Consider the following 114986-nt stretch of genomic DNA (forward strand, 5'->3'; position numbering starts at 1 on the left):
TGAATGAAGACACTTCCAGTTGATTTCAACCCTAGCTGTTGAATCATCTCCAGCCTTTGAGTCTTCCCAGCTGAGGCCCCAGACATCATGGAGCTGCCTCCACTGTATTCTTTCTGAATTCCTGACCCACAGAATCTGTGAGCATAATGAAATGGTTATTTTACATGACTAACTTTGGGGTGGTTTGTTACAAAGAACAATAATTGGTACACTGAATATGGGCACAGCCAATAAACTAAAAAAAAAAGAGAGAACTTTTTATTGCAGCATAATACACAAAAAGTGCATGCATTTTAAGTGTATACGGTGAGTTTTCACAAACTGAACACCCCTGTTCAGAACATTATCAGTACCTCAAAAGCCCCCCTTGGGCTTCCCTGGTGGTGCAGTGGTTGAGAGTCTGCCTGCTGATGCAGGGGACATGGGTTCGTGCCCCGGTCCGGGAAGATCCCACATGCTGCGGAGTGGCTGGGCCCGTGAGCCATGGCCGCTGAGCCTGCGTGTCCGGAGCCTGTGCTCTGCAACGGGAGAGGCCACAACAGTGAGAGGCCCGCGTACCGCAAAAAAAAAAAAAAGCCCCCCTTATCCTTCTTTCTATAATTAATAGTAATCTTTTAAAATATATATTTATTTGACCGTGCTGGGTCCTAGTTGTGGCACGTGGGATCTTCGATGCCGTGTGTGAGATCTTTATTTGCGGCATGCGGGATCTTTTAGTTGCAGCATGCGAGATCTAGTTCCATGACCAGGGATCAAACCCGGGCCCCCTGCATTGGGAGCGCAAAGTCTTAACCACTGGACCACGAGGGATGTCCCATAGCCTTCCTTCTAATCACTAACTCTCCCTCCCCAAACCCATCCAAGTGTAACCAGTATCCTGACATTTAATAGCATAGATACATTTTGTTTTTCTACCACATGTAAGTGGACTCACACAGCATGTAGTCTTGTGTCTGCCTTCTTTCACTCGACATTAAGTGGGTTTTGTCCATATCGATGTATGTAATTATAACTTGTACATTCTCGTTGTATTTTGTTTGGGAAATACACCATAATTCAACCATTCTGTGGCTGATGGGCATTTGAGTGGATACATTTTTCCTTGAACCATTTTGACTTATGGTTTTCAAAATTTGCAACCAAAAGAATCCTAACTAATATAAGCCCGCAGCTTTTTACCAATCAGACCCTTTCCTCTTGGGCCTCACGCCTTTTGGACTCTGATCAGTTGCCTCCTGTGATCTGGCTCACAGTAGCTCCTCCCACTTCTCTCTCACCACTCTATGAGATGGACTTTGCACCTCTATTACTTGTGACCACAAATAGCTTCAGACATCTCTGGTCCTTAATTCGAAGTCAGGATGGGGTGGGTTGGACAAGGCCTGGACAAGCAGGGCTACCAAGAAGTTCCATGATCATTGCTGTTTGTCAAGAACCTTGCAAATGATTGCTAACTTTGCAATGCTCACTTCTTGCCAGGCACTCCTCCATGAATGTCATGCGTGTTGAGTCATTTAATCCTCACAACAATGCTGTGAGGTATTATCTCCATTTTACCGATGAAGAAACTGAAGCATAGAGAGGGGTCAGTCACTTGCCCAAGGACACACAAATGGAAGCTCGAATTCCAGTCAGGCAATCTGACTTGAGTCTAGGGATTTCCCTGGCAGTCCAGTGGTTAGGACTCCATGTTTCTACTGCTGGGGTGTGTGTGGGGGGTGGGGGGACAGGGGGGCGGGGGGGGCGGGTTCGACCCCTGGTCGGGGAACTAAGATCTCGCAAGTGGCAGGGCATGGCCAATAAATAAATAAATAAAACTCAAGTCCACAGTCTTAACCATTATTTTACACTGCTGAATGTGAGACCTCATTTTATCCTTCTAAAAGCCCTCAGAGATAGGAATGATTAGTATTCATTCCCATTTCATGGATAAGGAAACAGGTGTGGGGATTTTAATTAACTTACCCAAGTTCGCTCAGCTAGTGAGTGGCAGATTCTCCAAACTGGAAGAAACTCGAAGAGTGAAAACATCAATTTGACTAGAACACAAATGCTCTGCCTGCACTTTAAATGTGGGGAAATCTTGCTGTGCTCCAAAACCCTGACTTTCCTCACCATTTGGTCACCACCAGCAAAGTTGCTGTCTACTTTGAGATTCTTGCCTAATTCTTCTGTATATTAAAAAGAGCAGGGCTTCCCTGGTGGCGCAGTGGTTGAGAGTCCGCCTGCTGATGCAGGGGACACGGGTTCGTGCCCCGGTCCGGGAAGATCCCACATGCCGCGGAGCGGCTGGGCCCGTGAGCCATGGCCGCTGAGCCTGCGCGTCCGGAGCCTGCGCGTCTGGAGCCTGTGCTCCGCAACGGGAGAGGCCACAACAGTGAGAGGCCCACATACCACACACACACAAAAAAGAGCAAATCAGTAAAGATATCTACCCTAGTTGATTTAAAAAATTCCACACAATAGGAATTAAATCTCCCAAATACTGTAAGTATTTGTTTGATATTTGTGCCTGCTTTTTCTTTGTGGGGGGTGGGGTCAGCACTTAACAGTAAACCATTTAATTCTCATAGCTCTGAAGGTTGGGAAGTCCAAGATCAAGGTGCTGACAAATTTGGTGTCTGGTGAGGTTGCCTTTCTTTTTTTTTTTAAAGCAGGTATTGATATATATTGCTCTTTAAAACTTTACTTCCTCATCAGCTCCTGGTTGCTCAAAGAGGCCTATCTCTCCTCATTTTTCCTGGCACGTCAACTGATAGCAGATGATGCTCCATTTTTCTCATTTTACCTTAACACAAAAACTCTTTGGGTTTCCTATTTCTTAGGCTGGGATCATGTGCATATGTATAATGCAATGCCTCCTTCCTTTCCTGCTTATCTTTCCTAAAATCTGATAGCGTTTCAGTCCCACTAAATTCTAGGTCAACGCTTCCTCATTTCAGATGCACCTTGTACTCATTGGGCTATCAAAACATTTCAGGTAAATATGGCTGTAATTTCAAGCGCCATAATCTCCTACTCAGAAGTTTGGAGCTAGAGATCAATATATACTTTGATTATTAGAGTCAGCCCTGGGCAAAACTACAAAATAAGCCAAAGTTTGTCCTTGGCAAGCTCCTTCCTTGGCTTCTGAACTTCTCTCCACCTGTTCCTCTTACTTCTCATGTGCTCCTACTTTCTTCACTTGCCTTTTCAAAACTTGCTCTCAAGAAAGGATTTGGACTAATTCACACTAAGGTACTAGTGACAGCGGAAACTCAATATGATCTCTCTTAGGGTATTTGCATTTTAACAGGGTATAAATCATCAGCTGGGCTTCCCTGGTGGCTCAGTGGTTGAGAGTCCGCCTGCCAATGCAGGGGACACGGGTTCGTGCCCTGGTCTGGGAAGATCCCACATGCTGCGGAGCGGCTGGGCCCGTGAGCCATGGCTGCTGAGTCTGCGCGTCCGGAGCCTGTGCTCCGCAACGGGAGAGGCCACAACAGTGAGAGGCCCGCATAGCGCAAAAGAGAAAAAAAAAAAAAAAGATACAAAGTGGATACAAAGCATTCTGAGAGTGGGCACTGCCAATGTCAGAGTCATTACAATACTGTGGATATGTTCAAAGTCCTTTAGCCACATGGAGCAACTTTGGTCCACTCACCATAATCAGCAGTAGAACTGTGTGGGGCATAGACCATTTATTTATTTCTTCAACAAACCATTATTAACACCTACTGCATGCCAGACATTGTTCTAGGTACTAATGGTACAGCAGGAAACAAGGCAAAGTGCCTATCCCCATGGAGTTTATGTTCTAGGAGGGGGTGGCAGACAAAGAACATATAAAATGTGTTAGGTGGTGATAAGTGTTATATAGAAAAAAGAAACAAACAAGCAGCAAGCAAGTGTTCGGGAGGGGTGGGGAATTAGGGCACACAGTGGTTGGTACTTTACACATGGTGGTCAGAGAAAGCCTATATTACAAGGTGACACCTGAGCAAATGAATGACGTGAAGGCATGAATCATGTGGACATCTGGGGAGAATACTCAGCACAGGTAACAGCAAGTGTGAAGAACTAAATATGGAAGGATACTGGCCCTGTTGAAGAAACACCATGAAGAACAGAACTGGAGATTAATGAATGAGGAGAAGTGGATAGGAGCCCATCGGACCAGATTATGTGATAAGTAATTGAAAGGACCTTGGCTTTTACTGACTGAAATAAGAAGCTACTGGAGCATGTTGTGCAGAGAAGTAACATGAAAAAAATCACTTTGACTGACTTGTGGAGGAAGGCAAAAGTGGACTAGTTAGAAGGCTATTACAAAAACTCACGTGAAAGATCATGGGGGAATCTAACCAGTGTGGTAGATGTGCAGGTAGAGAAAAGTGGAGATAGTCAGATTGTGAACTCATTTTGAAGGTATAGCCAATAGGACTCGTTGATGCATTGGATATGGGGTGTGAAAGAAGACCCAAGGATAGCTGCAAGGCATATGCCAGTAGTACTTTATTTTATTTTTTTGTCATACAGAACTTCCCCGACTAGGGATCGAACCCTGCAGTGGAAGCACGGAGTCTTAACCATTGGACCACCAAGAAGTCCTGCCAATAGTACTTCAAACCCCTCTGCTTGCTAGAGGGAAATTTGTTAGAATGAAAGGATTGCCAACAACCTCCTGGGCAGTTTGTAAAAAGAAGAGCTGGGCCATCCCAAGTTCTCTCTTCAAATTCCTTTCAAATTAGATTTTTGTTTTTTCTTTTTGGCCAGGCCTCACAGGCCTGTTGCAGGGTGCCCACACATCCTGGTCTGCACGCTGGGACCTAGACTTCATGAACTGACGTGTGGATAACTAGGCTCCGCCCCCTCACTCACGAGAAGCTGAATTAGTTCTCTAAATTCACAATGTAAGTTCTACCTTTTCAACAACTACTTCAGCAAGACAGTCCCTCTACCCGCCCCCGCCCAAAAAAAACTCCTCTCGTCCCAAGATGCAGTATCTCTCTTTTAGCCAGCGCTGAATATACTGCCCAATTCAGTATCCTTTATATCCCTAATTTTCACCCCTTATTTGTCACGAAACTTCTTGGCATCCTAACATTTGCTCGTGTTAAACCGGTTGGTCAGAACTGTCTCTGTTTCGGAAGGCAAATTTCAGCATCTGACGAGTCTTATTCTCAGGAAATGCTCCTGCACGACCAAACTAGACTCTTGAGCCCAATTCAGCACCGTTTCGTCGCTTCGCTATAGCCGGCGCAGAAATGCCTCAACTGCCGGCTGCGTTTCTCTTCGGTCAAGCCAGCCAAAGCCAGGACTTCTTACGACTCCAGGGCGGAAACCCCAAGAAACGCCCCTCCAGCCCCATCACCACGCCCGCCGTCCCAGAGCCTTGCAGAAACTCGCCTGAGCCGCATCACGTGCCTGCTTTGTAATCTCCCAGTGGGCAGTGGCGTCTGATCACCTGACGCGCGTGACCAATGCCTTGCGTCCGCGCTCTGGGCTCCTGGTTGCTAAGTGACCCCAGCTCCCGCTAGTTTGCGCTGCTTGGCTTTATCCCGGGAGGTAGTGGTGGAAGCTTCAGACCCGGCCCAGGCTCTTGGACACGCCAGTGGAGGGTCTTTTGCGGCTGCTGCCTTCTCTCTGGCGGAATCCCCGATGGTGGCCCCCACACCCTTGCGCCTTCAAGGCTTGAACCTGGGCTTCCGGGCATCCGCGATCAGGCGGGCTCCGGCTCCTCTGGGACTAACCCGGCGGCTGGGGTGCCGCAGGGCCGCACTGGGTGGACCCGGTCCACCCTGCCTTGGCCACCTCAGCCTAGAGAACCGGCTCAGACTCTAGTTCCGGCAAGGATGTGACTGAGGCAGTGGCTGGCAGAGAGACAAGTGCCTGTTAGTAGTCCCTGGCGTGGCTTCCTGTAGTTTCCTTCCTTGTGGCTTATGTGAAGACTTAGGCTTGATTGCTTTGGCCAGAAAAGAGACATAGGAACTCTGTGTGCTGTGCTTTCCTGAAACGACTGTGTCTTGAGTACTTGTAGACTGAAGGATAACAGATTTCGATTAAAAAAAAAAAAAAAAAAAGATACTCCCAGAAGTCAAAAGAGTCAAATACTTAAAATTTTTTTTTTATATATTTAGCAATTTTTTAAAAAAAGCCTTGTCTTTGGGGTATCTAGTAACATTGGCAGTCTTTTTGCTGTTCAGCATTTTTGTTTGTTTTTGTTTGTTTTTTGCGGTACGCGGGCCTCTCACTGTTGTGACCTCTCCCGCTGCGGAGCACAGGCTCCGGATGTGCAGGCTCAGCGGCTATGGCTCACGGGCCCAGCTGCTCTGCGGCCTGTGGGATCTTCCCAGACCGGGGCACGAACCCGTGTCCCCTGCATCGGCAGGCGGACTCTCAACCACTGCGCCACTAGGGAAGCCCACTGTTCAACATTTTTAATCCAGAAATACCGTGTTGTGCCTGGGACTTGTGTGCACTGCTTGTTAGAAAGTTTGGTATTTCATGTGTTCCTAACTTATACTTGGATTGGGTTTCACTTATTTCATTCTAATCATCAACTTGTGAAATAAGGTGGGCAGGTTTCGATTTTTTTTTCATGCATAAGGAAACATGATCAGAGAAACTATTTGCCAGACACCAGTGCTTCTCGAAGTTGAATGTGTATAGCAACCACTTGCGGATCCTGTTAAAATGCATATTATGAGTCTTCAGGTCTGGAGCAGGGCCTGAGAGTTTCTGTGTGTCCAGGAAGCTCCCAAGTGCAGAAGAAGCTGTTGGCCTGATGCATTGCTCAAATAGCAGTCGTCCTAGGTAATTGCTATTCCTAGTTAATGGCACAAATGCCTCCTTTCTGTATCTGATTTTATGCCCAAACAACAATTTCTTAACATCTGTGAACTTTCTGTACATATGAAGGGAAAATCATAGGATGGAAATGACAAACAGCAGATAGTCTACATAGAATTTGTATCCAGTACTCATTTCAGTTATTCTGTTAGTTTGATCTTCTGAGGATTTAAAATATTTGAGAGAAAGGGCTTAAAACTATCAGCCTTTTTGTTGTTAAAAAGGCTTTTAAATAGAGAAGGTGAAATTTCCCCTGGCATTGAAGGACATATTTAACTAGGAGGACCCATATTCAGAGTTGAATCCCACTGAATCCCCGCGCATTCCCAGTCCTTTGTTTCTTTAAAAGCTTCATCAAGTTAGAACACATGTGCAGTTCTGAACACAGAGACTAAGCAGTGAAGACTAGCCAATTTATCCTCTGGTTAAAAGAGAAGAAATTTTAAATGGAATAAGAAAAATTAGATATCCAGGAACCTAGCACAATGATTTTTAAAATTAATTAATTAATCTATTTATTTATGGCTGTGTTGGGTCTTCGTTGCTGCGTGCGGACTTTCTCTAGTTGCGGCGAGCGGTGGCTACTCTTCGTCGCAGTGCGCAGGCTTTTCATTGCAGTGGCTTCTCGTTGCGGAGCATGGGCTCTAGGCTCACAGGCTTCAGTAGTTGTGGCACGCAGGCTTAGCTGCTCCATGGCATGTGGGATCTTCCTGGACCAGGGCTCAAACCCATGTCCCCTGCATTGGCAGGCAGATTCTTAACCACTGTGCCACCAGGGAAGTCCCCACAATGATTTATAGAATTGATGGTGCTTCATATATATAAAAATTAATGAAAATCATTATGTTGTCATTAATGAAAGATTTGAATGTCCCAAGTAGGCTCTTTGACTCAGGTATGGTGCTGTAGTTTTCTTAATGTTTCTTGTGCTTGGGGTTCATTGAGCTGCTTAGATCTACGGTTTTCATTAAATTTGGAAATTTAAAAAAATATTTATCTATTTGGGATTTAACTAGATCCCTCATGCTGCAATCCACTAGTTGCGGCATGAGGGATCTAGTTCCCTGACCAGGGATCAAACCTTGGCCCCCTGCACTGGGAGCTCGGAGTCCTAACCACTGGACCGCCAAGGAATTCCCAGTGCTGTATATGTTTGTATTCCTATAAAACTTGAGGTTTGTTCTGGGGTGTTGTTAAATTACTTTGGAATTAGTTTGATTTTTTTGCGTCTTGCTTTTTTAAAGATTTGTTAGATAGGATGAGAGCAGTGCTGACTCTAGGACTGATTATTCCCCCTCAGGCAAGACCTCTATGAGTACTCTTCCCAATGCTCCATAAATTATGAATTTTTCTTTTTTTCTTTTGGCCGTGCCACGCAGCTTGTGGGATCTTAATTCCCTGACCAGGGATTGAACCCGGGACCCTGCAGTGAAAGCGCCAAGTCCTAACCACTGGACTGCCGGGGAATTCCCAAACTATGAATTTTTCTAATCTGGCTAGTGGGAATAGGCACTATTCCCAGCCGGGTATAAGAGTCAAGAACCTTTCCCTCCAATCCTTTCAAGTGGTTCTTTCCCCAGCCTGGGGAAGTTTTCTTGTGCACAGGTGCTAAGCAGTACCTTGGTGAATACTAGAAGAAATCTCTGGGGTTTTTTCTTTCTCTGAACTGCTCCCCCATCTCTGTCACTCCGTCCTATGAACTCTAGCTGCTTTGGTCTCCTTGGACTCAGCTCTGTATGCCGGACTCAGGGACTCCACTGAGCTCTGCCTCAGTTTTCCATCCTTGCACTGTAGCCTGGAAACTCAGGTAGTTCTGGGACAGTAACAGGGCTCGTCTCATTTGCTTCTTTCTCAAGGATTACCATCCTTTGTGGTCTGATGTCCAATGTATAAAGACCATTGTTTCATAATTTTTTGTTCCTCCTTTGGTTGTTGTAGGTGGAACAGTAAGTCTGGTCCCTGTTTCTCTATCGTGACTTCTGGAAATGGAAGTCCAAATATCACACCAATTTTACCACTTTTATCACTCAAACCCATTGAATATTGAAACTCTTAAGTTAGGTTGCATACTGTTGAACTCACATCCAGTTGATTCCAGGAGAAGACAGCTATTCTCGTTTTTATATTCCTACAGACTTAACCAATAGCCCGGCACTTGGCTGACACTCAGTAAAAGTTGGAGTGGATGAATAAACTATTTTGAGCAAACAGCTGTCGATCAGCTTGTGGTGTTTTCTTCCAACATTTGTTGATGGGCTTTTGCAATTTTCTTCTTGCCTGCCAGCAGCAAATGAAAGCTAGGCAAAGTGGAAATTTCTGGGACTTGTTATTCATGATTGTAATTATCCACAAAAATGTACCCTTTAAAAAAGTTTATCAACAGGCATGAGGGAAGTTTTTGGGGGTGATGGACGTGTTCTAGAACTGAGTTGTGGTGGAATGGTTGCACAGGTTTAGAGAAGAAATCATTGAATTGTACACTTAAAAAGAGTTGATTTTTGTGGCATATAAGTTACACCTAAATAAAGCAGTTAAAAAAAAAAACAAACGCTTATCTTGAAGATTCCCAAGGCATCTTAAGGTGAAAAAAGGAAGTTGCCAACCATTTTGTATAGGCTAAACCCAGTTTTGATATTATCTTTTAAAAAAATATTTATTTATTTATTTGGCTGCACCGGGTCTTAGTTGTGGCACTTGGGATCTTCATTGCGGCGCGTGGGATCTTTAGTTGTGGCATGCGGGATCTAGTTCCCTGACCAAGGATGGAACCCACGCCCCCTGCATTGGGAGCTCAGAGTCTTAACTGCTGGACTACCAGGGAACTCCCAGTTTTGATATTTTCAAAAATCTCATATGCATTGAAATGTAACCTTGAGCAGGTAGGGATAGACTATGGTGGACTTTCACTTTGTACCCTACACATGTATTAGTTTTGTAATCAGAAAAAAAATAAAGATTTTAAAAGGAAGATTGTATTTTTTCATTAAAGGAGAGAGAAAATCAAGTAAAAGGCAAGAAAAAAAAATGTGTATTTGACCCACCCACAAGGCAGTAGACAGATTAGAAATCAGAAAGCCTGATGATGATTCTTGTTCTGTTTTTGAACTCCAAGCTAGGACAGATTACTTAGCTGCTGGCTATTGTTCCAGAAACCAGGTTTAAGTAATGAAGTGCATATTTGTTTTTTTGTTTTTTTTTTTTTTTTGCGGTACGCGGGCCTCTCACTGTTGTGGCCTCTCCCGTTGCGGAGCACAGGCTCCGGATGCGCAGGCTCAGCGGCTATGGCTCACGGGCCCAGCCGCTCCGCGGCATGTGGGATCTTCCCGGACCGGGGCACGAACCCGTGTCCCCTGCATCGGCAGGCGGACTCTCAACCACTGCGCCACCAGGGAAGCCCTGAAGTGCATATTTGGAGTCTGAATCTTAAGTGTCAAAAGTGGAGCTCTGAAATGAGTTTGAAAGTAGCTATGGGAATAATGTCAATGCAGGGGAATCCTTTTATCCTCTTAGCTATCCAATAAATTATGAGATTCCCTCCCTCCCAACCACTCTGACCAGAGCCTTTGACAGGTAAAATAATCTCTAATTAGGGATTCTAGGGAGGAAGTTGCTTTGTAATATGCAGTAACATCACTGGCTTAGCACTTCAGTTTCCTTGTTAAATATAAATAATATGTCATATTTATTTTATAGGATAATTGGAAGGACAAATGAGATAAAATATAGCAAGTGTTGAATTCAGAAGGAAATTGGAATGTAAAAACAAGTCATCATGAAACAGAACAAATACTGATTTTATTATACTACAGGAAATAGTGTATCACACATGCTGTATTTGTATGAGATCTCTATCTGTACTTCAAGCATTGATCTTTATCCTCCAAACACGTATATGAAGATGTTCTGGGTCTTCCCTGGTGGTCCAGTGGGTAAGACTCCGCGCTCCCAATGCAGGGGCCCGGGTTCCATCCCGGGTCGGAGAACTAGATCCCACATGCATGCCGCAACTAAGAGTTCGCATGCGGCAACTAAGAGTCCGGGTGCCACAACGAAGATCCCACGTGCCTCAGTGAAGACCCCGGGCAGCCTAAATAAATAAATATTAAAAAAAAGAGAAGAAAAGGAATGCATCGGAGACTGACCGGGGCTTTGAAAAATCTAAACCTTTTCCTCAAGAAAAACTCAAATGGTGCAAAGATTACATTAAGATAGCCTATTGTATTATCAAATTGTTGAGGTGTCAGGATGAAATCTGATTGACTAAACCATCTAAACTGTATGTCACCTGATTGAGCGATTGAATGAGAGCTCTGTCCATTTTCTGAATTCTCCTTTCTTTGTTAGATGATCAAGCAGAAGTTTTCTGTGCCCTCTCCTGGTTTGACTTTGAAACTGCATAACAGTGATCTTTAAACTTCATTGGGTGGGGCTTTTCTTCAGTAAATTCATGCTCTCCCTCCCCTTCCTCTTGCCTTCGAAGGCTCATTTTGAACTACAGAGAGACAGGGGGCCGCAAGAACTGTTCATCATTCACTCACCTACTAAACATTTATTATATTCGTTTTTTTTAAACAAAGCACTGCCCTTGGAGGTCAGCCAAAAGGAAGAAGGAGATATTGGAACTTAAAATTTACTAGAACAGAGCTTCGGAACCTTTTTCCCGTCACGGCACACATAGAAAATTACACAATTTTAAGAACGTAAATGGGAAAAGAATTTGAAAAAGGATAGATACATGTATATATATAACTGAAGCAGTTTGCTGTACACCTGAAACTAACACAACATTGTTAATCAACTATATTCCAATATAAAATAAAAATTAAAAAAAAATTACACAATTTGTATGTCCCACTGAGGTAAAGGGGAAGAAGGGGGAGGAGGGATTTAGGGGCATCTATATGGGATTTGGTAAAAAAAAAAAATTCCATTTTCTACATATTGTATCATTATGATTTGAAAAATAAAATGAAAGTATTAGAGACAGCATTAAATATTGAGCTTATATAAAGTTTCCAAATAAAATATTTTCCAAATTTTCACTTTCTTCTGTGAATGTAACTATTTTTTCTCTTTTTTAATTTTATTTAAAAATTTTCTTTTGAATGTAACTTTTAAATATCAGGTTATGCTTAAAATGGTTACATGCAATAATGACCAGAACTTTTCAAGAAGGATCTCTTCAAGTTCTTTTTTTTGTTTTTGTTTTTTATTTTATTTATTTGGCTGCGTCAGGTCTTAGTTGTGGAACTCAGGATCTTCGTTGAGGTGTGGGGTCTCTTCCTTGTTGTGCTTGGGCTTCTCTCTAGCTGTGGCGTGCAGGTTTTCTCTCTCTAGTTGTGGCACGTGGGCTCCTGGGAACATGGGCTCTGTAGTTTTGTGGCACGCGGGCTCTCTCATTGAGGCGCAAGAGCTCAGTAATTGTGGCCCGTGGGCTTAGTTGCCCCGCAGCATGTGGGATCTTAGTTCCCTGACCAGGGATCGAACCCACGTTCCCTGCATTGGCAGGTGAATTCTTTACCACTGGACCACCAGGGAAGTCTCTCTCTTCAAGTTCTTGATAGCCATGAACAATTAGAAACTCAAATAGATAATACAAATTTAAAATTTTAACATTAAAAAACATAAAAGTTAAAATATTTAAAGAGGGCTTCCCTGGTGGCGCAGTGGTTGAGAGTCCGCCTGCCAATGCAGGGGACACGGGTTCGTGCTCCGGTCCGGGAGGATCCCACATGCCGCAGAGTGGCTAAGCCCGTGAGCCATGGCCGCTGGACCTGCGTGTCCGGAGCCTGTGCTCCGCAACGGGAGAGGCCACAACAGTGAGAAGCCCGCGTACCGAAAAAAAAAAAAATTAAAGAAATGTCTATTTTCTTTCATTAACAATTGTACAATTGAAATTTCTTGTGATAACATTAATGGATCTTGAATCCAATCAAACTCTTTTGTGTCAAGCATTTAAAAATAATGACACGGGACTTCCCTGTTGGCGCAGTGGTTATGAGTCCGCCTGCCAATGCAGGGGACATGGGTTCGAGCCCCGGTGCGGGAAGATCCCACATGCCGCGGAGCAACTAAGCCCGGAGCAACTAACCACAACTACTGAGCCCGCGCGCCTAGAGCCCGTGCTCCGCAACAAGAGAAGCCATCGCAGTGAGAAGTCCACGCACCACAATGAAGAGTAGCCCCCGCTCGCCACAACTAGAGGGAGCCCACGCACAGCAACGAAGACCCAACACAGCCATAAATAAATAAATAACAACAACAACAAAAATAATGACAGCTCTGACTTAAAGCACATTCCTTCAGGGGTGATATCCACCTGGTATTCACTGTTAATGGCCAGCTGGCATATGTTCTTTTTTTTTTTGGCTGCATTGGGTCTTCGTTGCTGCACACGGGCTTTCTCTAGTTGTGGTGAGTAGAGGCTACTCTTCGTTGTGGTGCGCGGGCTTCTCATTGTGATGGCTTCTCTTGTTGCAGAGCACGGGCTCTAGGCGCGCGGGCTTTAGTAGTTGTGGCATGCAGGCTCAGTAGTTGTGGCTCGCGGGCTCTAGAGCGCAGGCTCAGCAGTTGCGGTGCACGGGCTTAGTTGCTCTGCGGCATGTGGCATCTTCCCGGACCAGGGCTCGAACCTGTGTCCCCTGCGCTGGCAGGCAGATTCTTAACAACTGTGCCACCAGGAGAGCCCCTGACATCTGTTCTGATTGGTCAATATCTGTTCCATCTCAGATGTTAAATATTTTTAATGTCACCCTGCCCATAAGCATTGTTAAAGCAGTCACACCCTGAAGTTAGCTTGGACACCAGCCAAAAATGGACAGAAATATCTGATACTATGTGAAGACAGATTTGGGTCAGCCATCTGGGGCTGCTCTGGCCAGAGCCCTCCAACCAGTGTCCTCGCCCCTCCAGCCCTGACCAGCTGCATCTCGGGTTGCTGCTGCTCCCCCTTGGCCCCTGGAACTCACTTCCTCTAGCAGGGCCCTGGACGTTTGTCTGTAACGTGCAGCGGTGCACTCTGCAGCTGGCCTCTGAAGTTGATGGCCAGGTGGTAACACATGGCAAGCAGCAAATGCTGCTGATCCTTCTGCCTACTTGTAGAGATTGAAAGGCAGGATGACAGACTCTGTTCTGCTTGGATCATATCCGCAGGAGCTCCCCATGGGCTGCATGCACCCAGAGGTGTTTAGTCTAGCTGGCAGCCCCAAGGGCCATGGGATCTTTATGTTGTATCCAACCTGTAACCCAGTTGCAATATACCAGTGTACTATAACCATGGTGAGGAAACTCTGCAGTAGAGGAAATAAAACATGCAGTGATAACGCTACCTATTATTTATCAATGGATGGTTTACAGTGCTTTCACAGTGGACCTCATTTAACCCCCATAAGAACCATCAGTAAAGATTATCATCCCATTTTACAGAGTAGGAAATAGGTTCAAAAGGGTGAGTTGCTCAGATTGACATGTTAGGTCCACCCTTCCCTGACTGGGGTGTCTTAATGATGTACACATTGGTGGGCTAGGTTAAATGATGAGTTATTGGAGTGACAGATTTACTTGGAAGTTTTTGGGTAAGCTGTTTTTTTTTTTGGGGCTGTGCCACGCAGCTTACAGGATCTCAGTTCCCTGACTACTAAGCCACCAGAGAACACCCTAGGGAAATTTTTTTTTTTTTTTTTTTTTTTTGCGGTACGCAGGCCTCTCGCTGCTGTGGCCTCTCCCTCTGCGGAGCACAGGCTCCGGACGCGCAGGCTCAGCGGCCATGGCTCACGGGCCCAGCTGCTCCGTGGCATGTGGGATCCTCCCGGACCGGGGCACGAACCCGTGTGCCCTGCATCGGCAGGCAGACTCTCAACCACTTGCGCCACCAGAGAAACCCCCCCTAGGGAAATTTTAACTGGTAAATTATATAGGTGTTTCTTTGTTTGTTTTTGTCTTGTTTTGTTTTGTTTTGGCCGGCGTTGCGCGGGATGCGGGATCTCAGTTCCCCGACCAGGGATTGAACCCATGCCCCCTGTAGTGGAAGCTCGGAGTCCTAACCACTGGACCGCCAGGGAATCCCTTAACTGGTAAATAATATAAAATATTTGGAAATTCTGCCAACAATGATTGAGATTCACTGATAGTGGACCCAAGATTTAAGTTGTTTCTTTAAAAAAAAAAATTATTATTTATTTATTTTGGCTGCTCTACGTCTTAGTTGCCACACACGGGACCTTTGTTGCAGCATGCAGACTTCTTAGTTGCGTCATGCATGCGGGATCTATCTCCCCGACCAGGGAACGAGCCCGGGCCTCCTGCACAGGGAGCGTGGAGTCTTACCCACTGGCCCACCAGGGAAGTCCCAAGATTTAAGTTGTTTCTGATTCCAGATCCCAATTTATCCCAGGTAGAAAAGTGTTAAGGTTTTATGAGAGTTACAGAGAGAGTCGTGTAAGCACGGGTTTCAGCTGAACATTGGACATGTGGAGATGGGAGCTAGGGAGAGAGCATTCCAGCAAAGGAAAGGAGGCAAGAAAGTGGGGCTGTGTAAGGTGAACAATGGCTGGAGAGATAAGGGCGTGAAGATGCATAACTGGAAATGCGATTAGAAAGTGGATTGGCTTCAGGAAGCTTTATCTGGCAGGAAAGTCTATGTGATACTAGCTGTGGTGAGACCAATTGGAAAGCTAGAGGTGGGAAGGCTTGAACCAGAGTAGCCGTGGAGAGCTTTCACATGGGAAACCATCACGACTTACCAAAGGATGGTGGGGGAGAGGGGCAGGATCAAAGAGAGGGACGTGGGAAGTTGCTGGCTGAACTTGTAGCCCACCTGAGGTGTTGTCAAAACATCCAGGTAGGGCTTCCCTGGTGGCGCAGTGGTTGAGAGTCCGCCTGCCGACGCAGGGGACACAGGTTCATGTCCCAGTCCGGGAGGATCCCACATGCCACGGAGCGGCTGGGCCCGTGGGCCATGGCCGCTGGGTCTGCGCGTCCGGAGCCTGTGCTCCGCAACGGGAGGGGCCGCGGCGGTGAGAGGCCCGTGTACCGCAAAAACAAAAAAAACATCCAGGTAGGGAGTTAGCAAATGGGTGACTGGAGCCCAGGGCTGGGATATGGGTTGTGAGTTATCTGCCTCTAGGTGAAAATGGTTACCTTGCTATTGGAAGAGACTGCCATCAGAGAAGGGGCCATCGGAGAGCAGGGGCACAGCTGGTCAAAGAAGCCACCTGCGGAAAATTGAAAGGAAGGGCGTGTTCGGCAGCAGCGAATGATGAAGAGGAAGGTTGGAGCTGCTGTCACATAGTGCCTGGCACATAATAGGCACGCAAATACCTGTGAGAAGAATGAAAGGAAAAAAAGACAGTAAGAAAATGATACATTCAGGACAAACCATATGAAAGAAATAGTGGTAGAATCTGGGCATAAGGGTGTTAAACTAGTAAGGACCTACCGTATAACACAGAAAACTCTACTCACTCGTCTGTAATGATCTATATGGGAAAAGAAGATAAAAAAGAGTGGATAGATGTATAGGTATAACTGATTCACTTTGCTGTACACCTGAAACGAACACAACGTTGTACATTAACTAGACTCCAATAAAAATTAATTAAAAACTAAAAAGGTGTGAAGGGAATAACCAAGAGATTCTTGCATTTGCTCCAGAAAGTGGCAGGGACCTGCTCGGCAGCCTGTGGCCACACTGAGTACCTGTTATTGATCTTTAGGAGACTTTGCCTCACCCTGCAGGGTGGTGTGAGTTCATGTGTGATTTTATATAAAGGGACAAATTTAATGCAAACTCGGGCCTTTCCCATTCAATCTCAAGTTCTAGAGATTAAAATATATATAATACCACAAACTGGCTCCCATAACTACATTACAGATCACTTCTTCCCCCCCCCCCCCCAGGGATAAAGAGGACTGCACATGTGGGCTCGCTTCTAAGTCCTTTTTAAAAAAGGTTAGTTTAGAAAGACTCTGCTTCCTGAGACTCCCGCCCAGATATTTCTTGGTACATTATTTTTTAAAAAGTGCTCCAATTTCTCTCGCTTAGAGAAAGGTCTTTCCTCTTCAAATCTTTCAGGTTTTTGTGGGATCTCAGTTCCCCAACCAGGGATCGAACACGTGTCCCCTGCAGTGGAAGCCTAAAGTCTTAACCACTGGACTGCCAGGGAAGTTGCATTAGGTGTTACTCTGGGAGAAGGAGCTGCCAAGGGCCTGATTTCGGTGCGGAGGGACCCACCTGGGCCAGTGCGGTGGACGTCGGTAGGGAGTCCCGGGCCTGGCTCTAGTTATGAAAGGAACTAGAGGCCGAAGTCCAGGAGGGTGTGCAGGGAGAGAGCGGCCCGATCCCTGGCCCCACCCCCCCCGCCCGTGATCTCCAGGCGCCCCTGCCCTTTGAGCCCGGGGCGTCTCGGGCGCTGGCACAGTCGCTCCGGCCGCTACGGGGACCAGCGGGGCGGGCGGGATGCTGCGGCTGCTGGCGTCCGGCTGCGCCCGGGGCCCGGGGGGCGGCGGGGGCGCGCGGGGGCTGGTTCTCGGGGGTCGCGTGCGTCCTGCGGCGGGGCTCTGCGATCCTGGCAGCAGCCAGAGCCGCCAGGCCTCCGACGCCCCCCGGAACCAACCTCCCAGCTCCGAGTTCGTGGCTCGGTCAGTGGGCATCTGCTCCATGATGCGGCTGCCCGTGCAGGCCTCCCCCGAGGGGCTGGATGCCGCCTTCATCGGGGTGCCGCTGGACATTGGGACCTCCAACCGGCCCGGGGCGAGGTAAGCCCCGAAGGACTCGGGGACACGTGTTGGGACAGCCTGGCGGTCACTGCGCACACAAAACTCATGGAGAGGCGCTTTCCCTCACCCAGGGTCGAGTTGGAAGCCAGTGCCTGGCTCCAAAGTGCCCCAATCCTTTGAGAGACAGCTGGTTTCCCTCAAGCAACCCTGAGGGCTCAGCCGTGTCATCCATTGGTAAAGAAATGGGGTTTAAGGACTGAGCCTTCTCCCTGCCCCGTTCCCTGGCCTAGCTGGATGGTGGCTGTGGGTACCCCAGTTTACAGAAGCAGGGGACATTAAGTTTGAGAACAGAAGCTGGTTGCCCTTCCCCAAACCTCTAGATGTCACGTGACTCAAGAATTTGCTCCAAATAAGGCAATTTTTTCTTCTTTTTTTGGTCGCGCAGCCTGCGGGGATCTTAGTTCCCCCACCAAGGATCACCGCATGCCCCCTGCAGTGGAGATGCGGAGTCTTGACCACTAAACCGCCAGGGAAGTCCCCAAAATAAGGCAGTTTTCCTAAGATCAAGTTAGAGGAAGTAAAATCGATTTTTCTAATTATTGAACATCAGCTATTTACGATTCCGCAGCAACAGTTTAGGAAATTGAGCCTCAGGGAGATTAAGAAATTATCTAATGCCATTTAGTAAATTGGTGATTGGTGGGCTTCTACGTCTGTACCTTTAACCTCTTCACTATATAGGCTAGATCAGTGGTCCTCAACGTGTGTGGGACGTTTTCCCCCCAGGGGACATTTGGCAGAGTCTGGAGGCATTTTTGGTTATCACAACGTGGGGGAAGGGCTGCTACTGGCATCTAGTGGGGAAAGACCAGGGTTGCTGCTAAACGTCCTGCAATGTATAGGATGACCCCTACCCCCTGCAGCAAAGATTCAGCCAGCCCCAGCGCAGAGCCTGGGAAGCCCTGGCCTAGGCAGAGCCTCTGAACCTTTAGGGATGGCTCACAGGCTGATTCTTTCTCCTCCAGATTTGGACCCCGAAGGATCCGTGAAGAATCAGTGCTGCTTCGGACAGCCAACCCTAGCACAGGAGCCCTCCCCTTCCAGTCCCTCATGGTTGCAGACCTAGGCGATGTGAATGTCAATCTTTACAACCTTCAGGACAGCTGCCGCCTAATTCGAGAGGCCTATCAGAAGATTGTAGCAGCTGGCTGTATTCCTCTGACCTTGGGTAATGTCATCTGCAAGGGAGAGGGTAGTTCTCTGAGCTCAGGGTCTATTTATCATGAGCTGGAGTACGGTTACTTCTCCAGGGGGAGCCACTGGCAATATGGAGACAGTAGGAAAGGGAACATTTTTAGTTCATTTATTTTAACCCCTGGGGAGAGGATATTTACATTTTTGGACTAATGTGACTGACAGGGATGGACCAGGGTGAAGCAAGTGAGGCGCTCACCTTGGTGCAAAATTTAAGGGGTGCCAAAAAGTCAGCAATACATATTACTGATTTCCCTTTCTTTTTGCCTCAGGTTCCAGTATGGCTCAGAACAGCACAGTTGCTGATCCTATCTTTATTTAGAGTTTATCATGGGGGACTTCCCTGGTAGCGCAGTGGTTAAGAATCCTCCTGCCAATGCAAGGGACGTGGGTTCAAGCCCTGGTCCGGGAAGATCCCACATGCTGCGGAGCAACTAAGCCCATGTGCCACAACTACTGAGCCTGCGTGCCTAGAGCCCATGCTCTGCAACAAGAGAAGCCACTGCAGTGAGAAGCCTGCGCGCCGCAAGGAAGAGGAGCCCCCGCTCACCGCAGCTAGAGAAAGCCCGTGCATAGCAATGAAGACCCAACGCAGCCAAAAATAAAAATAAAAAAAAGGGACTTCCCTGGTGGCGCAGTTCCCTGGGATTACCCAACGCAGCCAAAAATAAAATAAAATAAATTTATAAAAAAGAAAAATAAATAAATAAAATAAAGTAGCATGGGCTTCTCATTGCGGTGGCTTCTCTTGTTGTGGAGCACAGGCTCTAGGCACACGGGCTCAGTAGTTGCAGCATGCGGCCTCTGAGGCACACGGGCTTCAGTAGTTGTGGCTCTCGGGCCTAGTTGCTCTGTAGCATGTGGGATCTTCCCAGACCAGGGCTCGAACCTGTGTCCCCTGCATTGGCAGGCGGATTCTTAACCACTGCACCACCAGGGAAGTTCCTATCATGGATCCTTTTTTTTCTTTTGCATTGATTTTGATTTTTTAAAATATTACATTAAAATAATATTTATCTTGATTACTTAGTTTTTTTTGTTTTGTTTTGGCCACACAGCTTGCAGGATCTTCGTTCGTCCCCTGGCCAGGGATGGGACCCAGGTCCCCTGCAGTGTAAGCGCAGAGTCCTAATCGCTGGACTGCCAGGGAATTCCCCAATCACTGAGTTTTTTTTTTTTTTTTTTTTTTTTTTGGTGTCCCTTCAATTTTGCATCCGGCAAGTGCCTCTATCCACCTCACCTTGTCCCAGCCCTTGATGCCAGGCCCGAGGAGGCTGCCAGCAGGGGCTTAGTTGTGACTTCTTAAGTATTCAAGGACGTTGTTTCAATGACTTTATTTGAGAGAACTGCAAGGGGGTCTTTTCCTCTCGTCAGGGTCTATGTCAATCTATAGAGCAGCTTTCCTCTTACCCTCCCCCACCCCGCCCCACTCTCACTGTAGCAGTTCTTTCTCTTCCTGTTCACCAATAGTCAAAATAGTACCTTTTTCTAAATATCCAAATTTATTTTTGCCAAATGAGAGGGCCCAGCCCGCAGAGCATAGTGGTAAGGAGTGGGGTTTCTGGCTGACGTGGTTTGAAATCTCAGCTCCACCTCTCACTAGCTCTTGATGTTTCATTTCCTTATCTGTAATATGGGAATAAAAATACCACCACCTACCTTCTTATATTGTGTCAGGGGCATATAACAAAAGTGCATATAAAGTGCCCAACTTTGTGACTGGCATGTTTTCAGCTTCCATAAATATAGCTGTTGTTGTTATTAATAATTATCAATGGTAATACTTTTCTAGGCCTGTGCTGTCCATTGGTAGCCCCTAGCCACATGTGGCTATTTAAATGAATTACAATTAAATAAAATAAAAAATGCAATTCTTCAGTTGCGTGAGCCACATTTCAATAGCCAATGGCTAGTGACCACCATGTTGGCCAGTGCAGATACAGAACATGCGTGTCACTGCAGGAAGTTCAACTGGACAGAGCTGGTCCGAGCATTTTCCCTATAAGCCTTAATTTAATTTCCTCTTTTAAATGACAATGTAATGTCAAACATTTAGTGGCCATTTCTCCACCACTGAACAAGATCATATTTTAGCTGGGGTTATAGTTCTTCCAGTCTAATCGAAAGGGTGGCAGAATTGGGCAGATTAAAGATCGTTCTAGGTGATACACGGTCTTCGAATCTTATCCACGTTCCAGATGTTTTCTTCTTTTTTGTCTCCTTGAAGGTGGAGATCACACAATCACCTATCCTATATTGCAAGCGATGGCAGAAAAGTAAGTCCCAAAGGCCGGAGCTGGGGAATGAGTTGCTTTCTGCTAGATGGCGTCAGGTGACCTCTGCTGCCTCAGGTTATTGGGGACGATAGGAAATTCCCCACTGAGTTGCTTCTATGGATCAAAATTAAGGTCAAGCTCCAGGTGTGTCTGTCAGTCAGCAGATGGGAGCCAAGACAATTTATTATTAACACCCTGGCCACCCGCCCTTGCCCTAGATCTGCCCTGGTATGCAGCCTCAGCATTTGCCTGTGTTTTTGGAAGATGAGCCCCTAGTGAAATACACAACCCCAGTTAACTTCAGTTTCTGTTTTGCTTCAGAGGCCAAATACAAATACTGACAGGCACAATGGTGTTGCTTGCTGAGGAGAGGCCCTGTTTTTTCCTGAAAGGGCCCCTTTCCCAGAGGATGAGAAGATGAATTTTTCCAGTAGTGAAAATCTAGCAGGGATTGACTAATTTTGGTTAGTTAGTTTGAGAAATAGACAGATGGGCCAAGGTGGTGAGCTCCAGAATTCATATAGAGGAAAGCTATGTGGGTGGCATTCTGGTTGGAGGTGGGTGGGTGGGTACAAGGCTTTTCTGGAAGCTGTGTTTGCCTGGCACTGATTTGGATTGTCTGTTTTTTTGGGGCGGCTGGCAGGGTTGATGGGGATTATAGAGAGAGAGCTGAGTAGAAGCTGCTTCTTGGTTACCGCAGTTGGAGAAAGGGTGGTGCTGATTAGTTGAGCCTTCAGACGAGCTCACCTGAGCCGCCACCCTTTACTTTCAACCTCCCAGCCCTCTCCATCTGTAAGTGAAGAAAATTCTGGGTGATAGGTAGGGAGTGTCAGCTAAAGCACGTGACTATCTTCTGCTTGACTTCTCTGAGCTTATTGTCCTTCTGAGAAGCTAAGTGGTTTGAAGACAGAAACCAGTTGCAAGGCTGGTAACTGATGCCAGGTCCCCCCTCCACGGCTATGAATCGTCATCAAGTTTTGGCGGCCTGGAGGGTGGTGGTGTTCAGGCCCCACCGGGAGGCCTGGCTTCTGAGCCGCCCTGTTGTCATCAGGCATGGGCCTATGGGGCTGGTGCACGTGGATGCACACACGGACGTGGCGGACAAGGCCCTGGGTGAGAAGCTCTATCACGGGACGCCCTTCCGCCGTTGCGTGGACGAGGGACTCCTGGACTGTAAGCGCGTGGTACAGATCGGCATCCGGGGCTCTTCCATGACCTTGGATACCTACAAATACAGCCGGAGCCAGGTGACAGGCCGAAAGCCCCTCCCTCTGTCCCCGGCCCCAAAGTGCCTTCCTCTCCATTGCCCACTCAGTGGAGGCTATGGATTCAAAGGGACTTTGCTAATCAAGCTCCAAGTGGGGACAGAAGGGTGAGTTTGCGTCATGTGGAGCAGACAGGAGCGGGGATGATAGTTCACGAGGCAAAGGAGGCCGCTTATCGCTGGGGAGGGGGACAAGCAGAAACAAACCAGGCCCTTGGATGCTGCTGGCTTGGAAAAGAGTGGAGGAGGTCCAGACCCAAGGCGATGGGTCTGATATGGGGATGATAGTTCCCTCCTCATGGATATTGGGGGTCAAATTTGAGGTGCACATAAGCTGAGCACGGGGTAGGCCTATAGGAAATGCCCAGTAAATGCTGCCAGGCCCAAGTGTCAACTTTCTGCTCTTCAATTCTTTCTCAGGGCTTCCGGGTGGTCCTGGCTGAAGACTGCTGGATGAAGTCGCTGGTTCCTCTGATGGGAAAAGTGAGGCAGCAGATGGGAGTCAGACCCATTTATATAAGCTTTGATATCGACGGCTTGGACCCTGCCTATGCCCCAGGGACAGGGACACCCGAAATTGCTGGTCTCACCCCTAGTCAGGTAAGGAGGCTCCACCAGCGACACTTCCTGTGGGTGAGGACACTTAGCTCCCCACTTTCCTGGGACCTGAACTGAGCCTCTAGACATCAGGATGGGCTTTTAAAATCAGAGCACCTGGGCCTTTATTGTGCTCAGGGCCGATCACAGGTTTGGATTCTCCCTTATTGATGAGTGACTGATTTTGGCAAGGGCCCTCATTTCTTATCTGGGATATAAGAGTCCGTTATTTGGTCTTTCTGCCTCTAGTCCACCTGTTCATGGGGACAATACTGTAGTGCCCCCTGTTCAGACACCAAACTTACCTTTTTGGGGTTAAATTTTAAAGGTATGCACAGTGGGATTAACACCTCCTAGGGTAGTTCAAGAGTTTTAGAAACCCCCAAAGAAAGCTCCCATGGTATGCTGAGCATAGCACAGGGAGGCAGAACTGGAGGGTGGCTCTACCTAGAAGGAAAGCTCCAGGGGTGGACCTTTGTTCTGTTCACTACTCTCCGAGCCGAGGAGAGTATCTGACATATAAGTAGGAGGTACTCACAGATACTGGAGTAAATGAATGAAGACTGCTTGAACTAATCAACTATCTTCTATCCTCTCAGAAAGGAGGATGGTCATAACAGCCTCTCTAAAGCCTTTCCCAGTTCCCGTCAGTTTTCTAGAACACACTCCTCATTCCTCGGCTTCGCATCCTTCCTGCTTTTCACCTGCAGAACGGAAGCAAAGTGATGCTCTTCCTGCCACGCCCCTCACTCATCCTATCTCCGGCCACGTCTGACTACTAGTACTTCTTCTGTCTTGGCGCCTTTGCATGTGTCTTTCCCTCTCCCTGGGCTGCCCTCTCCCTACTCCTCTGCTTGGTCAGTTCCTTGAGCTAGGTGTTTCCACCTTGGAGGAGCCTTCCCCAGCCTCTTCAGGCTGCGACACGTGCTCAGATTATTCCTGAAGCCCTTCATGCTGGCATTGAAGCGATTGGTTTGTCTCTGTGATCCCACCAGGGTGCCTGGTGGTCAATGAATGTTTATTGAGGGAAAGCGACAGTTCCAAGTCGAAGGGCAGGACCGTGTTGGGAGAAATCCATGGAGGCCTCTACTGGTTGCTTTCTGTTGTCAATGCTTACCTCTCTGGACAACTCAAGCTTCATCTTGGACAGGCTCTGGAGATCATCCGGGGTTGTCAAGGACTGAACGTGGTGGGTTGTGATCTTGTGGAGGTTTCACCGCCGTACGATCCTTCTGGTGAGTAAGGGAGACAAATGTGATCCGTAGGCAGCGGCTAGTTTATTTATTTGTTTATTATATTTTTTATTTTTGGCTGCGTTGGGTCTTCGTTGCATGCGGGCTTTCTCTGGTTGCGGCGAGCGGGGTCTACTCTTCGTTGCGGTGCGTGGGCTTCTCACTGCAGTGGCTTCTCTTGTTGCGGAGCACTGGCTCTAGGCGTGTGGGCTTCAGTAGTTGCAGCACATGGGCTCAGTAGTTGTGGCTCGCGGGCTCTAGAGCGCAGCCTCAGTAGTTGTGGCGCACGGGCTTAGTTGCTCCGCGGCATGTGGGATCTTCCCGGACCAGGGCTTGAACCCGTGTCTCCTGCCTTGGCAGGCGGATTCTTTTTTTTTTTTTTTTTTTTTGCGGTACGCGGGCCTCTCACTGTCGCAGGCTCTCCCGTTGTGGAGCACAGGCTCCGGACACGCAGGCTCAGCGGCCATGGCTCACGGGTTCAGCCGCTCCGCGGCATGTGGGATCCTCCCGGACCGGGGCACGAACCCGTGTCCCCTGCATCGGCAGGCGGACTCCCAACCACTGCACCACCAGGGAAGCCCGGCAGGCAGATTCTTAACCACTGTGCCACCAGGGAAGTCCCAGCGGCTAGTTTAAATTGTATTAATCTAGTTAATAAGTAGATGGATGGGTCCCTTTATGTAACTCAGGAACCGGCTGAGTATGTCCTACAGTGAAGAAAATAAACCTATTACTGTACACCATACAGATGTGAGCTAATGAACCCTAACAAAACCCCTGGGAGGCGGCTAAGGATTGATAGCTGGCCCACCCGTCAGCAGAAGAGAGAGAAACCAGCGTGCAGTTCAGCGATAGGGCTGCCCAGTGCCATCTGCCTTGGATATTTCATTGAAAAGTGAATTCTCAAGGCATAAATGGTATTTATTAATATTGATAAAGTGGGGGAGTTAGCTGGTTTAGGAGAGAGATTCAAAGCCAATGCCATCCCAATAATTTTAATCTAGAAAAACTTACAGGGTTAGGCCCGTTAGCCTTAGAGGATAGATAGTAAATACGATACACACCAATATGATAGGTTTTCCTTTGGGGGAAATCTGTTCTCAGAGTAAACAGAGAGCCTTCTGAATTTTAAAATACCTTTTCTGAATGATGCTTGATAGAACGCCGGGGAAAGCATGTCCACGGGGCGGTGGGGAACCGCAGAGGAGCACGCAAGGCAGGACTCTGGGAAAGGAAGCACAAAGGGACAAAGGCTGAGGAGCCCGAGGGGCTCGGCCTCAGGAGGCGGTCTGTGTGGTGTTCACGCTTGGGTTTTTCACTGCTTTGTAGGAAACACAGCACTCGTGGCGGCTAACCTGCTGTTTGAGATGCTGTGTGTTCTCCCCAAAGTGACAGTCGCCTGAATGTTGTGCTACGATGTTCAAGATAAAACAAGAGCTTACCTGGATGACAAATTCTCCAGAACTTATGTGCAAGCAATCTGAGTACTAAAGAGTTTATGCCAATAAAACGTTCTGCTAAAAGTGTCATTAGTGGCTCTACAATCTGGGCTTACAGTAGAACTCTAATCCAAACAGCTAATATTCCTAAGGTGTTTGAATTAACTTAAAAAAAATGCACTTGTGCTTTTTTTATTTTTTCCTTTGATGAATGATGATGGAGGATAAAGGGGAAAGGGATGGAGAATTTAGTTTATCTATAATCTGGAGGAATGAGATGAAAAAACCCTATGAAATAATACTGTAGAAAAACATTCCATATTTCTATAGTATCTTCCTTTAAAATACAGCCCCTACGCTGAGGAGCATCTTGGTTTTAGGACCATCGTGAACACAGAAAAAGTTTGAAAGAAAAAATAACAGGCAGATCCTAATAAAGAAACTTCCCACTCAAAAGCCCAGGAAGATGCAGGAATGTCTTCAAAACCAGGTGACATCAGCTGGCTCTTAGTGGCCTTGCCTTAACCCGCTCCCTCTGAGCCTGTTTTGCATTATCTTCTCTTCAAGCTGACCCACCCTCTATGACAGCAATTCCCCAAATCTGCAGTGGAGGCGTGATGACCTTAAGCATGTGTTGAGTTACATGCGAATTCAGTTTTGTTGATAATGTGTCCATGGTCAAATCATCATCTCGTGACATAAGAGCTACCCATAATCATCACACATTAAAATAGTTTATTTCTGTTTCCAGTCTGTAATATTCTTAAAACAAAATAACATCAGCTTCAGTGCCTGTTCACAATACAAAACAAAAACAACATAAAAAAGACACCATTTGCCAAATAAGTTATTTGTTCCTAAGAGTATCAAAAGTGCAAAATATTCACCTTCTTTTCAGGTCTGTCTCGAAAGCATCATCCTCCTCCTTGACAAACTGAACAGATTCGGCAGCAGACACGCCGCGTTTGTTTCAAGGGACAATGTCAGGTATTTGGACATGACCAGCGTTTCAGCTGTAAAGAATGTTTTGCATCAGCTTTTCAAGAATTTTACTTAGAAAAAAATGTTTGAGTGTTTGCTCCTAATCCCTTTCCCCAAACAATGCAAATCACTTAAAACACATTCAGATCCCACTTCTTTTTATAGCAGGAAGACATTTACGTACTGAATAAGGAGGGAATCAACCTATCATTTGAAACCACAACCAAGTTTTCATGGTCAATAAGCGATGGCAGCAAGCCTGTGGTGCCCAATGGGAGTTAGGGCAGGCCTGCTCGCTGACATGTTGCCTAGCTGGAGGTGATGAACTCGGTGGTAGACAGATTGTGCCACTGACACCTGGGCTGATAAAAAATTTTTTAAAAAATGGGTGCGTATATCTACAAAGGCTTGCTTTAGGCCAGTTGTTGTCCTCATCTGCTAAACATGATGCAGAGTCTGTATCAATCAGAAAAACCTACCTCTGAAAACATCAACTTTGTCATTTTCAAGACACTCGAAGACTAGGAAGTTAACTTAGAGCCAAAATTGGGTCTGTGTGATTACATATGTAAGATAAATGGTAGCGCTGGCTGACCAGGACAGTGGCTCATACATTTGACACAAAAGTAAACAAATTCATGGAAATGACATTCAGGAGGAAAGGCTTGGGTGGTCAAGGGTAAAGGTCAGTTTAAAAACTTCCCAGTTTCCTCTTGGGGGACATAGATAGCTACCAGCCCCCAAACGGATCTGTAGATGATGTTTTTTGGATTGAAATATTTCCGAGGAACGTTTTCACTATTATCACTTTCCTTTCTTTATACAAATGAAAGGTGCAGCTGTCTGAAGGTGCTTTTTATTTTAATGATACAATTTTTTTGTTTGTTTTTGCGGTACACGGGCCTCTCACTGCTGTGGCCTCTCCCGTTGCGGAGCACAGGCTCCGGACGTGCAGGCTCAGCGGCCATGGCTCACGGGCCCAGCCGCTCCGCGGCATGTGGGATCTTCCCGGACCGGGGCACGAACCCGCGTCCCCTGCATCGGCAGGCGGACTCTCAACCACTGCACCACCAGGGAAGCCCACAATTTTTTAAAGTGAACGAATCTGGGGTGTTTTTGGTTTTCAGAAATTAAGGTCAGGAATCCCATTAGTACCAGAAATTAAAAAAAAAAAAAAACCTACCACTGAACCAAAACACGACTCGTATAAGCAACTTGGCCACAAGAGATGCAGAAAATAATCTTGAGGACTTGGTGCATCACAGAGCCAAAAATGAATTCCTTGATCAGTTCTACCTGGGCCAGATGCCACGAGATATGGCAATAAGAATAAACACCCACTTTTAGAGGATCATGTGGAAAAATAAAGCCACTGGCAGTGATTTATTTTTTTAAATAAAGCTATAGATTCCATGAAAACTAGGGATTTCTGGGCTCAAATAATTTGTTACTTGCCACTGTAGCTCAATCCAAATGGCTTAGTTTAAAGCAATTACGATTAAAGACAATATTAACCTATTTTGTCCCATCACTGATTTTGACCCTTCACTTTACAAAAAGGCAACTTGTTTTGACATTTGAACTCTTTGAGGTTGTCCAAACTCCACTGGTGGTGTGCTCTAAAAAGAAAAGGTAAGCTCTCTTAACTGGCTGGTAGGGCCCCGCCTGGGGTCCATCGTTCACTGGAGCTCAGCGAGCTGGGGTGCTGATGACAGGTCTGACCCTGTTACTGGTGAAGCAGTTGTAACTTAAGAGTGAAAACAATTAAGATGAGACATCAAAATATAGGCCAGAAGCTCAAAGTGAGCAAAACGGAAGCCTAGAACGTGTCTTGGCTCACTTGTCACCAAAGAGGACTTGAAGATACAGCACTTTTGGGGTAACAGTATTCAAAATACAATTGCTGAGAAATTTTAAGTTCCTTGATACAAAGATATGTCTGATAGTTTACTAAAGAGACATCACTGTAGGGAAGAGGTTCCTTGAGCCTGACTCACGGCAGGAATGACGTGTCGTCAGTTTAACATCTACTGGCTTATAGCAGCTTACCTCTACGTTCAGAGAGCAAGATTACAAGTTATGGCTCCTAATATCCACACCCTAAAACTGACAGAGGCAGAAAGGCATCTGAAAACATACAGGTAAATGGCTCAAGGTCATTACAGTACTTCTTGCCACGCGGATCCCTCCCCAGCTACTCTTAGTGTTTGGGAGGGGGCTGATGGGATGCTCAAGAAGGCATCGCTCAGGCACTGCCCAGCCCTCCCTTCTCTAGTCTCGGGAAGAAAACCAAACAGACGTGCAGAAACCCCCACGCAGTTCTAACCTTTTAAAACCGTGGCTGACAAGCTGTTGTAGGAGGATACCCCCCAAATATACTTTTAGCCATTTACTACCAAAAAAACCACTAATGTAAGATCGCTTGGAACTAGGCCTCTTTTGAGACACAGGGCCCAGAAGCTGCGGTGGCTTGTCCCACCGTTACAGCATGCACCGTGGCAGAAGCACGGCCGAGGCGGGGCGGGGGTCAGATGGCCCGACCGGCACACCAGGCTCGCGAGGTCCCCCCAGGCTCTGCTGCAGGGTCCAGCCCTGTGCTTGTCCCACAGCACAGAGACAGGACAGGGGAGGTGGGGGGCGAGCACGGGGCGGGGCGACAAAGGAAGAGGGAATGAGCAGTCTATTTTAAATAGTGTGGCATTCAAATGAGGAAAAAAGACCCAAAGGAAAGTATTCAGATCTGGGGAATTCAGCGTTTGGTGTTTTTCACTCCTAGGTTAGAACAGGACAAAGGAAAGATTCTTCTAGCCACTGTTCTGGAAGAATAATCTAAAATCTATACTCTGTCCATTGTGATAGTTTGAGTCCTGAAAATACCTGTTCACAGGGGCCTGTTAAAAAGTCTGAAGAGTTCGAGCCTCTTTTAGAAATTCTCAGTCTAGTTCAGGCCATGACGGGATATAAAACCTCTGTAAGGAGCCTTCCAGCAGCCGTTCCATCCATAAGGACAACTTGCTCAATTTTCCTTTGATGGGCCTGGATCCAAGGCCAGAAGATTTCCCTCGAGATTCACCCAGATGGAGGGAAGAGTCAAGGTCACTGCACGACCCCATGGCTTCCTCCTCTTCGACTGTTTTTTGGGGCTTGAAGAGGCAGAAGTATTTCTTGTGGCCATTCAGAGCCAGTACATAGCCCGTGTAGTCGCGTTCCATGAAATGCTTGTCGTATTGGTTTGGGATCGGGGCCACATCTTGAGCAAATTCTAGTAAGTATTCCAGCCATTCTCTGTGTTTATCTAGACTCAGGAAGGAAAAGTGCAGGCAGCTGCTCCTGTAGGAAGGACAGAAGGAGGATTTAGGGTATTTCCCGACACATTTAGTCGCAGGGAATACAAGGACCTCAGTCAGATTTTAAATAATAGGAAAAGGCTTTGTGCTGGGTGGGGCCTGAATACAGAAGAAACGAAGGATTTCTGCGGGACCTGGAGGGCTTCTACAATGGCGGCAAGAGCCCCTCATCCATTTCCTGTCCCTTGCTGGGCGTCACTCACATCACTCTCGGTGTCTGGCTTCAGGAAAAGGCACAAGAGCTAGAGAAGAGAGTTTCCTGAAAGGACTCAGGGAAGACTGAGTTCAAGCTCTTCTGTTCAGAACCAACAGTCAAGGGGAAGAAAGGTCCCCACACGATGGCTTAGAGGTCTGGGTTGGAAAGGTCACAGCCAACATGCACGGAAAAAGCCCCTGCAGCTCCCTCCTTACCCAAGGGTGCAGGCTCTCCCCCTCCTGCTTCCACAGCCCCTGCCCTCTCTCACATGCACACAGGAGCTCACCCAGTGAACGTGTAGACCTCCAAAGCGAACTTCTGCAGCAGGCTGGTCTTGGTGGAATTTGACAGGATGAGGACCACGTTCATGTGGCCTGGCCTCAGGCGTACCAAGTTACTGGTGTATGTTACATCTGTGAGCTCGGTCACCTCCACAAAGCCTTTTTTAGGAATCTTGCTGTGGAGAAAAACTGAGGAATTAACATCTTGTAGGATAAGGGAATGCCACGACTTTTAAAAGGAACAAGTGGAAGAAAATGATACGTTCTAACCAGACTAGATATGTTATTTACTAGTCTCGAGCCTGGCGCATGGGCAGGGCGGGACTGACCCCCGTCTGGTTATCCCGGGACCGTAAGGAGCCTTGCCGGGGCCGCCGTGCAGTTGGTGCAGAAGCGGCTTTAGGACAGGATGAAGGCCGTCAACACAGTTATGGTGACGCACCGTTCTCTGCTTCTGGCTCATCTAGCATCTCCCTGACATGCTTCTTTGCTTGCTTCCCGCCTTCATGATTAAATCTGGGATTGAGAAACTCAGGGTACTGAGGAGAAGATAACTAGTCCTGCGTCTGAACGCCTAGGCAGTCTCAGGCAGCGCTCGTCAGCTGCGACTCTTGCCTAAATCCACATCTCTCACAAGGGGGGGAGCCAGGGCTCTGAGCTGTACTAGCCCCTCGGACGCTGCTTATCAGACCCCGCGGCGCGCGGGGCTGCTGCTGAGGGCGAGGTGCTGGTGTTTGGTTAGGGCGACCTGCTGGGCTCCTTGGTGAAGCTTGGCTCTGTCCTCCCGGTCTTCTCGTGGGCTTCCTCTTTGTCTGGAGGGCTTGACTCTCGCTCCTCATTTGAGTCACTGAAGTAAGAAAAAGGACTTTTCCAGAAGGTTTGTACGGTCCGGGGCTCACCCTTCAGACACGGCACTGAGCAGACACGGAGGCTCTTACCTGAAAGCCTGGATGATGACGGTGCCGAAGAGGATGAAGAGAGCAGAGAAGACCAGGGACAGAAGGGGCATCATTTCCCGCCTACAATGAAGTTCACAAGCTCTGGTCAGCTCTATGTGGGCTGCTGTGACGTGCCAATGAATGGTTGTAGGTTTCTCCTCTCTGGCTTAAGAGAAAAACCCTAAACAGCCCCAAACCGAAAAGCTTTCACATCAACAAACACCTTTTTTTTTTTTTGGCTGCGCCGTGCAGCTTGTGGGATCTTAGTTACCCAATCAGGGATCGAACCCGTAACCCCTGCATTGGGAGTGCAGAGTCTTAACCACTGGACCGCCAGGGAAGTCTGACACTTTCTAATCTCATACAAACAGAGGTTTTTTTGGGTGGTGGTGGTGAAAGCAGAGGTTTTTCCCTCACTGTTCTAATGCACAGATCACTTATTCAAAAAGCTTTTGTGTCTCAGGCTTGGTGACTAAATTCTGCAGAAGGAAACAATAAGATGGGTAACAAACGATTTAAGTTGTAAACATGGAGGAACATTCTAATGTCAAGGGTAGTATCAGGTGACTAAAAAGGTCTGTGGAATTATTTCCTTTATTTTGATTGATTTATTTATTTTTTTCTGGCCAGAATAATTCAGATGTGGCCCAGAGGGGAGGAGAAGGGAGGCAACGTTGACTTCTCAAGATCTCCACTAGGTGTTCTGAAATTTTATTCACCCACAAACACCCATCAAAGGCCTGATGTTTTTCAGGAGCTGGGTTGGCGGCCAGGAAGCACGAACATGAGTGGGACATGGTCTGTCCTCAGGAGCTCATGGTCTCATTGGGGTGGGAATGGTATAGCCCTCCCTTCTCCAATTAATTCACTGATTCATTTGTGCATCTATTCACTGGACTCCATGTGTGTCAGGCCCTGTGCTGGACACCAGAGGTGCTCTGATGAAGAGGATGGTCCCAGGCTCTGCTAGCTGGAGGGGCAGCCAGGGGTGATCCTTTCTTTCCCCACCAGTGGGAAAGGGTCAATCAGCAAATATAAAAAAAAGGGAAGTCACTGAAAGAAAGAAAAAGGGGAACAGTTGTTGAAAATATGTAAACACTCTTCCACCTGCCTATGGAGTCCACACTGAAATCAAAGAAGAGTGGACTCTTCGCAAAAAAAAAAAGCGGTCCTGGTAGTTAACAGAGAGAAAGAAATTCAAACTTGGCAATACTCCTACCAGTTGCTGTGAAATATGACGTCCCAAGAGTCTGAGATGTAGTCAGAAGCAGAATAGAGCCACCGAAGGAGAAAAATCTGTTGAGGGAGAAAATGGGTGACGGTCAGGCCTGAACCCCTGAGCCCCGGAGGGAGAAGACCCCTGCCTCCAACATGGCACTGTTGCTCTGGGGGCTCAGGAGCCCTGCCCAGTGCCCGCTCTCCTGGCTATGTGCTTACAGGGGCAAGTTCATCGGTCAAGTCGGGGAGCACAGCTTCCGAGGACAGAAGAGCTGGGTCTTTCCGCAGTTGGTCAAGATAACCCAAAAGGATGAATTTATCGCTCTCACTCCCGGTCCAGGGATCCTCCAGGGTTTTATACACCACCCTCCCTGCTGTGTTGCGCCTTTCTAAGATAGACACCTGGGAGAAAAAGAGAGCAAAAACCATGAGAATTCTCAAAAGAATGCGAAGTTACTGTTGCTTGGGTTTTTTCCAGGGAGGATGGAAAAAACGGGTCTAGCGAAGCTCAAACACAGGTATGGATGAGTATACAATATCTGCAAGAGACTGACATTTTTCTAACAAAAGAAATTAGTTTTGTGGTGACTTTCCAGAGCTTTTGCTAAAGTTAAAGCTCCTTCTTCTCAATAGACTTTGTTCTATAACTTCTGACTTAATGCCATAAAGAAGGAAACCTTTGTTTTTTCGAGAGATTTTTTTCCATAATTACCAAGATGATGAAAAAGACAGAGAAGAATTTCATGCTTCTGCAGAGAGTGATGATGAAGGAGGGGAAAGGAAGGTGAAATCAGTTAGGATGAAGTAAAAGAGGCAGAAGCACAGAAGGGAGACATTTGGAAAGCCTATTACTGGTAGCCTAAGGAAGATTCTACAAACTAGGTACTGTAAGACTAGACCTGCCAAGGGGAGAGACTGGTGAAAGGGGCTGATGCTCTTTAATCTTTACCCAGAGGGAAGATGCTTTCTGTGAAGGTCCAAGGCTGAAAATCTAGGAGGTGAAATCAGCATGGTTAAAGACTAGTTTAGGAGTGCTTTCAAAACAGGCTTTGGACAGCACAGCGAACTATACTCAATATCCTGTGATAAACCGTAATGGAAGAGAATATAAAAAAGAATGTATATATAACTGAATCAATCTGCTGTACAGCGGAAATTAACACAACATTGTAAATCAACTATACTTTAATTAAAAAAAAAAAAAGTCAAATGGCTTCCAAGCACTCGGAAAACATAAGGCAAAACAAAACGGAACAAACAGGCTTCAGAGATTCCTGGACTTCCTGGAATCTATACTGAAAACTCCTGAGGAAGGAGGACACAGAACTAAGCGTCACGTGCTTGTGAAGAGCTCGAGACCAGGACAGCATCCGCGACTCACCGCTGATTTTCCTTGAAAGGCGTTGCTGTCTGGCAGTAAGGTGTTGGCAAACTCCTGCTGCCGATTGCTGTAGACGTGCACGAACCTCACTGTGTCCTGCGTGTTTGCCAGAGCAAAGGACAGGAAAGCCTCGAAGGGTTTACTCAGCTTGGTAGCCTCCGAGGTCAGTAGAACCACACAGTACCTGCATGTCAACAAAAGAGAAGACTTTAATCCCTGAGGCCACGGCTAGAACCTGAATGGCAAGTGAAGGTGAAAGAGAGGAGACGCTCATTTACAAAGTGAACGAGCATGTTTTAGGAATGAAAGCTTCATGGGGGAACCTCTAATGAGAGAAAATGTCCAAGGCATTAAGGACCCGCTTCTTTCTAGACTGGTGATGCTCTCCCCAAACCAAACTTCATGACATTTAGAGATGCCTTTGAAGGCAATGGTCACTGAACCCCTGATGCAGAAGGGCCTTGCAGAAGGCACCTGTTCTAGTTCTCCCACCGTAGGCAGGGCTGGTTGAGCCTATCTGAGGCCAGGGCCACTGGGCCTCATTCTGAAGGGCTTCCTTTGTAGTGGTGCCAAGGGAAAGTTCATCTAATCATTCATTCATGCATTCATTCTCTCAAATACTACTGAGCACTCAATAGATGCCAGGTAAGACAGACAATGCTCTTGCCCTCATGGAGCTGATATTCCAGTGTGGAAGGCAGATAACAAATAGATAGATGGACAGATCGTGACAAGTAGTGACAAGGGTCATGAGAAAAAAAAGAAGTGAAGGGGAGAGAGTCAAGGGTGGGCTGGGAGTCACGATCCATCAGGCTGGCTGCGCAGAGGTGTAAAGAGATGCCATAAGAGGAAGTGGGGTCTGAGCACTCCAGGCAGAGAGCACCGCAAGTGCAAAGACCCTGAGACTGGGGCACTCGAGCCAATTCACAGTGCTAGGAGGATCGCTGGCTGACATGAACTGACTGAGGGTGGGAGAGTGGAGCGGAGGCAGAGGAGGTTAGGAGGCTAACGCGGTGGCCTCGACGAGAGGTGACAGTGACCTGGCGAGGGTGGCGGTGCTAACGAAGGGGAGGAGTGCGTGGACTGGGGATACTTTCTGAAGGCGGTATAAATAACAATCCTTAAAGCCCAGGATCACCTGCCTTACGGTTAATTAAAGTCTTTCTTCTCTTAGTCTATAAAGGAAACTGAAAAGCCTGGAAACACAGGGAAGTTTTCCTATTTTAAACAATATTTTAGTTGTATTTTCACATAACGTGATCAAAATGTTTTCCTTTCATATCCAGACAGCCTTCACTCATACCCAGACAGCTTTCACAGATGAAACAGCCCTAAATTTAAAGGCACTGATTCATTAATCTGAAAGAGGTATAATAAGTATTTTCCCTGTATTTCCAGACTTTAGACACTCTGTATGAATAAGTATGCCTCAGCCTTACTATTCCCATTTAATTATTTTACCATTTCCTCAGTACTCTCACTTCTCTACTGTTTAGTCATTAACCTGGCTCCTCTCCAAGACCCCCAGAGGCTCACCCTGTGTGGAATACTCTGGTAGGAACAGTAACTCTCTCCTACTCCATGCTGCTCTACAGTGACCCAGGCTCTCCTTGACACCCGGCAAAATCTACTCATCCTTCAGGGCTCAGCTAAAGTGTTACCTCTTAGGGGGATCTTCTCTGGCACACCCGATAATTTGGTCCTAAGGTGCCCTGGACTGTTATACCCCTCACTGTCATAGTTGTTCATCAATATCTGTTACATGAAGAATAAATTCTGATTGTCTCAGGGTCGACGTTTAACTGCCTTGTAGTAAAATGCAACATGCCCCTCTGCTGCACTGATGAGCAGGGGCAAAGCCTTCAGTCCTTACTTCCTCTGTCGGTGAGACCGTTTCACGGGGCAGAGTTCATGGAACAACTTCTGGCTGGTGAGCCTGGCTGCCAACAGATACTTGTTTTGGGTGATAAAGTCATCAATGACCTGTTTCTTCATACCTCGGGCCTGGAGAAAAACCAAGAGACAGTGGATTCCGATTCAGTTTTCTCACTGAAAATGGGCTTTACTTACAGCTTAATAAACATGTAGCTGAGGGAATTCCCTGGCGGTCCAGTGGTTAAGACTCCGTGTTCCCAATGTGGGGGGCACAGGTTCGATCTCTGGTCAGGGAACTGAGATCCCGCATGCCGTGCAGTGCGGCCAAAAAAAAAAAACCAAAAAAAAACAAGTGCCTGATCCTGGCTAAAGTAACAAAACCACTTACGTCAGACTCATTTGAGCAGATAAACATGTGGTGATCTTTTTAAAAAACGCAGGGCTGGGACTTCCCTGGTGGCGCAGTGGTTAAGAATCCGTCTGCCAATGCAAGGGACCAGGTTCTAGCTCTGGTCCGGGAAGATCCCACATGCCGCAGAGCAACTAAGCCCGTGCGTCACAACTACTGAGCATGCACTCTAGAGCCCATGAGCCACAACTACTGACCCTGCGTGCCACAACTACTGAAGCCCACGTGCTTAGAGCCCATGCTCTGCAACAAGAGAAGCCACTGCAATGAGAAGTCCGCGCACCGCAACGAAGAGTAGGCCCCTCTCGCCACAACTACAGAAAGCCTGCAGGCGGCAACAAAGATCCAACGCAGACAAAAAAAAAGAAAAGAAAAAAAAAAGCAGGGCTGAGAGCAATGACGTAGCTATCTCAGGTCAAAGGAAAAATCAAGTGCTCTTTTCACTGGACAACTTTTATATACTGTTGTACGGTAGCAGATTTAAAAAGTCAATAATTTGGAATTTTTAGGCAAATTTACTTCAAGATTTATAGGAAACTGAACAATTGAAAATAAACTCCCTGGGACTTCCTGGCAGTCTGATGGTTAAGACTCTGTGCTTCCACTGCAGGGGGCACGGGTTCAATCCCTGGGGAACCAAGGTCCCGCATGCCTTGCTGCATGTGGCCAAAAAAACAAAAAGAAAGAAACAAAACCCCCCACAAAACTCCAAAGTAACAATGTTACTGAGTATAAAAGGCGGACAACAAAACTGTAATATGACCACTTTGTTATTACTGACTTTCATATATTTCAAAGGACTGAAATTTTATATATAGTAGCTTCTCTGACCACCATTAAACAAGAAATCAATATAAGATAGAAACCAGAAAATCCCTTTTTGTTTAGAAATTAAGAAACTCTGAATAACTTATTGACCTAAGAAGAAAGCATATCAGATATAAGAAAATATTTTGAATTTGAAGTGATTAATGAAAATACTATTTATCAAAACTTTGGGACTCAGATAAAGTATCAGTAGTACTTGGAGAGTAATGTTAAAATGAATATAATAGAAAAGAAATTAATGAACTAGACATCCATATCAAGAAGTTACAGCAAAAATACAACCGTAGTGGGCTTCCCTGGTGGCGCAGTGGTTGAGAGTCCACCTGCCGGTGCAGGGGATGTGGGTTCGTGCCCCGGTCCGGGAAGATCCCACATGCTGCGGAGCGGCTGGGCCCGTGAGCCATGGCCGCTGAGGCTGCGCGTCCGGAGCCTGTGCTCCGCAACGGGAGGGGCCACGGCAGTGGGAGGCCAGCGTACCGCAAAAACAAACAAACAAACAAAAACAAACCGTAGAGAAAAGGAAATAGTAAAGATGAATATAGAAATCAATAAAACAAAATAAATATATAAGAAGAAGAATTAACAAAAACAAAATTGGTTCTTTGGAAGAGCTAATAAAATTGACAAACCTCTGGTAAAACCAATCATGAAAATAAGAGAGAAGGCACAAATAACCATTATCAAGGATGACGAGGGACTTCTCTGGTGGTCCAGTGGCTAAGGCTCTGCGCTCCCAATGCAGGGGGACCCAGTTTGATCCCTGGTCAGGGAACTAGATCCCACATGCCACAACTAAGAGCTTGCATGCCGCTACTAAAGATCCTGCATGCCACAAGGAAGATCCTGCACGTGGCAACGAAGATCCCAAGTGCCGCAACTAAGACCGGGCGCAGCCAAATAAATAAATATTAAAAAAAGAAAAAAAGGGACCTGCTTGCTGGCACAGTGGATAAGACTCCATGCTCCCAATGAGGGTTCGATCCCTAGTCAGGGAACTAGATCCCACATGCGTGCCGAAACTAAGAGTTCACATGCCACAACTAAGGAGCCTGAGTGCTGCAACTAAGAAGCTGGGGAGCCACAACTAAGGAGCTCTGGAGCTGCAACTAAGGAGCCTGCTGCAACTAAGACCTGGAGCAACCAAAAAAATAAATATTAAAAAAAAAAAGGATGACGAGGAGGAATCACTCCCTATGTTGTAGAAACTAAAAATATATACATATACATACACATATATATATACACATATACATTTAAATTTGAAAATTTAGATGAAACAGAAAAATTTCTAGAAAAATAAAACAACATCTGAAAAAGAGAAGAGTTAACTAGTTCTATAACCATTAAAGAAGATGAGTCAGTAGTCAAAAATCTCTCCTTGAACACAAACTCAGGCTGAGATGGCTTTACGTAGGTGGTTTTGACCCAATTTTCAAGGAGGACAATCTAATCTTATACAAAGTCTTCCCGAGAAGAGAAAAAGGGAGAACACACCCCATCTCGTTTCATGATTCAAATCCTCACATGGGCATCTTGAGAAAGAGAAGTTAGAAGTCAATCTCATTTCTGAACATAAATGTGAAAGTCCTAAACAAAATGTTAGCAAACTGAATACAGCAATATACTGAAAGCAAAATATAAATAATGATCCTGTTGGATTTATCTCATGAATGCAAGTTAGATTTAACACTAGAAAATGATTAATATGATTTAGCACATTACAGAACATGAAAGAAGAAAACTCTGGATAATCATAATGGATGTGTAAAAAGTATCTGATAAAAATCAACACCATTCATATCAGAAAAATTAAATTGGTCTAGTGTTGGCAAGGATATGGAGCAATGGAACACTCACACGTGATTGGTGGAAATGTACTTAGGAAAACACATTAGCTAGTAAAGTTAAAGATATATATATATATTTAATCATTAAAAAAAATAAAGCCATATATGTTAACATAAATAACTTTTTTTAAACATTAAAAAAAATAATTTCCAAAACCAAAAAATGTTTAGTGAGAAGATTAACACTGCTTTACATTTTTACAAATCTTTTTAATGTCTGGTTTCATAGGAGAGATAGGTGGATTCTCATATCTGCTTCTATATACAATCGGGGGTCACATATTGTTTTGGTTGAAAACCCAGCCTCACACAGATATATGGTTAGAAAAGGGAGGTTTATTTTAATAGCTTTTCAGATAACTGTGGATATCCTTCTTTGCCACTACACCGAAACTGGACAAATGGTAGTTTCTTAAAAGTTAGTTGCTATGTGGATTCAATGAACTTTTTTTGTTTTTTTTTGGCTGCACTGCATGGGGGATCTTAGTTCCCCAACCAGGGATCGAACCTGTGCCCCTGAAGTGGAAGCGCAGAGTCCTAACCACTGGACCGCGGGGGAATTCCCATCCATGAACTTTTAGTACTCTGTTAAATTAAAATTCACTGATCAAAAATAAAGAAGGTAAAATTCACTGATCGCCGTGCACTTAGAATGGATCTTTTGCTCATGCATGGTCATTCGAAAAATACTGGTTCACTGATCTCCCAGACGCTGACAAATTTTTTTATTCATATGAAAAAATGCATCACATCGATGAACCAATCTCGTAAGCAAGTTTGAGAAGCTATCAAGGTCACGATGGCTGATACAAATTTTTCAAAATTAAAATTTCCTTGGAAGCCTGGATTCTATCGTCAGCAACAGATGCTGTGAGTTGTTTCCCTTAAAGTGCCAGGCTCACTTCATTCATTTTAAAGAAAATGTCTGCCCTAACTCTGAGTAACCATAGTTGTCCGTCAATTATTCTTTCAAGTAAAAAATGATGTTCCATCAAAAAAAAAAAAAGAAAAGTTGCCAGTTCAAAACTCCTGAGTTAGGCAACCACACAGACATTTGTCCCCAGGACACCCTCCCAACTTGGCCTGCAGCAGAGCTTTCTGCACACTTCCTATTTTGTCACAGAGAACATTAAAGATACCAGAAAGACGTGGACTTGAGTGTCAATTTACCTATTAATAAAATTCATACTTCTTACTGCTTCATCAAGGCTATTCAGTGAAATGGGAGTTGTCCCTCTGTGTTGTTACGGTGAGTGCTTAGGCGTGAAGAACACACGGCCACCGGCAGCCTGGTGCCCGGGCCTTGGTGTGTGCACTTGGTGGTTATGCACTGGAAAGTTTACCCACCATTGCTTTTGCACCATCGGTGCAAGCGTCAACACAGAGAAAAGACAAATTATGTCTTAGTGGTTCCTGTGAAGACAGCTTTGATCTCACAGTCTCTCTTAAAGGGTCTTTTGGACCCCCGCCCCCCGCCCCCAGGGGTCTGTGAACCACATTTTTAAAACTGCCGTCCTGTAGAAACTTGTGATTGGGTACACCGGGATACATGGGATGTCCACAGCATCACTGGTCCTAAAGCCCCGAAATGTCCATCAACAGAAGAATGAATAAACCCATTATCATGTGGCCATAGCCACTGTACAGCAGATGAAAACAAGTTAACTAGAGCTAAGAGAAACCACTAGTGCTACTAGTGTTTGCTAAGCCCCTTGCCATTGGGAGGACTCAGTTTATGTTAAGAATGCAGTTTTACATTCATAAAGAGCAAACTGGTAAAGCATCCATTGTACCAGCAATTTTGTTAATGTATCTGATTAACGATTTTCCCCAGGGAATAAATAAATAACAATTCCCAAGAGTACAAGCTATCACTAAAAAGCAATTTAGGAAATCTTACAGATTAATCTTGGATTGAGATGACCTTCTTTCCTCTCTTCCACAACTGGCATTTGTTTGCTTCCTGACCCTCTCTTGGCTCCTTCTTAGTCGCCATCAGGCATCCCTTCTTTTTTTTTTTTTTTTTTTTTTTTTGCGGTCCGCGGGCCTCTCACTGTTGCAGCCTCTCCCGCTACGGAGCACAGGCTCCGGACGCGCAGGCTCAGCGGCCATGGCTCACGGGCCCAGACGCCCCGTGGCATGTGGGATCTTCCCGGACTGGGGCACGAATCCGTGCCCCCTGCATCGGCAGGCGGACTCTCAACCCCTGCGCCATCAGGGAAGCCCTCCCCTCTTTTTATTTGCTGGTGATTGTCCAGAGTTTTGTCCTTGGCTGCCTTCTCTCCTTACTTTACATACGATGCCTGCGAGATCTCCCCACACTAAAGATTTCACCCTCTAACCAGTCACTGACGATTCACAAATCTCTATTCCAGCCCCTCCGCCCTTCCTTGGATCTAGAGCCCTGCCTGATGGGCATCTCCCCTTGGGTTTCCTGAAGGCAGTTCTAATTCTTATGTCCACAACTGAACTCATTACCTTCTTCTTAAACCTGCTCTCCCTTCCTTACTATCCACTTTCCCCATCTGGTTCTGTCACACACAACACCCTAGTCCCATAGTCTCAGGACCCCTTCTACATCCACAGGGCACCCGGAGGAACCCTCCATCTTAGTGAGACACCTACTACAATGGACGGTCTTTTTCCTCTCCTGACTGTGAGTCAAAGGAGGACGAAGACTAAACTGGATGTCGGAGCTGTTCTGTATTTAGTGTTCAGCAGGCAGTCAGTGAATGTACTGAATAAAGGATTTTAGAGAATTTCTCCTTCTTCTCGTTCTAGCCTCCTATAAGAGAAAGTATCAAAGGGTTCTTGACCATTTAAAAAAAAATAACATTAAAAATATTAAAAAATACATGTCCATTATAGGGATTTTTGAAAACCTAAATATTGAAATAATACCTAATTCCGCCATCAAAAGATAACCATTAATGTTTTGATGTATTTATTTCTAGTTTTTTCCTGTGTGTACACATGCACACATGCACTCACTTTACAAAATTGAGGTCAGTGAATAAACTGCATATACAATTCTGCATCCTGCTTTCTCTGTAACATCATGTTAGGAAAATTATACCCATCATTAAGTATTCTCGAGTTGCCATTTTAAATGGCTATATAATAGTCTCTGGGATGTACCAATAATTATCCTGCCGTTGGATGTTTATATTTCCACCTCATTTTTGGTATTATGAATGATACTTAACATCTCTGTATGTACTTCTTTGCCTGAGTTCCTATTCCTTTAGGATAGAGCCCTAAAAGGTAATCTCACCTCCCTCAGGTCTTTCCTCGTGTCACCTTAATGAGGCCCTTCCTGGCTGCTCCACCTTAAAAATGTGAACCCTCTCCCATAATACCCTCTTCCCTGTTTTATTTTTCTCCTTGGCACGTATCACTATATAAATACCACGACAGAGTATGTTATGCTGATTGTCTGTCGTCCCCACTAGAACACAGGATGGGGAATTCTGTCAGTCTTGTCCAGGGCTGCACCCTCACCACAGAAAGCGGTGTTTGGCACACAGCAGGTACTCAGGAGTGCTCTTCTGCTAGGCAGTTGATGTTTTATCACCCAATCGCTTTTCGGAAAACTTTTGAGGCTTCTTCCAGCAAGGCAAGAAAGACAAGCCCCTGTTTCTCTGTAGTCTCAACTCTACTGAGGATTTTTCCTTCAAAAATCTTTAACAATTTGATGAGAGAAGAAAATGTTTATTTTGCTTTTCTCTGATTATTAGTGAGATTTATTTTTTTAAAGGTGTTTATTAGTCACTTGAATCTCTTCTCAGGATTTTGTTCACTTCGTTTTGGGGGGAAGTTTTAAACATTTTTTTAAAAATTGAGGTAAAATTCACATAACATGAAATTAACCATTTTAGTGTACAATTCAGTGGCATTTAGTACATTCAGCGTTGTGCAGCCCTCATCTCTATCTGGTTCCAAAACATTTTCATCACCCTAAAACTCTGTACTCATTAAGTGGTCATTCTGTACTCATTAAGTGGTCATTCTCAAGAAGTTTTCGGTTGATTTCCTTGATTAGAAGAAGCTCATTAGAAATTAAAGATAATGATCCCTTTTATATTGGTTGTAATTACTTCCCTTATTGTTTAATCAAAAATTCTTAAGCATTTATATAAAAATTTAAAACTTATAATCAAGTTATTAAGATTTTCCAACAAGATTTTCCCCAATGTTTTCAGCCCTTCCCTATCTTAAGATCAGATAAATATTCAGCGTATGTTCTTTAACTTAGTTTATGGGTTTTTTTCTTTTTTTCCAGTGATGTTATTTAGTTAATTAATTAATTAATTAATTTTTTGGCTGTGCAGCGAGGCATGTGGGATCTTAGTTCCTGACCAGGGATCAAATCCGCACCCCTGCAGTGGAAGTGCAGAGTCTTAACCACTGGACCGTCAGGGAAGTCCCTAAAGGAAGAGATTAAAACTAGTTTCTTCTCCTCTCCTGCTGTGCTCGATTTTGCTGTTTATTTATATGACATCTTGAGATAAAATGGGAGGGCCATCTTGAAACAAGGTGACACTCACATACCTGGATAACATCTGCAGGCTTGTGTATGTGTTCTTTAAAGATCAGGATGGTGGGGGTATAGACGTTGACGTTGTATTGCCTCGTCATCTCTTCCGCCCCTCTCAAACCGACGTACACGTATCCAAATGACAAATAATCTTTATACGCGAAAGCAGTCAACTGTTAGGGCATAACAGAGAGGAAGAAATGAAATTGATAGCACAGCATCTAAATTAAGTGTGACTTGTTCTCATCAGTGGGTGGAGATGAACGCTAGCTTATACAGCCCCACTCAGGCTGCTACACCCTCGTTCCCTGGTAGGAATGCTATGGTGCTCCATGAACAAAAACTGTACCAACAAAGCTAAACAACAACTAATTCTTTTTTTCAGACAGAGCAAGATATTCATCTTACTGAGATCTGTACTGGGTGGGAGGTTTGAGGAGTTAACTGTACCCTAATTAGGTAAGATGGCAGTGACCGTGCCAACGGTTTAGCGCTTTCCTCTCCCATCTCATGTCACAGTGATAACCAGAGGTGTGCTAGACAGAAGTATAGTATATATTCAGAGGGCAGGTTCGGAATCAGACAGGCTACAAGGGAATCGATATTCAACATGGGAGACCTTGGGCAGGTTACACAACCACTCTAAGCTTCAGTAAAAGTAGGGATAATAATCTGTATCACTGGGTTCTTCTGAAGATTAAATGCTGTTATGTGTGTGGAAAGTACTAGCACAGTAATAGCATCAGTAGGTCCTCAATGTATGGTGGTTAAAGCAAATTTCTGGTCTTCAAGCATTTCTCTTGGGATGAGCTATTACCCACAAAAAAGAAAATCACCAAAATAAGAGAAAACATTACCCAGCACCTAAAGTACCTTGTAGAGCAGTGGTACAACGGGCATTTGGTCAAACAGAAGGACATGCGGTTTATTCTCTTGCTGCCAGCCAGAGAGGAATCTGACATAATTTTTACTTGTAACCTTAAATTGAATAAAGGATGTTAGTTTCAACATTTAATTCTTAACAACTGCATTATAATCCAGTCAGGAGATAATTAAACAAAATCAAATATGTGCAAAAGATTGTTTTGTAAAAAATAAAAAATGCAGACAACTAATTTTTTGCCTTTATGTGACTAAAGTTAAAAGAACAGAGATATTGATTTCATATTTTCATGTGATCCAACCCTTACAGAATGAAATCATAATCTTTTCTGAAACAATTACTGACCATACTATAAAAAAATGAGCTTTCAAAGTTGGTTCTTGCTCAATTATAGACTGCACTTGTTAATCTATTAGAAGATAATGCAACAACTGCTCTTTTAAAACGGCTTGAATAAAAATAAGTGGGCCCACTCCACCTATACATTACATAAGTTCATTCACTGCCATCTGAATTGCTACTTTTGTGTTTCCCTGTTTATGCCTTAAAATAATCCCAAGAAAACAAATTAAAAACTTGAATAAATTAAATTTCTATCCAGAAAAGTTCATAGTAGTTCAAAAAAGTTTATCTTTCCACTTTGCTTCCAGAATGATCTATATAAAACTGCAATCTCATCATTTCACCCCACTGCTCAGCCCCTTTCAATGGCTCCATCACCTGCAGGCCAAGTCCAAGTTCCTTAAAGGAGACCCTCACAGTGAGATTCCCATTAACCCCTTTAATCCTGTCTTCTCCCACTCACTAATGACTACTTCATACAAAGCAGGCTACCTCTGTATGCCTGGAACTCATTCCCTTCTCTCTCCTCACCTGGCAAACTCAGTACAGGGGTCATTTCTGCCAGGAAGGCTTTCTCAAATCTCTAGGATGGGCTCTCTACATATAGGATGGAAACAATCACCTACTAGACTGCGAGCTCCTTGGAAAGTGTCCTCAGCACTTATCATAATGTCTGACATACAACAGGCATTTTAAAAAGGTTTGAGGACCTGTCAGGACCTATCATCATTTTAGGAGGCTACAATGCTCTCTGACAATTTCAAGGTAACTCCAACAAATATTTCTTCTGTGGGTAATGATCCTGGTGGGACAGGCTGTGTAGAAATAGGATGGAAGTATCTGTATGTTCACTCTCCTTGGTATTATTAAAAGAATGAATCATTTTCATTTAAAGCAACATAAGAATCTTCTTCTAGTTCCTGTGATCTCTAACCTCAGATACTGAGGGAAAAATGCTTCTTAAATATAAAAATCATAGTTTATAGTTTGTGGGAATTTCTGTGCCTGGTTTCTCTAGCTCAATCTTTTGTTTGTGAAGTTTATTCACACTGTTGCATCGCTATATGTTTTGAAAGTTCCAAAAATAATATCTGATTTCATGGAATCTGGTGTTTTCAATAGATATGATCATTAAATATATAACCAAATATAACTTAATTTGAATACTCTCATAAGAAAAGTATCTTTAAACGAACACATGCATGAGTTGGAAAGACCTCCTTCATCCCATGTTGTGATCTAATTTTTTGTTGAGAAAAGAAGAGGCACTCTCATTTTAGGCTCAGATTCCTGTGACAGTGTAAGTCTTCCCAGCGGTTTTGACAAGGATGATTCTTTCAGTCTCTCTACTTCATCTGTTTCAATTTTCAGTCTCTGGCAGACTTCATTTAAATGATTTAGTTAGAGTAATTAATTAATTAATATGTGTCTTGCCCTGCCCCAAATGAAACTCAGGTCTGAGGATGACCACAGGTAGAGTTCAGGGCAGCCAGCAGTCCCAGGAGCCTCTTAAACTACTTCTCAGCCAGGTACTTACTTTCTCCACCAAGTTCCCTGGAAGAAGACTCTCTACAAACTGTCGCAGGTTCTCACGGACAACTGCATTATGGAAGAAGGAGATTTTCCCATTTATGATTCCTAGGATAGCTGGTGTGCTGTGTGCTCCCAGGTGATGGGCCAGGCGTCTCTCGTAGCCAGCGTGGACCACGCCGATTCCTACGCCTGAAAAATATGGAAGACCTCCGTGAAGACTTTTTATGCCCTCATGGCAGGTGAAGAAATGCTGCTAAGTAATTTTCTGGTGTGAAAATGAAATCCCGACTTAGTAGGAGGGGATATCTTTCCTGATAGACTGTCTAGCATTCTATCACTGCCGGAATGCTAAATTGGTTCAGTTTTTCTGCATAGCCATCTAGCAATGTTTAAGAAGGGCCACAAATCTTTCTATCTTTCAGTCCGTTGTTTCTAATTTTGGGAGTAGATCATGAAGAAATACTTCAAAAGAAAAGAACAATCTGTCCACAGTGTTCCTATTCATAAAGAACACCACCTGTAAGCAATTCAAGGGATCATCAACTCTGCAATGGTTGAAAAAACCTAGAATCTAACGATGGGCTAGAATCATAATCTTCTCACCTTTCAGAGCATGTCTCCCTTTTACATAAACTATTTTATAGAGATTTTGTACAGATTCTCAGAAAGAGAAAGAGATTAGGTTAAAATTACTTGGTCATATCCCACATAACTATTGTTAACATTTTGGTATCTATCTGTGCCTTTTCTTACGCAAATGTGTGTGTGTGTGTATGCATACACACAGGTATAAATAAAATAAAATGGGATCATCTGACACTTATTTCACTTAGTATTTGAATAACTTTTCTTGTCTTTCATTCAACCACTGTATTTGGAGGGCTAGCTCCTCTGCTAAACATTGGAGATACAGTAAATGTTAATAGGCAGTAAATATGCTTTTTCTCTTGGGTGTCTAACAGACCTCTAAGTATAAAGTTTTCAAAAACAAACTCCTGATCTCCTCCTCAAACCTGTTCTACCCTGGCTTTCACCATTTCCATTGACGGCGGCTCCCTCCTTCCCGTTACTCAGGACGAAAGTCTTAAGAGTGATCTTTGACCCCTCTCGTCTCTCACACCCCCCATCCGATCCATCAGCAAGTCCTGTTGGTCCTGTCTTCAAAATACAGCAGGAATCCGACTGTTTTTCTCCACTTCCATTGTACCCCGTCTCTTATGCATCTTCATCTCTCTCCCCTGAGTTGCTGCAATAACCTCCTCAATGGTGTCGTGTTTCTCCTTGTCCCCCTACTGTCTGTCCTCAACACGGTAGCCAGACTGTTCCTTCTAAAACATAAATAACGGATCATGTCGCTCCTCTGCCCAAATCTGGCAAAGCCTCCCCATTTCAACTCAGAATAAAACCGCAATCTTCACAAAGGCCGACAAGACCTCTGGGATTTGGCCCCTGGCCCCCTTCCTCTCCCATTCCTCAGGCTCACTTGCTCTAGCCCCCAGCATCCCTGTTCTTTAAACACACTGGCACGTTCCTTCCTGCCTTTGGGCCTCGGTGCTGGCTGGTGCACCTCCTGACATCTGTGTAGCTGGCTCCTTCACCAACCGCAGGTCCTTCTCAATGAGGACGACCCGACTCCTGTATTTAAAACTGCCCTCCCCACACTCAGGATCCCCTTCAAGTCCCTCACTTTCCCTTTTCCATAGCACTTACCATCTTCTAACACACCGCCCAAGTTCCTCATTCTGTGGATTTTTTTATTGTCTGTCTTCCCCTGTTAGAATGTAAGCCGTTTGAAGGCAGGGGTCTTTGTTTAGTTCTCTGATGTACTCCAAGCACCAGAACAGAGCTTGGCACACAGTAGGAGCTCATCACTGAAACTGGACCATCAATCTATTTAACCCATTCTTTATTGCTGCACATTGAAATGGCTTCTGGCTTTCACTATCATAAGGCATGTTTCGATAGACATCCTTGTACATCTCTGTACACACATCTTTGTGCACTTGTGTGATAACTTCTTAATTGAAAAATCCCCCAAATGGAATTGCTGAGTAAACGGCAGCGACTGCAAACTTAATACTTTAAAATTGCTCAGTAGGCTAAACAAATCTATCTGCTCGCCACCTGACTGTGAGTATCTCAAGGGCAGGAAGGGAGGCACCTCAGACATCACATAGTCCACTTCCCTCATTTTACAGATAAAGAGACTCGGAGAGGTGAACTGACTTATCCCAGTTTGCAGAGGTGATAAGATTGCAGAAGAAGAATCCCAACTTGATGTTCTAGAGTCAAGTCTAGTACACTATTCTATCACTGGAGGTATTAAAAATAACCACTGAACAATGTGAGTAAATGAAAGTGCACCTAAGATTGTGTGAGCAGGAGAAAGAACGAGAACATAGCAGGCACATACCTGAGAGACCCAGTCTCATGTAAAGCGAGAAGAGACGTCACCTAGCAAGGTCAAGTGGCCACACAGCAAAGGTCCAAGGGGGGAATCAACGTGTCTTGAGCCCTTTCTAAGACAGGCAGCATGCCTACAGCTTTATATCCGTTATCACTTTTCACATCCACAAACCCCGAGTGGTTAAGTATTGTCATCTTCATGGATGAGGAAGCTGGTGCTTGGAGAGGCTGAGCCAACCTAGCCGGCATCCCAGTTAGAGTGCAGTAGGACCAAAATTTGAACCCAGGCCCAGCCGACTGCAAAGCCTGGCTCCTTTCTGTCTCCAGCACCCTCTTCCACCCTCGGCTCTGAACGCTGGAGGGATCAATTTCTTAGAGACGGACCCACCATCAATGACTACATAGGCCAGAAGCCACCGTATTTAACTGATCCTGGGGAATATGCCTTCCCAGTAACTGCATCATTCAGCGGTGCCCTCTACCAGACTTTGGGACTAGAATCAGTAATTAGAATGGTGGCTGGTGGGCCCAGAATCAGGACAAGGGATGCAGGAGTCTTGGGAGAGCAAAGGAAACTGAAGAGATCTTTTGCGCTTGCTGTTCCCCCCCACTCTTCCCTCAGATATTCCGGAAGCTCGTTCTCTCGCCCCTATGGGCCACCTGCTCAGTGAGCCCTTCCTCATCTGCCTGATTTAAAACTGAAGCCTCTCACCCCGGCACTCCCTAGCACCCGGCCTTTTTTATCACACTCTACCACCATCTGGCGGGCTGTATATTTTGTTTGTTTGTCTCTCTTCACTAGAATATAGAAGCTCTATGAATGTAGGGGTTTGGGGCTATTTTGTTTACTGCTGTATCCTTAATATCTAGAATAGTTCCTGGCACTCAGTTTTTTAAAAACAAGTAAATGAATAAAGTATTCAAAGTCAGATCCAGATTCAAATTCCAGCTCTGCTACCCATTAGCTGTGCAACCTTAGGCAAGTCATTTAACCTCTCTGAGCCTCAGTTTCCTTATTTGTAAAATGGAGATAAATTGTTGTGAGGACTAAATGACATAATATAAAAATGAGCCTAGCCCAGAGCCTGGAATATAGTGGGTGCCTAATTAATTACAACTCTTATTATTAAGGATTATTTCATCCAGACCGTGTGAAGTCTGATCTAGAGACTTGTCTCTTATGTGAGTGGAATTTTAACCTCCATGAGTCTCTCTCCCTTCCTTGTGTGGAGTGGGATAAACAATGTTACACTCTCACTCTTTATGTCATCCTCCCCCCACCTTTCCTATGCTCCCATCAATATAGCTTTTTTCTAGTTAAAACAGAATACAAGTGATTGGTTTCATTTATTTTACTTAAAATTACCATTGAGTCCTTGGAATTACCTACATCACCTTCATCAAACATAAGCATTTCTCAGTCCATAAAAGGCTATTCCTTGGATCATTTCTACAAAGGACTTCGATTCTTAATATTATACCGATTTCTAAACTCTGAAGGAATGTTACTTCTTTCCTATAGACTATCACACGAATTAGAATAGCATGAAGAATGATACATATTTGGTGTTTAAATTTGTGGTATTCTTCCTCTTGAAAAGATACTTAAGATTATAATAAGAATACCGAAATTCCTTAAAGTCCAGACCTAACTAATCCCTTCCTCTCCCTCCATCCAAGCTGGGAAGGAAGAGTCAGAAAAGTCGACAGCACTGTTTTCTCCCTAAGACTCAGGCTGGGAAGTGACCACTATGACTGGTGGTGACTTAGGGTCTCTGAGTTACAGTGGACAACACAATTTCTATCGTCTCCTCCTCTGCCTTGAAACTCTCTACACTCCAAAGTTCCAGGTTCATAAAGCGAGTTCAGCAAGTACAGTTCTCCTACGCTTATCCTGATTCAGCATAACCTGGCTGGATAACAAGGACACACCAGAATCCACACGAACTTGAGTAGCAAATTTAAAAGAAAGGCAAAGTGTGTTACCGTTTTCAGAAACATTTGATTTTTCTACGGATCAATGTTTCGGGCTAATTTGCAGATCCCGGGGAATTAAAAATACAAATACCTTCTCCTCTTTTTGAGTTTGTAAGAGGGTGTTCTTTCTGTAAAGTACTAAAGATCTCTCTTTTGAGGTGTCAAATTATATTTGCTTTCATTATGCAATCCTAAACGTGTATCACGTCTTTTAGGGAAATTCTTTCATTTTCCCCTCTGTCGCATACACATATTCATCTTTCTTTCAACTTTTCCATATGCCTTAAGGGATGGTACAGAGCCAACTCAAAGAACATGGCACTGTCAAATCTGGCTAAATACAAACCTGTTAATAAACAAACTACTAAGGTGCAAAATGATGTGAAACAACACAAAATCAAGAACACAGAGCTTCAGGAGGAAAAAAAAATAACTAGTATCTAGGCAGACCGTTTTCCTACACAGTATGAAGTTGTTATACACTTAGCTATTTTTAGGAATAATTCCTTGAAAGAGAGGAATTATTCTTTCTTTTAAAATAAGAAGTCATGGTGGATAAACACTACATGATCATCCAAATTGGGTTTCCCTAAAATGATATCTGATTTCAAGACACGCAACCTCCTTGACGCCCTGGTAACTGTCTGCAGCTCCCAGCGAGCACTGAGTGCGCTGTGATGATTCAGGTGTGTCTCTTAGTTGAGTTTCCTGGGTGCGAGGACCAGGTTTTACTTATTTCTGAGCAGTGCATCACAGTGGTTAAGACTGAACTCTGGCGTTAGACTTCTGGGTCCATATCCCAACACTGCTGCTTATCAACAGTGTGACCTCAGTTGTTCCTTAACCTTCCTGGGCCTCAGTTTCCTCAACTGTAAAATAGGGATAATAATAGTCTCTCCCTCGTTGGGTTACTTTGGGGATAAAGACAATCCATACAAAGCATTTAGCACAATGAAAAATAAGTAAAATGCTAAAAAAAAGAGTTATAATATTTACTTCAGTGTTTAATATGGTACTTGGTCCATTAAGAAAAAAGTTCTTCTTTTTTTTTGGCCATGCCACGCAGCTTGCGGGATCTTAGTTCCCGGACCAGAGATTGAACCCAGGCCATGGGAGTGAAAGCACTGAGTCCTAACCACTGGACTGCCAGGGAACTCCCAAGAAAAAAGTTTTAAATAAGAACATGCAATGAATTCCTTACCATCTTCTACTTATTCCTGTAGTACTATATTATTCTGTACTTGCGAATGTGAGGTTGGTGTGAATTTTCCGGGTACCTATTTTCTCTTCAATTAACAGTAAGCTCCTCAAGGTCAGGGGCAGTGCTGACTATTTCTGGACCCTCCTCCACTGCATGGTTGTCTATAAATGCTGGATGCTTTTGCACACTAGTTATTACCAAACTGCATGACCGTAGATTCCATCTAAATAGCTACAACATTTCTCCTCTGGGTGCAACTGTTCCATTTCCTTCATTTACTGCAATTCAGCATTTTATGTTATTCTGAGATAATGTCCAGGCTTCCCCAGACCACCCAGCTAATCTTTAAGATTGTCCGCTCTTTCTGTCAACTCAGAATAGAAACATTTTCTGCAGTAACTGTCTTAAAGGATAATGCTGCCTTGCTCGGACAGGGAGCGGCCATGGATACTGGCCATGGATACATGGATATCTCATCTCAATGTCATCTAACATTCCAAGTGGAACCTGACTGTCAGGAATCTTCAACAAATCCGAATGTTCCAAAGAGGAAAACCAAACTAATTTAATACATTTAGTCAAAACCTGCTTTCGAGGAGACTTGGGGGGTGAGGTGGGGGAACAGACTAAATTCCTATAAACATTGCTTCTATGGATCTAAATCCATCTTCTTCCATCCTTGTCATTTTGAGTCCTGACTTATTAGGATTATACAGCACAGCAACCCCAAAGGATGGCAAGACCTTCAATCATCACAGATTTAAGGACCCTGAAAGGAAGCAGGGCATCATGTTCTCCACGTGGATTATAGAGCCAGACTCCCTGGGTTTGAATCTCAGCTCTGCCGAATACCAACTGTGGGACCTTGGACAAGGTACCAATATGAGCCAAGTCTCTATAAAAGCAGGATGACAACAGCAGCTGCCTCAAGGAGTTGTTTGAGTTGATACTCACATTAGTGCTTGGCATACGGTAACCTGTCAATAAATATGCTATTATTATTATGCTTATGTTATTATTGTCATGTCATTGCACTTGGTATGTCCAAACCACAGTCATTATTTAGAATCACTTCTCCCCAATTCAACTCTTCTCTGTATTTCCTGCCCATCCAGTTGCTCAAGTCAGAATGCAGAGTCAACCTTGACTCCCTCTCTTTTCCTCATTTCTCACATTTAAATGGTCCTCAGGTGCCAGGTCCCTTCGTGATCCTACCCCTGAAATATCGGACACTTGGCCCCTCTCTGCTCCTACTGCCCAAGCTCAGGCCAATGGTTGCTGTCTTGCCAGGACTGGTAACCTCCCTGCCTCTATTCTCACCTTCTTTAATTTGTCCTTCACGCAGCTTGAACAGTTAGCTTTCTAAAGCACAGACCTGATTAGACCACTCTTGGCTTTACTACGTACTATACAATAAAGTCCAGCTTCCTTAGCCTGGACTTCAAGGATCCTTACCACCTGGCTCCCAGCATGCTCTTCCTGCTTCCTCCACTCTCACCTGCACCCAAGTCACACCCTGCTGCTGGCTCTTCTGAGGATGCTCTTTGTTGCCCTGCCTGCACTGTTCCCTCTTGCCTGAATGTTACTCCTCCATTTCCTGTCCAGCCAGCTTCTAATCATCTAATCATCTTTAGCTAAAAATAAGGCAAAGGTCAGTGCTTGACAGTCTGTGAGCTGAAGAAAACTAACATTTGAGAAAGATTTTTAAGAGGAATTTACAAAATAGGTGCTTTCAAAAATTTTAGTTTGGTAAACCAGAAAACCCCGTTAACCAGAAATTCTCTAAGGTTCATTTATTAAGTACTTCATATATATCAGGCACTTAAAACACCTTTTTTTCTCATTTAATATTCATAACAATCCTGTTGGTTTGACATCATAACCCCATTTTAGAGCTGAAGAAACTTAGGCTAAGTAATTTGTCCAAGGACACAAAGTAGTAAATGATACAGCTGAGATCTGAAAACTGGTCTATATGACTCCAAGGCATGTGTTCGTAACAGCTGACCACTGTGCTATGTTGCCTCACGTCATGTATGTTTGCCTGTTGGCTCTGATCTGACCTTGGTGTAAATGCATTACCGTTCTAAATTATGCACTGGGTCAATGTTTACATTCTGCTATGGGGTTGTTTTTTTTTTTCTTTTTTTGGCGGTATGCGGGCCTCTCACCGTTGTGGCCTCTCCCGTTGCGGAGCACAGGCTCCGGACACGCAGGCTCAGCGGCCGTGGCTCATGGGCCCAGCCACTCCGCAGCATGTGGGATCTTCCTGGACCGGGGCACGCACCCGTGTCCCCTGCATCGGCAGGTGGACTCTCAACCACTGCGCCACCAGGGAAGCCCTGCTATAGGGTTTTAATGTCAGCTCCTAGACTGAAGAGGTTAAATGATTTTCAGCACACCACCTGGCATGGCACAAAGTGCAGCTGTGCTGTGTGATGAACCCGGTGGCTTCCGCCTGACCTCGGCCTCTCATTCGTTCATCAGACGCCACAGAAAGCATCTGCTGACCACCTGCCACACGTGAGACAATGTGCTAAACTTACTCCCTTGTCTTCCAAGAACTTGATTACATCTTAGGAAAGCATTCTGGCAAATCTGACTACCTGAGTGCCTCTGGACAACAGGTTGAAATGTCTGCTTTAGAATAAATGAACTGATGGCTTTCAGGGGTGCACGCTCTCCAGAGAAATCCAGGCCCCTCAGCCCCTATGGTTGAGTTTGTCCCTTTTTAGTTACTCAATAGGTCTGCTAATGCCTATAAAACACATACATATACACGCACACACATTTAATTCAGTAATTCCAACTTTTAGGAGCTATTAAAATAAATATCCTTCCTGGATCAGTAAAATTTTCCTGGCGCTAAGTGGTGCCTATGAACAAAGGAAAGGCTAGTCTGTGATTGAGAGTGGTAACCTATAACCATTAGAATACTATGGGTTATAGGCTGAATTGTATGCCCCCAAAATGCACAGGTTGAAGCTCTAATCCCCAGTACTTCAGAGTGTGATTATATTTGGAGATAGGGCCTTTAAAGAGGTAATTAAGTTAAAATGGGGTTGTTAGGGTCACAGAAAGAGTGTGATACACCAGAGCCAGACACATGCATAGAGAAGACCATGTGAACACACAGGGAGAAGGTGGCCATCTGCAAGCCAAGGAGAGAAGCTTCACAAGAAACCAAACCTGTCAACACCTTGATCTTGGACTTCTAACCTTGAGAACTATGAGAAGATAAATTTCTGCTGTTTAAGCCTCCCTGTCTGTGGTATTTTGTTATGGCTGCCCTAGCAAATTAATACACAGAGTGAAATCACAAACACCATAAGGATAACCTACAGATCCTACCAGCATTAAAACTGGTGCTCGAGGGCTGCTTTGTTCAACCAATAATTTTTAAGTTTTTCCTCTATGTTAGGCCCTCAACTAGATGTTAGCAGACTATATAGATAAAGCTTCCAGTTAGTAACGCGAACTTGATGAAAGTGGCTTACACATTTCCCCTCTCTGAAAATGTGTCCCCAGGAAAACACCAGTCACCATGAATTTGTGAAGAGAAGTCACAGTAACTGTTCCTTCTCCCAAATATCCCATAAAATTCAAGAGATGTAAAAGTCACCTTCTCCTATACCAACATCTTCCAAGGAATAAAATGATCTTACCCAACCCTTCCAGTTCTTGAACTACTTCCTTCCAAACAGGCTCAATATGGATACAGCTAAAGCACCAATCTGAGGTGATCTTAATGAGGTAGGGTTTCTTGAAGCTATCTGGAACCACTTCGTTCACATAATGTGAAAAGTGCAATAAATACTTTTCATCAATTGAGTCTCGCCGTTCAGAATTAAAAGGGAAGTGAAAAAATGGTTCATCAAAATAAAAATTCTCATGGAAATGGCGGAAGCGATACTCTCGCTGCTGCTTCTGGTGGCCCTGGTTCTCCCCGGCATCTCCGTAGTGGTCATAATGTGATCTCTTTTCTTCATTGGAAAGAATCTATAAAGAAAGGGAAAAAAAAATTAAGAAATCCGGGAAACGAAGAAAAAAAAAGAGATCATCTAAAGGACTTTCCTGTAAGCAGCTTGGAAGACATAGGAAAAAAATAAATGTAAAGATACAACACAATTAGATGTTTTAAACACAATCACTCAATATACCATGAAACACTTCTCTTAATAGAAAAATTAAGTATTTCAGAAACAAAATACTTCAGTTGTGTAGCTACTCATGATCATCTTGGCTTTAAAGATTCTGAGCTATCACACTACTAAACACGTCAATAAAGCAAAGAAAACTTAATATAACTTTGATCGCTAGGGCTCAACCTCGAGAACGTTGACTCAGTCATACCATCTAGGTTGGAGTCATTCAAACGAAGGTATGGAAAGCTGAGAACACCAAAAAGTAGCCACAGGATTGAATTCTGTGACTGTATGTTAGCTGACTTTGTCTTACTTAGAAGTAACTTTGACGTCTAAAATTCAAGAACCTGTTTTAGGATGAAGCATCGTTCTATAAGCCAAGCACTGTCTGTGGAAGAACATTACCCTACACAAATCAGGAAGCCATGGACTTATCTTTCTTGCATATTCCAGACCAACTTACTTAACCTGATACGTTGGAAAACTGTTAAAAACGTTGTATTTAAATGTATTTGTAACCTTAATTCACTTTAATAAATACAGGCAAATTGTTCTGTGATTCTTTAATATAAGTTTCTAGTATATGTGCTGCCAAAGTGAGCATGTAACATAAGGACATAGAGACATACGTTCAGGGTGACTCTAAAATTCCATTTAAAGCCTTTAAAATAGGCCAGTTTTCCTAAGAGCTGAGTGTTCAGGTACTAGTTTCAACATATTGGATGTGGCCAAATATGTTGTCTCTACCATCACCTAGAAACGGGGTCAAGGGCATGGGGAACATGCCCTCTCCGAGAGGACTTTACCAAACTGATCACCTAAGATATATTTTATAAGAGCTAAAAGATACATCACAAAGTTTGCCACGATACCTCGTAAGCTTTGCTAATCTGAATGAACTTGTCTTCTGCTCCAGGATCTTTGTTTTTGTCAGGATGCCTGAAACACAAAGGGGCAGGCAGTGAGGACGGATTTACTGTTCTACACATGGTCAATTGACATCTTCGTACACACAGAGGCAAAGGGAAGGGCATTCTGTTAGGACAGTTTCTTCAAAATGGGAGAAGCAATTAGTTGCTTCACGTGACTACAGTAAATAAACTGTGAACAAGCAATTTCTTCCCAAAGCGCTTCAGCTGGGCACATGTTCAATGCACCAGATAGCACTCCAGGCTCTCACTGAGGAAGGGTGGGATGTGTATCTGTCTTTACACTGCTCCCAAACACTGCTGGAGCTCAAGGGTCAAGTCACTTATCCGTAAGAACCAACTTCTTTTCCCAGGATGGCAGCATTTCATCCCAATGTTAGAATGGTATCAATGTAGGTATTTCTTCTGACAACTCAGGTAGACAAAGCAAACAGTTTTTAGGATATTCCATGAATTTGTTTAGTAACAACCATGTTCCAAATGGTATCTTGCTGCTGATGTTCAAATTAGAACATTTTAGTTTTCACTATTCCCCTGGTTATCCCACCTGCCTGATTGCCTACTTACAAATGGATAATAATTACAAGGCCACATGTTTTAAAATGTGAGAAAAATCTAGTTTGTACAAAGTGATTTCAACTAATATTGGAACTAATATTTGCTATTATACACAGTTGGCAATTAACTGTATCCATCTTGCTGCCATATATTATTCTGTAATCTTCTTGTACTGGTACCAATTTCAGCTTTGGGGATTCTAAAGTTTTGGAAAGTAGGGGCTGGGTTTTATTTCCTTAGAACCGCTTAAGATCTAAATCAGTGTTTTATACCAACTGATTTTTCAATGTTCATTTTATTAAGAGATTCTATTACAGAGCTTTTTTTTTTGTCATCACTCCTGCTAACTTCTAGTACATTTCCTCTAGCAAAGGTTCTGGAAAGAAACAATCCACTGGGAAGCAAATGACTACTAAAAACAGCACCAAGTATATTGGAATAAAAAAAATTTACAACTTGACCAACTTATTCTAGCAGGAACATGTTTGAATGAATTACACCAATATTCTGACTTCTCTAAAAATAAAAAACCTTCAAATTATTGGCTGTTGAATTTAGACATCATTCCTCCCTTAAATATTTAATCCTGTTACGAATATTAGTAGGGAAAAAAATCTCAGCTAGATGTCAATGAAAATAATGACTTAAGGAAACAAGATGGTGGTTCCAAAGTATGTTTCTGGATGACTGGAAAAAAAAAAAGTGCTTTCAATGTTCCAACTTAGGCCAAAGGTTGAGAAGATAAAAATTATGCAATTGCACAAATGAAGATTTAACATACAGAACTCTGTAGGGGAAGAAGGGAAGGGTAGGAAGGAGCTTTTAAGGAGACTGAACCAAAGACAGACTATTGAGACCTGGGTTAAAACCACAGATCCTGAAACAGAGGAATCCAAGGCCCAAGAACAAGGAGGATACCATAAGACGGTTTTAGCTTATAAGGAATATTTTCCTTATTACAGGAAGATACCACAAAGTTGAAAACATTTAGAAAAGGATAAATTCAGCTCTAGGAAAGTACCATCTAATGCTATTTTCAGTGTACATGAAACATTTCACAGACTACAATATTATACACACCCTTTAAATTTCAAAGTGAAGAAAATACTGTACTTGGTATCTACTGGCTGTCTAACGCTACCTTTAAGGGAAAAAAAACAAAGGTAGAAAAAGTAATACAGGAAAGTATCAGACCAATCAATTACTGTTGGGGTGAATGACTACATTATACCCATTTGCTTCAAATCAAATTTTATGATGCCTTTTTCTTGGGGTGGGAGGAGTTATTCTGCCGGTGTAGATGACAAAAGAAAAGTACCGATAATAAAACTTAATTATTGGGAGAGAAACAGTTTTTCTGAGATAAAAAGTAATTTAATATGGTTTCTGGACTACCTGCCCTTTGTTGCAAAACCTCTATATATCCTAGCTCCCCCCATCGCCTCCTCGGAGCAGTTCTCTCAGGATTACTTGAGATGCTGCCTCTCGGGCTTGAAGCCCTAAACATTCTTGCCAAATAAAACTCTCAAAAAAAAAAAAAAACCCACCAGAGGTTTCACCAAGCAAAGGGAAAGCTCTTGAGCAATGTAAGAAATACTATTAAGTGGTGAAACAGCAGAGGAAGGTTACAAATCCAATTCAATAATGAACCATTCCCCACTGTGACAGCTCATTCTGAAAAGACAAACTGGGAAACTGCTATTTTCAGTGTACAGCTGACCCTCGAACAACATGGGGCTCAATGGAACTGCACAGTTCAAATCCATGTTGTTCAAGGGCCGACTGTATATGAAACCATTATGAAATGAAACAAACTGTTTCATTGATAAAATGCTGCCATGGCCAAAACAGCAGAAAATAATAGTACAGTGAAAATACAAAGGTGAAGTCAAATTTTAGACTTTCATTGGATCAAATTTTAGACTTTCTATGGTGACATATTATGCCTAGAGAGACTCTAATTAAGGAGGAGAAGCATATGATTTATTTAATTAATATCATAACACCTTTTTTAGCTCTGGAAGATAGAAAAGTCACAGCTGTACATTTTAATAGATCCCACATAACCAAGCTATCATTTCTGCTTTCAAATTGTGTCAAAGGCCATATCCTGTCCAAAAGAATATTGCTACCTTGTGAATTACTTCAAAGGCCACACTGTGTCTAAAAGAATGTTGTTACCTTATGAATTGCAGATTTATGTATTTTGCTTTAAATACAAAGAGGCAAGCGTCTGAAATGATGTAGAAAAAAAAGCAACTTTGCTGTAGAGTCCCTGGAAAGAGGCCATGCATAATCAGAGATTGTGTTTTTAGTATCCAATTCTGGGTTCCTCATGATATGAATATATGGTCTAAGATAGTTACATATTCAAAACATTCAAAAGTATATTTTAAACTATCTTTCACCTTTACTGCAACCAACTGAATACTCAGACGCATCTCTCACTGAAGAAAAATGGTGTCAGGCACAGTCATGCACAGCCTGCAGTGTCATCTGCACGTGGCAGCTTTGCTCCTGCATAACTTCCTACCCACCCAGACACTAACCCACTCACTCTCGCTTCTGCCCAGATGGGTAAGTGATTAAAAAAGAAAAAAGCAGGGCTTCCCTGGTGGCTCAGTGGTTGAGAGTCCGCCTGCCGATGCAGGGGACACGGGTTCGTGCCCCGGTCCGGGAAGATCTCACATGCCGCGGAGCGGGTGGGCCCGTGAGCCATGGCCGCTGAGCCTGCGCGTCCGGAGCCTGTGCTCCGCAACGGGAGAGGCCACGACAGTGAGAGGCCCGCGTACCGCAAAAAAAAAAAAAAAAAAAAGAAAAAGAAAACAGCAATAAACTACCTGCTGGTGCGGAAGGTCAACCTATGGAACCCACAGGTAATACAGACTTACCAACCGTGAGCCTAGTTCCTCCCCGGAAAAACAGGGACAGCAATATCCGCCCCCAAAGGGTAATTATAAGGTTTAAATGAGATAAACAGCGTAGAACCTGGAGCCTAGCATGCAGTAGGTACTTGATGATGGCTCCCATCCCAGACTTCCTCTCCTTACTTCTGGTTGGTCCACCCAGCTTTAGCCGCCTGTATCCTCACCATCCCTTCCTCCTCCTGCTGCTCCCCTCCAGCTATATAATCTAGCGCTTCTACTGTGTCATGTCCAAGGCATCGGTGGAAGAAACTGATGTTTGTCCAAAATAAGGTTTAAATTTATTGCTAGCCTGCTAAATCACAAACACTTGCTTATTCCCCAATGTCTACAGGTAAAATTAAGAGTTTTCTATGTGATAATTTTTTAAAGTAATGTACTCAGTTCCTGAATATTCTTACTAAATTGAGGGCAAAAGCTCTTACTATAAAATTTTTTTGAAAGCTTAAAAATTAATAATCTAGACAATAGGACTGGATAGTGTTCCGTTTAGCAACGGCACTCATAAAGAGCTACTTTACGGGGCTTCCCTGGTGGCGCAGTGGTTGAGAGTCCGCCTGCCGACGCAGGGGACACGGGTTCGTGCGCCGGTCTGGGAAGATCCCACATGCCGCGGAGCGGCTGCGCCCGTGAGCCATGGCCGCTGAGCCTGCGCGTCCGGAGCCTGTGCTCCGCAATGGGAGAGGCCACAACAGTGACAGGCGTATCGCAAAAAAAAAAAAAAGAGTTACTTTATGAATCACGGGAAGGGCAGCTTATCCACTCTTGACTATATATATAAATATATATATAATTTATAATATATATTAAAAATATATTTATTAAAGTTTCCTCCTACTTACTTTAACATTAAATAAGTGAACAGTATCAAGGCAATTCTTTAAGCCAAAGAATTCCTAACAGGGGGTTTCATAGTTAACAGAGGCTTTGGATCTCATCACTAAAAATTCTAGAATCACACGAATACAAGTCCTTCCACATAAAATACGTTAGACAAATATATATTATATATTTAATGAACACAGAAACAGAGACAAATAAAAGCTAACCATAATTTAGGCTTCATTCTCCTGCTAAAACTGCTTAGCTTATTTTAAACTGCTATTTCTTTGTTTCACCTACCATTCCCGGGCGAGCTTCTTATAAGCCTTTTTAATATCAGCCTGACTGGCTGTTCGGCTGACCCCTAGGACTCTGTATGGGTCAAAATCCAACGCAGACAGAATTTGCAGGATCAGAACCAGAACTATCAAGAACTGCCAGGAAATGCTCAACTTTTTCACTTCCATTTCTCTTCCTTTCCAGAGCTGAAATGATTGAAGAGGCAGTAAGTTTTAGTGGTAGAAATCTGGAGAGTCTTGCTTTCTAGGTAAAGGTATAAGATATACAGATGAAAAACAAAACAAAAGATACTTTGCAGGAAAAGTGCCAAGCTGTTTGACCACATCTTCTTAAATGAACAATCTTGCTACTATTTTTGAATATCACAAATAAGAACTATTATAGATGAAGAGATGAGCAATAAGAATAGCAACTCTCCAAAATCCTTGTATCAGAAAAGCTTCAGAAATGACTGAAAACGAATGAGAAGAAGAAATAATAAGCAAACGTGGGAAAACATACACAGGGAAATCAAGGCAACTACATCTCAAATACACTATTTCACTTATTCTAACAATAATAGTTTAAACTTAAAATATGTGGTTAGAGAATACCTCACTGAGCACATGCTAAACAAATTCATGAAATCTTAAGATTTACCATGTGCAAAACTACAAAATGAGATAGTTGTGATGCTCTTGGGAGTTAAACAAGTATAAGAATGAAAGTGAAATACTCTAAAAAAAAAACTGCAGTTACAACTTTGTGTGCCCCAATTCTATTCTTTCTCATCATGCCCATTCAAACAAGAAAATAAGAAGCTGTTCTTTAATCACTAGCAATACTGTCATTACAAATGGAGACCTCAGATGAAAAAAAAGTGGTGAGAAAAATTTTAGTTTGCCATGTGAAGGGGGATTAATGGCAAAGATCGTAGACCAGGCATGGTCTTCAAATGTTAAAGCTCCAGCTCTGGTGAGTGCAGTGACTGAATTCACTGTGGATTTTGGAAATAATCCTGGCTGGTAAATGAACAAGGTAGTGCTGTACTGCAGGGACATTTACACTCCAGGAGTATGATCTTTGTGATATCACACAATGATTTTTCAAGGGCCATATCTTGGTTTCTCACAAATCACTAAAATTTTAAGGATCAAGTATCTAATATGACACCTTACTTAAGGGAGGCAAAGCTGTAACATTGTGGATTTTGACAAGTGGGAGTCTAAATCCTCAAGAAATTGACTAATCTGATGGCCACTGTTTAGGACTGCAAGCATGCTGAATAAAATCCTAAAACAAACCCGTTTCTTTTCTGTAAAGGCAATCTATAACCTATTCTCTCACAAAACACATACAGCACGCTAAAAACTGAGAAGGTGATGTAGCTACTAATTAAGCACATGGACTCTGGAATCAGACTAACATTGGGGTCTGTCCTCTACCACTTTATGACCTTGGACAAATTACTTAACACTTGCTAAGCCTCATGTCCTCCTTCATAAAATGGGGGTAAATAATACCACCTTGAAAGGATCAAAATGGGAGTTAAACGTATGTAAAGGATTTACTGAGCACGGGGTCAGCAGCCAATAAGCGGTATTTACTGCCATTATTTTTTGTACCATGCAGTGCAACCAGTGCCTTATTCAACTGTGTCAGTCGCCTCCACTTAGAGGGCCCAAGTGCCGGGGGGCTGTGTTCTTTTGCTGACAGCTCGACGGTGCCGGCCTCAAGGCAGGAAACAACCTGCCCAACAGGTAGGCTATCGCCCTCGGGCAGTATACCCCGGACCAGGCAGCCGGTCCCAAAGACATGGTTAGCTCTGAGCCCCGCCTCGAGCTCCCCCCGGAGGTCGCAACCCTCCAGGAGACAGCCGCATCCCTCGCCGCCCCCGAGAACCCTGAGCCAGGCCCTATCGGCTCCGGGTTCCCCCCGGGCCCAGCGGGGACCGGGAACGAGGAGGAACTGACGGGAGATCCCTGAGCCCGCCCGGCCCCGCCGCGTCTGCGGCTCCGCGCGTCACGCCGGGAAGTAGTTACCTGGAAAGGGCACCGTCCTAACCGGCTGCAACGTCCGTGCTCCACTTACTCCGCGGTGCCGAGAGCCTCCGGTCCACACCAGCGCTCGCCGGGGCCTGGGGAGGGGAAAGAGGAGGGACGAGCCGGAGGGCAGTCACGTGGCACTTAAAGGCCCGGCGCACCAAAGGCGCGGACTGAACAGTTCTAGGGCTTCAACTTTGAAAATCTGTTTTGACCCTTGCCACCCGCCGTCTGCGCGTGGACCTGGCGCGGTTGTCATAGGAACGAGGCTCGCGCTCCGGCTGGATCCAAAAGGATGGTGGCGACCAAAGAGGCTAAAACGTCCTTCCTAGCGAGGCGAAGTCGCGATGCATGATGGGATGCCAAAACACCTCCCCTTCCCAGGGAGGAGTTTCCACTTCTACCAGGAGATGGCCCTTGTCTAACAACAGTTGCTGGGGTGGGGAAGCAGTCGCTGGTCCCTATATTCTCTTTAACCCTATTCATAGAATCCTAGAGCGTCAGAGTTGGAAGGGACCTTAGGGATCGTTTCTAGTCCAACTCCACCGTATCCTGATGGGGGAGATTGAGACCCAGAGACGGGCAGGGACTTGCCCAAGGCTTAGAATCCAGGACTCCTAATCCTATATAACCAAAAGCGATCTCCACTCTAGAATGTACCAGGTCCTGTCCTAAGCACGGGAAAGGGATATGTGTATGGTGATGCTGGTGGGGGCGGTGGAGGAGGGGCACAAGTGAGTGAGGTAAACTTTCATTGAGCCAATGACATAGGTTCCTTGGGGATGTAAAGAAAGAGATTTCATGTCCTCCTGCCCTGCTTATTTAGTCTTTATCTCCTTTGCATTTATCACTATCTAACATACTGTATCTTTTATTTATTTACATTGTTTATAATCTGTCTCCTCCCACTGGAATGTAAGCACCTAAAAGCAGGGCTTTTTGGACTTCCCTGGTGGCGCAGTGGTTAAGAATCCACCTGCCAATGCAGGGGACACAGGTTTGATCCCTGGCGTGGGAAGATCCCACACGACGCGGAAGAACTAAGTCCATGCGCCACAACTACCGAGCCTGCGCGCTAGAGCCCATGAGCCACAACTACTGAGCCCACGCGCTACAACTGCTGAAGCCCATGAGCCCTAGAGCCCGCACGCCTAGAGCCTGTGCTCCGCAACAAGAGAATCCACCAAAATGAGAAGCCTGCGCACTTCAGCAAAGAGTAGCCCCTGCTTGCTGCAACTAGAGAAAGCCCGCGCGCAGCAACGAAGACCTGACACAGCCCAAAATAAATAAATAAAAGCAGGCCTTTTAAAGTCTGTTTTGTTCGTCTCTATATTCTTGGTGCCTCTACAGACCTTGGCACAGATAGGATCTCAACAAATATTCGGGAATAAATGGATGAATGGGGCTGAGGTTTCACTGCTCAAGAGAATACATTCTAAAGTGGATTCCCGGTTGTGTGTGGACCTTGAGCTGGGCTCGGGTTTAAATCCCACCCGCCTCTGCCACTTACTATCTCTGTGATCTTGAACAGTGACTTCACTTCCTACAGCCCCAGCGTCCACATCTGGGAAATGGAGGAAAAGACTATCACCCTGGTAGGATTGTAGTCAGGGAGAAATGAGGTAATACAATGTAAAGTGGCTAGCACAATGTTTTTTTAATTGAAATATAGTTGACATAGGAGCAATTTTTGAAATGAGGAAATGAGCCATACAAACGGATCAGAGGACATGATTTCTGCCGGTTTTTTTCTTTGTGGGAGGTGCTAGGGTGGGAGGGAGGGAAGAGGGGAATGGGAGACCTATAAGGTGGACTTGGTTGCATGAGACAAGTTTGGCAAAGTAAACCAGGATATCTGGGCACGGGGCGGAGACTTATGGTTTCATTGGGGGCAGGGCAGGGGGCTAGAGGGGAATCATGCCCAGGAGAGGGTCGAATGGGGCGGGACAGACCATCGCTCCAGGCATGACAGTCTCTTACTAGAAGAGTAACCCACTCCGAGTCTGCGAAAGCGAAGTGGTAATGAATTCTCGCAGGGGCCCTTGACGGAGCTGCGCGGGTGTGCCCTGGGGGCGGGTCGCACCCTGCGGGCGTGGCAGGGCGCGGGGCCGGAGCCGAGGGGCTAGAGGTAGTGAGGTGGCGGGGCCGGAGGGCGGTGCAGTAACGCTGGGGTGGGTTTCGAGGGCGGTGCCTGGGGGCGGGACCCAGGGGCGTGGGGAGATGGGGGCGGGGCGGAACGCGGTGGCAGGTCCCGGGGCAGGTCCTGAGGAGAGGGCGGGGCTCGGCGGCCGAAACCCGGAAGCGCTCAGAGGCGGCCGGGGCCTCTGCCGTCTGTCCGACATGGACGAGGCTGACCGGCGGCTCCTGCGGCAGTCCCGGTTGCGGCTGGTCGGCGAGCTGCAGGTGGCCGCGCTCTGGGACGCTCTGCTGAATCGCGAGCTCTTCACCCCCGACATGATCGAGGACATCCAGGTGCGGCCCACCACCCCCCCAGCCGGCGCCCCCAGCTTCCCGCGCCGCGCACACTTCAGGTCACAGACGGGGACAGCGAGGCCGCGCGGAGAGGGTTGCTGAAGCCACACCGTGACTTAATGGCCGAGCTCCCGCCCTCTCCTCTCGCGTCTGTGCCATGCAGTACCCGCTCCATTTGGGGAACCATTGTCAGGGAACCCCGTTTTCCCGGAGGGCGTCGAGCCCACTAAATTGCCCAGAGGAACCAAACAACCCCAAACGCCTTTTCGAGGGTTTGCTAAAGCGATTCCATCAGAGTACACCGTTAGCTGCTGCAGCGGTGTACTGTTTTTTCCTCTTCTAACGTGGAGGTTCAGGAAACCCATTTGGGCGGTCAGACTGCCTGACACTGTATCCTCTTCGATCTGCAGTGTCCTGGGCTGTGAAGTGGGGACAACAGCAGTACTGTCCTGAGGGCTAAAAGAGATAACGGGTGTGAAACAGTAAAGTTTCAGGCACAGAGTGAGGGCACATCATATGGTAGCTGGCTGTGCCCTGTCCTCCTTGGCCAGCCCCTCATGAGTTACGATTATGTTTTGTAAGGGGTTTGGAGATGAGGGGCCTACTGCAGGTAATGAAGAGAATAATAAAGTCAAACATTTGAGGTTCTCTTTAAAAGCACTGTCATGTCTTTGGCTTATTTGACTCTCCCCACAGGCCTGTGAGGTCAGGAGGGAACAGGAGGTTTTTTTTTTTTTGCGGCACGCGGGCCTCTCACTGTTGTGGCCTCTCCCGTTGCGGAGCACAGGTTCCGGACGCGCAGGCTCAGCGGCCATGGCTCACGGGCCCAGCCGCTCTGCGGCATGTGGGATCTTCCCGGGCCGGGGCACGAACCCGTGTCCCCTGCATCGGCAGGCGGACTCTCAACCACTGCGCCACCAGGGAAGCCCACAGGAGGTATTTTTTTACCACAAGATACAGTGGGAATGTGTGGCTTCCTAGAGGCCCTTGCACAGTGCCCTGTGGGCTGCTTGCAGGCCAGTTTCTGCATCATCCAGGAACTTGGCCTGATCCAGTGAGGAAGTCTTTAATAGGATAAATATCATATGGAAAATTGCCAATGAATAATAATATTACAAGAAGTCTTATGAGCATCTGCTGTGTACTGAGGAGTGGAAGTGATTTGCGGCCATACCCTTGCCATCAGGTACATTCACAGGAGTTATAAACTCGAATGTCATTGGAGGCCCAATGGGTGGGCACTAGAGCGGGCAGCCTCTGCCCTGCCCCCCAGCTCCAGATGAGTATGGTTATACCAGAATGTTGGCCCAGTGTTGCCAGGTTAGGGTTTTTTTTTTTTGGCTACGCTGTGTGGCTTGTGGAATCTTAGTTCCCTGATCAGGGATCAAACCCAGGCCCTTGGCAATGAAAGCGCAGTCTTAACCACTGGACCACCAGGGAATTCCCGAGAAGCTGGAAATCTTGATTTCGATGTCGAGTTCCCTGATTTTAAATGTTAGCAAAATAGCACAGGGAGCTCTTCTCAATATTCTGTAATAACCTAAAGGGGAAAAGAATTTGAAAAAGAATAGATACTTGTATGTATATAGCAGAATCACCTTGCTGTATACCTGAAACTAACACAATATTGTTAATCAACTATACTCCAATATAAAAAAAAATGTTAGCAACAAATTTGGAATTTTTAAAGAATGTCTTATGAACAATGGGCCACCATTTTGCCGCCCCTAGTATGGCGGAGCCACATGGATCTGGGCTGTCATCTGGCTTTGTTACATATTAGCAAGTTGCAGCACCTTTCTTAGACTCAGTTTCTCTCACCCATAAGGTGGGGATAATTGTAATTTAACCCCTTAAGTTTGTTGAGGAGGACTAAATGAAATGATGCATTTAACACAGTGTCTGTGAGTGTTCAGTAAATGTTGAGAGAAACGAAAACACCACGATTTACTTGCAGAGAAGTAAGCATGCAGCTAATTTTGCTAATGAGAATTACCTTCTCAATGAAGGTCTGTGCTATTCAATATAGGAGCCATTAACCACATGTGGCTATTTCAATGTAAATATGAAGTAATTAAAACTGAACAAAAAATGCAGCTCCTCAGTCATATGACCCAAGTTCTCAGTAGCCACGTGTGGCTGATGGCTGCCATATTGGACAGCACAGATAACATTTCCATTATCCTGGAAAGTTCTCTTGGACCACGGTGCTGTAGGATATTTGAGGACAGGGTGATGTCTTATCCCTGTGGAGCTTGCCCAGAGCTGGGCCTCAAAGGACAACCAGCAGATAACCTGATCGCCGTCTCGTTGTCTGGTACCACCATCCTGACACCTGTCAACCTGGACCCTTCCTGCAACTTCACAGTCCACCCGATCAATGCCCAAGTCTTGTCAATTTCCGCTCCTTATTCCTCTGGTATGTCCTCTCGCTTTTCTCCATTCCAGCTGCAAAGTCTCTGCCACCAACTGACTTGGCTATGGCCCACTCCCTGCCATTGTCCACCCTACCCCCAGGATGATTTTTAAATTTTTATTATTTATTTATTTTTAATTTTTAAATAAATTTATTTATTTATTTTTGTCTGTGACAGGTCTTTGTTGCTGTGCACGGGCTTTCTCTAGTTGCGGCGAGTGGGGGCTACTCTTCATTGCAGTGCATGGGTTTCTCATTGTGGTGGCTTCTCTCGTTGCAGAGCACGGGCTCTATGCGTGCGGGCTTCAGTAGTTGTGGCACGCGGGCTCAGTAGTTGTTGCTCGTGGGCTCTAGAGCGCAGGCTCAGTAGTTGTGGCACTTGGGCTTAGTTGCTCCGCGGCATGTGGGATCTTCCCGGACCAGGGATTGAACCTGTGTCCCCTGCATGGGCAGGTGGATTCTTAACCACTGTGCCACCAGGGAAGTCCCAGGATGATTTTTTAAAAGGCATCTGACTCTGTCACTCCCTTCTTTTTATTTGTTTATTTATTTGGCTGCACCGGGTCTTAGTTTCATCACTCGGGATCTTCGTTGCAGCTTGCGGGAACTTTTAATTGCGGCATGCGAACTCCTAGTTGCGGCATGTGGGATCTAGTTCCCTGACCAGAGATCGAACCTGGGCCCCCTTCATTGGGAGCGCAGAGCCTTAGCCACTGGCCTACCAGGGAAGTCCCCGTTACTCCCTTCTTAAAACTCTTCAGTGGCTTCCACAGCTTTCTTGACACAACAGTGCAAAGGTCTCCTCTCTCACTTTGTCTCCCCCCTTATGTCTCTCATTTCTCTGAATTCACTACTCACTTCCTAATATTCCCTGGGGTCTCAGCTAAGATAGCCCCTCCTGGAGGCTTCCCTGACGCCCCAAGGCTGAGTTGAGTGCCCCTGTACCCTTCCAGCCCCATGTGCTTTCCCTTCTGTCACTTCTCTCTTTGCTGTGTCGTTGATGTGTCTGTTCACACCCCCCGCTAGACGTTTGGTCCCTGAAGACTGCGACGCTTTGCTGCTGCATTTTCAGCACTTGGCACGGTGCTGGGCACACCGCAGACACCTCCAACATACTGACTGAAGAGATAAAGACTGGCAGGTGGCACACGCTCAGTGCAACTACAGGCTCAATGTTTGCAGAGGTGCCTGATTGTTTAGACTTAGGTAGATGGGGAATGGGGGGACAGGGTGAGATTCGCAGGAAGGCACGTGGATAATAGTGCCATGTCTTTCTTTCCAAACAGCGGGCAGGCTCTGGGTCTCGGCGAGATCAGGCCAGGCAGCTGATCACAGATCTAGAGACCCGAGGGAGTCAGGCCCTTCCTTTGTTCATCTCCTGCTTAGAGGACACAGGCCAGGAGACTCTGGCTTCGTTCCTGAGAACCAGCAGACAAGCAGCAAAGCAGGATCCAGAGGCCATCAGACCCCTGAACCTCAAGCCTGTGGTGCTCGGACCAGTGAGCCTCAAGCCAAAGGAGCTGAGAGGGGCGGAGCAGGATCCGTCGAGGCCGAGCCCAGGAAAACTCACTCCGGTGGTGCTGGGGCCTGAGGAGCTCTGGCCAGCCAAGCTCAGGCCCGAGGTTCTCAGACCAGAGGCCCCCAGGCCAGTGGACATTGGTTCTGGAGGATTCAGCGAAATCCGTGAGTACCAAGAGCGGGTGGTAGGTGGGTGTGCTGAGCGGTCATTGAGGAGTGACCAGTGGTACAGCTGGGTAGGGTGAGGCTTAATTTAATTTTGCTGTTGTCTTTCTGAGTACTCGTAGGGGATGGGTGGACTGTTCTGGTAGGTCTTCAGGAGAGCCCCTGCTCTGAAAAGCAAGTGTTGAAGTCTGTTTTGGATGTTGGAGGTTTTGATCAGTATTTCCAGATCAAGCTATTGTTTAGGATTTTGCCTTTGGCTCCAGGTGGGTGGTATGGACTAGCCCAGGCCTGGGGGCAGGAGGGAGGCAGCTGCCCCAAGCAGGCACCGTACATACCCTTACCTCCTTCCCTCACAACAGCCCTGCAAGGCACAGGAAACTGAGGCTCAGGGAAGCTAAGTCATCACCCAAGGTCACAAAGCTGCATCCGGTAAAATGCAGAAATCCGAAGAGTGCAGCTGGGTGGTTTTTACCTATGTGTACACACAGATAACCAAACCCCAGATCCTGAAGACACAGAACATTCTGTGGGGGTGGTGGGGGGTTGTGGTGGTGAGATGAATTGGGAGATGGAGATTGACATGTATACACTAATATGTGTAAAATAGATAACTAATAAGAACCTGCTGTATTAAAAAAATAAAGTTAAATTTAAAAAATTGCATTTTCTACTTAAGGAATTTAAACAAAACAAAACAAAAAACAGACATAGAACATTCTGGTGTCCTATCACACTCTCTTGTACCTCTTTCCAGTCTATTCCCACTCTTACCCCATCCAAGGGAATCACTATTCTGAGCTCCGTTGTCATAGATCCCTTTTGCTTGTCCTTGAACTTCAATATAAATGAAATCCTATGTAAACTTTGAGTCTGGATTCTCTTGCCATCATTATGTTTGTGAAATTCATTCATGTGGTTGTGCGTATCAGTAGTTAGTTCTTTTTCATTACAAGGTAGTTCTTATTCTGAATCATCCACAATTTATTTAACCATCTCTTGTTGATGGACATGTGGTTTTTTGTTAGGGCTTCGTTTCCATGGCAGCACATGGAGATCCAGCACATCCTTTTTCATGGATGCCTAGTGGGCCATTGCATGGATGCTAATAATAATAATAGTAGTAATGGTTAACCTTACTGAGTGCTTACTTTTTGCAAGGCACTGTCTGGAGTGCTCAATAAATGATATATTTATTTATTTATTTATTTTTGGCTGCGTTGGGTCTTCGTTGCTGCACGTGGGCTTTCTCTAGTTGCGGCGGGCGGGGACTACTCTTCATTGCGGTGCTCGGGCTTCTCATTGTGATGTCTCCCCTGTGTTGGGGAGCACGGGCTCTAGGCATGCGGGCTTCAGTAGTTGTGGCACGTGGGCTCAGTAGTTGTGGTTCGCGGGCTCTAGAGCGCAGACTGAGTAGTTGTGGAGCACAAGCTTAGTTGCTCTGCAGCATGTGGGTTCTTTCTGGACCAGGGCTTGATCTTATATCGCCTGCATTGGCAGGCGGATTCTTAACCACTGCGCCACCAGGGAAGTCCCCTCAATAAATGATTTAATTTAATCTTACCAACTCTCTTGTAAGGTAGGTGCTACAGTTTTCCCAATTTACTGGGTTTTTTTTTGTTTGTTTGTTTTGTTTATGTTTTTTGGCCGTGTTGCTCAGCTTGCAGGATCTTAGTTCCCCCACCAGGGATTGAACCCAGGCCACGGCAGTGAAAGTGCAGAGCCCTAGCACTGGACTGCCAGGGAACTCCCCAGTTTACTGTTGAGCAAAGTGAGTGACAGATTGAGAAATGACTTGCCCCAAATCACGTAGTTAGTGAGATGTGGAAACAGGACTGCAGTCCAGGCTTCCCCACTGTCTGCTCTGCTGTATGGTCTCACATGTACTTTGCACTGTATTTCATTTATCCGACCTCTGTTAATGGACATTTGTGTTGTTTCTGCAGTGGCCTTGCATGTTCATCTATCTCCGACTGGGGATACATTTCTAGAAATGGAATTACTGGGTTAAAGTGTACATGTTCCCATCTGATAGATGCTGCCAACTTGGACTTCAAAAACATGCCATTTTATAATCACACCAACGATAAGTGAAGGAGACCATTTTCCCACACTCTTGCCAACAATGAGTATTAACATTTTTTCCTATGTGATGGGCAAAGAGTGGTGTCTGTTTTCTGTTCTGGATAACTGCATGATTTTGGATGACTCGTTAACGCAGAGAAACAAACATACATACTGAGGGTCTGGGGAAGAAGACCAGTTCTGGAATTGTTCATGTGCATTACTATTCTACCATTAGGGAGGGAGGCAAAATACAAAGTCCAACTGTTGCTATCTTGTTCGGGGAAATGTCAGTGTGAGTCATTTAGGGCCAACAGTCTTGACTTAAAGCTTCCTGGTCTTGTGTGAGTTATTTTATTTCCTGTTTGTTGTGAATATTTTTTCCCAGTGGGAGCTTAAATCTGAAGGGTAAATGATAATAACAATAATAAGATCACTTTAAAATGTATATATTGATACACAGTGCTTTTCAGGTCATCAGAACAACCCTGTGCAGTGGTAGACAGGGCAATCTCCTCTGTTATCATGCCCCATTTACAGGGGAGGAAGCTGGGCTCTGAGAACAACTCAGTCACAAAGCAAGTTCAAGGTCAGAGCTAGGACTTGGGCCTTGGTCTCCTGGCTTAATAGAGCGACTGCCCCATCCACCCATGATCTGCTGAAGGATGTCCCTTTTAGGAGCTGGGCTGGAGGCTCCTAAGTACTGCACAGGAATGTTTCCCAAGGTCGGTTTCATGGTGACCCACAAAGGAAGAGTTCTGTAGTCATACCAGTGGATGAGTAGGATTAGGGCCATCAGCTGGACTTCTCAGAGCCTTTAATAAGTTAATATGGGAAAGTGTGCTCTAGGTCAAGGTTTCTCAAGGGGGAGGGGCAATCTCCCCTCCCCACAAGAGACATTTGGCAATGTCTAGAGACATACTTTGTTGTTACGACTGAGGGTGGGTGAGTGCTGTTGGCCTCTAGTGGGTAGAGGCCAGCGTTGCTGCTAAACATCCTACAATGCACAGGACAGCCGCATAACAAAGAATAATCTGGCTTAAAATGTCAAGAGTGCTGGGGTTGTATATACATACTGCTCTGGAGTATGAGTGTTAATAATAATCATAGCTGAGCTCACTTTTATTAAGTTGTCAAATGTGTCGGGTTTTATGTACCTCACATGTACTAATGAACTGAGGCATCACTGCAGCCCTATGAGGTTGGTAGTTGCTCCTCTTATCCAGTAATACAGATGGGAACTGTAGCAGCCCCGAGACTGAATAACTTGTCCAATGTCACGCAGCTGGTAAGTGGTAGAGTAGGGATTTGAACCCAGGGACTCTGGCTCCAAAGTCCAGATCCACTCCATCTACTGCCTCATAAAGAACTAATTCTCTCATTCTCTTTCTTGTTCCTGTTTTTGTGCCATTTACTCATTAGTTCACTCAGATATTTACTGAGTACTTGCTGAGACCCAGGCATCAGCCTGGTGTTGGGGACGCAGCATTAAACAAAGCTGCAGAGTCCATGCCTTCACATGGGAGGGTCAGACATTCAATCCATGCCTGCATAGCTGGGTCTTTAATCACCGCTGTGGTTAGTGCCTCAAAGAAATTGAATACAGTGCTTTGGGGGACTTACCAGAGTGGGTGGCTTTGTCTTTTGATGTTCGGTGGGAAATGCCTTTTCCTTCAGAATGGAATTAACTTTCTTAGTTTTGGACATGATGCCTTGTCACTGCTTGTCTCAGCCAGGACCGCTTGCAGGGGGCGGGCTGGGAGAGCTGTTGGTGGCGGCATGAGTCAGGGTTCTCCAGAGAAACAGAATATAGATATAGGGATGTATAAAGAGATTTATTATAAGGAGTTGGCTCACGTGATTGTGGAGGCTGAAAGGTCCACAGTCTGCTCTCCTAGAGACCCAGGAAAGCCACGGTATATTTGTGGTCCAAGTCCAGAAGCCTGAGAACCAGAGAGCTGATGCTGTACATTCCAGTCTGGGGGCGGAAGACCCATGACCAGCTCAAAGTCAGGCAGAGAGTGAGTGAATTCTCCCTTCCTCCACCTTTTTGTTCCATTCAGGCCCTCAACGGATTGGACGGTGCCACCCACCGTGGGGAGGGTGATCTGTTTACTCATTCTGGAGATTGAAATGCTCATCTCATCCAGAAACATCCTCCCAGACATACCCAGAAATAATGTTTAAGCAAATATCTGGGCACCCTGTAGTCCAGTCGAGCTGACACATAAACATAAATTGGCCATCATGGTGGCCTGCTTACCTGGGCTAAAACTTTCTTGAAAGTTGGCTTTTTAGCCCTACCTGGTCTCCTGGCCCCTTCACCGTGGAGCTGGTGAGTGTGTTCACCTTCTATTAACAGTCAAGCTCTCTGAGTCTCCAGTTCCCCTCTGGCAGCTGGGGATAAATGACAGTCCTTCGCAGCTGCAAGGCCTGCTCCGAGGAGTCAGTGAAGCCATTCTTGGAAAAGACTTCACGTGGGGCCTTGCCTTGGGCGAGCACTCAGGCTGGTTGGCTTCCTTCTGTGATTTCTGAGTTGGCAAGGGCCAGCGCTAGGACATCTACCCCTCCTTCCCTTGGGCAGCAGAGAGGATGTGCTTCCCCCCTTCTCCTTGTGCTGGAGACATGGGCATATGCCCAGTAATGCTCAGGCTATGACTGATTCTTTTGCACACACACTTGTCCATATGTGCTTCTTGTCCCCACGGGAGCTGTCATTTTGGGAAAAACGGCTTTCACGCATGGTACATCTGACCATGTCGTCCTCCGTGAGGGTCCGCAAGCGTGCCATGCTCTTGTACCCCTCCCTGCCTTTGTTAGTGCTGTGACTGCTGCCTCGAGCCTTCCCTACCTCTTTATTTTGGTACCTTTGTCTGTTTACTCCTTCTACATGTCCCTGTAGCCTATGGACCTCTCAAGAGCAACCATTTTGCTTTGTGTACCTTTGAAAATTTTTTATTTATTTCTATTTTTTTTTTTTATTTTTGTAATTTTTACTTTTTTTTTTGGCCGCGCCATGCAGCACGCAGGATCTTAGTTCCCCGACCAGGGATCGAACCCCTGCCCCCTGCAGTGGAAGCATGGAGTCTTAACCACTGAACTGCCAGGGAAGCCCCCCCCTTTTTTTAAGTAAAAAGTAAAAAAAAAATTTCAAGTTTTATTTAGGTATAATTGACGTATAACATTGTGTAAGCTTAAGGTGATGATTTGATACATGGATATACTATGGAACGATTACCACGATAAGGCTAGTTAACGCATCCATCAACTCACATAATTAACACTTTTTGTGTATGTGTCATGAGAGCATTTAAGATTTACTTGCTTAGCAACTTCCAACTATGTAATACAGTACTGTTAAATATAGTCACTATGCTCTACATTAGATCCTCAGAATGTATCCATCTTAAAATTGGAAGTTGGTACCCTTCGGCCAACATTTCCCCACTTCCCCAGCTAGCCACCACTATTCTACTCTCTGTTTCTATGAGTTTGGCTTTTTTAGATTCCACATGTAAGTGAGATCATATAGTATTTGTCTTTCTCTGTTTGACTTATTTCATTTAGCATAATGCCCTCAGGGTCCATCCATGTTATCGCAAGAGGCAGAATTTCCTTCTTTTTTGTGGCCTAATAATATTCCATTGTATATATACCACATTTTTTATCCATTCATCCTTCTGGGGACACTTGGGTTGTTTCCATGTCTTGCCTATTGTGAATAATGCTGCAGTGAACATGAGGGTGCAGATAGCTCTTCAAGATCCTGGTTTCATTTATTTTGGATATATACCCAGAAGTGGAATTGCTGGATCATATAGTATTACTATTTTTGATTTTCTGAGGAACCTCCATACTGTTTTCCATAGTGGCTGTACCAATATACATTTCCACTAACAGTGCACAAGGGGTCCCTTTTCTCCACATCCTTGCCAACATTTGTTATCTCTTGTCTTTTTAAATAGCCATTCTAACAGCTATGAGGTATATCTCACTGTGGTTTTGATTTGCATTTCTCTGATTAGTGATGTTGAGCAACTTTCACGTACCTGTTGGCCATTTGTATGTCTTCTTTGGAAAAATGTCTATTCAGTTCCTCTGCCTATTTTTTAACTGGATTATTTGGGTTTTTTGCTATTGAGTTATATGAGTTTTTAATATATTTTGGATATCGATCCTTATCAGATATACAGTTTGCAAATATTTTCTCCCCTTTTGTAGGTTGCCTTTTCATTTTGTTGATTTTTTTCTTCTGCTGTGTAGAAGCTTTGTAGTTTGATGTAGTTCCGCTTGTTGATTTTTGCTTTTGTTGCTTGTAATTTGGTGTCATATCCCAAAAAATCGTTGCCAAGACTAGTGTTAAGGTCTTGTGTTTTCTTCAAGGAGTTTTATGGTTTCAGGTCTCACATTTAAGTCTTTAATCCATTTTGAGTGATTTTTGTGAATGGTGTAAGGTAGGGGTCCAATTTTATTCTTTTGCATGTGAATATCCAGTTTTCCCAACACTATTTATTGAGGAGACTCTCCTTTCTCAATTGTATGTTCTTTGCTCCTTTGTCATAAATTAATTGTCCATATATATGTGGGTTTATTTCTTGGCTCTCAGTTCTGGTCCATTGATCTGTGTGTTTTTCTGTCAATACCATGCTGTTTTGATTACTATAGCTTTGTAGTATAATTTTAAATCAGGGAATGTGATACCTCCAGGTTTGCTCTTTTTTCTCAAGATTGCTTTAGCTGGTTGGGGTCTTTTGTGGTTCCATATAAATTTTAGGATTATTTTCTATTTCTGTGAAAAATGTTGTTGGGATTTTGATAGGGGTTGCATTGAATCTGTTGATCCCAATTTTATGTTTTTGATGTCACAATTTATATCTTTTATATTGTGTATCCATTAACAAATTATTATAGCAATAGTTATATATAATATTTTTGTCCTTTAACCTTTATACTAGAGTTAAGTGATTAACACTCCACCACCACAGTATTAGAGTATCTGATTTTGACTAGGTACCAGTGTGTTCTATATTTTCATGTGTTTCCACGTTACTAATTAGCATCTTTCATTTCAGCCTGAAGACTTTCTTTCTGCATTTCTTGTAAGGCAGGTCTAGCAGTGATGAACTCCCTCAGCTTTTGTTTGCCTGGAAAAGTCTTTCCATTCCTGAAGGACAGCTTGGCTGGGTAAAGTATTCTTGGCAGGCAATTTTTTTCTTTGAGCACATTGCATATATCATCCCATTCTCTTCTTGCCAGCAAGGTTTCTGCTGAAAAGTCTGCTGATAGCTGTAAGGTGGTTCCCTCGTATGTGAGGAATTTTTTTCTTTTGTTGCTTTTAAAATTCTCTCTCTGTCTTTGATTTTAGACAGTTTTATTGTAATGTGTCTTGGAGAAGATCTTTTTGGGTTGAAATTGTTTGGGGATCTGTGAGCTTCTTGAACTTGGATTTCCAAATCCCTCCCCATATTTGGGAAGTTCTAAGCCATTATTTCTTTAAATAAGCTTTCTGTCCCTTTGTCCCTCTCTTCTTCTGAGACTCCAATAATGCATAGATTGTTTCTTTGAATGATATCCTACAGGCTTTACATACATAGGCTTACTTCGTTCTATTTCATTTTTTTCCCTATGTTTTCTTCTGAATGGGTAATTTCAAATGACTTGTCTTCTATACAGATTCTTTCTTCTGCTTGGTCACGTCTGATGTTGATGCTTTCTGTTGCATAGTTCATTTCATTCATTGTATTTTTCTGAGCCACAGTTTTTGTGTGTGTATGTGTTTAAGATTTTCATCTCTCTGTTAAACTCCTCATTTTGTTTGTGTATAGGTTTCTTGATTTTGTTGAATTGCCTTTCTGTCTTTTCTTATAGCTCACTGAGCTTCCTTAAAACAATTTTGAATTCTTTATTGGGCAAATCATAGATTTCCATTTCTTTGGGGTCAGTTACTGTGGAAAACTATTGTATTCTTTTGGTGGAATCTTGTTTCCTTGATTCTTCATGTTCTTCAAAGTCTTATGTCACTGTCTTTGCATTTGAAGAAGGCGTAACCTCCTCCAGTCTTTACTCTTCAATGTGTCCTATATAGTTGGATTTTTGCACCAATCGTGTACTGGAACTTCTCTGCTGGACTCCTGGACTTCCACAAAGGCACTCTTGTCTGTGGGTGATTGTGAAAATTGGTGTTCTTTGGGAGGAGGAAGGCGGTAGAAAACTCTTATTCTGCCATTTTGATGATGTTACTCTCTCACTTTAGGGATCATTACTGCTAATTCAGGAAATGAATACATTTTTCAGTTGTAGATAATGGTATATTTTTGGGGTGTAGTGGAATTTTGGAAATGAGCAGTTGTTAAAGATTTAAGTCTGTGGCCTAATAGGAGTCTTCAGGCTAGGTAAAACCATTTCCAATTTAAAAGATGGAATGTAAATGCATTTCTGGCATGACTTTTATTTTTTTATTATTATTTTTTTTTGTGGTACGTGGGCCTCTCACTGTTGTGGCCTCTCCCGTTGCGGAGCACAGGCTCCGGACGCGCAGGCTCAGTGGCCATGGCTCACGGGCCCAGCCGCTCCGCGGCATGTGGGACCTTTCCGGACCGGGGCACGAACCCGTGTCCCCTGCATCGGCAGGCGGACTCTCAACAACTGCGCCACCAGGGAAGCCCCTGGCATGACTTTTAAACTGGCAAAAGAATAGTTCCCAACAAGGTCCAGGCCCACCCTGAGCAATGAATGGCACCATAGTTGGATCATGAGAATAGTCTCCAGTGTGACTTGGAGATGGTCAATGTGTTCTATTTGTTTAAAAAAGAAAAAGTCCTGTAACCTTGTAGGCTGGTGGCCAGTTGACTTCTTGCTAGTTGAAATGAAAACTCTTTTGATACTGAAGGAAAAATGACCATCTTTACTTATTTATTCATTCTTCAACTATTTCCTGAGGACCTACTGTATGCTGGGCTCAATGGATTCCACAGAGAGGGAGCAGACCTGGAGCTTCCTTATGTCTTTCTGTTCTAGAATTTCACATAAACGGAATCACACCATATATACTCTGCTGGCTTTTTTTTACTTGGCCTGGGTTTTTGCGGTTATCCATGGTGTTGGCATGTAACTCATTCCTTTTTAGGCTCTGTGGTATCCCTTTGTATGGCTGTATCACAGTTTGCTTACCCATCAATTTGTTTTTTTTATTTTTTAGTCTTTTAACAACTTTTATTTGTGACATACAGCAGCATTAATCATCTTTATCATGTTGTACATTACATCCCTAGTACTTACTTAGCATTTTAAATTAATCAATTAATTTATTTATTTATTTTGGCTGTGCCGGGTCTTAGTTGTGGCACACAGGATCTTCGTTGAGGCATGCAGGATCTTTAGTTGTGGCACACAGGCTTCTTAGTTGCGGCACGTGGACTTCTTAGTTGTGGCATGCATGCAGTATCTACTTCCCCGAACAGGGATTGAACCCGGGCCCCCTGCATTGGTAGTATGGAGTCTTACCCACTGGACCACCAGGGAAGTCCCCCCATCAACTTGTTGATGGACGTTTGGGTTGTTTCTGGTTTGGGGATTATGAATAAGTCTTCGGTGATCATTCACGGGCAAGTCTTTTTGTGCCCATTGTGCTCATTTCTCTTGGGTATATATATACCTGGGAGTGGAGTTGCTGGTCAGAGAGTAGGTGTGTGTTTAACTTTATTGGAAACTTCTAAGCAGTTCCCCAAGGTGGCTGTGCCACTTGGCTCTCACCAGCAGTTCCTGAGGGTTCCTGAGTTCCTGCTTCTCTGTGCTTCTGTGCGAGCTGTCCTCACAGTGTCCCTTGCCCTTCCCCTGTTGGACCCCGACATTCACATTTTCCTTCTTTCTCTCTCTCCAGGTGCTCAGGACAGAGCCAAGGGAAATGCCGACTTGGTGAGTCTTCATGTGATTCGGGGCCAGTTGTGTTGGCTTTGGGTTCTTCGGCTCTCCACTTCCCAGATCCTTCCTGCAGCTGTGTCAGGAGCCCAGGGAACTCAACCCAGCTGGAGAGAGGGTCCCAGTCCCAGGCCTTCTACAGCACCCTGGCCCTGGTGCAGCTCTTCCTGCGGCAGATAGTCTAACTCTGCTCTTTCCTCGTCTGTGAAGTTTAGATCTGACGAGGGGTGGGCATCAGAATCGGCTGCAGCAGCCACCCCACACCAAGTCAGTCTCTGTCTTAGTCACAGCATTTATCGTGTGACTCCTGTGTGTCAGCCCTGGGCTTCGTGCTAGGACACCTGGGAACAGACCACTCGAGTTTCTAGCCCTCATGGAGCCACCAGCCTAGCAGAGGCTAGTCACACAAAGAAATATATAAGTATAAATACTGTTAAGTACCATAAGCAAAAAGAACAGGCTGCTGTGAGAGAGAATTACTAGGGAAACGTTGAACCTCTGGAGGAAGTGGCCTCAGACTCTCCGAGGGTGGCCCGGGTGAGCGTCTGCTGGCAGATCTGACCACACGATTCTCAGGTGCTCCCCTGGACTGGGCGACCTCTAGGTCCTTTTGGGATGAATGTCTAGGGGAGTTGGATTTCTAAGCTAGCAGCTCCTATCCCTGAATACTGCGATGGGAGCTAATCTTTGGTCCCAAGTTTAGCTGTTCATCTGTCACACAGCTAGTGCGCACCCTAGTCTGCTTCGCAGTCTGGAATGCTGGGTGTAGATCCCAGACCCCTCCTTCAGAGGGAGGCAGACTGCATGCTCTGTCCCATCTCTCTAAACTGTCTACCCCATGAGTGAAACCCAGGGGGTCGCCTTCTCTCCCGAGGAGTGCAACGAGACCCCGGTTTACGCTGGTCCCCGTGCTTGGGCAGGCATACGTCCTGAACGCAGACCCCTGTGGACACTGCCTCATTATCAACAATGTGAACTTCTGCCACGAGTCGGGGCTCGGGACCCGCACGGGCTCCAGTATTGACTGTGAGAGGATGCAGCAACGCTTCCACTTGCTGCATTTCGTGGTGGAGGTGAAGTGTAACCTGACTGCCAAGGTATGGTCCCTGTGCACAGAGAGAGATGGGGGGCGGGCGGGGTAGTGTCCTGCGAGGGACCCTGGAAACAAATGACTCCCCAAGATGAGCCCTTCGGTCTGTAGGACTGTGAGAGGCAGTATGGTTCAGTGGTTACCAGTGCAAGCTTCAGACTCAGAGATCCGGGTTGAGGACTGGCTCTCCCACTCCCTGTGTGACTCCCAAGCCTTAGCTTCTTTGTCTAGACAGCGAGAACCATGCTCACCTCCTAGGGTCATTGTAGGAGTAAATAAAGAGTGCCTAGCCCAGCATCCCTTCCCCAAGGATGGTGGCTATTGTGATTGCTGTGACTGTCATTACTTCACTATTGGCCCTGGGAGCAGGGGGCAGGCCCGGGACAAGGACCTGATCCGTCAGCGGTCTGGCTCACCTTCAGCCCTCTCTTGTAGCAAATGGTCCAGGCTTTGGTGGAGCTGGCGCGGCGGGACCACAGTGCTCTGGACTGCTGCGTGGTGGTCATCCTCTCTCATGGCTGTCAGGTAGGCGACCTCACCTCCTTGGGCAGGTGCCTGGGAAGCCTGCCCTGAGAGGCTGTGCAGAGCCCCGTCCTTTCCTGTGTCCAAGACACCCTGGCCCTGTAGGAAGAGCCGCGGGGCCCTGTCCACCTCTTGTTGTTTTCTCGGGAGCCATTTGCCCTCTGAGGGGTTGATGCTCCTCCTGGGTGGCACGGTGTCCCTTGGAGAAGCTGTCTGGGAGAGGCTGGAAAAGACAAGCTGGATTTTGTTCAGAGCTGGGCTCAGCTCATAAGAGCTCCCAGTTCCTGCCTCGGTCCTGCTCGGTGTTGTTCCGGGCCGTTTGCTGCTGGCTGGGAGTCGGGACACTGGGACCCACTCTGGGCTTGGCCACTAATGTGCTGGGTCATTGTGGCCACGCCCCTCCCCCTTCCTGGGCCTCAGTTTCCCCATCTTTTGAGTTGAGGGGTTGGACAGAACAGAGGTAACAACCCCTATGGGTTGCACAGTGTTTTCAAAACTGGCAGCTTTAGCACAAATATGAGGATTTCCGGCTTCTCTTGAAAAGCCCCAAAGGTCTGACCTTCTCAGGCCAGCATCCTCATGGAGCGAAGCTCTGGCCTTTGGCAGGGCAGGGGCTGCCCGTTTGGTTCTTTCATTCACAGTGTGGTTCCTAGACCGGCAGCCTGGGCATCACCTGGCAGCTCTCGAGAATGCGGACCCTCATTCAGAGCCTGCACCTTAACGAGATCCCTGTGCACATGAAGTTTGAGATGAATTCGTCTAGAATAGCAGTTCTCAACGTTTCACTGCAAGAGAGGTGCCTGAAGGACCAGACTGCTGGTCCCACTACAAGGGATTCTGATTTAGGAAGTCTGGGTGGGGCCCAGGAATTTGTATGTCTTACAAGTTCCCAGGTGATGTTGATGCTGCTGCTTCAGGGACCACACTCTGAGAGCAGCCGATCTGGAGGTAGCTGCCCAGTGTCCTCGAGTTAGGCTATCTGGTGCTTATAGGCATGTGAGTTTCAGACCCCTGCAGTAGAGGTGGACAAGGGGCTGCCCGGAACCGACCTGCTGTAACTCAGCCTTGTGCCCCTGGGTGGGACCTTCTAACTGCTTGGCCCCCACAAAGCCTCCGAACAGGCTGTTGGATTCCTACCCTGACTTCTTGGGTTTGTCACCAGGATTCATGGTTTTCTAGGCTAGCCACCTCCAGTTCCCGGGCGCTGTTTATGGCATGGATGGATATCCCGTGTCTGTCGAGAGAATTGTGAACATCTTCAATGGAACTGGCTGCCCCAGCTTGGGAGGGAAGCCCAAGCTCTTCTTCATCCAGGCCTGTGGTGGAGGTAGGCCGGTCCTCAGCCTCCCTGCCCCTGTGAGTCTAGTGGGGAAGCAGCCACCGCCTACTTCCTTCTCCATCGCTCCCTCGATGTCCCAGGGGTTGATCCAGGCAGCTGGGGGCGTCCCAAACATGGTCACTGCTCTCCGAATGTGGCACCCCCACCTAGCTGGAGTAGCTTCAGCTCTGTCCAGCCTTTAGAGGTTTGCGTCTTCCGTCCCACAGTGCCATAGCGTCAGGGGATCATTCAGCTGTGGCCACTTCAACCCCAGAGACTTGGCAAAAACAAACAATGCAGAGGAGAGAGAAAACCTCTTTCATTTTCCTTATCATCATTCCCCTGACCTCCATCAACCAGACTCCCTTCCCCCTTTCGCAGAGAAAGGGAGGCCATTGCTGAATTAACTACTGGAATTCCCAAAGGCTTAGGTTCTGGGGATTCAGTAATTTTTAAGGATTATTTAGATTGTAGTTTTGCTATATGTCCTGATTTTAAACCTGAGCCCTACTTCAATGTTACCAGGTTTTCTTATAAAATAAAACAAGAGGGAAGAGAGAACAACATTATGTGTCCTGGATTATGGGACATGATGGCATCTCCAGGGGCAGGGATGTCTGAAAGCCATATCACTTCCTTGTCCCTTGGCCTGATCTGCCAGAGAAGCGGGCATTGTTATACCATAGAGCTGTCAGCTTGCATGCCAAGTGTGCACACCAGTGACCTGTAACGTGGGCACCTGAGGCATATTCTTCTGCACACGGTGATTTGTCCCATACTATTCCACATTGGCGGGGGAGTCATGGGAGAGATTGTCTAGGAGGGCAGGCTCTGGTCATATGATTCATCCAGTAAGTTTACTGACCACCTGCTGTATACACCAGGCTGTAGAGATGCAGAGGTGGGGTCTCTGTCCCCTGGAACTTATAATTTGACGGGAACTGTGTTAAGTCACTATCATGACCCAGGCCTATAACTTGGCCACGAGTGCTGGAGAGCACTGGGTTAAATCCTGCGTTAGCTACTCCCTGCACAGCCACGGGCCAGTTAATGTCTAGAAGTCTTGGCAAATAGGGATAGCAACAGAGCCTGGCTCTTAGTGTTACTATCGCTCACATACTAATCAGTGTGGCTCTTTTTTTTTTTTTAAATAAATTTATTATTTATTTATTTGTTTATTTATTTTTGGCTGCGTTGGGTCTTTGTCGCTGTGTGTGGGCTTTCTCTAGCTGCGGCGAGAGGGAGCTACTCTTCATTGCGGTGCGCAGGCTTCTCATTGCTGTGGCTTCTCTTGTTGTGGAGCACGGGCTCTAGGCACGCGGGCTTCAGTAGTCGTGGAACACGGGCTCAGTAGTTGTGGCTCGCGGGCTCTAGAGCTCAGGCACAGTAGTTGGGGTGCACGGGCTTTAGTTGCTCCGCGGCATGTGGGATCTTCCTGGACCAGGGCACGAACCTGTATCCCCTGCGTTGGCAGGCGGATTCTTAACCACTGCACCACCAGGGAAGCCCTAGTGTGTCTCTTAACACACTTAACACATTGCCTGGTTCATTTTCCTAACTGGAAACATGGCCTCCCTCCTCCTGCTGACCCCAGAGGACTCAGTGTCACATAAGAGCCCCACCCCTGTCACCAGTGCAGTTATCTCAGAGTGATGATGACAGGTAGATGGAGAGGCTGCTGTTCTTGGGTTGAAATCCTTTGTAACTTGTCTTTCTTCTTATGATCCAGAATGTGTGGTCAAGTGATGTGCTTACTCAGAAGTGTGTGGTCCCTCTTTCTCTTGTGAATCAAAGGAAGAACAGACTGAAGGGTGAGCCGGGGTGCCAGCTTTCTGGGGAAGATAACTGGTCTTCTGGGCCAGGGCCCACCCCACTGTCCATTCTCAGCAGCGAAGGAGGATCTTTGTGGTGTTACTCTTTGGACTCCTTAGCAGGGCCGCTGGGCCCTTGATCTGGGCCCGACCTCTTTGCCTCCCCCGCCTGGCACGCTGTGCCCACCCCAGTGCTGCTCAGCTTTCCCAGGACACCAGGGTCTGGCTTACTCCTCAGGCTTTCTATGTGCCATTCCTCTGCCTTGTCTCCTGGCCACCTCTTAATCATCCATCCTGCTGGTTACAGCTTATTGTCACCGCTTCCAGGAAGCCTTCCCTGAACACCTCCTTCCTTGCAGAAAGTCAGGGTTCGCGCCGGCTGTTGTGCTCCTGCAGCCCCCGTTCTTCCCTTGTCTTAGCACTTTCTCCTTGCATTCAGATGGCCTCGTCCCCTGGTCAGCTCTCTGAGGGCAGAGCCAATCACATCCACCCTGCAGCTGGGTCCCCAGCCTGGCACAAAGCCCACAGTATGCTTGCATCTTATGTGCATTCTAACTGTTTGAATTTGAAATAGAACCATACAAAAATATGGTTTGAAGTAATGTGGACTCCTGCCATTAAAAACAAAACCAAACAATTCACTGACAACAGCAGGATTCCAAAGCTGGAACGCAGTGATTAAGGTGCCACTTTCGGAGCGGCAGTCTCTGCTTAGCTCCCTGCTGCGGGATCTTGTGTTTAACGCTGTTGCCACATGGTGGCGCCACCATCAGCTGAGGACAGAAATACCCAAATGTCAGTGACAGTTGTTTGGTGTCTGGTGACTGGTGTCGTGTTGTTTACAGGTCTCTGAATGTCTGCCCTGGATTTTGGTGACTCTTGTGTTGCTATTTTAAGATTCACTGTTGTTACAATTTAAATCAATTAAAAAATCTTCTAAATGTCATCCGCCCCTTCGTTAAGAGGTAGTGCGGGCACCAACACGGAAGAGCGTACCTCAAAGTCAGTAACTTTGGTGTGAAACTTCAGTGTTAGCATGATGAACTCAGCCAGAGCCGAGTGGCCTAAATTTTGGGGTGACCCCTCCAGAACTTTAGAGATCATGCTGAGAAGCTGGAAAGGAAGAATAATGTACGACAGTGGTTGTGGATTTTATGTGCTGAGGGAACGGCTCCTCTTCCCACTGTGAATTCTTATGGGGTGTTATTCTTCCTTGTAGGGAGTTTTGAATCAATAAGCCTCCTTAAGAAGAAAGCAATGGCTTAAATGCATAACCCATAGGCGAGGCCTTCCCAGCAGATTTGTAGGAGGATGACACGTGGATGGAGACACAGCCAGCATCCCCTGTCTGACCCCTTCTTCCTCTGACCCCGATCCTCCCCTCTCAGATCCCATCGTCCCATTTTCACAGGCAGCCCCCACCCGTCTCCTTAGGCCCTTCCTACGGCATCCCCCACTGAAGCGCTCCCTCCCTCACGGCACCCTGCTTCCCCGGGCAGACCCAGCGGCAGCCCCAGATTCCCCTCTCAGGTCCCCTCCCCCGTCCGACTTCCCCTAGGACAGATTCGAGAATCTCGACCAAGCAAACAGCCCGAAGCAGTGACCTGAGGCAGCTATGCCAGCGTCCAGCTCTCACAGACCTAAGAGGCCCCCTTGGCAGGCTTGGGAAGCAGCAGGTTGAGAGGCGCAGAGGCCTGGTCCCCTGCGCCTTAGGTGTGAGACCACAGACAAATTACCGAGTTTTCTGAGCTTTAGTTGTATGGGGTGAGAGGTCAATAGATTTTTTATTTTAAAGGTTTTATTTATTTATTTATTTATTGGCCACACTGCACGGCAAATGGGATCTTAGTTCCTCGACCAGGGATCGAACCCGTGCCCCCTGCAGTGGAAGCACGGAGTCTTAACTGCTGGACCGCCAGGGAAGTCCGATCAGTAGATGTTGGGGTTATTATTATGGGGTTTCCAGAAGCATCTTTGTCCTGTCTCTGCCCCCTGTGGATGGGACCCCAGCTTCCCTGGGTGAACTGTGACCTCCCTCCCTCCTTGCTATTACCCACCGTGGATCTAGCCACACAAACCCTCCAGCTCTCCTGCCCAGAGACCTGCCCGACAGGTGCTGTTTCTCCCACCAGGATTGCTCTCCCTTCTCACATGGGAGCCTGGGTCACAACCGCCTGCTCCAGAAACGCTCCCCTGCGGAACCCCGGGCCCCTCGGCCCTCTGCCTGTCTTTGCTGAAGCTCTTTTCAGCTGCTTCCTTTCTGAAGTAACACTTTGTACTCTGCAGTGAGCTCTGCTTTGGAGGAACTCATCCCAGGACATGTCCTGCAGCGTCACCGCCCCAGTGACTCTGTGGCTGCGCTGTGTGTGGCCCGAGTCCTGCCCTGACTCCTAACCCTCTGTTTTCCAGGCCTGCCACTGCTCTGGGGCAGTTTGGGTTTTAAAACAGAAAAGACAGAAAATATGGCAACTTAAAGAAAGAAACATCCAGAATCCTACGAGCCCGACGTGGCAGCCTCATTTTCCCTTTTACCTCTGGATCTTGGCCGAGGGGCGTGGTCTGCGTTTCTCATTGAACCTTATCCCTGAAGCATCACCCCACGTCTCCACAGTCTCCACTGTCACCGTTCAAATGGCTTCTAATCTTGCGTTGTAGTGATACGCACTCACTTACTAAACCAATCCCTAGTGTTGGCCATTTCGGTGGTATCCAATTTTTGGCTCACATGACCACCAATGTCTTTGTATTGAGGGCTTTTGGCTTCACTTGAATTATTTCCTTAGGAAATTACTGAATCAGGGGTGTAAACATCTCCATGGATCCCATTACCTGTGACTTAATGCCTTCTTTGGTTTCCATAAAAGGGTTTGAGGTAACTTAAGGAAGTACAAGTGATGTAGCAGAACAAAATACAGAGAAAAAGAAAATAAGGAGGAAATAGAAATGCAAGGAAAGAAGAGGAGTAAGTTTGGCATCTAGAAGTGCATCTCGTGAGGTTCTGCGTGCTTGCTAGAGGTGGCCCGCAGATCGGCTTTGTGCTTTCCAGCCGCTGAGGCACGATAGGGTGAGGTAGAATCGCTAATAAGATCCACCTTATTTGGTATTCGTAAGACAGAAGTGCCAAGAATGACAGTTTTTCTCCCCTGGGTTGTCTTAATAGGGGACACTGTAAGATAGTGGACAGTTGCCTCAACTGTATACCTACCAAAAAATAAAAGAGATCAGTTTTATATCTTTTGTTTTTAAAAAATTTTATCTATTTGGCCGTTCTGCACAGCATGCAGGATCTTAGTTCCCCAGCCAGGGATCGAACCCGTGTTCTCTGCATTGGGAGCACGGAGTCTTAACCACTGGAATGCCAGGGAAGTCCTTTTTTTAAATTAAAAAAAAAAAAATCCAAGTCTCAATGTAAATTGAGGGCAGAGTTTTTTCAGTTTGGGTGTTTAGCTCCCCAGACAGGATCCCATCTTCTTCTTTTTTTTTTTGGCTGCACTGCTTGGCTTGCAAGATCTTAATTCCCTAACCAGGGATTGAACCTGGGCCCTCGCCGGTGGAGGTGCGGAGTCCTAACCACTGGTCCACCAGGGAATTCCCCCATCTTCTTATTTTCTGTCTTCCTCGGTGCCCATGTTGGTGCTCTGTACCCCAGGGGTAGTCCGTGGGTATGTGTCTCTGCCATCTGTGTCATAAACCATGATTTTAAAGAAGCCTTTATCGTAACCTGAGGAAAATCCTCATGATGCCCTGATAAGGGAATAAAGCATGATTAGTTGAACCTGCAAATAAGCAGGTAAAAACAAAACACAAAAGATTGGAAGGAGGTGCAGCAAACCATTAGCCATGGTTGTCTTTGGCTGCTGCCAACATGGCCAGGCTTTGTTTTGTTTTGAATCATAATGTTGAGATTTAATGTGTGTTTGGGGAAGAAGCCACAAATATGGTTACAAAAAAATCAACAAGGACAAAATGATCAAAGTGCATAATAATTGGTCGGTAAACTCATGAGATCAAAAGTAGTTCATGCTGGGCTTCCCTGGTGGTGCAGTGGTTAAGAATCCGCCTGCCAGTGCAGGGGACACGGGTTCGAGCCCTGGTCTGGGAAGACCCCACATGCCACGTAGCAACTAAGCCCGTGTACCACAACTACTGAGCCTGCGCTCTACAGCCTGCAAGCCACAACTACTGAGCCCGTGTGCCACAACTACTGAAGCCCGCGCGCCTAGAGCCTGTGCTGTGCAACAAGAGAAGCCACCGCAATGAGAAGCCTGTGCAGCGCAATGAAGAGTAGCCCCCACTGGGGCTTCCCTGGTGGCGCAGTGGTTGAGAGTCCCCCTGCCGATGCAGGGGACACGGGTTTGTGCCCTGGTCCGGGAGGATCCCACATGCTGTGGAGCGGCTGGGCCCGTGAGCCATGGCCGCTGAGCCTGCGCATCCGGAGCCTGTGCTCTGCAGCGGGAGAGGCCACAACAGTGAGAGGCCCGTGTACTGCAAAAAAAAAAAAAAAAAAAAAAAAAAAAAGAGTAGCACCCGCTCGCTGCAACTAGAGAAAGCCCGTGCGCAGCAACGAAGACCCAATGCAGCCAAAAAATAAATAAATAAATTTATTTAAAAAAAAAAGTTCATGCTCATTAAAAAACAAACAAAATCAAAGTCCTCAGAGGTGTATAAAGGTGAAAAGTCAAAGTCCTGGGCCCATCCCTACTCCCATTCTTGTTTTCAGAAGAGCCACTGTTAACAATTGGTGTTTCCTTCCAGACTTTTCTCTTTCTCTCCTGTCCATTTATCCATTATATCTATGCCAAACAGGTCATATGTTATATACTGTTCTGTGACCTTTTGGGGGGTAATTTCTTCTAATTTAAAAACTTTGTGATAAAATACACATAACATTTACCATGGGAAGCAGTCTTAAGTGTATAGCTCTGGAGGGGTATTAAGTACATTCACGCTGTTGTGCAGCCATCACCACCATCCATGTCCAAAACTCTTTTCATTTTGCTAAACTGAAACTCTGTACCCATTAAGCACTAATCCCCATTCCCCGTTCCTCCAGCCCCTAGTAACCAGTATTCTGTTTTCTGTTTCTATGAATTGGGTCACTCGAGGCACCTCATGTAAGCAGAATCATGCAGTATTTGTCTTTCTGTGACCGGCTTATTTCACTCAGCATAATGTCCTCGGGGTTCATCCATGTTGTAATGTGTCAGAATTTCCTTCCTTTATAAGGCTGTATAACGTGACTTTTTTTTTTAATCTATATGCTGTTTTAATTAATCTATTTATGGCTGCGTTGGGTCTCTGTTTCTGCGTGTGGGCTTTCTCTAGTTGCGGCAAGTGGGGGCTACTCTTCGTTGCGGTGCGCGGTCTTCTCATTGTGGTGGCTTCTCTTGTTGCAGAGCACGGGCTCTAGGCGCGTGGGCTTCAGTAGTTGTGGCCCGTGGGCTCAGTAGTTGTGGCGCATGGGCTCAGTTGCTCCACAGCATGTGGGATCTTCCCGGACCAGGGATTGAACCCATGTCCCCTGCATTGGCAGGCGGATTCCCAACCACTGCACCACTAGGGAAGTCCCAGTGTGACTTTTTTTTTTTTTTTTTTGCGGTAGGGCCTCTCGCTGTTGTGGCCTCTCCCGTCGCAGAGCACAGGCTCCGGACGCGCAGGCTCAGCGGCCATGGCTCACGGGCCCAGCCGCTCCACGGCATGTGGGATCTTCCCGGACTGGGGGCACGAACCCGTGTCCCCTGCATCGGCAGGCGGACTTTCAACCACTGCGCCAGCAGGGAAGCCCCCAGTGTGACTTTTTAATGACATAAAATTTAGCATTTTTAACTATTTTAAATTGTACAATTCGGTGACATTAAGTACATTCACAATGTGTGTGACCATCATCACCATCTAATTCTAGAACATTTCATCTTTCCCCAAAAGAAACTCCTTACCCGTTAGCAGTCACTCCATTCCCAGCCCCTGGCAACCAATCTGCTTTCTCCTCTCTGGATTCGCCTCTTCTGGACATTTCATATAAATGGGATCATATTCTGTGGCCTTTGGTGTCTGGCTTCTTTCACTTAGCATGTTTTCAAGGCCCATCCACATTGTTTTCTGTATCAGTACTTCATTCCTTTCTAAGCCTGAACAATATTCCATTGGATGTTTATACGACATTTTGTTTATCCATTCACCTGTCCCTGGACACGTGGGTGGTTTCTAGCTTTTGCCTGTTGTGAATAATGTAATGAACGTTGCTGCACAAGTTCTTGCTTGAGCACCTGGTTCCCATTCTTTTGGGTGTATACCTTGTAACTTATTTTTATAGCTGTTTTAAACATTTCTGCATTCTTGCCCTCACCCCCAGCTTGACTTAATGAATGTGGAAAACTCTTGTTATAGTAAAAGTAAAGCTCCTGTTTTGATTTCCTGCCCATGTTTGTCCAGCACTAGGCCCCTGGCTCGAGAGGAAACCAGGCCTCTCAGGCTGGTGGCACCTCTCAGGCTGGTGGGAGCTCTGGTCTGGGTGTTTTCACTGGCAAGTGTTGTCTGTTTCTGTTTCCTGCAGAGCAGAAAGACCAGGGGTTTGAGGTGGCCTCCACTTCCCCTGAAGACAGGACCCCTGACAGCGACCCTGAGCCAGATGCTACCCCGTTCCAGGAAGGCCCAGTCACCGTCGACCAGCCGGATGCCGTGTCTAGTTTGCCCACACCTAGCGACATCTTGGTGTCCTACTCCACCTTCCCAGGTGAGTGGATCGTGTGAGAGCTTGTCCTTCCAGCCAGCAGGTCCCCCCATCTGCCCTAGAAGCAGCTGTGTTGTGAAGAAAAGACCTGCATGTGAGACTTCGTTCTGCCTCTCATGACCCTGAGTAAGTTACTTCACCTCTCTGAGCCTCAGCTTAGGGCGAGGCAGTCAGGGTGCCTAGAATGCAAAATATGAGGAGGCATGCATTCTTGCGTTGGTGTGCCTCACGCGCTTCACCCTCGTCCTGGCCCTGCCTCAGTCTTCTCATCTTTAAAATGGGTATATCCATTGTACCTTAGGGATCGTCATGGTGATTTTAACAAGGTGGCTGCTCCCCCACTGAGCACAGTGCCTGGCACATAGCAGGTGTGACAAGTGTTAGTTTCTTTCCTTTCTTATCCCTCGGGAGAGTCACTTGACTTCTCCGAGCCTTGGTTGCCTTGTCAGGAAAATGGGAACCGTGACCAAAGTCACAGGGTAGTGGTGAGGATGAAATAAGATCACGATGGGACAGAGCACAGAGATGTAGGCTGCTGCTGGCTGTGTACATCAGTCAAAGTGTGGAGGTGGGCCCGTCTGCATACGTGGGGAGGGGCAGCTTCCCAATGAAGTTCAGCCTTTCTCCTTCGGCAGGTTTTGTCTCCTGGAGGGATACCAAGAGTGGCTCCTGGTACATCGAGACCCTGGACAGCATTTTTGAGCAGTGGGCTCACTGCGAGGACCTTCAGACACTCTTGCTCAGGGTGAGGCTGGTGGGAGGGCCAGTGTATCCTCCCCAGGGCAGGTGGTGGGGCTGAGCAGGGCCCCAAGCCCAAGCCAGAGGTTTCTTCTGCACTGGGCTTGCCCTGAGAGTTGATGCTTTTGCTCCTTCTAATGCGAGAAATTACTGCCTGCAGTGACATTTGCCCATCATGCAAAAGACTGCTTTCCCCAGCCTCTGAGGTCCCAGGCTGACACCTCTGTCCGCCCACTGATGGAGCCAGTCCTCAGTGCCAGGGTGGGATGGCCCAGTGCCTGGGCGTGGCCCTGAAGGCAGGTCGCGGGGCCTACACCGTTTCCCCACTGCACGGCCTTCTACTCTGGACCCTCGAGAATCATGAATCCTTTTAGTGTCTCCCCTTCTGGAAGGCCGCAGTGACAACAGGGAAGGACAGCCGGATAGGGCCCCACTCAGAGCAGTTACTTTCTCCAAGCGTCTCAGAGCACGCATGGGCCCCTCCTGCTCTGCTCAGGTATTTTGTGCCGTGAGAAGGAGCTATAAGGGCTGGGACCTCCTCCTGGGGAGGCTCCCCCCCCCGCCCCGGGCTCTGAGCTTTGCTGAGCAGAGGAGAGAAGAAAAGCAGGTGCAGGGCCACCACGCAGCTCGACTCCGGGGGCGCCATGAGCCATGGCCACGGATGAGCGGGTCTCAGAGGCAGCTGGGGGCCCATCAGGGCTAAGCAGTGCACTCGGCTCGTGGGCCCAGTCTCTTCTCTCAACTTTCCTTCATGCAAACCTTTCAGTCTGATTTGAACTTTGTGAATTTCTGAGCTTTGAAATTCTGAATTTTGAGTTTTCTAAACTTATAGTTGAGATGCTTGTTCTCTAACCCCTCCCCTATCCCCCCGCCCAGCGTGTGCATGTGCACACACACACACACACACACACACACTCAAGGAGGCTGCAGCTAGAGTTTTTTTTTTTAAATTAATTAATTAATTAACTTATGGCTGCATTGGGTCTTTGTTGCCGCGCCCGGCTTTCTCTAGTTGCGGCGAGTGGGGGCTACTCTTCGTTGCGGTGCGCGGGCTTCTCATTGCGGTGGCTTCTCTTGTCGTGGAGGCTTCTCTTGTCGCGGAGCATGGGCTCTAGGTGCGTGGGCTTCAGTAGTTGTGACACGTGGGCTCAGTAGTTGTGGTGCACGGGCTCTAGAGCACAGGCTCAGTAGCTATGGTACACGGGCTTAGTTGCTCCGCGGCATGTGGAATCTTCCTGAACGAGGGATCGAACTCATGTCCCCTGCATTGGCAGGTGGATTCTTAACCACTGCGCCACCAGGGAGGTCCCTAGAGTTGTTTATAAAGTTCTGACTCGGTGGGGACTTCCCTGGTGGTCCAATGGTTAAGACTCCGTGCTCCCAATGCAGTGGGCCCGGGTTCGATCACTGGTCAGGGACCTAGATCCCGCATTCCGCAATTAAGACCTGCACAGCCAAATAAATAAATAAAAATAAATAAAATAAAATTCTGACTTGGTGGACGCTCCCCCAGCCCTTCTTTGGAATTCTTACTTCAGTCAAGAGAACTCACAGGCCTCCCTGTGGTCGTGTTTTCACAGGTTGCTAATGCTGTTTCAGTGAAAGGAGTTTACAAACAGATTCCTGGCTGTTTTAATTTCCTCCGGAAAAAACTTTTCTTTAAAACGTAATGAGGCTGGGGCCTCTCACCCGGCCTTACCTTTCACCCCCAAACCTTCCTGCTCCAGCCCTGGTGGCGGCTGAGGCCTGGACTTTGCTACAACTGTGGCTGACACCCATTGAAGGATTCTGTAGCCTGTAGAGGTCTGCTCTTTCCCCCGCTGGGCTGCAGACAGGCTCCTAGCAGCTTTCAAACTGGAGCCAAATGACCGGCGATGGAGGAAGGAGAGCAGAACGCCGTGGAGACCACAGGGCTCTTCGCCAGTGGCCCGTTCCTGCCTAGTGGCTGCGGCCTGTGACCCCTGTGTTTTCCCCACATCAGGGCTTCTCAACCTCAGCACAGCTGACATTTGGGGCCAGAGAGTCCGTAGTTGTGGGGCCGTCCTGTGCACTGTGGGCTGTTTAGCAGCATCCCTGGCCTCTCCCCACTAGATGCGAGCAGCACCCCTTCCCCGAGTCGTGACAACGAAAACTGTCTTCAGACGTTGCCAAATCTCCCTGGTGGGCCCCCGCTGGAGAGCCACTGAGCTACAGGACATTTTGGTGACAAACAGACCGGCATCTCTTAGATCAGCACTTTGGGCTGCTAGAGTCTGAAGAGTTAGAATCTGTGAATCCTAAATGAAGTTTTAAAAATTATCAAGTTTTGTCTATACTGCAGTGTTCTTAAAAACAAAACAAAACAAAACCTTAGGTGAATGTGGACTCTCTTTCACCTATTCCCCCCCGCCCCCCCCATTTTGCTCTAACTCTTTATTCTTCCTTATATAAAGGCGACTTCGGAGTTTTGGGAAACATTTCCCCAGCTCTTATTTCTTTTGACTTTCCCCCCTACCCCATCACAGGAAGGTGACTGGGGTGGGAGCCGTGTGTTCGGGGAGGTTAAGTCACCTGTCCAGGGAACACAATTAACCAGTGGAGAGACCTGGCCAGGCCCAGGTCTTCTTGAGTCCAGCCCATCCCTCCAGGTGCCTTCCTGGCTGCAGGACCCGCACCCTTACCCCCACCGCCAAGGCCTTTAAGCTGCCTCGACCCCAGCCTGTTTCTTGCTTTCAGGGCCCTAGATATGAGGACGATTTGCTAATAAGACTCTCACCAAGATGTGATTCATGGAGTTGTCATTTTATTATTATTTTCCTCTTGTGACCTTCCCAAGTCCGAAACAGTCCCGGGGACTTCTGGTGGTTAGTTATTTTCAATCACCTGCAGGACACACACAAGAAAATAATCCGGTTAACCGAGCAGAGCAGAGCCTTGCTTGCAGGTTCCCGGCTTTCTCCCTCCCGGCTCCGCGCTGCCCGTGTGAATCAGGCGGCCCGCGTTGAAGCAGCTCTCCCTAGGGGCTCTAATGATGCTCCAGAGAAAAGATGTCCTCACAGCTTTACACTGACCTGTTGGGGCTTCCTGTAAAAAGGAGTCTTAGCCTGGAGTGCAGTTTGGACTTCAGGGCGGGGGGCCTGGGAACTCTTAAAAAATTATACGCCGAACGTATGGACGGGCATGTTTGTAGATCTCGTTTGTTTCTCAAAAGGTTTGAGAGCCCCTAAATTGTTAACAATCCCTGCTGTTGTCAAGGCACCATCCCGTGCTGGGAGTGGGGCTGTAACCCGTTTTCAGAGGCGGTTTGGCATCTACTAAACATCCTAACGTGCCGACTCCGTGATCCAGTGACGCTGCTGGATCTGTGTAGCATAGATGCTCTCATCAGTGTGCAAGGATATACGTCCAAGGATGTTCACTGCAGCCATGTGAGAGTGGAAAATAGGAAACAGGTGAAAGCTTCATTCATTATATTCATACTATGGAATTTTATTTAGCTGTTCAAAAGAATGACATAGATATGTGGGCTCACATGTAAAGTATGATATGGTGTTAAGTGAAACGACTAAGCTGCAGAACACTAATGGAGAGTCAAATCCTATTTTTGGTTAGAAGACAGTATGTTTATATGTACGTATATAGATATTTTATAGATGCACCGAAATAAATCCAGAAGACCACACACCAAGCCACTGGCTATGATTATCTCTGGGGGGTAGAACTGCAGATGTCATACAAGGGGGATGTCTACTTTTTTACTTGATATACTTTTAATACACTTGATATGCTTTTAATATTTTTACCAAGAGTATGTATTACCTTCTAAAATAAAAATAAAAATAAAGCTGGTGAATGCTGAAGATTCATGTGTTGCTGTCATTCAGCGAACATCTGTTGAAAGGATGAATGCCCTTGGCCACCTGTCTCCTATCGCTTCCCAGCCCCTGACCTTGGCTCGTCACTTGTCTGGGTTTGGAACTCCAAGCTACACACGGTGTGCCCCTGGGCTGGGACCACTGCAAGGCTCCACTGGCCCCTCTGCAGTTGCCAGGGCGGCCTCTACCAGAGGACAGCTGGCAGCTTGGCTCTGCTGCTCCTGGAACCTGTCACAGGCACATGAGCCTGCCCTGGCTGCTGTCCCGGGAGCCTAGGGCCTCTGCCCGGCTGCCTCGAAAGGCTTGCTTTCCCCATTGATCCCCTCTGACATCTGGCCAGGCTTTCGGCTGAGACCTGCTCTGTTGTGCTTGTGTCTGTGGCTGGGAACAGCTGATGCTGGGACCAAAAGATAGGACAATTGCTCCCGGCCCTGCTCGGGGTCCCCAAGGTGCTGCCAGGGCCAGCCTCATGGTGACTCACGCGGCAGCTGGGGCTGGAAAGGACTCTCGGATTTGGCTGGGAAAAGGCCCTAAGCATCCTCCCATCTAATCCGTCTCGGGCTCTTTTGAAATGCTGGTGCACTTCCAAAGCTGGACTCAGGTTTTCCTCTGGCAAAAGGGGACCAGAGCTTTCCCCCAATGGACAGAAAGAACCTGGTAAGTTAATGGCCACTCTCTTCTTGATTTTACCTTTCTCCAACAAACTTTCCTGGCACTTCTGGTGCCTGTAACCACTTGTTGGTAGAGAAATGCCAGCAGACAGACACATGAACAAGGAGCCCTCAAGTACTAATGGGAAAACCCAGAGGCGGCCACCTGCTTATTTTGACAGTGCCCATTTGACAGTGTTGTTTTCGTCCTGGGACTGCAAGCTCACGGCTGTGACATCATATTTGAGTTTATAATGGAGTGTCGGTTTGATTTAATTAAACAGCTCTCTGTAAATTCAACTTGAAATAATGAAACCAGATGCCAGCTTTCCCTTCTTTGGGGGCTCTGTCACAAACACCACAACCCTGACTTGTTCTGCCTCCTAAAAAAGTGGATGAGTCCTGGTCTAGTTCAAGTCCCATTTTACAGAAGAGCAAACCCAGGTGGTGGCACTGCTGGGAGGTGGGTAAAAAAGTGCCCCCGATCGGCACGGTGTCCTGCTTTTCCCCTCCAGCATCCATTACCAGGCACGATGCCTCCTCCGCCCTCCCCCAGGTCCCCCCCACCAAGGCCTGCCCTTCCTGTGACAACTCTCCCTGTATCCATGGCTGCTCCCAAGATTGGTGCCAGTTTTTGGGGTTTTTTTTTTAATAAAATTTTTTTCTGGTTTTCATTATAAATGAATGTTTATTCACTGTTTTTTTTTTTTTTTTTTTTTTTTCGGTACATGGGCCTCTCACTGTTGTGGTCTGTCCCGTTGCGGAGCACAGGCTCCAGACGCGCAGGCTCAGCGGCCATGGCTCACGGGCCCAGCCGCTCTGCGGCATGTGGGATCTTCCCGGACCGGGGCACGAACCCGCGTCCCCTGCATCGGCAGGCGGACTCTCAACCACTGCGCCACCGGGGAAGCCCTATTCACTGTTTTTTAAAAATAGGAATTGAGCTGGTGTGGAAGTTTGTGAGGCACTGGTTTTGAGCTCACAGGCTAAAGTTCTCTGGGGACACATTCACAGTCATAGTGGGATCAGCTCAGCCCCATTTACCTGGACTGCCTTGGTCTGAAACAGAAAGTCCTGCATCCCAGGCAACTTCCCAGTCCAGCGCAAACTGAGATGATTGGTCACCCTACAGAACAGCTGGGGGACCCTTTAGAATGACTAATTTCCAATAATTAAGGCTGTGAGGATCTCAAACGACCAGGTTTTGGGCTTTGCAGATAAATACAGCATTGGGCAGTGGGGTCTGGGCCTACACGTAGATAAGCAAAACCAAAATACCCCATGAATCCTAGGGAACCTGCTATTAATGCTGGAGGAGTAACCTTTATTTTCAACCTCTTTGGACAAGACCACCCTCTATGTGCCTTTTCACTCAACTCACACAGAAATGTTGGGGCCTATGGGGAATCCTGCAGGAGTTGCCCAGGTCTGCAGCCTCCTAGCTCTCAGGAGGAGGGAGGGGGTCCTCAGAACTCAGGTGGGCATGGCCCTCATGGGGCCAGGGCCAGGGCAGGGCCTGGGGGGCACAGGGCTGGTCCGGTTCTTACCGAATTGATCCGGTCAGTGTAGTTGGAGACCCGTGTGAAGACGGAAGGCTTGTGGTAGTAGTTGCAACCAAGGGAGGACCCGAAGCTGACCACGCCGTGCACTTGCCCCTGGCCGTTAGCCGCCTGGCAGTTCAGTGGTCCGCCGGAGTCCCCCTGGGGAAGGCCAGTGTTCTGTCAGGAGGGGCCTTTGAGCTTGGGTGGGGCGATGGGAGGGGAGGGGAAGGGGCCACCCTTCAGAGCCCCATGTTTTACATGTTGGCAGTGCATTTATATTGTTCCGCGGTGGGTTGCCGTATTCTCGGAGGCCAGGCCTTGCGGTCACAGCTCAAGACGGCACCATAATACCAACAGGAGCTGTGTGTGTGCCTGGAATGCTGCTGGCACTTTATAGGCCTTATCTCGTTTAATCTTTACCAAAACCTATGAGGTAAGTGTTGCAGCATCCCCATTTCATCAAAGAGGAAGACAGAAGCCCTCAGACAGGCTGTGCAAGCAGTAAAGTGGAGGAGCTGGGACGTGAGCCAGAGTTAGAATGCCACGCGCTCAATCACCACCGGCCACTTCCTCCCGTTGACGGAGTGTCCCGGGGGCCCGTCTGCCTGGGCAGAGAGTGTAGGGGCCCAGTGTGATCTGAAGGACACGTGAAGCTCCCTCCCGCTCTGTCCCCACTCTGCTTCGAAGTCCACCACATAGCAAGTCCTTTTGGTTAAGACACTGTATCAGAAAGGCTCTGTGGCAGCTACCATGAAGGGATACGTTGGGTCATGAATGGGACTAATTCAACAGATAAACTTGAAATCACCTTAGAAAGGTCCTAACCCAGCAAATATGTCCCCTTGGCTCCCTTACTACACAGAGGAAAGAATAAGAGAGATGACAGTCGTGAGAGACCTCAGTGAGACCCAAGGAAGGACTTCCCAGCAGTGAGAGGGTGGACACTACTACAAAGAGAATCTCTAAGTATCTTTTCTGGAGACTGCAAGGACAAAGGTCAGGGTTCAAATGTGTGAAGCTGTTTCCCAGTGCTTTGCTAGCAGCTGGGAGGATGGAGTCCAGGACCCTGAGAGACTCTCCCCATCCTCAGCGTCATTTTATCAGTGTGTGTGTGGGGTCACCTGACTTCCTGCACTCACACTGCAGCTGGAGATCACACCATCACGCCCAGCACAGATCATATTGGTCTTCACAGTCCTGCCCCACCAACCAGGTTGGGAGCATGTGGCAGAGTCCACAGCCAGCAGCTCGCCCTGCTGCAGAATGTCAGGAAGAGCTCCGCTGGCTGCATGAGACAAGAGAGAAGGTGTTACAGGGACAAAGGGGCTCCTGAGAAAAAAGCAAGTAGTGGATGCCCAGCCTCTTTCTTTATGGTCCCTCTTACTTCCCTCCATCCATAGGGTTGCCATGGGAGCAGCCATGTTGCCCATACTGTATCCTCACAGTTGATTGGGTAGTGTTCTGGCCACAGCTGATTGGTTCAGGGGTGAACACCTGACTCCAGCTAAGCCAATGAGCTCCTTCTCCTGAGAATTTGGGGGTGGGACTAAGAAATCCCAGCCAGAGAGGATATAAATCTGGGAGCTGTTGGTAGTGGCTGCCATTTTCTTCTAGGGAGAGAAGGATGGAGTAGATCCACGAAGAAAAGAAATTCTGAGAGAGGGTTTCCTGAGCTTCTCATAGTCTTTCAGCCCCTGTTTCTCTCCTGTTTCTGAAGCCTGGCTGTCTCTGGCCTTGGCTGAGTCTCTTAAATCCTTATAACAAACTCTCCATTTTGTTGTGCTGGCTCCATGGTTTCTACCACTTACCTTAAATATGACGGTGAGCCTGCTGGCATCTGGAGACCCAGCTTGGGAAAAATATTTGAATGCATTGAAAGTTGCGCTTTCCTAATGGCTCCCAACGACACTGCCACCATCACTTTCATTACTATCATCACTGCTACTCATGTCAAAGACCAATAATATTCTTCACCTGCATTTTATTAGGCCGTTCAAAATACTAAACTAATCCTCACAGTAAGTATTTATTCCTATTTTGGACATTGGGACAGATGGGACATTGAAGCCAAGAGAAATTAAGCAGCTTTCCCAAGACCATCCTAATTAAATCTAGTCTAACCTGTATTCTATTTTGCAAGTGTATAAGCATTTTCACATCTCTTTTGTCATCTCTTTTAACCTTTGCCAACCGTATTTCCATTTTACAGATGAGAAAACTGAAGCTAAGGTTACACAGCTAGTGACCAACAGAGCTGGGGATAAAGCCAAGCATTTGGACCCTTCCCTGGCTCTTGCTGCCTCCAGTGAAATACTTTCTGCCTGGGTGTTTTCTGATAAACGAACCAGTGGTTGTGCTTGTATCTCAGTAAGCATGAGATACACTTCCCACTTCTTACTTCTGCTGAGTTTCCATGTATCCATGTTTTTGCAGATAAGCCAGGCAAGAGGGTGATACTAATTTGAGTGTATGTGTGTTGATGTACCTCTGAGAAAACGTGTCACTTATAGATTTATGTCATTATGAAAAAAAAATAACCACTTATCTGCATGAGCCTTCCTAGAGCTTTCCAAACCTCTGGTGATTTTACAAGGGGAGGGCAGGTCCTCTGTTCCTTCTTGGTGGCCTGCTGTCATTGGATTTCTGACCCTTAGGGCTTATGTCAAAAGGAGACCCACATGTAGCCAGGGTCTGAGCAGCAAGGTCAGGAGGCACGTGGGACAGATGAGTTTTGAGATGGGGAGCAGAGAGTCTGATGAGGGCCCCAGGGACCTTTGTGGAGCTCTGGAATCCTGAGGTCACAGAGTGAATGCTATTTTGGACTCTGGCTTTGGGCCATAAAAAGGGACTTCTGGGGACTTCCCTGGCGGTCCAGTGGTTAGGACTCTGCACTTCCACTGCAGGGGGCATGGGTTCGATCCCTGGCTGGGGAAGTAAGATCCCACATCCCACATGCCGCGCGGCATGGCCAAGAAAGGGGAGAAAAAGAAAAGGGACTTCTGTGCCAGAAGTCATGTAGTCAATGTAACCCTCATTCTGTCATAGTGACAGTGACAACAATTAACACACAACACCTACTATGTGCCAGATGCTGGGCTAAGTGCTTCCCATGGATTATTGACAACTCTGTGATACAGGTGCTGTTATTATCCCCATTTTACAGATGAGGAAACTTCAGTGTGGAAAAGCTAATTAAGTAACGTGCCAAAGGTCACATAGCAAGTAAGTGGAGGAGCTGGATTTGAACCCAGGCAGTCTGAATTCCTTTTTTTTTTTTTTACATCTTTACTGGAGTATAATTGCTTTACAATGGTGTGTTAGTTTCTGCTTTATAACAAAGTGAATCAGTTATACATATACATATATCCCCATATCTCCTCCCTCTTGCTTCTCCCTCCCTCCCACCCTCCCTATCCCACCCTTCTAGGTGGTCACAGAGTACCGAGCTGATCTCCCTGTGCTATGCGGCTGCTTCCCACTAGCTATCTACCTTACGTTTGGTAGTGTATATATGTCCATGCCACTCTTTCACTTTGTCCCAGCTTACCCTTCCCCCTCCCCGTGTCCTCAAGTCCATTCTCTAGTAGGTCTGTGTCTTTATTGCCATCTTACCCCTAGGTTCTTCATGACCCTTTTTGTTTTTCTTAGATTCCATATATATGTGTTAGCATACGGTATTTTTCTTTCTCTTTCTGACTTACTTCACTCTGTATGACAGACTGTAGGTCCATCCACCTCACTACAAATAACTCAATTTCGTTTCTTTTTATTTCTGAGTAATATTGCATTGTATGTATGTGCCACATTTTCTTTATCCATTCATCCGATGATGGACACTTAGGTTGCTTCCATCTCCTGTCTATTGTAAATAGTGCTGCAATGAACATTTTGGTACATGACTCTTTTTGAATTATGGTTTCCTCAGGGTATATGCCCAGTAGTGGGATTGCTGGGTCATATGGTAGCTCTATTTGTAATTTTTTAAGGAACCTCCATACTGTTCTCCATAGTGGCTGTACCAATTCACATTCCCACCAGCAGTGCAAGAGTGTTCCCTTTTCTCCACACCCTCTCCAGCATTTATTGTTTCTGGATTTTTTGATGATGGCCATTCTGACCTGTATGAGATGATATCTCATTGTAGTTTTGATTTGCATTTATTTAATGATTAATGATGTTGAGCATTCTTTCATGTGTTTGTTGGCAATCTGTATATCTTCTTTGAAGAAATATCTATTTAGGTCTTCTGCCCATTTTTGGATTGGCTTGTTTGTTTTTTTGTTATTGAGCTGCATGAGCTGCTTATAAATTTTGGAGATTAATCCTTTGTCAGTTGCTTCATTTGCCAATATTTTCTCCCATTCTGAGGGTTGTCTTTTGGTCTTGTTTATGGTTTCCTTTGCTGTGCAAAATCTTTGAAGTTTTATTAGGTCCCATTTGTTTATTTTTGTTTTTATTTCCATTTCTCTAGGAGGTGGGTCAAAAAGGATCTTGCTGTGATTTATGTCATAGAGTGTTCTGCCTGTTTTCCTCTAAGAGTTTGATAGTTTCTGGCCTTACATTTAGGTCTTTAATCCATTTTGAGCTTATTTATGTGTGTGGTGTAAGGGAGTGTTCTAATCTCATACTTTTACATGTACCTGTCCAGTTTTCCCAGCACCACTTATTGAAGAGGCTGTCCTTTCTCCACTGTACATTCCTGCCTCCTTTATCAAAGATAAGGTGACCATATGTGCGAGGGTTTATCTCTGGGATTTCTATCGTGTTCTATTGATCTATATTTCTGTTTTTTGTGCCAGTACCATACTGTCTTGATTACTGTAGCTTTGTAGTATAGTCTGAAGTCAGGAAGCCTGATTCCTCCAGCTCCGTTTTTCGTTCTCAAGATTGCTTTGGCTATTCGGGATCTTTTGTGTTTCCATACAAATTGTGAAATTTTTTGTTCTAGTTCTGTGAAAAATGCCAGTGGTAGTTTGACAGGGATTGCATTGAATCTGTAGATTGCTTTGGGTAGTAGAGTCATTTTCACCATGTTGATTCTTCCAATCCAAGAACATGGTATATCTCTCCATCTATTTGTATCGTCTTTAATTTCTTTCATCAGTGTCTTATAATTTTCTGCATACAGGTCTTTTGTCTCCTTAGGTAGGTTTATTCCTAGATATTTTATTCTTTTTGTTGCAATGGTAAATGGGAGTGTTTTCTTGATTTCACTTTCAGATTTTTCATCCTTAGTGTATAGGAATGCCAGAGATTTCTGTGCATTAATTTTGTATCCTGCTACTTTACCAAATTCATCGATTAGCTCTAGTAGTTTTCTGGTAGCATCTTTAGGATTCTCTATGTATAGTATCATGTCATCTGCAAACAGTGACAGCTTTACTTCTTCTTTTCCGATTTGGATTCCTTTTATTTCCTTTTCTTCTCTGATTGCTGTGGCTAAAACTTCCAAAACTATGTTGAATAAGAGTGGTGAGAGTGGGCAACCTTGTCTTGTTCCTGATCTTAGTGGAAATGCTTTCAGTTTTTCACCATTGAGGACGATGTTGGCTGTGGGTTTGTCATATATGGCCTTTATTATGTTGAGGAAAGTTCCCTCTATGCCTACTTTCTGGAGGGTTTTTATCATAAATGGGTGTTGAATTTTGTCGAAAGCTTTCTCTGCATCTATTGAGATGATCATATGGTTTTTCTCCTTCAATTTGTTAATATGGTGTATCACGTTGATTGATTTGCGTATATTGAAGAATCCTTGCATTCCTGGAATAAACCCCACTTGATTATCCATCTACGCTATCCTGCTTCTCCAAGGCAGCAGCCATTTTTTCCAGACTCCCTGGATGATGAGTGGGGAGAGAGCCCCTGACTGGACAGGGGTGACATTGCCTCCCTTCCCTCCCTTGGGATCCTTGGGGTTCCCAGCACCCACTTACTCTGCAGCCTTCCCCAGCCCGTGACATAGCAGATGTAGTTGTTGGGTAGAATGGCGCCAGTGGGCGGTAGGCAGCTAAGCTGGATCTTGTCAGTCAGGGCGATGGGGTTGGCCAGTTTGAGCAGGGCAATGTCGTTCCTGGGTTTGTCAAGAGGCAGAGCATAAAGAGAGGGTTAACTGGTCCTGCCCCAATTATATTTCTGATTTTAGCCCCAGCGGGGACCATCGAACCCCCTCCTCGGCCAGCCTGCTGGTGAATCTTCCTTCTGTTGGGGCTATGAGGGATTGGGGAGCAGCTGTGGTTAAACCCCAGGATTGCATTTTGTCCCTGGTGGAGCTTGGAGCCCTAAATTCCCCTGAGGCCTTTCAGGGGACTATACAGAACAGGGAGGGCAAATAGGTTTGTCTTGCAATGTCTACTCTGATGGATTAGTTTGTGGCTGCCTGGCAGGCTGTGTTGACAAGGATTCTGAGGCTCTGTCCAGGGTCAGCAAGGAAATAAATCCATAACTGCTTGGTAATGTCTGTCCCAGCCGTATGCTTCCTATGTTTGGTTTAGAAAACAGTAGATGTTCAGGCTGAAAGGCCTTTTTACCTTTACTCTTTACTCACCCTTCCACCTTGAGTTCTGCTGCCAGATTTATCCATTAGTCTCACGTCCTTGTCTAGGAAACCTTTAGTGATTGGCAGATTACATTTTCCACGATGGCTGCAATGAGATCTCCCATCCCATCGGTGCTTGTTGCAATGTGATGTTGACACTCTGTCCTTTGAGAGGAGGGGACTGGGTTTCTTCCCTCTGGTTGGGGGGTGGGGGACTGTGATATAGAGGAAGTGACACCATGTGACTTCTGAGACTAGGGCATGAGAAAATGCAGCTTCTGTCTGGTCCTTCAGGATTCCTGTTCTTTGGTCCTAACCTCTATGCCGTGAAGAAGCCCAGGCCACATAGAGAGTCCACGTGTATGTGAAAAGGCCCTTCTCCACTCTCTGCCCACCCATCTCCTCCCCATCTCTTAAGGCTTCCCTGGACCCATTCTGTGTCATTTTACGGCTTTCCAGCGTCTTGTCTGTGTGTATTTCATCTAGTTGACAAGTCCCTTTGGGGGCAGAGACTGACTTATGACTCACGGACACCCCGCATCCTTTGTGCACCATCATCGGTGCTGGACCACAGCAGGCTGCCCGGATGAAGGATCACAGGGTGTTATGGCCACAGGGCATCCGCCCACTCTCCCCAGGGCTGTGATGCAGAGTCTTCTGGACGATATGGCAGAATGAACTTTCTGGGCAGCCATTCAAGAGTGGCACCTTGGGCTGCAGAAGAGCCCTTGCATGTGGATAAATTATGCAGATTTGAAGAGATGGCTGGGGCTCTTCTTTCTAAAGGCCCTTCTGGAACTGCAGATCTGCTCTTGGGGATTGGGAGAGGATGATGGATACCTCTGGGTTTCGGGAAGGTGATGGGGAAGCAGGAAAAGGGAAGACAACTTTCTGTCCCCAGAAAGTGGGGACAATCATGACGACAATGATGATGGAAAGTGTTTTGAAGATGTGCTCAGATCAGGCCTCTGCTGGGCACATCACACCTGATTTAATGCTACTTTCTGGATCTGTATCTTCAGGCAAGTTCCTTCACTTCCTAGGTCGTGGTTTCCTCATCGGTGAGTTGGGGATAATAACAGTACCTCCCGCCTGGGGCTGTTGTGAGGAATAAACGTGATAACGCTCAGGAAACACCTAGCACAGTGCCTGGCACAAGGAAAGCACTAAGTGTTCATTGGCGTGATTGTGCAAACTAACTCCTGGGGGTGGAAGAGAGCTCACTGGGAAGGGGGCCTAGACTGTGAGGTTCTGGAGGGTTGGCGACCCCCACCACTCCTGCCTGTCCTTGTGGAAGACCAGGCTGGCTGGGCACAGTCTCTGCTGGTCACTGGAGTGCCTATGCTTGCTTGTGTGATCAGAAAGGGGGAGTTCCCTGAGCTGCAATGAGATGCTCGGGTTTAGGCAGCCCCCTAAACCCCGCAGGACTGGGGGCCTTGTGTGTTTCACTCACTGTTGTTTCCTGGTGCCTAGAACAGGGCCTGGCATATAGTAGGTGCTCAACAGATACCTGTGGAATGAAGGCGTGAGTGAACCCATGGCTCTGAATTTTGTTTAATACCACCTGGATCTCAGGATTAGTGATGATGAAAGAAGTTTGATGTTCCAGCAACTATTCCCTGCCCCTACATGTGCCCGCTCCCTGGGGTAGGGGGTGGAGATTCAGGGGTGAATCAGGCATGGCCCAGCCCTTGCAAACTTCCGGCTAGAAGGGGAATTAGATGTGAATTCATCTCTAATGCACCTTGAGAGTGGGCCGGGCGGGAGGAAGGGGTTGATTCCGCCAGTTTTCTGACGGGCAGAGAACCTTCCCTGCCTCTTCTTCCTCTCCCTCCTTTTTTCCACTTCCTGGGACCACTCCCCTCTACTTTGATGGCTCAGACATAGATCCCAGCACTTACACCTCTTTACTGCACCATTATTGTACTATTACTGCTAATAGCCCACACATATGGCTTCTATCATGTGCCAGGACTTTTTCTAAGCGCTTTACATACATTATCTCATTTAATCCTCGCAACAACCCTAGAGGTAGACACTATTACTGTCCTTATTTTACCAAAGAGGAAACTGAGGCACAGAAAGGCTAAGGAACTCGTGCTGGGCCACGCGGTCAGTATTCGTATCTAAGCCTCCAGGCTCCAGAAGCTCGACCCCTAACCACCACCCCGCACTGCCTCCCAGCCACACTTCTGGCCGTGGGCTCCTTGAGAGCTGGCGTGGTGACCTGTGCATCTCTGTGCGTCCAGCACCCAGCACGGCATGTGGGACATGGCGGGTGAACATAAGCTGGTATGTGCTTGTCTACAAGGAGTTGGGGGAAGCGGAGTTGCCATCTCCTTGCAGGTCGGGGAACAATCACTGGGGGGCTTTGCAGAGCTCTGTGCCCCTTGCCAGCTTCCTGTGTGTGTTACCCCAGGCTGTCCCAGCAGAGTATCAGGGAATCTTTGAAAAATGTCAAAGGCGTGTTGGGAGGGGACACAGAGTAGGGGACAGCAGAGGGACTGTGTCCTACTCCACTCATAGACTCCACTTATAGTGGGACCTGCAGACCTATCCCTGTGTCCCCAGGACTTGGCACAGAATAAATACACAGTCAGTGAGTGCCTGCGGTGGACAGGGGAGCTGCAGGCTTAACTGGCAGGAGATCCAGGTCGCTCTGACAGTCTATGCCTCTCCCTCCCCTAGTCACAGCCCAGCCCAGGCATCTTTGGGGCCGAGAGCTCCTCCCCACTCCCTACAGAAGGAGCAAAGGATGGGGCAGGGTTGCACCCACTGCCTTCTGGGAGACGCCCTATCCCCGCTCTGCACCCCTGCCAACCCACCCCCCAAGCGCACCCAGACAGAACACACCCTTTGGAGAGCTGGTTGGAGTTCCAGTCCTCTTGCACCACAAGCTTGGAGACCTTGACGGCCAGCGAGCCGGGCTCATGGGTGGCGAGGCAGTGCTGGCCCAGCAGCACGCTGTAGGTCCTGGAGGAACTGGGAGAGGGGGCCAAGCGGGGAAGGTAAGCTCTGGGCTGTCCTTTCCTCTCTCTGGGCCCCTATGGGCAGGGACACCCCAATCAATGCACTGTCTGGAGGCCTGACTCTGGCCAGTGCTGGGATGGGCCCAAGTCAGTGCCTGCCCCAAGAGCTACTAGTTGGCGCTGGGAATTTTTCTTCCCTCTGGGCAATCGGTTAGTTATAATAACTATAACCAAACAGTAATTGCAACTATATTATACCAACTGTAAACTATGATATAAAATAAAAATTATAATAATATAAACTCTGTGTTACTATCGGGGAAGTGAGATGGATACAGAGATAACAGAAGTCATTTATCCTCAAGGGCATCTTTTAATTTAACCCCTCACCTTCCATTTTTAGATGGGGAACCTGAGGCTCAGGGAGGAGAAATGGTCCAGAGTTTTGCAGCTCGTTAGTGACAATTCAGAGCTAGAACCAGGACTCCTGATGCCCAGGCCTCTATTATTTCCCCCCGCCTGCCTCCTAGAATTTGTAAATCAGGTGAGGAGAAGGGACCTCTCCTGGCTATGAAAGCATCTCATTGGCCCAGCGGAAACTCCAGTGAGCACCAACCGGTGTGAGATAAGCAGAGGCTGTAGGGAGGGAAAAGGACGGGTGATCAACGAATGTCACAGAGCCCTTCCTGTCCCTTGTGGGCCTTTATAATGGTGCCAGTTCACTTTTATTGAGCACTTACTAAGAGCCAGCCCCTTTAACGCATCATCACATTTAATCCACACTAAATTCTGTTACCTGATTTTTAGCAGGTGATGGTATTGAGGCTTGGAGTAGTTGTTCAAGTTGCTCAAGGGAACCCAGTTCCAGATCCTGAGGCCACATCTAGTTCCCCCAAGAGGACAGGAAATGGGCCTCCTCCCTCTCCATAGTCCCCCTCAGCGCCCCGCAAGGGATACTTAACCCATGTCACGTATGGGCCCATCAACTGACCAACAGACGGAACTATACATTGGTGAGAACTTGTTTCTCTGCTGAGGAAGTGGTTATGTGCAAGGCTCCTTCACACAGGGTGGTTCAGGCCATCTGGGCTCCAACTCTGAGGGATGAGCATTGGCCAGTGGGGTGAGTGGGCTGGGAGACTGGGGAAGAGCACTCACCTGATGTAGTGGGCAGCTGTCAGGACCCAGTTTTGGCCTGTCAGAGACCCTCCGCAGGTGTGGCGCCACTGGCCATTGGAGCTGTACTGCAGGGAGACCTGGGAAGAAGTGCAGGTGCTCTGGTCACTGAAAGGACCAGGCTCCTCTGCTCTGCAGCTTCCCAGCCCTGAGAGCGGGGCCAGGGTCAGGTGAGCAAGGCACTCCCCTCAGGTGCAAAATCTAAGGGGGCACCAAGAAACTCGGTAATCAGGATAAATAACATTTTTAATAATCTTTAGAAAATTAGCACAAAAAATCTCTGATGAACAAAATGTCAAAAATTTAAATAAAGACAGTATTAAAAAGTAATTGTTGGGCTTCCCTGGTGGCACAGTGGTTAAGAATCCGCCTGCCAATGCAGGGGGCACGGGTTCGAGCCCTGGTCCGGGAAGATCCCACATGCCACGGAGCAACGAAGCCCGTGCGCCACAACTACTGAGCCTGCACTCTAGAGCCCGCGAGCCACAACTACTGAGCCCACGTGCGACAACTACTGAAGCCCGCGCGCCTAGAGCCCGAGCTCCGCAACAAGGGAAGCCATGACAATGAGAAGCCCGCGCACCGCAAGGGAGAGTAGCCCCCCGCTCGCCGCAACTAGAGAAAGCCTGCACGCAGCAAAGAAGACCCAACGCAGCCAAAAATAAAATAAATAAAAAGTGATTGTTTTGAACATCTTTCGGCAACATGACTTGTTGGGGTTTTCCCCTTCTTGGGAGCTATTTCTTTAGGACATATTCCTCCAATTTAATATGTGTAAACCAAAATTTTGATTTCCCCCCCCGCCCCAAGTCTGTGTTTTCCCATCTTGGTAAATGGCAACCCCACTGTACCTGCTGCTCAGGCCAAAACACTAGGCAGTGAATTTGCTGCTTCTCTTTCTCTCATATTCCTCATTCTAATCTACCAGCAAATCCTGCCAGCTCTACTTCCAGAATATGTAGACAGAACGCATCCCTCTTACCACCTCAACTGCTGGTCCCAACCATCTTTATTTAACTCTCACCTGGATTATTATTGTAGCTTCCTATGTATTCTCCCTGCTCTCACCCTGGCCCCTCCCTCACCCCATTTCTCAACACAGCAGCCAGAATGATCCTTTTAAAATGTAAGCATGATTATATCTCTTCTCTGCTCAAACAGCCAGTGGCTCCCCCTATTACACAGTGTGAAACCCCGAACTGAACAAGGCTCTACAAGTCTCTACATGACCTCCCTGACCTTATAGGCTCCCACTCCCTTCTGCTGTAGCCACATTGACCTCCACGAGGTTCTGGAACTACACCAAGCCCACTTCTGCCTCAGGGCCTTTGCACTTGCTGTTCCTTCTGCTTGGACTATTCTTCTCTTATGTATTAGCATAGCTTTCTCCTTCACTTCCTACGGGTCTGTGCTCAAGGTTTTCTTCTCTTTCTTACCTAAAACAGAGTATGCACGCTCATGTGCACACGTACATCCTTACACATGTATGCACACATATGAACACACACATCCCTTTTCCTCTGGTCCTGCTTTATTCTTCATCATAGTATCTATCATCACCTGACATTATGAATTTACCCATTCAATTGTTTATTGTCTCTCCCACTTTAATATAAGCTCTGTGAATTTTTTTTCCCACTGCTGTATTCCAGGTGCCTAGAACAGTACGTGTCTCATGGTGGGTCCTTAATAAATTGAACAAGTGAGTGAATCAGCAAATGAATGAATGAATAAATGAATGAATGGATGAGTGAGTGAATGAATGAAAGTAGACTCACCAGGCAAGGGTCTGGTCTTTCCTGCGGAACTTGTCACCTGTTGCTCTAGTTTTTCCCTCAAGACTAAACCCACTGATAGGAATATGAACATACATAAGTGTACCTTACCCTACAGCTCCTCAACTTTTAAAAAATATTTTTGTATTTTTTAAAAATGTATTTTATTTTATTTATTTTTGGCTGCATAGGGTCTTAGTTGCTGCGCCCAGTCTTTCTCTAGTTTCGGCAAGTGGGGGCTACTCTTCATTGCGTTGCGTGGGCTTCTCATCGCGGTGGCTTCTCTTGTTGCGGACCATGGGCTCTAGGCGCACAGGCTTCAGTAGTTGCAGCATGTGGGCTCAGTAGTTGTGGCGCGTACGCTTAGCTGCTCTGCTACATATGGGATCTTCCCGGACCAGGGATCGAACCTGTGTCCCCTGCACTGGCAGGTGGATTCTTAGCCCCTGCGCCACCAGGGTAGTCCCTCATTTTTTTTTAAACAAAAATGTGTTTCTATTTAGATTTGATAGTTTAATAGGTGTGGGTTGGAACTTTAAGGTGGTTGCATTTGGCACTGTTTGGTTCTCTGCCAAAGCTGTCCCATCTCCTTCCCCTTCCTTTCAAGTCCTTGCCAAGGCCAAGCAGAGAGGAGGGAGGTGACAGCAGAGCATTGTGTGCTCTGACCAGGGTTCCCGTGGAGGAAAAGCAGGAATGATGCCTGCTTTTCTCCAAACATCCTCATTTCTGATTATCCACGTGGCATTTTCTTGTTTGCTTGACATTTAAGGGGCCTTAGATGAACTGGCTTTTTAAACAATGCTTAAAATTAGACAAAATTAAAAAAGACACCTAAAAGGATGTCCCCACCCCCAAAATCTGAAAATAGGCTGAAACCATCCTACAGATGTGAAAATTTGAAATAATATGGAAACATAATTTGTGGGTAGCTAAGTGTGGCCATATAATTTGTGGGTAGCTAAAGAGCAAAGGTTGAACCAAATTTGAATCTCCAGTTTCCGCCAGGCTAACGGGGTGACTTTGGGCAATTATGTAACTTTTCTGAGCCCCAGTTACCTTATCTAGAAAATGGGGATCATAATGCCATAATGCCTGTCAGGGGCTCTTGGGATGATTAACAATTACAATAGCTAACACTTTAAATGTCTAATAATTTGAACACTTACTATATACTAGATACTGTTTTGAGCTCAGAGTGTGAATCAGCTTACATCATAATCACAGCAATCCCATGAGGCACTATTACTATTCCCATTTTACAGATGAGTAAACTAAGGCAACCAATAGAAATTTGTACAATGTGGTCCACGCCATACGGGCTGTTGTACATTTTTAATATTACCCACCGAGAAAGGTAAATTGAGTTGCTCCACTCATACAGCTACTATGTGGTAGAGCAGGGATCGTCTGGCTCCACGATCTGTCTGGAAACTTCACACATCCTACTTTAATTTTGAATCACATAGCACTTTATTTTCGAGTGTCTGGTGGGTTATGATCTAGGGTCATAATCTTGGGGTGAGTGTGGAACAAAAGAGACCTCTCAGGCAACTCAGAGCAAATTATATCTGTTTAAAATTTTGATCTTTTGTTATGGAAAAGTTTGATTTTTAAAAAATATTGCATTTAAATATTCATTTTGGTTACTGAGTTTTGTGGTGCCTCCTTAGATCTTGCACCCAAAGTGAGTGCCTTGCTTGCCTCACCCTGGTCCCCACCCTGCTTGACCTGCCCACCAACCCCAATAAAAAAATCTCCCAGGGAAGCAGAAGCAGGAAGTGTAGAGAGACACTTCCAAGACCAACATGAATCAGTTCCCAAGGCAAGGATGCTTTTGTACCAGCAGTGTCAGCGGGTCCAGAGGATGAGGAAATATTTTGGTAGGCAGCATTGATTGGTTCTCAGCACAAGGGTGACCTCTGCTTAAGGGAGAGGTATAGGATCGCTCTTGCAACTTTCCAGAAAAAATATATTATGTGAGTGTGAGAGAAGTGCCAAAAGAATTGGCAACATACACAGAGCCAAGTGTATAAATTGCGAACTATCGGTCACCATCTATTAATTGAGGGGAAGATGAACGGATGTTGCCATTCCCTCCGTGAAACATACTGACGGCGCTATGGGGCACCCTGAACGCTCACCACTAGCACTCACCCCAATTCAACCTTTTTGTTCCCAAACCTGTGTATGCCAGCTGTGCTTGTATTGTAATTATGTAAATTGATTAAACATGTAACCGACGAAATGTGAGTTCAAAAAATGAGTTGTGATTTATATGGAAACTAAGTTAAATGCTTGGAAGAGACCAGATAACCCTGACTTTTGAAAAATTGCTGTGAAATTAGGCATCGAAGAGAAAACGGAAAAATTGAGAAAATAGGTCATAAAAATCTGGAAGAGCTCATTCCGATGGCTTCTTGAATGTCTCACAGTCATTGCTCTACTCTAAAGAAATGGAATTATAGATGATGTGTTGTGGGGGGTGGTTTACACAAGACAGACTGGTGAACAAATATATATGTACAAGTTTTAAATTAAAATAAAATGTTTAAAAAATGGATGTGTGGTTTCTAATAATTTCGCTACAACCAACCTTTCAATTACTTAGCCCAATCACGTCAGATTAGAGAGATTTTACAATATTTATTTATGTCAATGTCAGCCTCATGTATTTTCTTTGGGAGTCCTACCACTAACAGGTCCTGGTAATTTGTGCCCGTGCCCCAACCAGAATTTTTAGTCTCCATATCACTAGGATTATTTTAAGGTAAGGAAGCATTTACTTTCATTGGTAACATCTACTTGTCTGTAGTTAAGAATTAATTTGCGGGACTTCCCTGGTGGCGCAGTGGTTAAGAATCCGCCTGCCAATGCAGGGGACACGGGTTCGAGCCCTGGTCCAGGAAGATCCCACATGCCGTGGAGCAGCCAAGCCCGTGCACCACAACTACTGAGCCTGCGCTCTAGAGCCCGCGAGCCACAACTACCAAGCCTGTGCGCTGCAACTACTGAGCCCACGAGCCTAGAGCCCGTGCTCCGCCACCGCAAGGAGAAGCCTGTGCACAGAAATGAGACCCAACGCAGCCAAAAAGAAAAGAAATAAAAAATAATTAATTTGTACTGGTTGGTTCCTTAAAGCAAGGAATATTTGCATAGGGGGTGATGAATGGTTCATAGGATAACAGTACATGTGTAAGCAAGCATCTGATTGGTTAACAGAGCAAGACTGTATTTGTGAATTTGTGTGTATGGGTTGTGGGGTAGGGCAGGTCTTTATCAACGCTGGAGAAGGCACCTCTCCCTCCACCCCCAAGGTTGACCAAGGGCACAGAAATGTATTTTTCATTGGCGAATTTTCCCATCCTGCTCTCTGAGTCCCCACCAATCCTCACCTTTGCCAGTGCAGTAGACCCCGTGGTGGAGGGCAAAGGGGTGATGTGAGGTAGGTAAGGGCAGGGGGGCAGAAGTGGAGGGGTGGGGGGACTCCCCTGCCAGGGACAGCTGTTGGCTCTCACATCTTCACCTCCAACCACCCTGGGCAGGTTGGGCAGGTAAGCGGGGAGCCCACAGCTGAGAGCTGTAAAAAGAGAAAGGGTCGTGAGCCCAGGAAGCAATGACCCAAACGATGTAACCTACACTTGCTGAATTCCCAAATCCCAAATAGAGAATCCCTGTTCTGGAGGGATCTCCACACGTTGCAGAGTCCTGCCCTTTGCTCCACTTATTTGGAACTTCACTCCAGCTTTCTTATAACCACAGGACTGAGTCCAGTGGGTACAGGGAGGTCCCATCCCCAGTCCCACCAGGAGACTGAAAATGTGCCTCTGGGTGACAGGACTTACCTCCAGCCACCAATGTAGGCAGCAGTAGGGCTCTGATCACGGTGTGTCTGTAGGAGTCCGACATGTGTGGCCCTGGCTAAGGCCCTGGTTTTATGAGTGAACTTATCGGCCAGAGATACACTAGGAATGCAAGATGGGGATTTTCTCCAAGCCCAATGGAAAAATGGCCTGTGTCCAAATATTTTTTTCCATTTCCCCCACCTGTCACCCTGGCACTACTTTGAAAAAATGCCAAAGGTAGATATTGAAATATGGGTTCTATCTGCTTTTAAGAGATTATGTTATGTGTTAGGGGAAGAAGAAAAATATTGTTGTTGGTCCTTGGAGTTGTGTTTTCATAGAAAAGATTAGGTTGGGTGCTGAGCAAACAGCATTCTAGGCCAGTGGTTCTCAATGGA

The 114986-nt window shown here is 46.2% G+C and overlaps 4 protein-coding genes across 5 annotated transcripts; 2 read left to right on the top strand and 2 right to left on the bottom strand.

The window, feature by feature from the left end:
- Positions 1 to 17287: 17287 nt before the first annotated feature.
- On the top strand, positions 17288 to 25657 carry AGMAT (agmatinase (putative)). Its single transcript, XM_030877775.2, has 7 exons — positions 17288 to 17586; positions 18573 to 18775; positions 21029 to 21077; positions 22129 to 22324; positions 22762 to 22941; positions 24089 to 24173; positions 25500 to 25657. The coding sequence occupies exons 1-7, from the start codon at positions 17288 to 17290 to the stop codon at positions 25571 to 25573; spliced, it is 1086 nt and encodes a 361-aa protein (XP_030733635.1). The 3' UTR covers positions 25574 to 25657.
- Positions 25658 to 26296: 639 nt separating this feature from the next.
- Positions 26297 to 63761, bottom strand: DNAJC16 (DnaJ heat shock protein family (Hsp40) member C16). Its single transcript, XM_030877747.2, has 15 exons — positions 63489 to 63761; positions 61468 to 61652; positions 56807 to 56873; positions 55455 to 55788; positions 46210 to 46394; positions 44321 to 44425; positions 43462 to 43620; positions 35825 to 35955; positions 33952 to 34135; positions 32790 to 32972; positions 32572 to 32648; positions 31353 to 31433; positions 31163 to 31261; positions 30420 to 30590; positions 26297 to 29920 (listed from the first exon to the last, which is right to left on the bottom strand). The coding sequence occupies exons 2-15, from the start codon at positions 61632 to 61634 to the stop codon at positions 29524 to 29526; spliced, it is 2340 nt and encodes a 779-aa protein (XP_030733607.1). The 5' UTR covers positions 61635 to 61652; positions 63489 to 63761; the 3' UTR covers positions 26297 to 29523.
- Positions 63762 to 65788: 2027 nt separating this feature from the next.
- Positions 65789 to 96070, top strand: CASP9 (caspase 9). Of its 2 annotated transcripts, XM_030877783.3 has the most exons (9): positions 65796 to 65960; positions 69663 to 70059; positions 80000 to 80034; positions 80958 to 81134; positions 81563 to 81652; positions 82829 to 82976; positions 91332 to 91511; positions 92144 to 92253; positions 93827 to 96070. In XM_030877783.3, exons 1-9 carry the CDS (start codon positions 65829 to 65831, stop codon positions 93914 to 93916), a joined length of 1359 nt encoding a protein of 452 aa, XP_030733643.2. In that variant the 5' UTR covers positions 65796 to 65828; the 3' UTR covers positions 93917 to 96070. The 2 variants fall into 2 exon arrangements, with proteins under 2 accessions (XP_060166833.1, XP_030733643.2); XM_060310850.1 differs by lacking the exons at positions 91332 to 91511; positions 92144 to 92253; positions 93827 to 96070 and adding an exon at positions 90381 to 91303 and having other exon boundaries at positions 65789 to 65960.
- On the bottom strand, positions 95091 to 114652 carry LOC115867144 (chymotrypsin-like elastase family member 2A). The gene is made up of 8 exons (XM_060295421.1): positions 114589 to 114652; positions 114238 to 114323; positions 108954 to 109054; positions 107680 to 107808; positions 104221 to 104361; positions 99431 to 99572; positions 98298 to 98450; positions 95091 to 95108 (listed from the first exon to the last, which is right to left on the bottom strand). The coding sequence occupies exons 1-8, from the start codon at positions 114650 to 114652 to the stop codon at positions 95091 to 95093; spliced, it is 834 nt and encodes a 277-aa protein (XP_060151404.1).
- Between the last annotated feature and the right edge of the window lie 334 nt (positions 114653 to 114986).

This window comes from Globicephala melas, chromosome 1, assembly GCF_963455315.2.
Source record: "Globicephala melas chromosome 1, mGloMel1.2, whole genome shotgun sequence".
Classification (NCBI taxonomy): domain Eukaryota; kingdom Metazoa; phylum Chordata; class Mammalia; order Artiodactyla; family Delphinidae; genus Globicephala; species Globicephala melas.

Coding starts and splice junctions, on each gene's coding strand:
- AGMAT (XM_030877775.2), top strand. CDS start 17,288: ATGCTGCGGCTGCTGGCGTCCGGCTGCGCCCGGGGCCCGGGGGGCGGC. Junction 22,325..22,761: donor ACAAATACAGCCGGAGCCAG/GTGACAGGCCGA, acceptor ATTCTTTCTCAG/GGCTTCCGGGTGGTCCTGGC. Junction 24,174..25,499: donor ACCGCCGTACGATCCTTCTG/GTGAGTAAGGGA, acceptor ACTGCTTTGTAG/GAAACACAGCACTCGTGGCG.
- DNAJC16 (XM_030877747.2), bottom strand. CDS start 61,634: ATGGAAGTGAAAAAGTTGAGCATTTCCTGGCAGTTCTTGATAGTTCTG. Junction 32,649..32,789: donor TGACCGATGAACTTGCCCCT/GTAAGCACATAG, acceptor CTCCCTCAACAG/ATTTTTCTCCTTCGGTGGCT. Junction 31,262..31,352: donor GTCATCATCCAGGCTTTCAG/GTAAGAGCCTCC, acceptor TTCTTACTTCAG/TGACTCAAATGAGGAGCGAG.
- CASP9 (XM_030877783.3), top strand. CDS start 65,829: ATGGACGAGGCTGACCGGCGGCTCCTGCGGCAGTCCCGGTTGCGGCTG. Junction 81,653..82,828: donor TCCTCTCTCATGGCTGTCAG/GTAGGCGACCTC, acceptor ATGGTTTTCTAG/GCTAGCCACCTCCAGTTCCC. Junction 92,254..93,826: donor TTCAGACACTCTTGCTCAGG/GTGAGGCTGGTG, acceptor GTGTTTTCACAG/GTTGCTAATGCTGTTTCAGT.
- LOC115867144 (XM_060295421.1), bottom strand. CDS start 114,652: ATGTCGGACTCCTACAGACACACCGTGATCAGAGCCCTACTGCTGCCT. Junction 114,324..114,588: donor GCCTACATTGGTGGCTGGAG/GTAAGTCCTGTC, acceptor CTCTTTTTACAG/CTCTCAGCTGTGGGCTCCCC. Junction 109,055..114,237: donor GAGCCAACAGCTGTCCCTGG/CAGGGGAGTCCC, acceptor TGCACTTCTTCC/CAGGTCTCCCTGCAGTACAG.